At 40.1% G+C, this 144,179-nt stretch overlaps 3 protein-coding genes and 1 long non-coding RNA gene across 5 annotated transcripts; 2 read left to right on the top strand and 2 right to left on the bottom strand.

Moving 5' to 3' along the window:
- Positions 1-13,392: 13,392 nt before the first annotated feature.
- On the bottom strand, positions 13,393-18,330 carry LOC119529866. Its single transcript, XR_005215962.1, has 2 exons — positions 14,249-18,330; positions 13,393-13,669 (listed from the first exon to the last, which is right to left on the bottom strand). It is a non-coding gene; the product is annotated as an uncharacterized LOC119529866 (long non-coding RNA).
- A 12,702-nt stretch (positions 18,331-31,032) lies between these two features.
- On the top strand, positions 31,033-83,245 carry SETD7 (SET domain containing 7, histone lysine methyltransferase). The gene is made up of 8 exons (XM_037830696.1): positions 31,033-31,233; positions 38,316-38,445; positions 50,146-50,347; positions 54,060-54,249; positions 59,107-59,188; positions 61,503-61,620; positions 63,510-63,667; positions 77,334-83,245. Exons 1-8 carry the CDS (start codon positions 31,194-31,196, stop codon positions 77,512-77,514), a joined length of 1,101 nt encoding a protein of 366 aa, XP_037686624.1. The 5' UTR covers positions 31,033-31,193; the 3' UTR covers positions 77,515-83,245.
- A 33,187-nt stretch (positions 83,246-116,432) lies between these two features.
- Positions 116,433-143,441, bottom strand: RAB33B (RAB33B, member RAS oncogene family). 2 transcript variants are annotated; one of them, XM_037830692.1, is made up of 3 exons: positions 143,243-143,441; positions 142,811-143,078; positions 116,433-119,226 (listed from the first exon to the last, which is right to left on the bottom strand). In XM_037830692.1, the coding sequence occupies exons 2-3, from the start codon at positions 143,057-143,059 to the stop codon at positions 118,786-118,788; spliced, it is 690 nt and encodes a 229-aa protein (XP_037686620.1). In that variant the 5' UTR covers positions 143,060-143,078; positions 143,243-143,441; the 3' UTR covers positions 116,433-118,785. The 2 variants fall into 2 exon arrangements, with proteins under 2 accessions (XP_037686620.1, XP_037686621.1); XM_037830693.1 differs by having other exon boundaries at positions 143,314-143,441.
- LOC119529864 (acyl-protein thioesterase 1-like) lies at positions 136,640-138,985 on the top strand. Its single transcript, XM_037830695.1, has one exon. It carries the CDS (start codon positions 136,724-136,726, stop codon positions 137,348-137,350), a length of 627 nt encoding a protein of 208 aa, XP_037686623.1. The 5' UTR covers positions 136,640-136,723; the 3' UTR covers positions 137,351-138,985.
- Positions 143,442-144,179: the final 738 nt, after the last annotated feature.

Here is a 144,179-nt window from a genome sequence, read left to right as displayed (position 1 = left end):
TAGCAATATTGCAATGTTCCAGGCAAGAGATGCTGAGAGCTGGGAGCCATGGAGCTGGTAAGAGTGCTCAGATTTGGGAAATATTTTGAAGACAGGGTCAACAAGCTTTGCTGAGAGACTGGAGGTAAGGTGCAAGAGAAAGAGAAAGAAGAGAAAGGTTAAAGAGGACCCAAAGCTATTTAAGCCTGGGCAACCGTGAGAATGAACCTGCCATTAACCGAGACGGGAAATAATGTGGCTTGAACTGTTTGGGGAGAGGAAGGCAGGGGCTCAGCATTAGATATTGTGATGGTTTGGAGCTGTATGTACTCCAGAAAAGATCATGTTCTTAAAGCTAATCCATTCCTGTGGGTATAGACTTATTGTAGTAGGACTTTTTGATCAGGTTATTTCAGTTGAGGTGTGCCCCCAGTGGATTGTAGCCCTCTTATTGGGATCCTTTATAAGAGATGAAATGCAGAGAAGCTCAGAGAGAAGGACACACAGAAGCTAAGAGAGACAGAAGCTGAAAGAAAGAAACTTGCAGGAGCTCAGAGAGGAAGCACACTGACGCCAGAAGCTGGAAGCAGTGAAACCTGGCAGAGAAGGGAGAGACCAGCAGATGCACCATGTGCCTTCCCATGTGGTGGAGGAGCCGAGGATGCCGGCAGCCTGTCTTCAGAGTCCAGGTATCATCCTGTTGATGCCTTGATTTGGACATTTTCATGGCCTCAGAATTGTAAAATTGTAAATTCATAAATCCCCATCGTAAAAGCCAACCCATTTGTGGTATATTGTATTTCACCAGCTTTAGCAAAGTGAAACAGACATGATAGGTTTGAGATGTTTGTTTGACATTCAACTGGAGATGCTGAGCAGACAGTTGGGTGAGTAAGCCTGGAGCTCGGGGGAGAGGTTCAGGTTAGAGATGGGAAGTTTAGGAAACGTGAGGATGTGGATAGCATTCGAAGTCACAAGGCCAGTGATCTTAACCAGGGAAGGAGTGTAGGCAGAAGAGGAAAGCCTCAGAGATGGTGCCCTGGGGCATGCCAGCATCTAAGGAGCAGCCAGAGAGGTGGGAGAAGACACAGGGTAGCATGTGGTCCTGGAAGACAAGAAGCTTCAAGGAGGAGGGAGTGACTCACTCCTTATTCTGACTATGACATCACAGTTGCAAATTTTCAGACCCAGGTTTTTAGGCAAAAGTTTAAATTTCTCCTGAACTTTCCTGTAACCAGGTGCTTACCATTTTCATTTAACTCCTCTTTTATTATGTGGAAAACCAGTGATATCTGCTTGAAATTATCACTAATATCCTGAAGGTACAATGAATTATATTTTGAAAGTGAGTTACTATGGTCTTCATCAGGAAAGCCCCTTCATTGGTTCAGTGCTAAGTACATATGTCTCAGGAGGCAAAGAAAGGTGCATGCCTCACCCACACTTAGGGTCAGGGGAGTCATCAAGACTGAGTCCTGAGCTATTGTTGTCTTGAGATGCATCATTCTCCTAATATTAAAGGTAAAAGCCTTGTTGTCCTTAATGGATCTGGTGGCTGTGTGAGGAAAATCACTCCATGAAATTGATAGTCAGCTCAGTGACAAGTGAAAAACTTCCTAAATCCTACCGACTTGACTAAAAGTCTGTTACACAATGCCAAACATCTGGTAAGATCAATCAATGTAGCTGAACACCCAAACCAAGTTGTTTGTCATTTAGTCGGGGAAAGCAGAGTGAGGTGAGTGACTGGCTTTTCCACTGAGTGGGCATCAAGAAGACACAGCTTAAATCTTGAGTAGTTTTTGGTTTCCTTAGCAAATGATAATGAATGGTAAAATTAGAGAATGAGTGCTAAATCATGAAGAATACATCTTGTGGAAGTTGGTTGTTTCTATGTCTCTGTAGCCAAAATATCTCAGGCTTCACTAGTCTGTGCCTACAAATGGGATTTCATCAATATTAATATCCAAATCTTGATGACTCACAGCCACTGCCAGCTTGACATCAAAATTCCCCTCTCCCTTAAGTATTTTTGGGAATCCCCAGGGTGTGTATTTATAGTGTCCCTAAAGCTGCATGCTTGGCTGAGCTAGGCCCTCAGCCCTCGCTCAAGAGGAGGTGCTCCAGGCTAGTGACTGCTTAGCTGGCCTTGCGCCCCTGCTCCAGCTGGGGTACCCATGAGGTACAGTCTCACACTGGCCACCTGTGGAGCTGGACTGACTCTGAAACTCCATGTCTCTCTCGTGAAGAAAAAACACACTCTGGCTGCACTCAGTTGGAGGGATGACAATGCACAGTCTCCTAAGCCTCAGAGTGTCACAAGCCCAAGTCACAAACCCTTTCCATGCAGGCACAAAGCCCTTTTCTCCCCAGGCGTGAAATTGTGGTACGTGGGGCGGAGGAAGCAGTTCTGGAAACTGACCTCTTACAGACCTGTTATCCGAGTCTGCCGCACTGTCAGCAAGTTCCTATTTTCCCCCGGAGACTCCTCATCTCTCGAGTACCTCAGAAATTGTGAATAGACTGATGGAAGAAGAGGCTATTGGTTAACTTACTTAACAAAATCATCTGAGTCTCCACTCTGTCTCCAGCAGAAACATTCAGTAACACCTCTTTAGAAAGATTTTTTTTTTAAAGGATTGGAAATGTTCTGTCTTCTGAAAGGATAGCCCAGTGGACTGCTTCCGGTTCCAGCAAAACACAGGAATTATGAGGGAAATACCAACAACAGTCAGTGCCCTGGAAGGGAGACCTCACTGTTCTCTGCAGACCACCACACACACCCTTCTGCCCGAGAGAAAACTGGCAGCTTGCTCCCAGCGGTGCAGGGGAACCTGGTGGAATTTTCCCGGCCTTGATCCAGCCTCCAAAAACCCAGGAAAAGAGAGAGACTCTTTAAATGAAGACCAAAGTATACAAACTGCTGGGCTATTTTGCAGAGAGAAAAGGATTCAGCAATCTAGAGCTTTTAACAATGGGTCAATTTTCTAATAGAATTAGGGTTAATAATTCAAAGAAGAAATTTAAAGTTTGTTTTTTCTTATTGAATGTGTGCCATTAAATAACAAAAATGTACTAAGCATTTTTAATACATTATCTCATTCAATCTCTACAACCAATCTTATGAGGTGAATTTATTACCTCAATTTTACAGAAGAGTAATTTGAGGCCCAGAAAGTTTTCATTAACAAGGCTATACACGGCTACCAAGTGTTGAAGCCAGAGACCCAACCCAATGTAACGCCAAAGCCTGAGCTCTTAGCCATAATACCGTACTGGCTCTTGACGCTCAGATGTTCAAATACCACTCCAAACCCTCTTTGAAGACAAAAGCCCTCCACAAAACATAACTTTGTTGAAGGGTTCATTTGGATATCATAGCAGTGAATTTGGGCAGGGTTCCAGAGAGACTAGGGTGAAAGAGAGAACAAACGCATCCTTAGTAAGATCCTCTGTGACATGTGATGCTCTCAGGTCTCAGATCTCCCTCTCCTGAAGTCTCCATATATCCCTGATGATGGGAAAGGTGGAGGTGCTGATGTGTAACTTTCTACAGCCCACGTGAGATACGGGCAGGGCTCTTCTCAGCAGCCATTGGGCCCCAGATTCACTTGATGTGGAGGCTATGCCCTCAGAAAAGTAGCTGCCCCTCTCAGGGTTTCCTCAGCCCTCTGGAGGATCAGGATATGGTAAAGCCACAGTATTGCCCCTTCTGCCATCCCCGAGGGAAAGTGCAGGAGACTGGGTGAGGCAGCTCAGAGGGAGCTATGAGTACTTGAGACAGACTCTCTATTGCCAGAGGATGCTATTTGAGAAAACAAGGTGGTTAGTGTCCCAGGCTCTCACTCCAGTTCTATTCTCCCCCAAATGATTTCACTAAAAATGAGCTCAGAAATGAAAAATAAAATAGTCATTAAAAGTTTTACAACAGTATATGCCCAGCATCTATTTTTAAATAAAATCTCTTTGAAATTTTATAATTTACTATTTTTTTCATCAAATAGTTGGAACTTTTTGATGGATTAAATGCAATTTCATTTTAGAATTATGTTACCTTTTAACTAAAAAAAAAAAAAAATACATATTCATTTAACTCTTCTTCCTATCTAAAAAAGAACATCAAAATCGAGTCTGGAAAAAAGATAATTGTGACAATTTCCTCCTTGTCTTCAACTTAATTGCATAAGACTTTTAAAAAATTAAGTTCAATTATTAACCTTCCAGAAATGAGACAGATAATGAAAACTTGAGATGGCACCTGAAACTTACAAGCAAAGGACAGCAATCCTTGCAGGAACTGTAATTCGGCAACTTGTGATAAAATGCCCAGACAGAACCAATTCATTTGCATCCCATTTTATAGGACACTAAATAGAAGAGCTAGTCTCACAATTTCATTATCCCTCTCCCTCATGCATATTGCATCATGAATTAATATAATAATGCAGAATCAAAACTGCAGCCTTGAAAAGTAAACATGAGACTCAGATCAGCTTACTCTAAGGTGCATCATTTCTGTCAACTAAAATTTACCATCATTGTGTTATCTCACTCTCTTGCAGGAACCTAATGACATCAGAGGCACTGCATCTGGAAACTGAAGTGACAGGACATGTCTTTGTGCTGCTTGTAATACTTAGGAGAACTAAGCAACTGGAAAGAGAGCCCACCCCTTGGGGAATGGCCAGCCAATGAGGGATTGCTTGGATGATGTAATGCCTTTTCTCCCTGGCCTGTCCTTGGTTAATTAGAGACAAAGATAACAATAATGTGCACGAGGAGTTTGTGAATTCCTTCTGCCTGAGCACCTCCTGGCAGTTTGCAGACATCTCGTTTATCTCAGGAGGTGAGCATTGTCTCTACTTAGGGAATGGCAAAGATTTAAATGTGGCTGTAAGTCTAGAGGCCAAAGTGACAGATGGACTATCGCTGCCTCAGAACAGCAACCTGACTCTCTCCATCCCCAGAGTCTGTCAGTCTCCCAGGCCTGGATGGGCATGGCCGCACTTCCCAGTGATGACAGGCAGGGAAGTCCTAGGCTAACAGAGGGGGCTGCAGCCATCCTGGGGTGAGGACGGTCTCCAGGACTCTGCTCGAGCATTCGGTCTCACTGCCTCTAGTCTCTCCCCACCCGGTCCACGCCAGCCTCGTTCCGCCAAAGCACAACTCTCACCACATCTCCATCCCATTAATAATAAAGTTCTGGCATCACTGCATATTTGATCTTCCCACATTTATTTTCAACTACCCTCTTCCCACACTCCACAATCCAGCCTAGCCCAAATAGTCCCGGTTCCTTACTCTCACCTGTGCTTTCCCACCTCAGTGCCTTTTCCCTGCTGTTCTCTCTGCCTGCAACGCTCTTCTCTCTCACGTATGTCCAAATCTTGACCACTTACTATGTGAAGCCATGCTTAATGCTTGTCACCACCCACTACTCCCTCCATGGGGGTTGGGGTGGGGGGAAGGAGGATGAGGGCTCTCTTTAGTCTAAAGATGTCTAGAGGTGGAATGGGCCTCAAACATTTTTGCTTGTGTATGTCTCAACCAATTATTTGTAACACCATATGTCCCCTCACACATTTTAAGTCGGCATAAAAAGATTTTCATTAGAAGTTTAAGAAGCTGTAAAGGAAGTAATTTCTGTTGCAGTGGTACTCAAACTTGAGTGTGCGTCAGAATCAGCTGGAGGGCTTGTTTAAAACACAGGTCACTGGGCCACACACCAGAGTTTCTGAATCAGTGGGTCCGTGATGAAGCCTGAAAGTTTGCATTTCTGTCAAGTTCCCAGGCGATGCCGCTGCTGCTGGTTCAGAAACCCAGTTTGAGCACCACTGCTCTGGTATGTTATAAATATTGACATTTTAAAATAAAACTGTCACATCTCTCTTGTAAATGTGCTCAATGGAATCTAAAAACCACAGAAATTTGAGAGCCACCATCATCCATTGCAAAAATGACAAGAGTAAGTATTTCTTAATAATTGGAAATTTTACATTGTTCCCTTTCTCCTTGAACTTTTATTTCCTTTCTTCTTCTCTGGGAAAGTTTTACACTAATGTAATATATTTTAGCCTTAAATGTATTTTGTTGATTACTCCCTAATATATCACTGCCACAAATACGTGTATACAAAAAGAAATTTATTTGAATTTCCTGTGTCTACTAGGCGCTGAATATTCAAAAATTTTCTTCTGGGTTAAGTTATTGTGACATTATTGGTTGTAGAAATTGAACAAAGCAACATAAATAAATAAAAAATTTTGTTAAATCATTATTAAAGATAACAGTTTTACTGGAAATGCTTCTCTAAATAAGATGGGACTGGGTTTTTTTTTCCAATTATATCTTGTATTTTTTAATGAATATTATTTATTGTTAGAATGAGACAGGCTCTAAATGAATCCTATTCCTGTATTTATTTTTTCTAGACATAAGCACCAAGAAACATTGTTGACATAAATAAAAAGATGGAAATGAAACAAGTTTTGTAACTGCAGTTTTACTTAATTCTCCAAATGCCTTCCAAGTTACAGATCAACAATCACACAGTGATCTACATGCATACTTACTTTTTATGGTCTACCAGATGAAAACTTGATTAGGTTCTCCTCCAATTTAGTTGAAAACAAAGAATTAGAAACCACCTGGCTTGCAAGGAGCATGTTACCCAAACATTTGAGTCATTCTCTTTTTCAGTATTGATAACATTATTTCAAATTGTCTCTCTCTGTGCTGCACTGGAGGTTTTGTTTTATTCGTTTCTTGTTTTTTGCTTTTCTAATTATCTAGGACAGGGGTTGGCAAACTACAGCCAGCTAGTGCTGACCAAATCCTGCCAGGCCTGTTTTTGTCCAGCCCTGTATCTAAGATTTTTACATTTTTAAACAGTTGTAAAACAAACAAACAACACATAGGCAAAGAGACAGAATATGGCCCACAAATCCTAAAATATTTATTATCTGGCCCTTTACAGGGAAGGTTTTTCAACCCCTGATCTAGGACAAAACAGCATGGTAAAAGTCAAGAGTTGTGGATATGCACCTTCGTTTTGTAAAGTAAAGAAATATTCTTTGGGAAAGGGTCTAACTTGATGGCAGGTTCTCAAGGTGATCTATTTTAGAATACATGTGGAATCTAGAAAACGATTCCCTGTCTATTGCTGCATAACAAACCCCCCCCCCCAAAAAAAAAAAAAAAAAAAAAACTTAGCCCTCATTTACTTGGCTCACAGATCTTCAATTTGTGCAGGGCAGAGCAGGGAGTGGCTGGACTAAAGGCTGGCAGATCTGACTCCAAGGTGACTCAATCAGATGGATGGTAAGTTGATGCCGACTGTCAACTGGGAGTTCAGTCAGGGCATGGGCCAGAGGCTGTGGATCCTGTGCAGAAAAGAGTCAAGTTGGCAGGTCTGAGACTGCCATCCTTGACAAGGCCTGCCTGCAAGATTGGTCCTTGGCTGGTGTTTGGGAACTTGAATTTCAGGAAGGTCTCCACTGTTCCCTAACTAATAAGAGTGGTTTACTCTGCCTAAACTGTTAGTACAAACCAGGTGGTTTAGTCTGAACACCTGCTTTCCTCCTAGTAGATTGGACTTCTGGTAAATAGTAGGCAGAGGGTGCAATAAAAATCCAGGGCACTGAGTCTCTAATGAATTTCCCTGGTGGTCAACATTTCACACATGTTGTCACAACTCATTGCTGGAGGAATTAAGTATATCCTGTGTGACTCCCATGGGGAAAGGACTCTTGGAATTTTGCTCCTGGCTTCCTCTGGACTTCACCCCATGTGTCTTTTCCCTTTGCTGATTTTGCTTTGCATCCTTTCACTGTAATAAATCTTAGCTTTGAGTAAAAATATATGCTAAGTCCTGTGAGTCCTAGCAAATCGTCAAACTTGGGGTGGTCTTTGGGACCCCTAACACAGTTCCTTTTCATGTGAGCCTCCCCATGGTGGCCAGGCATCCCAACAGAGGCAGCCAGGTGGAAGGTTCATTGCCTTTTATGACGTAGTCTCAGGAGTCACATAGCATCACCTCTGCTAGCTCTGTTGGTTGAGACTTTCACAAAGGCCCACCCAGACTCAAGGGGAAGACATAGACACCTCCTTCTAATGGGGGCATAGCAAGTCCTAGAAGAACATGTATATAGGAAATATTGTTCAAGCCATTTTTTGGAATTAAAAGATGTTGTACCCCTTATGACTATCTGTGCCCACATACCCTTTGAAATATCTCTGAATACCCTTTGAAATGTCTCTGTATATTATTACCTGGTCTGAGACCACAGAAACTAAATAAACACTGGCTTTTAAGTCAGTAAGACTGGATTTGACTCCTGGCTCTGACACTTGGCTATGTGATTTGAGGGGAGAGAAGTTACTGTCAGCTAACTTCAAATGTCCCTTATTATAATATCCATCTCAAGGTTGCTTTGAGAGTTGCATGTAGTTTTTTTCTGTAAAACTGCCTACCAGAGAGTAGGATCGATACAGATAAGTTTCTCATCCCAGTTGTCCCACCTTCAACATTCTATCGATGCCTCTACTGTGGCACTTATAACTTTGAACTTTCTTCCATAGTTAGTTATGTACAATTTAACCCCCCTACTAGAGCATTATCCCCTTGAGGGCATCAGTTGGATCTTTCAGCTTCAGTCACACCACCTCCTCCACACACATACAGCTCCTCACCCAACTGCCAAACACAGCAGTCATTCGGCAAATCCCAAGGACTGTCAGTTAGTGAACATTTTCCACTAACTTTATTCAGGGTGGATCGTAAAGATTGTTCAATCTGTGCTTATTGATTGGCTCTTTGCTATAAGAAGTCCACATTCCAAAGTCGCAACCTTGAATTGCACCGAGGAGAATGTTATAGATGTGCGCTACATATGAGCACGTGGGCATAGGCCCATGGTAAGACCCCCAGCTCTCAATTCATCTTCTGTTCCTTGTGGGAGCTGAGGGTGGCTCAGGAAAGCTTAATTCGGACCCCCTTTTTCTTGATGAGACTGCTATACTTTTCTATGGCTGTGTCAAAGACTGGATGAGACAGAGATCTTGTACCAAGAAAGCAGTGCCCATTAGTCATTTCTGAAGATGCATGTTCGTTATAGGTTCTGAGGGATTTAGGATCAGTTGCTCATGATCCAGAGTCCTGTTATGAAGCTTTGAGAATTTACTAATTTATTCATTCATAAATATTTGTTGAGTATCTTTTATAAGTTGACACTGAGTGACTGTGAGATCTATAACGGTTAGCAAAGCTGACCCAGTCCTCTTGGATCTTACATTCTAGACGAAAAAAACTGACAATCAAATGGTCACACAAACGAGTAACCACACTCTGCAAGAAGCGCTATGAAAGAAGAGCCCAACCCGCTTTGTCCACTATAATATAAGCTCCACAAGGGCAGGGATTTTGTTTATTTCCTTCACTGAAGAGAACAGATTCAGTGTTCTAGAACAGGGCCTAGTACATATTAGGTGCTGAGCAAATATTTGTTGAATGAAGGAAGGAAGGAGGGAAGGAAAGCTATGAGAGTATATCTGAGGGATTAGGGACAAATTCCTTAAGGAAGTGCTGTTTTGACTGAGGTGTAAAAGACAAGAAATTCAATTTTCTTAGCTTAAATTCTACCAAGAATTTATATTAACCAAACTTTCAGGAGAGTAATTATACACAGGATACAGTCATTATTTTGCAGTAGGAGGTAAAACCGATTTAATATTTCCCTAAGAAGCATCCCAAGAAAATTCAAGGGGAACTATCTTTGGCATTACTGAAATTATGTTGAGTTAAGCAGTACTTAGAGACATGTCAGGAAGCCATATTAATTATCAGAAGGCTAATTTGGAAACCTGGAATAAGTAAAATACTGGCAATAAATAAATAAATAAAAATACTGTTAAATAGATTTAAGGGACATTCATACAAGTCATTGTTAAAACTTGCACAAAACTGCTTTCCTACTAGGGGCATTGTTGAGTGGATCAAAGTTCTCCCCTCATTTGGTAGGGCTGCTGAGTCACAGCAAATCACACTGTTAGAATTTACACTTCTCCAAGATTTCAAACTAGGAACTGCATTTATATGAAATTCCAGGGCCCTGTCATTTTACTTTTGGCTGACCATGAACTTGTTCTAATCAAGGCAGTTATCTTCTTGAGCTTGTGCCTATTTTTCCTTTCTCCTAGTTCCTGGTCTCCTTTTAGCTTAGGAGACTGTGAAGGCTTTTGTATGCCTCCAGCAGGAAGGCCTCCATGCATCCATGGGCTTTCTCTGGGTAATGTACCTATTTCTGTTTGGATCTGCACAAGTGTTTTTGTGTGGGCTCTCCATGCATCCTCACGAATGGGTGTTTCACTGTATAGGTTTATAGTGTGACAGCAAAGTCTTGCCCTGACTTCACAAGCTCACGTGAACATTCGTCTCACTGTTTAAGCACATGACCCAGCAGTGTGTGCATTTCTGGGTGTTGAATCCGTGCATACATGCACTTGCTATCTCAGGTCCTCCAGGGGCCCTGTGAGGGCTGCTGGCTCTCCTGAGGTCATCATACATTCAGATGAAAGCTGAGTCAAAGGAGAACCCAGAAGGGCAGGGTCCCACTTGGCCCCGGACAATCGGCCATTTGCTGAGCCATAGAGGAAAGAAGGGAATGAGTTAACATGAGTGCTGGCAGATCTCAGAAGAGCATTTTGTTCACAAAAACTGAAAATAGCATGTGGAAGTAGGACATTTGAGCTTTATGGAAGAGAATTAAAGGATATTTTGTAACAAATGCTCAGTTAGGAAGCATAGGGGATCTCTGTAGCCTTTTCTTGTTCTGATGCACTATGGGCCCAATGGGTCAGTTTTAGCTCATGAAACATAATAAAGTTAATTTCTTGAAAATGAAGATATCCCCCCAATCTGCATTTAGAAACAGATGTTCCTAACCACAGATTCCATATCAACAGTAGGACAACAAATTATTTCCTTTGAGCAGCAATGCTGTGGAACACTTACAGACACACTAGTTCTCCAAATTTTTTCCTATGAGATCTGGGAAATAAGTATCAACAGAGCATTAAGGAGAGTGTGAGATGCTGTGGTTATCTTCAATGCTCTGCTCTCATGACCTCAGAGGTCAGTCAGTGTATTGGCATCTCTGACGTGCCACTTCTGGTGCCCGCCTTCCTTCCTTCTCCCCTCTGATTCTCATGAATGCTGAATGTGTCTTGGTGTAAACATTTCATTTAAAAAAATACATCTCCATCGCTATGCAATAATTCCCTCCTAAGAAGCAATTATATCAGGGCTGCTGCTAGTCCATATGTTACACTTTCTTGGGAAAATTAGAAAAAGGCACCCAGGCACCTTACCTCCATCTACTGAAAAATTGTCATAATCCAGCGCTTTTGTTGATTAAGACCCTTTACCGCCATCTGCAGGAAAACTGTCCATGATGTCTACTATGTGAATGGTGTCCCTTTAGAATTAAAATCAAAGGCTCTAAAACCAATTTGGATTCAAACCTGGCTCTGCCTCTTCCAGCTGTGTGGTGTTGGGCAAGTCAATTAACTTTTCTGAGCACCATGCCCCTCCCTCACATTTGTAAAATGGGGATAATATACCTGTCAAGCTCATTATCAGAAAAGATGAGACAATATATGTAAAGCATGTAGCAGTATGCTCATCAAATAGTAAGAGCTGTGCAAAACAGACAGGAACTCACACACTAACAGTGTCCATGGTGTAAATGAAAAATAGGGTTTATTGAGGGGAGGAGAAGTAACAGAGCGTCCAAGAAGCCCAGGGGACCCCTTGTTCTCCAGAGAGGTGTGTGTGACCAGGCACAGGAGGGCAGAAAGAGAAAGAAGGGAGGAAACATCTAGGTGACCTTAGCGAGGGAACTTCCAGACCCAGGAAATAGCTTTGTTAGAAGAGGAAGTCTCCAAAGCTCAGATTCTTCTTCCGTTGAGCTCGCTTAGACAGCTAAGCCTCCTTCTTGCTACAAAAGGGGACGCAATGAATCTGTAGAGCTATCTGGATTTAACTCTCCTCAGTGAGAGCCACACAGGAAAACATGTGAGGAAATCAAGACGTTTGCTGAGTTGAACTCAGCTTCTCCGGTTTCCAAGGCCAGGGATCTTTCTGCTCTGCCATGCTGCCTTAAATGAGTTAGCCTAGAAATCATTAGCCCAGTTTAACTGAAAAGGACTTATAATGCAATCAAATCCCACGTTTAGAAACACAAGTGAGACTCAAAGTGGGTAATTCCTTTGATCACCAGTGAGAAGTGGCAGAGTCCAAACTTGACCTTCACCTTCCAAATTCCATTTCCCCTCAAATTGCAATGAAGTGCAATTTTACCTTGTTTAGCACCCAAAACACACAGATCCTGTTAAAAGGGCTTTATATAGTCTATAAGGGTCTGAGGAAAAGAGGATAGCTTCCAACATAAACCAAGAGGGCAAGAGGAACTAAAAATGATTAATTTTGCTTAAAACCTTTGACTTCTGCAAATTTTTAAAAAACTACAGCTAGATAAAGCACAAACAATAATAGGAAAAACACTACTTCCTAAAACCTAGGGAATGTAGTCAAAGATTTGTTCAGAGGAAAAGTCATAATTTTAAAACCTTTTTAGTTTAAGAAGAATAAATGTGAAGGAAGTAATTATTCAACTCAAGATAGAAAAAGAATAATGTTTGAATCTAAAGGAAGTAGAAATAAGGAATTCACAAAAGTGAAAGCAGAATGTAAATGAATTCAAAAACAGAAAATCGGTGAAATTGATTGTTGGGCGACAACGCTCCATGTGTCTCTTGCATTTCTGTACATAGGCAAGCAGATGTACAGGCTACTTTTGTTCTGGACTATCTTTTCAAGTGGGTTTGTATAACAAAGAGCTTTGGAAGATAGAGAGAGAGTGCCTCTGTCTGGAGCAAAGGGCAAGCATTCTTACTGTCCATTATAGAAGATTCAGGTTCCCTAAACTTAGGGTTCTTCTCCTGTAACACGACCCACTACGTGTGCAGGCATCACCTTGCCCTCATCGTGGGAACTGGGGATAGGAGAACTGGCACAAATGCTGTACACTGGCAATCTCAGACCTAGGAGTTCCATGCGTTCTCCTAGCACACTGACTTGTTAGTGTGCATGTAGGGTAAAACCTACTTCACAGTTCTTGCTATCAATAAAGAAATCCAAGAGCTGATTCATTGCAAAGGAAGAGCAAAGACAATAAACAACCCATCAGCTAGCCTAATTTAGAATAAAAGGGAAAAATACAAATAAACAAAGTTAGAAATTAGAAAATGCCATTAATACACACATATATAAGAAACTAATGCTCCTGAAATAATCATTTGTACAAACGTGTTAATTTGAAAATCTGGGTGAAATGAACAATTTCAAGGAAAGCATAAAATATCAAAATTTATTCAAAAAGAAGCAAAAACCTAAATAGGCCACTCTCATGCAAGAAATTAAAAGAGGTCCAAGGTCTTGATCTACTCAGCAGGTAAGCCACATTCTTCCGATGCCTGCCTGCTTGATTTTCCCTGGCTCCCAATCACAGATGGACAGCTTCATTGGCCTGTGTTTGGCTCTGCCTCAGGTTGAAAGTGGAGATCAAATCAGCCAGCCTTGACTATAGACACTGTGATGTGATAAAATGACCCAATTAATTTCATTCTTTCCCTGGAGAAAGAAAAGAGAAAGGGAGATGAAAAATAATTTGTATTTAATATACACATATTTCTTAGGAGTCCTGCCCTTTCAATTGTATTCAGTTTTCTTAATTTATAAAATAAAACCTTTGCTCTGGAAATGCTGGCTCAGAAGTGACTGACTTTAACTTGACAAGGACAGTAAGAACACCAGAGTCTTCTGGTGCATGTCAGTGCACTCCTTAGTTCAATCTCCTGCAAGCGCCTTCCCTATACATTTGACCCATTATAATACACCACTGGTTCTCAAAGCGTGGTCCTTGCTTCAGCATCAGCCAACAGCATCAGCACAACCCATGAACACATTAAGAATGCAAATTCCCAGGTCTCACCCCAGACTGCCTGAATCAGATACTGGGCGTGGGGTGTTCCAGGTGATTCTGATGCAGGCTAAAATTTGAGAACTACTGTAATCCACTTTATTCATGTAGTCTAATTTAGCATCTGTCAGAGCCCATTTCCTGTTGGTTGCATCACAACTATTCAGAAGGGAAAAAATACCATTCCTTTGCAGCCCCCTCCCTGCTATAAATAGTGAGCACTTGCTCACCAGCAGCTGGAGCTCCGGTCCGTCCTTGGCGCTCCCCTGGCTCCATCGGGCAGCTGTTGCAGAATACCAATAGCTGAAAGACCAAGAGATATTCATATGTCTTAGGGGAAAATTCCACAATCTTTTAGGCCTTGCTCAAAAAAGTTATGAAGTAGTTAGGCAGCAGAAGATTAGGAAAGCAAGGGTTACCCGCTGTTTGTGTGTCTGTGTGTAATTAATGAAGAAAGTTAAGGTGGAACCAATTCACAACTGCAGCCCTTAATCCTAACTGTGGGATTTAAAGAGACAGCAAAATCGACTGCTGAGGCAACAAAACTGGAAGGACCAGAAACCTGAATCCATTCCCTGTCTCCGCTACCAGCTTACCATATGACCTTGGGAATCTTACTTAAGCTTTGGAATCTTTAATATTCCTGTGTATGAAATATGAGAAATAATAACCTCTCCTTCCTTCATCATCAGACTGGTGGGTGGATACATTATATAATCTAGAGAATGAGATTTAAAGAAAAGAACCACAGGCAGTGCTGGGTCTCAGGTTCTGAGTTTGAGTTTCATTACCTCTGTCCTCTCTCCACCCATCTCCTCCCAAACTCTGGGAGAGATTTGGGGAAGAGCTAGTATCTTTAATGACCTCGTAGCTCTCACACAGATGTAACATGAGCTGGACCCACTGCCAGGACCATCAAGGCAAACTGGGCCACTTCAGCCCTTTTCTCTTCCCTACCTTCTCCATTCACCACTCCAGTTTGTAGGGGAGTGGGGAAGGGGTGCTTTTTCATGATTCTCTCTTACCCTGATCAAATATGATCAGCTTCTCGGATCATAGTTTTTGGAACTCAAAATAACGGCACATAGCCTGAAAAATTAGGGGTGCCTATGGAGAAACTGGGCAGGATTTTTGAAATGAGATCAGTCAGAGGGCATATGGTTGTGATCTCAACCACCTTTTGATCTCTCTTTCTCCCAGCACTGCTCTATGGCCTGCCCCCACCCCTTCCATTGGGACTCCTTGAGAATTGTTTCTTTTCTTCACAATTCCTTCATGCACTTTGGGCGCTCAATATGTGTTTTTTGAATGAAAGATGAAAAGAGTGAATAGATTATTTCTTCCCCTTTGAGGGAGTGTTTGACGTGCATTTTAGCCTACTTTCACCTGTGTGTGCAGTTGACTGAGCGCCCTGTGTTAATCCCAACTAAGGACAGTCTGGGGTCACTGCATCTCGAGATGTAGGATATTACCACAATAAGAAGCCTTAGTTGTTGCTCATATAACCTTCTTTTACACAGCAAACCAGGGCTCTGAGAGAAGAAATGACCTGAATCTAGAAATTTCCTTGTTAACATATTAAGTGACAACTATATCAAAAAACTTAGAAGCCTTCAGCAAATAATGGATTTGGGATATAGATAACATCTGGGCATTGTCTTTGAGGGATGAAGAAAGCACACAGAATTCAGCATTTCTATTAGTACAACTCACCTAATTCAGACGCAATCACCGAGGGCAAAATTTAAAATGTTTGCAAGTTGGGCTGATGTAGTTTCGCTCTTGCAGACCTTCCTGAGTCCTTTCCAGGGTTACAGAAGGCCCTTTCTAAAGCGCCACAAATGAGGAAATGTTCCCACAAGAGTGTCATAATATGCCCTTCAAGGAACACAGTAAAGACTCATACATTTGCTCTTGATCTATTGGCTTACTTTATCCAATCAATTTATGAGGGAGGCCTTGGGTTTTGCCCATTTTAGAGATGAGAAAGCTCGAGCATGAAGAGGATCATCCTGCCCAAGTGGACCATAATTAGGTAAGGAATTCAAAACTTGAAGTTAAGTCTACCAGCTGGGTGGGCCTGGGCAGAATTCTAAAGTACAGAAAGCTGCCCTGTCTTTACCGTCTCTTCTTCCTCTGCTCCTACTTGCCCTGCTTTCTTTGCAAAAGTCATCTCCCACCCTCATTGCCTGCCCAACACCTCACTGTCTGGGGCTTGCTCTCTCTGGCCTGACATCAGCATCCTCTCAAAACTGATTATGCTTGTCCACCCCAGGCCTCTGACTGACCTCCCCTCTCTAATAAAACCTGCTTCTCCTGCATTGATCTCTTTTGTGTAACATAAAAGGTGCTGTTTCAGATCCATCATTGGCAGACCAGAAAGGGAAATAGAAGTCAAGAGAAAATGCATCTTTCATTTGACAACAAAATGACATTTCTAGCCTTAGATCCTTGGAGCTACATTCAAATCAGGCTGCCTACTCTGCTAAAGTGAGATGCAGGCCCACAGTTCTGCCCTTAGAAGGGTTGATGCAGAAGATCTAGAATAACTAGCAGGAAAAGGTCCCCATGAGTCCCCAAAACATCATTCTTCCATAATGATAGCACCACCATTTGTAGACTGTTTACCAGGCATCAGTCTCTCCAACTCTCACCACCACCCTATGAGGTATCATTACCCCAAAGTTACAGAAAACTGAGGCTCAGCAAGATGGAGCTTGAATCTGAAACCAGGTCTGCTTGACTTCAAAACCTATGTTTCTAACCTCTCCATTTTTCCACCTTCAGCCTACCACTGAGACGGCTAATTCATTCTGAGCTGCAGCAGTAGCCAGACAGTGTCTTCATCCCAGGAGCTGCATAATCCTCCAGTGGGGACGTCTTCCTCTCCTGCTGCTTCACAAACTCTCACCTCTGTGGGAAGGTGATTTCCTGCAACTTTTCTTTTTGGCCTGCCCCAGTCCCCTCAATCCTCTGCCTTTCAAGGGGTGGTCTCTGATGGAGTAAGATGTTGATGGTTCTTTAGAGTTTTCCTTTTAGAAAAATGAAAAAAAGGACAAGCTGTATTTAAAAATGTGGAAGGATGATTTAGTGAAGTAAAAAGTATGTCAGAACAAAAAGCATAAAAGACAGAACCCCTGGAAGGAGGCATACCAAATCCGTATAATCCACGGAAAAGCTATTATGCACATTGAAGAAATAAAAAACAACTCCACCTGCTGTGCCTCTGGAAAGGTCCCCTGGAACCTACTGCAAGCAGTGTCTTTGTCACTCTTTGCTGGAATATCCAGTATTTAAAGCCCTAACATCATCAGAGAAGAAACTTGAAGCAGTGGAACAAGCCGGGAGATCTACTGCTGACGACTATGGACCAGTCACCCTCTCTGGGCTTCAGCTCTTATCTGTCAGTGACTTCCAAATGCTGGGGCCAGGTTGGCCTTGACTGAATCACCTCAAGAGTTTCGTGAAAGTCCATTATTTCTATTCTCTACCCCACAATTCTGATTATCTCTCAAGTGAAGCCCAGAGATAATTTTTTAAGTTCTATTTTTTTAATGTCCTCTGGGTGATTCCTATGCACAGCCAGATTTGGGAACCATTGGACTAGATGCTATCTTAGACACCTTCCAACTCTAAGTACGTATGAAAATTCCCCTTGCTGCACTAAGGGCTGAACAGTAATACCATACCCCCACATCCCGGTATTGCAAAGTGCATCCCAAATGTCACATGAAACAGGGACATTGGCCTCTATTGCAGACCAGAGACCATGGGGATGGATTTTGATGGCATTTGAGGCCACGTGAAATCAAGAACTAGTTGGGGTGGGGTGGTAACTGCCACACGAGGGCACAGGGGTTTGGCCCTTCCCTCTCTGGATGGAAGGCAGCGAGCAGCAGTTCACTGGAAACAGAGAGAGTGTGTAACATGTTCCTGACTGATTCCTGCTGGAAAGAATGCCTCCCTCTATAAACAAAGCAAATTTCTTGCTTTTGAGTTTATCGATAGCAGAACTGATTAAAGAATTTGTGTCTTTGTATCTGAACATTCCCGATGGGGAACAAGCTCTTTGATGATACCTTGGTTCATTTTGATTGCTCCCTAGAGAAGAGGCTTAGAAAAACATAAAACACTCTTCTTACTTTGGAAAGTTGTTGAATTAAAGAGCTTCTATTACCAAACTAGATTTTTAAAATAATAATAATAACAGCAATAACAATAATGGCCACCAGTGATTGCTGGGTTTTACATGCATGATCTCATTTAATTCTCTCAATAACCCTATGAAGTGGGGATAATTGTCACCCCCACTTTTAAAAAAAAACAGGCATGTTTAAGTGAGATTAAGAAACTTGCTCAATAAATTATGTACTCAACAAATATTTATCCAAGTAAAAAAAAAAAAAAGAAAAGAAATGAGAAATTTGCTCAAGACCAGACAACTATAATGGCTTTGGTCCCGGGCTATCTTATTCCCAAAGTGTCTATGTTATACTGCCACCATCACTGTAGAGTAAGCTCCATGGAAGAAATCAACAACCTAGGAAATGAAACCTAGGCAACTTCTCAACCACTGAGGCCAATATTTACGTCTCATTATTTTGTATAAAGTAAAACTCCAGGTCAGATACAAAATGTAAATACCAAAATATATTAATAAGTAAAATGTTTGAAAATTTTAAATGAATAATCATCTGTGATTATCCAGACTCTGCTTCCAATTATTTGCATAAATAATAAATAATTGAGTCTACATATACATAATAAAGGTGAAATTTTTTAAAAATGAGATAAGAACTGTGACTGTTTCCATTTTCTTACAGTTGATAAAACTGAGGCATGGAAGGGACATGGCTGCAATAATAAATCCAGAATAAGAGTCTGCATCTTCTTACTTTTTTAGACTTTTCCAGTATGCTCTGCTTCCTTTATAAGCAAAGATTTACCATTTATTTTGCCCAAATATAAGAAGATGCCATGTATGATACCATCCTTATTTTCCCAATGAGAAAATTTTTCATGTTAGCCAAGTTAAAAATATAAAGTATTAGGGAGCTAGATAAAATAGTCAAATGTTTATTATATTTAATGTGTTAATATGATTGTGTACATATTAAACCACATTTTATATAAAATAACACCTTAATTAATAAGTGTGGCTATTTTCCATGTCATAGTTCATGAAACAGTTTTATTCAAACTCTTCACATACGTCTCCAACATTGGTGTCTTCATCATCATTAGCTCCCGTTCTGGAATCATCTAATACAGCTTCCCAAAGCACATCCTTCCCTTTGCCTAATCACTTAAAATTTCATATATGACACTATCATTGGAAATGTTACCTCATTTTTTATTTGGCCCCTAAATTTAAACACATCATTGCTACAAATGTAACTTACCATTATTGCTTTTAAGTGATTTCAAAGAAGTTCATTTAAAATGACATACAGCATTGACAATTCCCAGCAATAACAACTAACAGCGTGTTAAATTTCTTTGCCTCCTTCTTTACCAATTCTACCAGGTGACCCTCCCTACAGGCATTCAAAATTAAGATTGACTGGAGTTGTTTCAGGTTAATGGGTCTTTCCCAAACAGAACACTTTCTTATTAAAAATAACAAGAGATAATTTTGGTGATGGATGCACAACTAAAAATAAATAAATAAACAACATGAGAAACTTTATAAGAACTCACATGGAAAGAGACGCCCTGTATTCTGAGCACTAACCTTTAGGAGCTAAAAGCTTTTCCCTCAAAGTAGCAGCACAGATTGGATACAGGGAGAAAATACCCGAAATTACCCTGTGGTAACAATGACAAAATCAAAATTGAACCTATTATTTTTAAGTTGCATTATCATGTTTATCCTCAGATAACTCAGGCAGAAATTCCCAGAGAAAACTCACGAGTCACCAATCTCGCATACTCAAATCCTGGTTTCATGGACGGGTTCTCACAGGTTGAGTCTAGCATCTAGCATTCAGTAGGGTGGAAGCGATGGTGGCAGCCCCCTCTTGTGTCTCTTGTATGTGGATCGGCAGGAATGTTTCCTGGGACAGGCTCAGACCTGTTCCTGAAGAAGCACGGCTTTTGTCCACATCTTCAAGTCTAGCAGAGGCCAGGGGGGGCTTGGCCAGGACCACGGGGCATCCACCCTGCCCTCCAAATCTTCCACACCCCTGCCCTTACTGCCTCATCTTCCTTCCTTTAAAGCTGCTTTTCCTCAAGCACTAGTATTCAACATAAACATTTAAATTGCATTTCTTATTCAATTTCCCTGTTTTGTTTCCTAGAATTTCCTCTTTTTTTTCTACTGTGCATCCTGAGTTAAATAGGCTTTTGTGGGCTGGTCTAGGAACATTGTTTCCAGTGAAAAACACATTCTGTGTTGGGAACAAACAACATACACAAAGAAACTTTGGGAACACGACCTCTTTGTAGAGTGGGGACTGCCTGTCCAACCTCATGTATCAGAGTTAAAGCCCACAAGGGTTCTCTTTGCAAATCCGGACAGACTATTTTTTTAGATTTTTCTTTTTTTAATCTCAATCTTGCATGGAAAGCAACTGCTCTAGCTCTAATTTGAGGATTCTGAGAAACAGATTGTTTTGATTTATTTTTTTTCTTCTTAATTGGAGGTAGGGAGAAGGTAGAAATAAAGTGACACAATTGCCCTCTTCCTCATTGGGACAACACCTGCCCTCTGAGAAGAAGGTGGTAGGTGGTGATGAAACTGTCCAATCACTTGGCAAAGAGAATCCACTTAAATCATTCACTAACCATTTACTGAGCACCTACGATGTGCTGGACACTGTTCTGTGTGTTCCAGTGACAAGATAGACAAGGTCTAGGGGGAGAGTGACACTAGCTACCAAAATAAAACAAATACACAAGAACGTGGCAAGTAGTGATAAATGTTAGGAAGAAAATAAAACAGAAGACATGATGAGTGGTTGGTGACCAGGAAAGGCCTCTCTGGGGAGGTGACTTTTACCCTAAGACTGAAAACCAATTAGGAAAGGACATGGGGAAGAGAATTCCAGGAAAGGGGAACCACTAGTGCCAAGACCTTGAGGTAGGATAGAACTCGATTTTACTCCAGGAACAGAAGGAGTCAGTGCGGCTGGGGTGTCATAACTGGAGCAAGAGGGTGGGTGTCTTAAAGGAGCTTGCAGAGGTAGTCAGGGGCCAGAGTGGGGCCTTGAGGCCAGGTAAGCTGTTTAGATTTGATCCTGGGTGCTACGGGCAACATTGGAAGGCTTCACGTGATCTGACGTGAAAGGACACTCTCTCGCTCCATGGAGAATGTGTGAGAGTAGAAGCAGAAGCACTAACGATGGCAGTTGGGTGGCGGCCACCATGTTCTGTGTACTTACCACATGCCTGGGACTCTTTAAAGTGCTTTAGTTGCATCGCATCAATTAATCCTCGTGACCACTCTGGGGAGGGAGAATTATTTGAGTATCCGTAAGACACATAAAGCAAATGAGGCCTAGAAAAGTAAAGAAACTTGCCTCCAGCTGCTACGTGTTCTTATGGTTTTTAAAAATAATCCCTTTTTCTAATTCTATATATCAACAATGTAGTCATTATAAGAAAACCTTAAAAATTTGAACAAAAAGAAAATCTTAAATCACTCAAGATCACATAATCCTGGGATAACCATTGTTAACATATTGGTTTATATTTTTCAGATGTTATTTAATACAAATACATTCATATAGAGTTACAAAAATGTGAACTGTTTTTCTCCATGAACATGAAATAATTCCTAGATTATATATTTTTACATTTTTACTGTTAATTTTAAGAATACTGTCCACAAGTCCATCTTTAATGACACTGAAAAGAAAATGTTGAATTATAAACCATAGAATTAGGTGTACTTTTGGGTAGTTAGTTAAAATGAAATATTAGTTAAGGATGGAGTTAACTGAAAAAAATACAGAATACTTTTTATCCTATAATCCCATTTCATCCATGCTTATATATTTTTAGAAAGTGTCTGAAAGGACATATACCACATTATTATTGTGGTTACTATTGGTTAGGATTTTGAGTGATTTTTACTTTCTTATTTTTGTTACTCTCTCTTTCTAACATCTATACAATGAGTATTTTTCTTCTAAAAGTAAATAAATGGCAGTTTAAAATTATAGATTAAGACTGGATTTTTATTTTACTTTAATGAAACTCTTCCCGAAAGCATTCTTCTGTCCTCTTCTACTTCCATAGCTCAAAAAGTCATCTGTTAGATAAAAATTGCTCCTAAGATGTCAAAATGAGCAACCTGTTTGTGATGGGCTTGTTTGGTCCCTCAATGGCTGTGCCAGTTTGGATATATTATGTCCCCCAAGAAAAAGCCATGATCTTTTAATCCAATCTCATGTGATCTTTGGATTAGGTTGTTTCCATGGCAATGTGACACACCCAACTGTGGGTAATACCTTTGATTAGATTGTTTCCAGGGTGGTGTGGTCCCACCCATTCAGTGTGAGTCTTGATTAGTTTACTGGAACACTTTAAAACGAGCCACACAGGCCCAGATGCTTGCTGCAGCTAAAAGAGGAGAAAGCCATTTTGACAGAACCCCAAGCAGATGCCAGCCATGTGCGTTCCCAGATGACAGAGGTTTCCCGGATGCCATCGGTGTTTTTCAGTGAAGGTATACTTGTGTTGATGCCTTAATTTGGACCTTTTCTTGTTTTTAAGACTGTAACTTTGTAACCAAATAAAATCCCTTTATAAAAGCCCATCCATTTCTGGTATTTTGCATAGCAGCAGAGTTAGCAAACTGGAACAATGGTAGAGAACACTTGCTGGCAATAACCTGGCATGCATCTCTGGGAACCTACCCGTCCTGCACTGGGCTAAGCACCCTGAAGCATAATTTCTGTCCTCTACCTCAGCCACCTGTTATGGATTGAATCATGTCCCCCACAAAGACATCATCAAGTTCTAACCCCCAGTCCTGTGGATGTGGATGCATTTGTAAATCAGATCTAGGAAGATATTGTTAGTTAAGGTGAGGCCAAACAGAATGAGGGTGGGTCTTAATCCAGTCTGATGGAGACTTAAAAGCAGAAGAAATTTGAACCCAGTAGGAGGAGACAGATGGGGAGAGGGACAGCCATGTGATGGAGACAAAGACTGAGTTATGGACTGCTGGAAAAACATCACCAGAATGCCACAGGCTTTAGAGAAAGCAAATCCCTGCTGACACCTTGATTTTGGACTTCTAGCCTCCAAAACTCTGAGACAATAAATGCCTGTTGTTTAAGCTAATTAGTTTGTGGTACTTTGTTACAGCAGCCCTAGAAAACTAAGACACCACCAGAATCAGAAAAACACACCAAGTAACTGGGGCCCAAGAAGTACATCATCTCAAACAACTGAGGGTCTCTTGAGACATCCTCATAAAATATACCCCCAGAGATCAGTTCTAAGTTCTCCTCTGCCATCTGAGGCCAGCCATATTTATGTTTTTTGTGGTTTAGTCTCCCATAAGCACGTCAGGCACGGCACTATAAACATTGATGTAGAGCTTTCTCAAGCAATTTTCTTTTACACAAACATCTCCTGGAACTGCTTCTCCACGACTGCCCTGTTTTTTCCCTTTCCTTCTGGGTGCTCCTCTTCATGGTTTGGACAGATATGGTTCCAATATCACTCTCACTAGTTAGGTAACCTCAGACAAGTTATCTAAACTTCCAGCCTCAGGTTTCCTTGCCTAGAAATGGAGATAATACTTTTGTAGGGTCATTTTCAGAATTAAATGGAATCATGTGACCCAGGCTCCTGAGACACAGTGGACTGTCTCTAAGTGCCATTCTCTACCTGCTCTTCTCCTGCCCTCCTACACCAACCTCTGAAGGGTCTCATTATTATGCATGAGGTGTGTGATATAGTTGAAGGCCCAATGGACCTTGATTTAAGCTTCATTTGGCCACGTATTGGCTGCCTGATCCTGGACAAGTCTTTAAACTCTCTGGTTTCAGAGATGACTGTGAGGTGAAAATGAGATCAGAGATGCCAAATTACTTTCTACTCAAGAAAAACCATCTCTAAATACCAGAAGAGTGAGGCAGCAGTAAGAAATATCCCTTGGATGAAAATGAGATAATCAACAGGATGACTTTGCTGTGTAATCCAAAAATTCTTAATAAGCATTTTCAGAAGGACTATTTTGAAATATTGGGGAGGTTTAGTGGCAAATATCCCAAATCTTATACAGGATTGGATGGGGGTAAGAACTCAGTTGCCCCTCTCCTCACCTACAACTGAGAGTGAACCCAGCCTGCTGCCAATCAGAACCTGTTACCACACAATGAGCTGCATAGATAGAGAATCATAAGGGAGGCCAGTCTAGAGAGGAGGAGCAAGCCAACGTGCAGGAGGGGGCCAGACTTCACAGCTGAGCCAGTCGGTGGGCCACACACTGCTGGAGCGCTCACGCTGGCCCCGGGCTTGAGACACATCCCCAGGTGTCAGGTTGGGAAAAGATGTTTGTGGCTTACAGAAAACCTACCCCCACAGCCAGGCTGTTAAAATGGCACTTTTCTTTCTCCAAGGAGGGCTTACTGCTTACAGTGTAAAGCTCACCCCATAGATGCTTGCTTGTGTTCCTCTATTTTGAACAAAGGAGCATTTGAGCTGGACTCTTAAAATTTTTCTGGAAGATATTCCAAAAAGTTGGGCCAGCATGTTTTCCTGGAAATTGATCTATGGACTCTGCAAGAAGGATCAAAAAGACCTTAAATGACCTGAAAGGACATTTCATATTCAAATGCACTGCAAGGCAGTTTCTCAGCAAAGTATATCCAGAGAAAGGGGTGGCTTAGCCTTAAGCCCCTCTGGATGAGGGCTTCTTTATGGACCAAGGCTGTCATTTCAATGCCAGGGGCCCCAGACACATTTCATCAGCCTGTCCTTGTTTGTGACTAAGTTAACAAGGTCATGTAAATATTTTCATTTCTAGCTATTGAATTCAAAATCAGGCAGAAGGAAGAGTCCTGTTTGGACAATGAGAAGGACACTTTGCTCTCAATCTAAGTTATGGTAGATGAGATCTGCATTCTCAAGGTGAAATTTCAGTACATGAGTCATAGCAAAGGGCCAAACTCCACTCTCCCACACACAAAAAAGGAAAAATACCCTTGAGCTGGGTACTCAAGGAAACCTGGGCAACTCTAACAGGACAGGATGCATGGGTCTTAATAAGCCTGGTCTATTTAACTAAAATGCATGACATCCTAAGGAAGGTTAGGTCACTGTTGGCTGTCTGGGGAGCAAATATGAGGTACTTCTCCAAGAACTTGGGAACCAGTTGCCCTTGGAAAGTTAGACTAGCAGTGGGAGTAAATCAAGACAGTGACTGAAGAATTTGGGAATACCTCACATTCCCATCAAGGTGATGTGATTGTAATATCAGGGAAGCGGAAATGGAATGTGATTATGAAAGTCTAGACGTGCCTAGTTGGCTGTATAGGATGCTGTGTGGAGAAAGTGGTTTGAAGAGACTAGTGCATGGAGGAGAAAAGGCCAAAGTCTCAGAAGCTAGCAGGACCATCTACATTGGGTTGAGGTGTATGTGGGCAGCCTCATGCTTTCAGGAAGCTGTGTCAGGAGGCTGTCTTTCATGGACCACCCAACTAATCTCATTTTTTCTTGATTCCAGGCCGACTAACAAACTTCTAAGTGGAATTTGTCTTCTCAAGTGCATTTATCTACAAAGAGAGACTGTACTTGCTATGATAGCATAAGTATTCTGGTCCGTAAGTCATAATTCTGGTATGTACATCAATCTCCGGGAGCCTGGCTAATGTAAGTCTGCTTTGAGGACAGGTTCATTCCAATTTCAGAGTCTGTAAGTCTGAAGGTCACAATCTGAGCCTTCATGAATTATCCACCTTGTGACGTTTGTGGTAAGTCAGTCAGGTGGAAGCACCCTTCCATTCATCTTGTGTGCAATAACATCAAGAGAGTACACAGTACGCATATTATCATGATGATAGCTCATTAAAATAATTTTTTGAAAATGTAATAAAAGTAATATTTAAGAAAACACATTTGATTTTGATGACGGTTGTATTTATTTTCAAATTCCTGTATTCTTCTATTAATTTTTCTTAAGTAATTATTGAAGCAGTTGCCTCTTTGGAAAGTTTCCAATTTTTCCTGTTTTTCAAGTTTGTCACTAGGGCAGCTTCACCAGATCCCAGCCTGACAAGGGTTTTCATATCCCATAACGCAAAGAGCAAAAGAACCAGGCACACTGTGGAGGAAGGAATATTTGGCCAGACTCAAGGCAAACCGGAGATCTGGGCTGTGTCTTCCCTCCTGCCATGACCCAGAAGGTCTAAATTTAGTTTACTGGGATATACTGCAATGACATTAACATGTTGCAAGAACAAGAATCAAGCAAAGGAGAAAAAAGAAGCCTAATGTGGTGTGGAGGCCTTTGAATGCCATGGCAACTGTGGTGTCTTCTCTAGTATTTGATTCACTTCCTCAGGTTAGGTTATTCTGCCCCCTCTCTCTCCTGTCACTTCCTGTTGCCAGAATCGGGTCACCCTGAATTTTGAGTCCTCTTCCTGACTGCAGTCTTATCTATTTCCAGCAGAATGAACTTTCTCTCTTTTCTGTGCTCCTGGATCTTTGTTTGGGTGCCCATGATGGTTCTCCTTTGCTCTTCTCTGTGCTCCACTTACTGTAAATGTTCCCTTTCATCCCACATCTCCTCCCCCACACCTTTTCTCCTCACAGCTCCTTTCCCTGACCCCTCCCCTCCAACTTCTGCAGTTGCCACCAATACAGTTGGCCACTGTGATTCAGAACCGAGGACCTTGGTTCTCCCGAAATGCCCAGTCTCTCTTCCTAGAGGCGAGATAAAGGTGCCTCATCTGCTCCATACCTCAGTGCCATTAAGCTGAGATGACTCAGTTTGCCAGAGCTGCCCTGGCGTCTTCCCCTTTCCTCTTTCTGTACATGTACCCAGGACTCTTTGTGCTCTATTTAGCTTTTCCCCCTGGAAAGGTGGACAAGAGAAGCTTGGCTTAGAAATTTGTAGCCCAACTTCCTCATTTACAGATGGGAAAACTAAGGCCTAGAGAGCTTAACTGCCCAGTGCATAGCTAGTGCATGGTGGAACAAAAACAGATAAGGGGAGATTCAATCAAATTGGCAAATTTAGTAGTAGGGGGAGCAAGTGTGTGTGTGTGTGTGTGTGTGTGTGTGTGTGTGTGTGTGTGTGTGAAGCTTGCTAGGGAGAGACAGTGCCAAAATAAGAACTGATGATTATTTAAGAGTTTGTTCATCCATTTTTTGCCTCATATCCCTACTGGAGGTATAAGCAAACAGTACAAACAAGCCACCCACTAGGACACCTTGAAAGTTCCCTAAGTCTCCCTATGGCTGAGATCCTCGAGTCCTTCCTCCCAGAAACATGAGACCCAGAAGTCTGCTTGGTCCCTTCAAGCCCCTACCAACAGTGCATAATGAGGAGTCAGTAACAGCCAATAATGAATCCTGCAGGAGTTCCACATCCACTAGGTTTTCTGCAATTTACTTAGCATACATAGTGGCGAGTTAACAGAATTGCTTCCCTTGAACGTAGGAAGGCGCATAACCAGCCTGTAAAAACATATTTATCACAAGAGTTATATCAGTCTTGTAAGTAAGCACCAGCCTTCTCCAGGGAAAGACATGGGTGGTAAAGTGAATGAATGAAATCACAGTATTTTGACTGCTTGCCTGTGAGGGAAGGGGAACTTAACGTTTCCCAAGCTGGGTGTGAAGTGATAGGACACATCCATGGATGCAGGGATGCTAAGCCAGGGCAGCTTGGAAGAGTTACTCATCAGTGTGTGCATGGATGCCTGTTGGATGTCCTGTGCAGGTGTCTTTTCTCCCTGGCAGAGCCTGCCCTGGCATATTGGGATTTGCTGGCGTCAGGAGCTGAGCCATCCCGCTGCTGCCACCACTGCTGTGCATTGTTGGTGATTAAGAGCTTTATTGATTTTCTAGCCCATGACCACATTGGTGGGCACAGACTACAACAGAGGGAAATGGTGGGAAGCCAAGTGTAAAGAGGGTTTATGAAATGAACTGTCAATGAAGAAAACTGTGGGAAAGAAAGTGATGGAAGCCGATTGGGGGCCAGTAGATGTGGGAAAGCAGAACAACTCAAAAATGCTCCTCAGACTTGAGCTGAAACAAAGTGCTCTGCCAAAACACAAGACAACGATCCAGTCTGAGAAAGACTCAGCACTGTTTATATAAAACAGTGTATTTCTATCTGCAGAATCACCACTGACAGTGCTTAACCCTCATTCTGTACCAGGCACTGGGTTGGGCTCTGGGGTTATAAATAAGAATCAATCAGTCTAGAGAAAATAGATTCAAAGTGATTTGTAAAAAAAGCAAGTGTATCTTAAGAAGTCATAAAAACTTTTTGCCCAAGCTTTGGGCACAGAGCCAGCAGGAATGAATGGTAGGGGAAGTGATTCCTGCCACTCCCCATTCTGCCAGGAAGATCCTGCTCCCCACCTCCCTCTGCAGATCCAGAGGAAACCTGCTTAATGGATGAGGGTCATGTGCAGGTTTCCAGGTGTCCCCAAAGGAGCAGGTAAAAGGGAACGCTTGACCTTTTGGACATACAGTGCAGGCTGGGAAAATCTCACGGCACCAAGGAAAGTTTGGACATCTTTCCTCTGAACCTAAACACAGGGGCAGGATGCTTGTGACATAATAATTCCCCCACCCCTGCCCCACCATGATTATTATTCTCTGTGATTCCAACTGTGTGTTTGGAGGGGAGATTTCTTCCAACCTACTCCTTTGGCCCCTTCGAGGAAACGAATGAATTATTTTTGCTGCCTCCTTTGGCTTTCAACGTCTTCTTTGCTCCAGAAAATAAACTGTAAACTTGGGGAGAAAGATTGGGTGTCTGTTGTGTTTTTGTGCACCAGGGTAAATATGTAAGGGAGAGGTGATATATAAAAAGGGGAAATAAGAAAAAGTATCATGGAAATGAAAGCCAGTGAGTGACCAAGCTCAGTAAATAGTTTGTTTTCCTTTAAAGTCAGAAATAAAATCCTGTTTCTGTGGTTCATGTTTGAAAATGATGTAACCTGACGTGGCTCTTTCATCTTCCACTGCAGGAACACACTTTCTCTGTATAACCTTGGGGCACCAGAGGACTTTCAGGAGATGTAACCTAAGCCAGGAGACTTAGAGGGGTCTAGTCTAAGCTGGAGAACTTCAGAATGGTCTAGCCTAATCCAGAGGACTTCAGAGAGGTCTAGCCTAAACCAGACAATCTCAGATTGGTCTAACCTAAACCAAAGGACCTCATAGTTGTATATCCTAAGCTGGCGGGACCTTATAGCAGTGGAGTCTAAGCCTCTTATTTCCCGGAGTTGGAATTCAGGCTGGCAGGGGTGGCCTCCCAGGGCCCCTCTGCGGTCTCCTTACTCCTGGTCCAGGGCCCTTCCCTGTCTTTCTAACACAGTCAAAAGGGGCTGAAATTCCTAGCAGTGCCTGGGGACAAAAGTCCCTGGCATTATTCTCTTTTCCACAAAGAAAATAATGAATTAAAACAAAACAAAAATACACTGTACTCGATTAAACAAATAAAAAAAAAAAAAAAACTGTTATTTAAGCACAGAGCCTAAAAGCAAGGCGTGGTCTTCAATGTGCTGAAAGTACTTTGAAATTTCCAAAGTCTCACTCATCTTCCAGAAAACAAAACGCAACAACTTTCTTTGCTACCCCACCTCACTCCCTTCCCCCACACAGTAGCTGTGCCTGGCAGATGCCCAGAGCGGTAGCTGTAATTCCACGGTACATTGCGTACATTTGCATCCATTTAACCAGCTATTTACGGCCGTCCTTTACTGCCACCTTTAAGAGGCAGCGCCATAACGACTTTGTCATTTTGAACGGGGTGCCCAGTGGTTTTCTCCACTTGAAGGCGCCCCAATCTGTGAGGTGGTTGGCGCTTGGAGAAACAGGGAGAGCAGCTAGGAGCATCACATGTACAGGGCGGGAAACGAGAGAGACAGGAACGCCAGACGGAGGGTCCTTCCTCGTTAGCTCCACTCTGTGCCTCATTTTCCATTACTACAACTGCAGGGAGGAACCTGCACGGCCTTCGGTGCGGCTTGTTTCCTGCTTGATAAAGAACCCCACTGCCAGCTGGGTTTGATGAATTTCTGAATCACCTGAGGCGCTCGGTGGTCCGGAGGAGGGTGGGGACTGGGCGCGTTGGGATGGTACCCGCAGTCCGGCGGAATCGTGTCCGGCTGACACTCACTCCAGTCTGGGAAACTGTCTCGCGGACGCGAGGCGGTGTAGCCGGACACCCGCGCTCCTATGCGCGCAGCACTCGCACAGCTCCGAGGGCAAATGGGGTGAAGTGGGGGAGAGGACAAGAGGAAGTCGAAGCACCACAGCGTCAGAAAACGCCTTCCTTCGTTTCCCCTGCTCTTTGCATGCTGTCCCGAGGGGGGATGGCGGGCACTGTGCGGCGAACTTCCAAGTTGCCCCTGGCACAGCTGGAGATCTAGGAGCTCTAGGTCCCCCAGAGGGCGGGTACCCGGTGGCCCCAAGACCTGGCGAGAAGCCTGCGGCGCCCTGGACCGCGTGGCACTCTCAGAGCGCGCAAAGTCGCGCATAGGCAAAAGATAAACGCCATGGGCCCGGGGGCTCGTTGGCTGCCGCGCAGAATAAGCGCGGACTGCGAGCGCCTTTGGTTTTAAGGAGCCTTACTTCTGGGAAGGGACAGGGAGCCGTCAATCAGCGAGGGAGGGAGAGCACCGGCGCTAGGTGATGTCAGCGGATCAGCTGCTCGATAACAAAGAGAGGGTATTACAGGAGAAAGTTGCAGCAGCGGCAGCGGTCGCGGCCGCAGCGGCACCCCGGAGCTTCGAGGGCGAGGGGCAAGTGGGCGAAGGGAGGGGGGAAGGTTGCTGCCGCAGCAGCTGAAGGCCAAGGAATTGAAAGGGCTGTAGGGGGAGGTAGTGCGAGCCAGCCCGAGTGCTCCTCCTCTTCCTCCTCCTCCAAACTCGCAGGGCTCAGCCCCAGCGCTCGCTCAGCCGCCGGGAGCACCGGGAGGGACGGGAGGCAGCCGCGCGACCCCGAGCTGGGCAGGGTGATTCCCCAGCCGCCATGGATAGCGACGACGAGATGGTGGAGGAGGCGGTGGAAGGTACAAGCATTTATCCGCGGCTGGGGAAGAGAAAGAGGGAGGAGTGGCGGACTGCGGCCGGCGCGGCACCGGGCCCCACAGCCGCCACTGTTCGCTCCGCGGGTGGCCCGCTGCCCGGCTCGGGCGGGGGCCGGACAGCCACGGCCAAGCCGCCGGGAGCGCGCGCTGCGCGGCGGGGCGCGGCAGGCGCAGGCCGGGAACGGGGCTCCGCCGGGCCGGGGCCCCTGGGAGGGCACCGCTGCTCCATCCCGTCCGACCGCAGCCTGCATCCGCCCTCGGAGTTGCAAAAACCGGCCGAGCACTCTGGCCCTCTTTTCGGGTGTTGGGGGTGAGAGTGCGCAGGAAGGCCGCCCCCCTGAGAGCGGTGGTCTCCGCCGAGCAATTCCACTACCGCGTTTTGGCAACCGCGAGCCTCTCCGGTTGCAAGCCTTTTCCTTCCGTTAGCTGCTACGCCCCGCAGCGACCGCGGCCACGCCGGCGTCGGTCCCTTGGCGCAGCGCGCGGGGTCGCATCAGGCACGTGGCAGCCCCGGCCCGGGCGGCCACTCCTCGGAAGAGATTAAATCATTGCAGGGCAGTGGGCAACGGTCCCGGCCCGGGGCTCGATCGTGCACCGTCCGGGAGGCAACCGGCCCTTCGCTCTGTTGCCCGAGAGCGAACTCGGTCAAACCGCCCCCTCCCCCTTCCCGCTTCCGAGCCCGGGTGCCGGCGCCGTCGCGCTGTGCAGGCGCGCCGCAAGCCCACACCGAAATTGCTGGGTGACACTTAACTTTCTGAATTCCATGCAGTTGGCTGTGGGTGATATCACTGCTTTGGTGTCGTGTTTCTCCGCCCCTTCCCTGCTAGCGCCCCTCCCCCGACTTTTCTCGCCACTTTGTTTTGCTGAGTTTCTCCACCTCTTTTTGGCCAGTTCTAAAATCCTTGTGGAACGTTATACAATCTCGTTGTTTGTGTCATGAGATGTTATGATTTTGTAACAGTGAATATTGGAAAATACTCTTTAGCGTGTTTATTTGGTTCTACCCCAGACAGTACGTCGTGATGTTTTGCAATGTTGTGTGGTATTATTCCAGAATATTTTACACTAGGCGTCTAAGTAAATAATTTTTAGCTGTTAGTTGTATCTGGTTTCTGTCTAATTTGTGTAAACAAGTTCCCACAGACAGTAAAAAAAAAAAAAAAACAAAAAAAGTGGTGACATTGTGTAAATGCATATGAGTACATAGTTGTTTCTTCATTAGGAGAGTAAATCTATTTTATGTTTTCATAAAACATAATTGACTCCTTTTGCAGTACTTCTGAGGTCTTAGAATGAAATTAAGTAGAGTAATATTGCTGAATTCTCTGAAAGATGTCATTCTAATGTAACCATGAAAATTTCTTAACTTCATCTAGCTGCCATGCCAACTTAAATAATTTTTTTGTAATGTTGTAAACTCACAGAGCTATTTAGCTCTCTAATAAATGAGACCCAAAGATACTGAGTTAATCCATAGGAAGACTTACTAGAATCTAAAACTTATTGACTTCTTATGCCTCTATGATATGAAAGATAAATGAAAAAATGCTCTTTACAGGTTGTTAGGGCTTGCTGTCATTCTTCAAAGTTTAATTTTACTTGTGAAAATTTAATGTAAACCCTTGGTCAGCGGACATGCTCCCCAGGTTAAACCACATTCCTCTTTGAAGCTGCTTAGGAACAGAAGACCAGGTTGTCCCATGGTCCTCTGACTCATTTGCAGAATGTGATCAAGCAGCCTTAGAAATGTTGCAGTGTTGATGCTGAGAGTGTCCAGTGGATTAGAGGGTTCTTATTAGTTACATAGAGTGACCATATACAAATTAGAACACTCTTAAGAATGAGAGCAGCTGCTGTGACGACTGGGTTAGGCCTTGAATGTCTGAGGCAATCCAGGACACGTGGTCACCCAGTTGTAACTAACTGTAACAAATAGTGTGATACAGAATCTTTGGAAGTCCTTAGAAGACTCTCAAGCTCGAGCATGCAGTAACCTGTACCCACCGACTCTTCTCCAGCTGTTCTTGGCGTTTTTACTGTTGTGTGTAATGCTCTTTACTTCTCAGTATCTGACACATTCATGGGGCAATGTTATAAAGTACTTGCGATCTTTTCCTAAAGAGAACCTAGTCTGAAGTTACTGATATTGAAGTACCAGCTAGCCTACCTCTCTCCATGAACAGAATCTCTGTTCTCAGTAGAGAACATACAAAACAGAAACTTTGTTCATTGTCATAGCTGCTATTATCATGGCTATAATTGTTTAGTGCTTATTATGTGCAGGCTCAGTGTGCTTTCACACATTTTCTGTTTATTCTTATGAGGTGGGTACTAATATGGATCCTAATTTTACAGAGGAGGGAACTGAAGCATAGAGAAGTTAAGAACTAATCCAAGGTCACTTAACTAGGAGAGAAGACAAACTTGGAGCTTCCAGAACTTCACTCCACCATACCAAACTGTCTCCCTACATTATTTATTTATTTATTTATTTTTCAATTTTAATGGGTCAGTCAAGTGTATGAAAGAATTGGTGACTGAGTTTGGAAGAACAGTTAAATATTATATCAGTATCATTATCAGTGTAACTCTGTAGAAGTTAGTTATGGTAGCATTTAGCAAGAAAAGGTGTGTATAAACACTTGTTTTAATACAGAAAATACTAATGTTTGTTTGTTTACTTGCAACCTGTTAATTCATCCATTTCAACTGTCTCTCAGCATTTTTCCTTTGCGTTAATGCAAACCGTTCAGCAACTTTCAGAAAATTGTATTTGGTGAAAGGGAATTTAACTTACAGACTCTGCAATAGACATCCTTTTTCTTTGTTTTCTCCCTTGTTAGAAATTTACTCTGGGCAAGAAATTGGTGTCTTCAGGACTTGGGTTTAAATGTCTTTTGCCATGTTGTATACATTGTGACTCTCTGTCTGGGTGGAATGGAGCTCAGGTGAAGTTCTGAACTCAGAGTGGATGAGTTCCTGAGGGGAGGGTGCACTGGGAGGAGCATTCTGGGTGCCTGTGTCTTCTGGGCTCCTTTGGGAAGGCTCCAAGCCCTAGGCCTCAGAGACCTTCTCCCTGGCTGTCTAAAAACTCTGAGGCTCATTGGATCAGTCGGGAGTGATGTTTGGTTTTCCAGTGTTACTCTTTCAGGCCTTTGGGAACAGAAATAGTTATTACTATATTTCTTTGTATACATAGATACAAAGATAAATGTGATGTCCTCAATACAGTTTCAAATAAATAAATCATAACTGTGCAGAATATTTGTGGTGGTTGAGAGAAAATAAAAATTATTTCCACCTTGAAGAAGTAGACGGGGAAAGATTTCCTAGCAGAGGTGGTACAGAATTGAGTTGAATAGAGGAGGAAACTTCGTGAGTAAAGACAGAAAGGCATGGAATTATGTGGGCACATTCAGAGAATAATCGTTCAGGTCTCCTGTGGCATAGGGCTTTAAAGGGGAAAATTGGAGAGTAAGATGGAAAAGAGGCCTGGCCCGGGTCACGTGGGGAAGCCATCGAAAGCTCTTTAGAGCTGGGAACGATGGGAATCAGAGCAAGCGTCTCTGTTTCTCTGTCCCACCCTCTCAACATTTTAAGAATATTTGTCATTAATGGTTCCCTAATATTTTGTCCTGCCTGTCTGTAATAAGACTGCTCATGCTTCTGCACCCAGGAAAAATGCATGCTAAGTGTACTGGTAGTGCACTCTCTGTGTGTACCACACATTAAAATTATGACCCTCACAACTAATAATTGAGCTCTCAATTTTAAGAATTACTCTTAAAAATCAAATTATGTTTTTAGCAGCCAGTATAAATGCATCGTCATGAGGGCATGTTCTTTGCATTAACTAGAATAAGCTTGCATTTTATTATTATTAACTTTTGATTTTTAAAGCAGGGTTCTATTCTACAAAATCAACAATGCATGTAAGGGCTTCTTGTTCTGAAGGAACAAACATACGCATACGCACATACTACTCTCTCAGATCTCCTCTGAGTATGCCTGAGGAGAGCTTCCTTCCAGAAGCAGCTGAGTGTCTGATCCGGAGGGAATTTCCTTTACTGAGATGATTGTTGCCACACAGAAAACAGGCCCAGTTCTTAGGTTAAGGAAAAAGCTCAAAAGTAACTTGAGAGGAGAAATTTAACTTTCTATCTATTTCTGTCACTCTAGATCAAAGTGGAAAAGCAAACATGTAGGACTTGCATTTTTTTCTCTTTCTCTAACTTCTGTAATTATTTAAAATTATGCTGTGTAATTTTCTGTGTTGTTTGGGCCTAAAGCTGACCCTCTGTTGAGGGGAACTGGCCTGTAGAGTTGTTGGCTGACTTGGTGTATTTTACAAACTGATCTAAATTGAGCAGGAAGGACTTGTGTTTCTTTTTGAGTTGGGTAATATTTGGTAGAGGTAGGAATTTGCAGCCAGAATATGCAGTTGAAAATCTTGGTATTGTGAGAACATTCTCTCAGCTAAAAAAGATTTCTTCCATTTCTCTTCCAAGGACCTGGGGATGCCCACATTTTTAGAGGTACGTTCTCCCACCATCAGCAGAAAGGAAAGAACAAGTGTCCTTCAGGGAGTGGGGTTGATATTTGTACTGTCATCTCGGTAGGGATCTGTACTGTCCCTTAAGTGCTTTTACTGTGCTGTTATGATCCTTTCAATTTTCCCTAATATCTAAATTCCATTGCTGAGGGTAAACCTTAAGAAATAGGACAGGACTGTTGTGACTGAGGGAAGGTGGGAATGACTTTACATTGGATTTTTGCTTATTGTAATACTTCTCTTGATCCGATTCAGAATAACAGATTTTATCAAACATTAACTTTTTAAAATCTGAAATATGTGAACTGTTTTCTATGCAGAAAGCCTTTTCAACAAATTAGCAAATTCTTTAACATGAGGTTAAAATGAATATTCTGATATTTATAACTAAATCAAAAGTGGGAAGCTAAATTCATAGGAATGACTAAATTTAATTTGATCCCAGTAACATTTCATCAAAGAAAGATTTTAGCTATACACATAGTGATTTTTTAATAAAAAGAGAAAAGTAGATTTCATTTTGTTTTAATGAGAGAAATGGCATCAGTAAATATTTAGAAAATAATTGTCCAAATGATTTCATATGACTCAAGTGTCATTGAATTATACCACATACAGTTAGTTTTGTTTTTTTTTTTACTTTTTTTTATTAATTTTGAAATAAATTCAAACTTACAGGAATAGTTGCAGAAATAATACAAACCCCATACACAGAACTCCAGCATACCCTTGCCCCTCTCCACCGATATCCCAATCCACCAACTTTAATATTTTGTCACTTTACCATTTCTTTCTTTCCCTCCCTATCTATCATCCATCATCTATTGCTCTGTCTTCTGAACATATGAGAGCAAGTTGCACACATTCTTGAACAAATGATATAAATCACATATACATTTCCTATGAACGAGGATATTCATTTATGTAATCACATTAAGTGTTGTTAAGAAGTTCAAGAAATTTAACGTTGATATAAAGCTTACATTCTATATTTCATTTTTTTTCCTTATGTCCCAATTGTGTCCTTTTGAGCCTTTTCTCCTCTATTCTTAGATCTCATCCGGGATCATCTATGGCATTTAATCATCATTATCTATTTAGACTGTCTTTTTTTTCAATTGTGGAAACATATCTACAGCTTAAATCTTCCCATTTATAGTTAGTTTTTAAGTAAGAGTAAAGCAATTATAGTCTGGTTCCCTCCTGACCATTAAATTTTGGTTCTTGGTAGAAACAGTTTGTGTTGAGAGGAAAGAAACAACATTTAGGGTGATTGATTTAAGTAGCCATGGTTCATTTTAATATATTCTAGGTAAACCATTCTATACAGAGTCAGAGTAGCAATAAAGCATTTTTTTGTTTGTTTGTTGTTATTTTATTTTTCTATAGTCAGTAATACAAATAAAGAGCTTCTTTATTCTTTATAAGAGTACTTACCATCTCTTCCAAGGGATAATATTCTTTTTATTACTTTAGAAGGAATCATTTTAGGAAACTAAAGCATTTATTGTGGAGTATGGTTTGTGTTTTCTTTATAGTTTCATGTCTGTGAGCCATCTGGAAGCCACTTTTAAGTATTTAATGTCCCTGCACTGCACAGGTATTTAATGTGTTCATATCTTTTTCATCCATAAGCCAGATTATCCCAGGAAAAGACTGCTAGACTAACTACTGTCTTCATTTTCACCTGCCATTGCGAAATCAACTCACCAGAACGACTGGGAAGGCACAGATGAGTTGATTCTTGGGTTTTGTGAAATATGTAGAGAGTAATTAAAAACCTTTAAATGTTTAAATATCAGAATATACCAGTCTGTGACCCAGGAGGAATCAGCGATTTAGAGAATACAATGTAATAACTGTGCCTAATGTTCAAAATCACTATTTAAATGGCCATGTGGATACTTCTAGCTACATTTAAAACAGAAGCCCTCTGAAAACCGTGGTCAAGGATATATAATGAAGTTATTACAAAACATTCAAAACTGAAAGATTTTGTAAAGGAACACAGTAAATTCAAAGTTATTAACTATAATGATATATAAAATCATATTACGTACTTACTGTTTTAGAATCCAATAATTAAAAAACAATGCTAACAAAAAAAAAATTTAAAAATGAAAAAACAATGCTATCTCAACTGCATCTCAATTAAGCATGAAAGTTTGAGAACATTCATTAATTCCTGATATGAGAAGTACTATTTGGGGAAGTACTTGGTAAATTGTAACATGCACTGCAGACTTTACTGATAACTCAGTCTGCAGTAAAATGCAAACTTACTTTGGGTTCATATTCTTAAGTGACTAAGTCCCTCTGTTGTGGACCTATCCATTCACAAAGTGCACCTAAGGATCAAGTTCACGCTAATGTAGCCGAGTGAGAAACCTTTGCAAGTTCACTATCCACTCATGCCAGGAAAGGGAACCTGCCTGGCAACATCTGACTGCCAAGGGTGGGGTTGCAGGCGTTGGTGATGTTAAGGTTTGCCTTGTTCTTTCTTTTCTCCCAGGGCACCTGGATGATGACGGATTACCCCATGGGTTCTGCACGGTCACCTACTCCTCCACAGACAGATTTGAGGGGAACTTTGTTCACGGAGAAAAGAACGGACGGGGGAAGTTCTTCTTCTTTGATGGCAGGTAGCACTTGACAGTGTTTTAAACGCTTGCCTTTGGGATAACTGGTCTTTATATGTGATACCTTAACACTGATCTCCTAAGTAGCATTTTCCACATTCTGCCTCTAGTTAAAATATTTTTCAGAGTAGGGTTCCTTCCGTTCTTGTGTTAGGTGGGGATGAGTGTAGGATTTTTCTCTCTCCAGAAGAGATGGGATTGCACTGGCTCAGCTTTCCAACAATGACTTTGAAACTACATCAGCTTCAGAAGCAAAAAGCAACCATGAGAATTTCTCAAGCTTTTAGAGAAATTCAGAGCCATAAGCAGGGCCAGCTATTTTCAGACCAGTTTATTGCGTAATAAGGACATAGTTTTAGCTAAAGAGGTTATAGGATTCTGTGGGATATAGCACTAAACTCTTGGCATTGGTAATAGGCCAACGCTTCTAAACCTTGGGATTCCTTTGAGAAAGGAAATATCTAAGCTGATGGTAGAAGGGTGATTGCCGGGACTGGCGTGTGACCCAGAATCTCTTTGCTATAGACGGGGTGGGCTGTTTTTAAAGATGTTAATACTTCCTCAGGCTCCCAGCGATCTGTTGTAAGGATAAAATACCATCCACAGAACTTTTCTAAAATTTCATTTAGTTATTTCCAACTTCTCTTTACCATTCCCCCAACCTCTCACCTCCCACCACACTTTTTTTTCTAGCAGAGCTTTGCTTAAAAAGTAACTGTTAAATTGTCAGGGTTTTTTCTTCTTTTCTTTTGCACTGCTGTGACTACCTGATGGGCACCTGAGCCCCGTGGAAGCCTCTGTCAAGATTTGGAATCCGTGCTTTCTTCTCTTGTGATCCATTTCACCTGTCCAGAGGGAAAATTTTCCTGCCTCATTTCCACTGCAGTTTATCTATAGCTCTTTTCTGGAAAGTGCCACTATTTACTTCATGCTGTAATTATTCATTTATTCTTTCCACAAGTATGTATTTATGAAATGTATTATTCCCCCTACAGGAAAGAGAGTTCCTTGAGGACAGAAACTGTATCTAATTTATTTTCTGTGCTTCAGAGCACTTTCCCTTAATTTGATACTTTAAAAAGGTTCTTGCTGAATGAGTGTGGGTGCTGGAAGAGAGAGTAGATTTCACCCCAAACAACCACCACCACCCCTCCCACACACACGCACATACTTTACAGATGAGGAAGTGGGACTTGGCTGGGCTTTATGACTAGCTGCGGTGCAGAAGTGAGTAATGGCAAAGCTCGATCAAGACCAAGTTTCCCCAACTCCTGATCCAATACACTTTGTGTGCACACAAAATCTACTGGGGGAGCTGACCTGGCTTCGCCTTCCTGTGGTTTTCAAAAGGGTGATCATATCCTTGGGAGTCAAGACTCTTCTTCAGGAACGAAAGCTAAATTTCCTTTAAAAAGGTTGTATAGACTGATGGGCTTTTTTTTTTTTTTTTTTCTTTTAATAAAGATAAGTCCAGTGTTGCCTATACAGAATATCTAGAATTTATCTAGAGGTGGAGAGCACAGAATATTTCTGTAAATCATTTGTGGATGCCTTCTATTATTAGCATAAATAGTCCTTTAGGAATATTCGAGAAGTGTTTCCCAACTTCTTCTGTGACACAAGATATAAAAATTGATATTGTTTTTCCCTGGGCCAAAGGCTCTGGCAGCCCCAGATCCAGTCCAGCTGTCCCGAGGGGGCGAGTGCCTCTACCCACCGGTAGCCCATGCCTGGCACGCTAGTTTGGAAGCTCTGAGCTGGAGAACATGGACGGAAGAAAGGGAAAATTTTTGGTAGCAGCTGGCAACAGTATTTCCAACTGGCTACAAGGTCTTCTCAGGGCCACTCCACTAATAATTAAGGTGGGTCAGTTCCTTTTGCCTGCTGCAAAAGGTGTTACAAAGCACCTGAGTGAGCTGAATGAAATGCTAATATTATGGAAGTCCAGTCTGAACTGAGTCCTTTTTCTTCCCCTTCTTTAACAAGTCCACATTTCCCATTTCCCATTGGCTGGGAGACTTTAGTCACCTAAGCTGACCAGATTTTTGGCATTCATCTAACCAGGTGGAAGCCTTACCTAACATGACACAGTTGATAAAAATGTGACAAGAGATGGAAAAATTTAAAGGTAAAGTCATGCTTTAAATCTGGTAGATTGGCTGATGGTAGCACAGAACTTGATTGATTCTTTGGGAAAACAGTCCAGCAGTTTGGTTTAACTTAGTGTTGGCCACTTGCTTGCTTCCCAGGCATGGTACTCAGAGCACTGACGGGTTGGACCGAGCTTCTGAACCAGTGGGCCAAGAATAAATTACAGGTTTGCCCCAAGATACTGATCCTCTTAGCCCTAGGGGAGCACAGTGGGACTTGAGGCTTCCTGAATTCTCCCCTCTCCCCTCAGCACATGCTCTTTGTCAAGCTAGTCACTTCTGGCTCCTAGCAACTTACCCCATGGGGTCTACCAATGGAGTCATTTGCATATGTCATTTCTCAAAAAGGCTGAACCACTGAGCCATTTTGGAACATTAGGCCAGTAACCCACCACGGGATCAAAATAAATTCATTGACTTTTTTTGTTTCTTTTGAGCCACTAATTCACTAATTTTTATACTTATCACTCAAACACCTGTGGAGACAAAGGCCCAATAGTAGAATCAAAGAATGGTGTATTGGTAAGGACCACAAAAGGTTTTCTTTGTTAGTCTCCTTCAGATAGATTAGGGGTAATACCTCAAGGGAAGGAAGGTCAGTAGCATTGCCTTTCTTACAAATGAGAAAGCAATATGGTGACAGAAGCTCAAAAGATCATTGTCATCTTCTTTCCTGAGCCCTATACTGATCATGGTATGAGACATCTGCTAAAAGGATTTGCTGTAAAAATCAGTGAGATAAACTTTTGACTGAAGAAAGGCTGTGGGATTTATTAGGCTTTCATAGGGGGGTGTGGGCCTTGGTTTTGGAGAAGTCATCTACTTCTACATGAAGCAACACCTTTATTTACATTTTCTTCCCATTACCTCCTTCACACCTCAAACTTTTAGGTTCTGATTTGTTGGGTAAAATGATGTGGAAATCCTAACCCTTTACTGCCAGTCAGGAGGGTTTGGCTTAGAACCCCTTCTCTCCCCTCCCTCCCCCCACTCCTCCACAAAAAGGCAGAAATCAAGGTTCTGAAATAACAGGTAAGGAAACAAAAAGTTTCTATTAGAGCTTAAGAACGTTGTTCAAACCTGTAGAGCTGGTTTTATGTCCTTTTCAAAGAGTTTTATTTTGTTTTGTTCTGTTTTGTTTGCAATTTGGGGACACCATGTTTGGAAAGAGAAAGGGAAAATCACAAAGTGTAGAGACAGAAAACTTGGCCTGATGCATTCTAATCTTATATAAAACCTGAATCTGGGTCTGTGATTTATGAGATGGTTTCAAACAATTATGTATTATATAAAAAAATCCTAAAATCAATATTTCCCTTGACATAGAATATGGTAAACTTCAGTAGTAATTTTAAATATCCAGATCACTGGGAAAACTGGGCCTGTTACAATTTTTAACCAAGTTCCTAGATGCAAACAGGAAAATGTTTATTTTATCTTATTTTTAAATTGCAGATGTAGCAAGTGCTTGGTGAAATTTAAAAAAAACTTCAAGAAATTCACCCCCATGTCACAAAGATATCCACTGCTGTCACAGAATTTAATCATCTTAATTGTGTTCAAAATAAAATAAGGAAATAGCAACCCATTTCTAAATCAGTCTAAATAGTCAAAATGTACATTGCTTACCTGTTCAATCCTGTCTCAGCTTCAGAATGTTTGCTAGTTTTGAGATCATAATCACAAATTAGTCATTCCCTCATTACGTGACAAAGTGTAGATCAGATAGCAGGTTATTACAACCACCTTATTAAGTTGGAAACTTAAAGTCAAACCACTCATCCTTTACCAGAAATTTATCCCACAAACGAGAAGTGAAGGGGGGAATTAACTTTATTTTTAAAATTGTCTTTTCAATCAGCTATTGTTTTCTATTTTCTCTCCTTTTTAAAGGAAAGAAGAAAACTGTCCTAAGATTAGGTAATAGTGACTTCTTAACATCTACTTTTTGATCCTGAGATAAAAGCATTTATGTAGCAAAGAAAGGCATCTTGAGGTTTGTTAGTGTGGATCTGGAATCTATCTAGCACCTCCAATGGATTTGCTGGAGTCCTGTGGGATATTATGAAAATGTTTAGTATTCAAAATGCTTTGATATAAATCCTAATTTTTACACTAATCTCCAATTATGGAGGTTTATTTTAGTGTATTTTCCCCTTAATTATGTTCATTTTGCCCAAGACTGATGGATCTAAAGACTGTTTTGCAGGACATCTCACAAATCCTTGAATGGTAACAAGAAAGCTATTTCAATAAAGGTTGGCTCTGGGCTACATAATATTAGCGAGGTAGAGATGAGGTAACTCATTCATTCTTTTTTTCATATTGTTGATGCTTTTCCTTGACATGCCAATTAGATTTCAAAGTATTATTTATACTTCATGACCTCATTCTCCTGTGCCCAGGTCATTTTCTTATGTTGATTTGCTACATTAATGTGTTCAGCCAAGAGGGTTCCTTATAGTTTATTACTGGACAGATAACCTAAAGCAGTGAGGATGCCCATCTGATGAGTTGCTGAGAAAGACTGCCATTTTCCAGGTGGTGGATCCATGCCGATTTCCTGCGTTTGGTTTTTAGAAAGTGCTTGGTCATGTTTGGGAGAAATGAAGTTGCAGTGGACTTCTGAAGTCATGTATTCCAACCTCCCACACAAGGCAAAATCTCCTCTATGTTCCTGACAGCCATCCAACTTTTGTTGAACCAGGTTCAGCAAGTGTATTAATCTGTATTCTAACGGCTGTCATTAAAGGAAAAAAATTTTTTTGATGCACAAGAAAGGAAGTGGAAAAGAAATTGATAACTTTGAATATCTACCATTTGTTCAAGATTGGACACTTTGTCACATTTTTCATCATAACAAACTATGAAGTAGGTTTTATAATCCCATTTTACATATGAAGAAACTAAGGCACAGAGTAGTTAAGTAACATGGCCAACAGCAAAGAATTAGTAAAAGTTGGAGCTGAGATTCAAATTAAGGTGAGTTCAATTCCAGAGCTAACCCTCTTTTCACTACATCTACTACCCTTGCCTAACTAGAAACAAGGAAATAGCTATGAACCCAACTGCCTTTCTTCCATGCTTTCATTTTACTTCAGGTCACTCCTTAGCTTTATGTGTGAAAAGTTCAGAGGAGTCCTGGGGTGAATTCAGTTACTTTCTTGTGGGAGCTTTAGCAATTGGTAGGAGCTTGGGGGAATAGATGGAAGGTTTTGCTGAGGAATCAATCAGAAGAATCCTGCTCTGGAGAGCTGGCCTCTTTGAACTTCTATTTGGTTGTTTGTAAAACTGAGGTAATCATACCTACTTTCTCAGAGTTGTGAAGTGCAGATGAGAAACCCTGTCAAGATCTATATAGTGTAGAGCATTCAAGGGAAAGGATGATTATTATTATTATCCTTTATTGTTATTGTTATTATTACAACTGTTAATATTATTAGTTGAAAATTTAATGAAGAGTTTTCTTAGGGTTTGTTTTTAGAGGGCAAGATTAAATTTCACTAACTGCTCTTACTGAGAACTTGAGCCTTTACAATAATCAAATTCTACAAATTCATAGCTCTTCTATTAAAGGGTGAAAAGCAACTTTGCAGTTTTAGAGCACAGTACATTACGTGGAAGCATTACAGTGCTGCATTCAACATGCTTGTACCTGGAAGAAGCTGAAGTCTCTGGTTGGAAATAGCCTTCCCAGATGGTTTGAGTTCTTCTCCTTCTCTCCGTCACCTTCTCCCTCTCCCCCTCCTCCTCACTTTCCTCCTCCTCCTCCTTCTTCACTTCATTTACAGTATTTTAGATAATATGTATTGTCATATAAAATAATTCCTAAAACAATGTTGTAATACTGAAGCACAATTTGATTTGGTTAGATATGGGAATTTACGGTTCATTTTTAGGTTTCTCTTTTGGTTCTTATGTTGTTGTACCTGACAAAAGGAGGGGAATGGTGAGGGGAGGAACCGAGTTTAGTCCGCATGGTGGTAGAGACCCTAAAACCTTCTAGACCTCTGAACCATGAAGAAAACCCCAATGCTGTTAAGTCTCTTAAGAACACTTTTGGGTGTTCAGATATTGTGTTCAGATACTAAAGAGGATTTTCAATTGAAAATATAGTGGTATTTGAATAGAATGCTGACATAGTTTAGGTAAAGAATTGTAAAAATTCTCCATTTCTATATGTTAAATTTTCTAGTTTAATTTATTACTGAGAATTTAACTCTAAGTACAAGAGCTTTGGTAAAACCAGTAAAAATGGGCTGTGCATGTGTAAAGAAATAAATTTGGCTAAAATTGATCTTTTAATTTCTTCTCATTTTCCAGTTGTTTGATTCAGATGCTGATGCCAAAAAAGTCAAACAATTGATAGACCATTTTTGTAGTTTCTTAACATACTAAAGAATATGCCAAGATGTTGAAGGGAACTTTAAGAAACATAACTTAAGGATATAATGTATTGTATAATTCCATTTTTATTAAAACAACAAAAAAGATGGGAAAATGTGTGATATATACATGGAAAAATGTCTTAAACAGAATATACCAGATTGGGTGAGAGTACTGGAAATTTCTACATTCTAAATCCGTGTAGTGCTGGATTTGTTGTTTATTTGCTTGTTTGGTTTTTTTACAGTGAACACAATATTACTTTTTTAACTTAAAGAAGCATTTATTCCATCCTTTCTCCACCCAATTGTATCACTCAAATCTTTCTCTTTCTTTAGGATAAAATTTTGTTTTATTGTTACTTTTAAAATTAATATTGTGGTAACGTATATACAACATAACATTTCCCATTTTAGCTGCTTTCAAGTATACAATTCAGTAGTGTTTATTACACTCAAAATTTTTGCTACCGTCACCATCATCTATTACCAAAATTTTCCAAATAGAAACTCTATACCCATTAAGTATTATCTCCCCATTTCCCTGCTATATTATTATTTTTTGGTGGAGAGAGTCTGAGTCTGATCTTCTTGATCCTTTGGAGGGTGTTTTTTTTTTTGCCTTGAAGGTTGCTTTTTTTTTTAAATTCAGTTTTATTGAGATATATTCACATACCATACAATCATCCACAGTGTACAATCAGTTGTTCACAATACCATCATATATTTGTGCATTCATCACCACAATTTTTGAACATTTTCCTTACTCCAAAAAAAAACAGTTAAAAAACACCTAAAGCATTCCATCCCCTCCATCCCACCCTATTTTTCATTTAATTTTTGTCCTCATTTTTCTACTCATCTGTCCATACATTGGAAAAAGGGAGTGTGAGTCTCAAGGTTTTCACAGTCACACCGTTATACCATGTAAGCTACATAGTTATACAGTTGTCTCAGAGAATCAAGGATGCTGGATTGCGGTTCAACAGTTTCAGGTATTTCCTTCTAGCTATTCCAATACACTAAAAACTAAAAATTCATATATAGCACATATGGATGCCCTCCAGAGTGACCTCTCGACTCCACTGAAACTTTATTTTGTTTCATTTCTCTTCCCCCTTTTGGTCAAGAAGCTTTCTCAATCCAATGGTGCCAAGTCCAGGCATATCCCCGGGAGTCATGTCCCATGTAGGGGGAGGGCAGTGAGTTCACCTGCTGTGTGAGCTTGGAGAGAGAGAGGCCACATCTGAGCAACAAAGAAGTTCTCTGGGGGAGACTCTTAGGCACAATTATAGGTAGGGTTAGCCTCTCCTTTGCAGTAACAAGCTTCATAAGGGCAAGCCCCAAGATCCAGGGCTCAGCCTACTAAATTGGTAGTCCTCAGTGTTTGTGAGATTATCAATAATAACCCAGGTGGGGAAGTCACACATTTCCACATTTTTCCCCAGTTCTTCAGGGGGCCCTGCAAATACATTTTTATTCTCTACCCTTTTAAAAAAAATAGATTTACAGCAGTTTTTATAAATTTCCCTGACAACCTATTCTAGTATTTCATGACCGTTTCCCTGATGCTACTATTTTAAGCCCAGTTTCTCAGCTTTCTAAGCTCACCATCGTATATATGCATGTGTGTGCCTAATAATAATAACTATTATTTATTTCAGCAAAGAGTATTACTAGACCATATTCTAAACACTTGACATATATTAATCCATTAAATCCTTATCACAACCCTATTTTAAGCTGCAGTTTACACATGAAATTAGGCATCGAGCATTTGAGACTTTCCAATTTGCAAACTATATGCATATATAATTCATATAAAAAATACCCTGCACTTGAACAACATTGTTGAATTCTCTCTCAAGCCTTCTCTTCTTGAAGCAAAATAATCCCACTTTCCATTTCCATTCTTTCATTTAGGAAATACCCACTGAAGATATGTTATGTTTGTATGTTGGGGAGAGACTAATGGATTTGTTCCTATAAAGGGCTTATAATCTAGTCATAAGTTAGAGAAATAAGACACAGAGACTTAACATCAGTAAAGATATGGGGTGTCCCATAATTGTACATGCCTAGACTCCAATGAGCAATGTGACTGTGGGCTGCAGAGGTCAGGGTAGACTCTGTGGGAAAGCAAGGCCCCAACTGACCACAAAGGATGGGAGGCTCTCTTTAGGCCAGTGATGGAGAGACTTGCTCCAAACACAACTCTTGATTCAATTTCAGCACAAAAAAGATTAGAAAGCTGCTTTTATGTAGCTACTTCTCAAATATGACAAGATATTAACATTTTAGTGACTACAAAAAGTATGTTCTATAGCTTATTTCTTTGTTGAATAGAAAAAATGCCAGAGGTTTGGGAATAATCATTATTATCCCAAGGTAACTTTTATTTTGCATGAAAAAAATAAAATGTGACCCATAGAGTTTTCTCCTAAATATGTCCTCAGGGTTTGTTCACATGTTTTATGAAAAGAAGCAAGGGAAAACATAGTGTGAAAGCTAAGATTTATAGAGGTATGCTTGGGGCAATGAGCAGACTGATGTGAGCAGAGAGGTTCCAGAACAGGAGTCAGCAAACTTTCTGTAAAGAGCCAGATAGTAAATATTTTAGGCATTGTGGGCCACAGTTGCAACTATTCAACTCTCTTTATAGTGCTAAAGCAGCCATAGACAATATGTAAAGGAATGAGCATAGCTGTGTTCCAATAAAACTTTATTTACAAAAACCAGCGGTGGGCCAGATTTGGCCTGCAGGCCACAGTTTGTCAACCTCCTCTAGAAAAAAAGGTTAGAAACACAGATAGCACCTTGAACACCCATCTAAGAGCTTCTATTTTATTCCCTCAGTGACAGAGAATTTCAAAGCTTTGTCATTTTTATTGCTCTGAAGAACCCAGCACACATCTATAATATGCTCCATTTGTTGTCAGATTCCATCCAGGTTACTATAAAAATTTGCCAAGAACGCTAAGCTGTGTCCCCAGGCAGATGCTGAAAAACTAATGCAATAAGTTCTACCTTCCTATCCCTTAAAATTTGCATTTGTGGATCTTAATTCAGTCAGCTGGGTTAAGAGGGAAATAACAGTTTGTTCTTAGAGTTATGGAAGAGGGATGTGGATCTGGGTTTCCTTGGTAAGGGAGGGCAGAACAAGCTATTGGGTATGGTAAAGGAGAAATAACATGCAAATCCATATTGTTTTAAAACTCATTTGCAAGACCAATCAATGACTTGTAGATTTGATCGTAAATCTGAGGAATGTTGGCAGACTAGTCTGTCAAGGGATAATTCTACCCAAACACATGTGGGTAGGAACATTTTGAATGCTGCTAAAAATCCAAAGTCAAGAGTATTTTCAGTTTTGGCAAATAAAAATCCCAGATACCCAGTTAAATTTGAATTTCAGACAAACAATGAAAAAATAATTTTAGTATAAGTGTGTCCCACTCAATATTTGGGACATGCTTATGCTAAAATATTATGTGTTGTTTATCTGAAATTCAAATTTAACTGGACATACTGTGTTGTATCTGACAGTCCTGAAATTGAAGAGATGATTAAATAGATTTTTACACCGTATATTGCATAATTATGTTAGTTCATTACCTATCCATCACCAAGGGTTTTCTTTTTAATTATTTACTTTTTATTTGTGGGAGTCTAATGGCAGTAGAATCTCATTAATTCCATCCTCATGGATTGAGAATTTTGATTGTGCTGAAGTGCACTTTATTCTCTTCATGAATTTTGAAAGCCTATTTGTCATTGACAGTACAAACAAAACTGAAAGAGAACTATTTATCTCCTTGGGAGACTACAAATAGTGTAATTACAATGTGATCAGAGGCTATCGTTATTTAGACTGTGCTTTTCTTTTACTAATTACAGATCATTCTCATTCATTCATTCAAGACAAAACTTTACCTGGCAGAGTCAGGTGCAGCCGCCTCAGTCCCACCTGCCCCCAGTACTCAAGTGCCCTTGTGAGACTTCCCTGTCCCACCGTGTGCTCTGTAAGGGCAGGAATTTTTGTTTTCTTCATCATTTTCTTTCGAGAATGCAATGCTCGCTACATAGAAGGCACCCTATAAATGTTTACTAGTTGAATGAATGAATGAATGCTATCTGCATGTGTTAAAATCATCAAACTTTGTTTCTAAATATTTTACATTTTGAATTAAGAAAATAATTTAAACCAGGTCTTCCTCATATCCCAAATTTAAGTACATGTAGTACATTTTTGGTAAAGTTAGCTTCATTGTATAAAGGCCTTTGAGATGCTAACACTGAAAACACGTGTCTGAGGTTCCAAAGTGTTTTATAAAAGAGAGAGAGCCACCTGTATAATCACCACAAGCGACCCTATGAGTTTCCTTCTGTTCTAGGACTATTGGTTTCTACTTTCATCAGGCTGCTAATGGTATTAGCTGGATTGAACCTGCATTTGTCACTCTTCCTTACTTGCTCCAACTTGCCATGACTGTACACACACATGTACATACATGTGTGCATACATACATGTACATGCATACGTGTTACTTACACATAAATGCTTCATACAAATAAAATAAACCCCTCAGGGCAAAAGAGATGGAAGGGTATTCTTTCTACTGGGTGCTGATTATGGCTCTCACTCATAAGTTATGCATTAATGATTAAAACAAATATATAGAAGTTACACATTCTAAGCCACATGTGAGTTATTAGAGACCACTATGTACGAAACACCTGAAAGATGCCTGAGAACTACCAGTGGATTCTAGACAACTCTTGAGGGACATGAAGCATGAGTGGTTTATGAGCAGGAAGGTAACACCAGGATTTCTTTTCCCTGGTATTGATCGGCATGTAGCCTTGCAAACATATTCAGGGGAGACTTGTTCTATTTCCACCTATCGCATTTTTCTTCTCTAGGCTTCCAGCAGAGAAAAATGATGAATAAGAACCAGGAGATTAGGAATTAAATCTCCCTCTCAGTTCCTACTCCTACCCATATCTCTGCAGTATTTTTTCTGGCAGTCTATGAGAATTTGGGAGGGTGCACTGAAAATGTTCCAGGATTGAAACAGAGTTGAGCGTGCGATTCCTGGGATGTGGGCCTTTCTCTTACAAGTCAAGTCAAGGTCTGACTCTTCCCTTTTGTTCTCCTTCTCTCACAGCACCCTGGAAGGGTATTATGTGGATGATGCCCTGCAGGGTCAGGGAGTGTACACTTATGAGGATGGGGGAGTTCTCCAGGGCACCTACGTGGATGGTGAGCTGAACGGCCCCGCCCAAGAATATGACACCGACGGCAGGCTGATCTTCAAGGGACAATATAAAGATAACATTCGGCATGGAGTTTGCTGGATTTATTACCCAGTAAGCCTTATGACTACTCACTTCACTGGAAAATACCATGTTTTTAGACAATGCTTTGACTCTTCAAAATAGAGAGTAAATGTATTCTCTATGTTGGAAACTGAGCAGTGAAACTTGAAAGTCACAATAGCTGAAGCCAAAAGTTTACAAGTTAATGCCTTCTCACTTTTGCTCACCACTGACTTCGATTGCTGGTCCTTGTATCTTCAATTAATTATTTTTCAGTGTTATTTTGGAAAGGAATGATTAATCACAATTAAAACAAATTGGGATAAACTCATGTTTTATACCTCTAATCAAGGCAAATATATATTGCTTTTAATTCTTTGGGCATATAGAAAGAAATGATGGAATATTTCATTGTTGCTATTAATTTTGTCTCCATTACACATAGTAAGAACTAATCTAGCAAGGTCCAATCTTTCTGGAGTTACTACACATTTGATTTTGCAATCTTACTCCCTACTACTTAAGGTGCTTTATGATTTATTTTGCTTAAATTAAGGTAATTAAAATTAACTTATCTTTGAGTACTTAATAACATTTCATGATACTGCTGGAATTTATTAGAGCAAAAAGATGTGGCAGAATCCATGGATGGGAATTAATGCTCTAATTTTTGTCTGCATTTCAAATATCTCATTGGTTGTTAGTGAATTTCCAGAAAATGTTTCAGAAAGTAGATTGGCAAAAATATTTGATTTAAAATTTTATTTTGTGCAAAGCTTAAATCAAAATACATTTTTTCTTACTCTGAATGCTATCTTATCATGAAAAACTATAACTAAAAACAAATTAATTATTATATATATTAATATATCTATTATATATACTTTAAAAGCAAGGCACAAGGAAAGAAGATTGCAAAATATTATTTTAAAGAATTACTAAAGCATTTACATATCCTCTTGGTAGGATCTGGTATGGATCAAAAGTCATTTTAGCTATGACTTAAAGGATGCAAGGTGGAGGATGGGAAGTGGATGGAGGTACTTACTAGTCTAGGAAGACCGAAGCTTCCATTGCTTCATGAATAGCCAGGCTGAACACCTTTCTGCCCAGTGCTGGGAGCTGCTGATATTATGACAGTGAATCCTGAAGTCAGGGAAAATGGAACTCCATGCCTGGAGATGAGGCAGGGATTACCAGATTCTTCTACTATCTGCCGTTTTGCTTGTGACTGTGATCCATTTGCTCTCCCTAGAGGAGATCAAAGATATACTAAGATAGTGAACAGATTTACCTCACTCAATATAGTGGCAATTTGAAACCTAAAAATGCAGCTACAATTTAGCCTTTAGTTTTAATTATTACCTCATTAAATATTAAAGAGATGACTCTTCCTTAGCAAGGAAGCAGTGAAGCTTTCAAAGTTAAGTTGGTTGATAACACTTGCTTTTTATGTATGGAATCTGTCAGCAGTTTTGGGAGCTGATCACAGCCCTCTGTGCCCTCTGGACTCTTAATGGATTGAGAAATAAACACAGGTGTTAAGGATCACGATGCCGGTTTGATTAGGGTAGAATTCGATTGGAGATGTGGCATGGACCCAAAACCAAATGGGCTTCCTGCTTCTTCCCTTCTGAACTGAACAGATGGGCCAGCAGCAGGCAGAGCAGCTAGAAAGCGACAGGTTTCCCCTGGGGAAAGTGATTGAGCTTCCCCATGGAAGGACAGGAATGAAGAGGGCCACAGGCAGGCGGCAGGCACTGCCAGTTCCCAGGACCCAGGAGAGGGTGAGCAAAAAATGAGGCAGGCTACACCACATAGGAGCAGCAGCCTGTATCCCGTTAAGAGAAATGGATGTGAGTGGGTACCAGACCCTGAACTTCTCAACAGATTAATGATTACCCCTTCCACGGGAGGAGCCAGTGAGCAGATGAGAGAAAGCAGCGGCTTCTTCTGCAACTCTTCCCTGATGCAGCAGACAGGGACATTTTTGTGATGTGATGCCAAAGCAGGAACAAGGGAAGGGGAAGAAAAAATAATGAATCTCTCTACAGTATTTATAAGCTCACTCTAAGGGCGGTTTATTTCAAAATTTTACTTTGAGACAGTGATGTAAAGTTTTGTTTTAAAAATGTATAACTCCCTTTGGAAATACAATGATTTTTGCTTTATTATTCTAGACAGATAAATTCAATTCCTCCCAAACCAGAAGCTGAAAGCATTTAAATGAAAATGTATGAAACACTAGAAAGCAGAATTCTGTTATAAACAAATAGTATCGGTGATGGCTTATGTTAGTGATGGCATGAAACTGATGCTCTAACACGCTTCAGCTTCGTAATCATCACTGAAAGCCTTAAAGCACATCTTGCAGAAAGTATACTCCCCATTTATGCTGAATAGTTAAGAATTAACCCAAGGAAGAGAAAGAACAATAAATATATTCCTAATGCACATTCTATTCATGAAAAGTGCTTGCAATTATTACTCTTTTTATGGAAGTGCTGATTTATTTTTTAATTTATAGCTCTTTTCTCCAAAGAGCAATTAGACTACTTGAACTGTAGAAATCACATACCTGATGTTCTTTATTCCTGCTGTCTCTCAGTCAGCAGCATTTGGAGTCACTCAAAAATCATCACTGATTTTGAGTAGCTGTTCCTAAAACCTTTTAGTTGGGGAAATAATGAAGCTTTTAGAAGACATCGTGTCATTGCTATTGTTATATCAAACCCACATGGGTCTTAGATCCCCAAAGGTATACTTTAAAGGCCTTATGGCTGGAAGGGAAAAAATGAAAAAGAAAAAAGAATACACTCTCTTACTCCCTAGATTAGATTATTCATTACTCTTTGGTATCCCATTTCAATTCCACAAGTATTTATGGATTATCTACTGTGTCCTAGCACTTAGCAGGGTACAGAACTATATAATAGCCTGTTCCCTAATGTGCTTAATGACCTTTAGCAAAGGAAGTGAATGAAAGAGTTAACATGAAGCAAAGCTGGCTCCTCTCCTAGAAACAGGCAGGAGGGAGCAGTGAATAAGAAGAAAGAGAGGGGAAAAGAAAGATAATTTAATTCATCTTTTTTTTTTCCCCTCTTTCCCTCCAACTCCAAGAAAAGTGATGGTCTAAAATTCTCATAAAGGCAAAAAAGCAGAGTCCAGAAGTCTTTTGTTTCTGTCTAAAAATGCAGACAACTGTATCTTTACTAATGTATACCAAATTAATTCATAAGTACATTTTGAACTAAATTCTTTCTTAATAAACCAGAAATTCGAAATTCAACATTGGGAAGTGAGATTATAGAAATAGTGGATAAGACCACTTGCTACCAATCCATATCACATTTGAGATTGGCCAAATGTAACATTCTGCTTCATTTCCTTTAAATGTTTCTAAATAATATTACAATGTAACATATTTGTTTCTTAATAACAAACCAAATAAAGTATCAGTAAATTGTCCAGGATTACATAGTAAATATTGACTGGTCAATAATACAGCAGCTCCCTCCCAGCTCTAAATCAGGCTTACAGGCTTCCTATACATATAGCTTTGTCACGGTATATTTGTAAGGGGGTGAATAGTGAGATATGCATCATGGTTTTCTCATTTGTGTGAAAATCTCTGGGTTCTTAAACTGTGATTATCTATATTAGTTCTATTAAGAATGGGAATACAGAAGAGAAATTTCTTGAACTATGTTATATAGAAAAATACTACATAAAATGTTTTCTGGTTTTTGGTTTCTCCTATCAGGATGGAGGTAGTCTTGTAGGAGAAGTAAATGAAGATGGGGAGATGACTGGAGAGAAGATAGCCTATGTGTACCCTGATGAGAGGACTGCACTTTATGGAAAATTCATTGATGGAGAGATGATAGAAGGAAAACTGGCCACCCTTATTTCCACTGAAGAAGGGAGGCCTCACTTTGAACTGATGCCTGGAAGTAAGTTGAATCTGTTTCAGATGGGTTGCTCTAATTCCAAAGCACATTGTTAGGGCTATTTGAGAGAAGTTTCTTTTCTTCCCCACATAGTCCCCTTTAATAGAGTATTAATCCGGTTTTGCTGCATAACAGAAACCTCAACCTCCCTTGGTTTACAACAACAAACACAGGTCTGCTGGTGGGCTGTTCCTCAGCTGGGATGGGCTGGGCTTGGCTGGGGCACGCTGGACTAGAGGCTTCTGGTCAGGCTTGAGTCCACTTTACTCGTCTTAATTTGGGGGCCCAATCTGAAGGGACTGTGGCTGGGGCATGACTTTCTCATGGTGGATCACAGAAATGCCAGAGCGAGATCAGAAACCAGAACCCATTGATGACTCTTACCACCTCAACTTGAAATTCGACCTGCCCTCACTTTCCCCCACTTTTCATTGGCCAAAGCAAGTCACATGGCCAAGCCAAACATCAGTGAGATGGGAATATACACCACACACTTTACACAGAAAGTTCACATGATGAAGGGGTAGATATATATATAATTCTGATATGGGGAAGGAGTGAAGAAATGAGAGCAGTAACTCAATCTTTTTCAAATGGTTATACCTCAAAAGCTGAACTGCAATTTATGATACTGAAGAACCAAAAATTAGGGAGAACTTCAAATTGACCCAACTTGTAAAGTTGATTCAGCCTGAGCTCCGACTGGGAAAAATTAATGCATACTGGCATTACTGGTTCTCCTCAGAGCCCAACATCCTCAGAGCCCAAGATGTATATGTATAGGAAGCCTGTAAGCCTGATTTAGAGCTGGGAGGGAGCATAGCACACACACTACATGAGACTCATATCAGAGGAAAATATTGTCTTTCCTTTTAGAATTGCAATATGCTGTACTAAAAAGTTTTTCTGAGTATAAAATTATTTATTGTAGAAAATCTGGAGAACAGAAAAGTATGCAGAGGAAGTTGGGATTTTGCAGTTTGAGTGGCATAGCTTAAATTTGTTTGCATTGTTCTGCTTCCATGAAAATAATATATATGCATATTTAGCAACAAGGGTAGGTTATAAAGAGAAAAGGTTTTTTAAAAAAGATAGCAAATTTAATAGGCCTATATACTATCTAGCTGTTTGTGATCTGAAGGAGAATCTCCAAAGAGATTTTTTCCAAAACTGAGAATCTAGCATTTACATTTAGATCCAACTTGGGTTGTTTTAAATGTCTCAGTTTTAAGTTAAAAAGTGAAGCAGTCTAGGTGTAATTTGGGAACATGGATTGGATCCTGGAGCAGAAAAGAGACATTAGTGGGGAAAAAATGGTGAAAAACTGAATAAAGTCTGGAGTTTAGTTGATAGTAACATACCCATGATGGTTTCTTAATTTTGATATGTGTACCATGGGAATGCAAAAGGCTAACATTAGGAGAAACACAAAGGGGTCTTTGGAACTCACTGTGCTATCTTTGCAACTTTTCTTTAAATTTAAAACTATTATGAAATTAAAAGTTAATTTTTTAAAAAAAAGTTAAAAACACCATACTCTAATATCTATGCTCTTGATATATGTTCTGAAAGGAGACAGTGTTAGAATGTTTAGAAATGAAAAGGCTTAGAAAGGGAGAGAAGACAGAAGAGGATCTTATTGGTGACACAGTGTTTTTTTTCCCTCATATATTTTTTTTATTGGTGAATATAACATATATACATAAAAGTGATAACTTTCCAAGCACAATTTAACAAGTAGTTAGCAAATTTCAAAAGATACTGTAGGTTACAATTCCACAGATTCAGTTATTTCCTTATTATGAAATATAGTATATATACAAAAAGGTAGTATCTTTCAAAGTATGATTTAACTAGTAGATATATAGAAAATTTCCAAAGTTATTATGAGTTATAGTGCCATAGTTTCAGTTATTTCCTTATTGTGAAATATAACATATACAAAAAGGTATGGCTTTCAAATTACAATTTAACAAGTAGCTATAGAACAAATTTCGAAAGATGTTATGGGTTACAGTTCCACCATTTCAATTCTTTCCTTCTATCCTAATACTCTAGCAACTAAGAAAAAGCAAATTATATAAAGATTCAGTATTCATAGTTCTTTGTTAAATTCTGTCTTGTCTATTGCTACCCTTTCCTCTAGTTTAATTACTTTCTCGATCTTCAGGGATGTCTAGGCAGTGACCACCCTAACCTATTCATGTTGAAAAGGGGTGTTGACTTTATGAGCAAGGGAACACATCTGGTTGATGTTCTTGAAAAGGCTATTGCCTCTGAGTTTGGGAACTTAGCTGACATAGGAGCACTCTGAAGAATTTAAAGTTTAATAATCGGGTGACAAAAATTTTAAAACTGCAAAAGTGGCAGTGTTTTTTAGTGGCAAGAGCCCTGAACTTAAGAATCACATAATGTGAGTTCCAGCTATAACATTTTTGGTGTTATGGACTTGAGAAAGTTATTTATCCTTTCAGTACCTGTTTTCTCGTCCATAAAATGGAGAAATTAGCACCTACCCATAAGACATCATAATGGAAGTAAATGGTTGTTATTACATTCTTCTTGTATAAGTGAACATATTTTGAGAAGCAAGAGTGATAATTCTACAGTGCAGGCAGTAGTTATTTTTCTTAGGACTCCTGGTTGCAAATAACAGACACCATCTTCAAATTAATTCAAGGGGGAAAAGATTGCCTTTTTGGTGATATTGGTGGTGTTCTAGCAGGCCTGGGGTATTTTATGGAAATGTTGAATTATGTGGGCCTCCAGAAGGTCAGGAACCATGACTGCTTCAGGTAACTTAGAAGAAGCCATGGGTTGATCTTTACTCTAGCTTTGCTTTTGTGTGTACACTTCGTCTTTCGGTTAATCATTGAACTGCTAGCTACCCAATAGATTAGGTCTCACAGGGTCATGTGACCATCTGTTTCAATCGTTGGGTAAGAGGGAGGGGAAAGGAATGCAAATAGCTCACATAAAGTACCACAGGACATCTTCAACCACTTCCTTTCTCTTTAGGCTTTTGTAACCACAAACTGCTTCTTGTTCTCCACCTACTTCCTGCTGATTTTCTCATCTCTGCCTCTTGCTAGAATTTCTACTAGCCTCATCTCTTCACCCTGCTACATAGGAACTCTTTTCCCTGGCTAATTCCTACCCTATCTTTAAGGCTTGGCTCACCCCTTACAGTTCACGTTTGCTGAGTAAATGGGTGAATTCTAGACAAAGGGCATGGCATGAGCTATAGAGAGAAGGAGGAAAAGTACAGGGTGCATTCTCTTTGCCTAGGGCACAGACCACGTCTAAAGGAGTAGAAGAGGGAACAGCATTGGAGAAGACCGTATAAACTCCCTGAAAACAGTCACAGGTGCTGCTCACATATGTGTCCTGCACAGCCCTAACACAGTGCTTTACATGCGATTGGCACCTAGTACACTTGTGATGAAAGTTTTAGTCTAAGGAACACGAAGAAAGCTCATAGGAGAATTTTCTCATAATTGAACATGTATTCAACATAAAAGTTTGGTAAATAAATGTGTTTTTTTCCCTTTTTTTGAACTAAATGACTTTAAAGGATTATGTGCTGGTCTGGAAACAGTTCCTCATCCTTTCTATGCTCAGCTTTTATTCCAGGGACTTCTGTCCCTTGCAGGTTGCATTTCCCAGGCTCATATGGCATCTTGCTTCTGGCTGAACTTGGCCAAAGGAAAGCACTAGCAGGAGACAGAGAAGGGAAGGGAGCAAAGAGAAGCTCTCCTTTGTAAAGCAGTTGTCTCCAGCAGTGGCCCGTCTCCTCCTGGTTCCATCTCCCACCAGGAAGGCCCACCATGGTTCCAGCTTCTCCTGGGTTACCCCAGCCCTCGAGCTCCTGAGACACCACTTCCTCCTTTGTCCTTCTTGTTTGGGAATGTGTAGTGCTCCTGCTCTTGCTAAACTCTGGGTTCCTCACTGCCCCATTTGGCCTGTCAGCTATTCTGTCTGATGCTGCCTGATCAGGTTGTTTTCTAATTTTTTGATTGAGGCATTATATTGGGTTTTAGTTGGACAAGGAATCAGAAAGAGGGCCAGAAGGGCTCATCCACTGATAACCCCTGGGAGTTTGCCTAACGAGATTATTAGTGATGTCCTAGTGCCTAAAATAAGTTGCCCTCCAGTTCCAAAACTTGCAGTGTTGTTTTGTTTGTTTTTTAACTTGTAAGCCTGCAGAGCATTGTATATCTTCACCGTGGTCTGTGAAGCTCTTATGGTCAGTGAGGATTCTCTTCAGCTGATCCTTTGCAGAGAACGAATGTTAATTCTTTGTACCTTAGTTTCTAGAATAAATTGCTAATTGGCTTTTGATACTCCTTAATAGAAAGAACATGACTTTGTTAATGCTTTATCAAAAACAGCTCTGTTCTCTTTAATCCTGGTGAGGCTGAATTTTTATTTTTAGTGAAGGAAACAACTGCCAGTGCTGGGTCATTGGATCCTACAGACTGTATCTGAGATGAAGAAAACGTGAGAAAATTTAAAAACCATTTTCCAATCTGATTTGATCAGAGAGATCTCAAAATATCATGACAAAACATCTTGGCTAAAAAATTTAATAATTCAGGCATCTTTTAAGGCATTTGAATAAAGAAAATGTAAGAATAGGGATTTTAAGAGATACAGCTGATGGATTTTTATTAAGACCTGAAAATAAAACTCAAGAGCAAATCTAAAAACTATCCATTTATATGGAATAATTTCATTATAGTTGGTATAACTTGAATATCATTTTTAGTTCTTTAACTCTCTTGTCCCATGGATAGAGAGAAATGTTTTAAGTGCTCTTCTTTAACTATACATGTACTGATATTTTTGTTTGTTTTGTAGGTTCAGTGTATCATTTTGATAAGTCGACTTCATCTTGCATTTCTACCAATGTTCTTCTTCCAGATCCTTATGAAATGGAGAGGTAAATTTTTGTTTTCTTGTGGTTATAACTACACTGTTTATCTAAGTTGAATAACCCCGGGGTAGAAAATAACACCGCCTCTGTGGCTTTCTGCTCAGGCCCGGTTCCTGACCAGATCAAGCTCCTCATTAAAATGTGCTGTTACTTTGCAAATCCTCCAAAGAAATATTCATGTATGCTGAGGAAGCTTGTGTTTATTCTCATATAGAATCTCTCCTGTAAGAGAGTTTCTCCACCCACAAAGCCCAGTCTCTGATGGAAACCTCTAGATAGCAAGAGCAGTCGAGCCAAGCAGCCAGCTAAGCCCTGCCCAAGCGTCCACTTTATTGGGGTCCTGGTGCCATAATTTGCACCAGCCACGTGCTTGCCCTGAGGAGTGCATTTCATACTCTTTAAAGCTCAGGCCTAGGTAGGGACCGGAAAGCCTCTTTTTCTTCTTAGCCCAAGGTGATTTCAGTATCCACAAAGGGAATACAGGAGTAAACAAAGAAAATATAAGAAGCATAAAAACACCCCAGCTAATAGAGTACAAGTTTCTGATTCTATAGAACTCCCAGGGTGTTTGATTCCGTCACATTTCATATCTTATCAGTGAAGTTAGCTAAATTCTAGCTCTCGACTCTTGACATGGCTTTCCTTCTCTGGTACCTTGCCTAGGATTCTTATTCCCCAGCAAATGGCCTGTTTATGAGAAAGGGTGTCAACAAGATGGTTTTCTCTTTGCCTCCCTCTTTGTAAGCTTGGTTTACCTCCTTCTCAGTTTCTGTTCCCATCTGAGAAATAGGCTTCTCCCACAGTCCAATGACAGAACTGTGGTCTTTGACACAATGAATGGCCTCTTTCTTGACATGAGGCTCTGGCCCATTTAAAAAGAGATGTATTTAATCTCTTGTTGGCCCCAAAACACAACAGTGCCATAACTATATGTATTAGGCTTTTTTTTTTTTTTTTTGCAGTGATGATACAACATAACAATACCCTCAAAACTATCAGTCATTTACAAAAGTAAACATTTTATTGTATATTAATGGTTCTGTCTGTCGGCCAAGGCTCAGCCACTCTTGATTGACCTCAACTGGGCTGAGCTAGACCAGGCTGGACTCCAGCTTTCAAGTTGGGTTCAGGTCTGTTTCACATGTCTTTATTCCAAGACCTGGGCTAAAAGAGCAGTAACTCCCTGGGGCATCTTCTTATTGTGGAAATGAACAGAAACTCTGAAGGAGGCTTGCAGAAACTTTCCATGCCCCTTAACATCTTAGACCTGGCACACAATCACTTCTGCCCACATTCCATTAGCAAAGCAGATCACATGGCCAAACCCACTGTCAGCAGGACAGGGATGTATGGCCACATGGCAAAGTGACTGGATATATCATTCTGTCAGAGGGAGGGGATAAAGAATTGGAAACAATAATAATTCTACCAATCCGTAAAATAAGCATAAGATCCATGTAACAAAAATTACAGATGACCATGTATAGGAGTCATTTTTTCACAGCATCCAAATAGTATCCAATAACTGTTGATAGAGTATATACTCTTATTTAATCCAGTTCCAGAATCACCCATGCTGTCTTGTCTTCTTAGAAACCATCAGCTGGCCAACTTTTTCTTAAAGGACCAAATAAATATTTTAGGTTTTGTGGGCCATGACACAACCACTCAATTCTGCTGTTGCAGCATGGAAGCAGCCATAGGCAATACCAAATAAACAGGCGTGGCTGTGTTCCAGTAAAACTTTATTTAAATAATGGGCAGCAGCCAGATTTGACTCTTAAGCCATAGTTATATGTTATAAATCCTTTTGTTTGGAAGTGCTTCTTGAATATGTTTTATTAACTCTGTTTGTCACTCTTTCTTGTAAAAGATTCATCTTAGGACATAACTAAACATTTTTCCCTTATATATGGCATTGTCAAACTTTGGTAGAGCTTTAATTAGCTTTGGAAATGTTTTACTTGTCCAGTGAAATAGTGAAATTGTCATTAACTAAAACTATAAAATTCTACCCAAAAAACCCTTATGTCAAACAGCAAGTAGCTTTATGAATATATAATAACAATAATCCACTTATCAGTGATCAAATTTTAAACCCCACTCCTAAAAGAGACATAATTATAGATTTTTTTATTTCCAATGTCAAAATAGTGTTCTTTGCCAAATATTGCCAAAATATTTCTTCCTGCCTGCCTCCTCCTCATTGGATTATTATGAACTGACATTTTGAATTCAGTAGCCATAATAATATTTTGGGGTCAATGTAGAGAGTGACATATCAAACTAAAAAAGTTATTCTTGTCTTTTTTCTTTTTAGGGTGTATGTTGCTGAATCTCTCATTTCCAGTGCAGGTGAAGGACTGTTTTCAAAAGTAGCAGTGGGACCTAATACTGTTATGTCTTTTTATAATGGAGTCCGAATTACACACCAAGAGGTGAGAGTGAGGTAGACGTGGTTAAAGGGCTTTGTTTCAAATACCCTTAATTTTCTCAATAGTCCCTTAACTTTACTATTCACTAGAAATATAAAGGAACAAACAAATTTGCTTTTTTTTGAAATTAATTAGCTAAATTATTTTGCTTAAATTTATTTTCAGCCTTTATATGATTTTTTTTTTTAATTTCCACAGCTATTTTATAGAAAAATAGCATGGTGCCATTTATGAGACAGTATTGCTTTATACTAGACTGTACCCAATGTCTGAAAATTTAAGGACCAATCATACTCTTCAGTAACTTCTTAGCGGGATAGAATACTTTATGGGAAGGACTTCTCCTTCTGTTTGTGCAGGAATCATGCAGTAGCTTAAAGATTGTCAGGAAGGGTTCAATTTCCAAAGAAATTAAAAAATATAAAGTGAAAGAGTTGAATCACCTCTTACTTTTAAAGTATAATCTTTAATCTATTTCCAAGATTTCACATTTTTGTTTTTGCTTTTGTTCCTTCACTTCACTGTTGTCTTCCCTAAATGTCTACTTAAAGACAGAAAGTTGATGCTTTTAGCACAGCTAGAGATCTCCATCTTGGTCTCACTTGTATTAAGCACTTAAACTTATCACTAGTATCTCATATTCATGTTTTTACTTTTTCATTTATTTCAATGGAAGAAGGGTGGAAATATCACCAAATAGTCAAGTTATTGCACATTCAAAGCAGTTGCACAGACATAAGATGACAGTGCACTCAAACCACCCTGTGGTCTGGCAGCCAGTGACCCCATGCGATGGCCAGACCTCTCTGTCAGCAGTATGTGTAAGTCCAAAACTTCAACACATGTCAGGTGGCTCTGGGATATTGATACATAATTTAGTCATTCAACAAACATTTTACAGATGAGGAAACTGGAGTCCAGAGAGATTAACCAGTTTTGCCAAGGTCACGGAGCTGGTAAATAGCAGAGTTCAAGTAAGGTTTCAAATAGCAGAATCTGGCTCTGCTGAAATCCCCTAGTATTTACTGTGGAAATGAATGAGACACTCTCCTTGCCCACATGAAGTTTTGAGTCTGTAGGGGAGATAAGAAAAAGACACAACTAATGGCAACATAAGATGGATGGTACCAAATGCCATATATCTGTAGCAGATGAACATTTTTTTTGCTTTCGGTCCCTGCTGTATCCCCTGCACTTAGAAGAGTGACACATATAAGCTTTCAGTTAATATCTGTTGAATGAATATCAGATGCAAATAAAAGCATAATTGTAATTTAGAAGTGCAAGAGATGGTACTTCTCTGAGAGTAAACAGTTTTGTGTGAAAATATGATTCTGTTCCAAAGGCTGTTCTCCTGACATTAACAGATCCTGGGGTTTGTTGGGTTGGGAGTGGTTTGGAGGAAGCCCAATAGTTTCACAGAAGATAGTGTATTCTGTAGCAGATAAGGACACTCACTGGTACTCAGTGACTGTCTGCTGGTCTGATCAGTTTTCACCTGTAATAGAGGTGGAGGACTTTCCTGGGGGGGGAGCATTCTTGCATTCCTTGTATTTCTGGTTCCATTTGATGTTCTTTCCTTTGTTTTTCCTTTGCCTCATCTTCCCCACCTACTTTAGTTCCCGTTGTGTGGTTTATTTTCCTGTGCCTTTGTAGGGGAACTTACATTTTTTTTTTCCATATAAGATAAGGAAAAATCAATAAATAGTGAGCTGAGCTTCTTGGCGCTGCCCACATTTGACATTTGCGCCGCCGGTGTGTGGAGGGATGCCTTGGGTTCCTTGCATGTCCCTAGCAGTAAAAGTGGAGTCTGAGGATAAGTGAGTTAATATCCCAAGTGTTACTTTGAGCTCTTAGCAAGCTCTAATGCTTGCTTTGTTGTTCTCTTGCAGGTTGATAGCAGGGACTGGGCCCTTAATGGGAACACTCTCTCCCTCGATGAAGAAACGGTCATTGATGTGCCTGAACCCTACAACCACGTATCCAAGTACTGTGCCTCCTTGGGACACAAGGCTAATCACTCCTTCACTCCAAACTGCATCTATGATATGTAAGTATGACAGGGCCCTGGAACTGAAGCGGGCATGTAAATGGTGTTTTTCCCGTCTCAGATAAAGGCCGGCCTTGAATTTGACGACATCAAAAAATAACCATCAGTACATTGCCATGGGCTTCATGGTTAGGCATTGAAACCCAGAATCTAAACATCCCTGATCGCTGGCCTTGACAAGCTAAGCAATGGAAAAGTGATTGGAGGAGCAAAAGTGCTATGGAAATACTATGCTTAGTGCTTGCTGTTTTATTGCTGCCTTTTGAGTCCTTCAATTTTAACATTCGGGGGGGTAGTGTTATTTGAAATAATAGAAAAACTGAAATTACACTGCACAATGAAGAAGATTAGGAAAACCTTTTATGGTGTGAAAGGATGGGGAAAAATAAAATCCTAAGCCTTGGGTATGGGGTCTCCGTATTGGAAGAGAGCTATAAAATCAAGTAGTCCCTATTATTTGGCATTAAAAAGGAATGAAGTTCTGATATGTGCTATGACATGGAAGTTTGAAAACATTATGGTAAGTGAGAAAAGCCAGTCACAATGGATCATATAGAGTGCATTTATATGAAATGTCCAGAATGGGCAAATTAGTTAGTGACAGAAAGTCAGTTAGTGGTTTCAGGTGCTTAGGGAAGGGGCAGAGGGAATGGGTGAGGATTGAGAGTAACTACTAATGGGTACAGGGTTTGTCTTTGGAGCAATGAAATGTTCTGGAATTAGATGCACAGCCTTGTGTATGTCCTAAAAACCATTGCACACTTTAAAAGGATGGATTTTAGAGTATGTGAATTATATCTCAATAAAGCTGTTATAAAAAAAATTTTTTTTTAATCAAATAATCTTACCACCTTCTCAGGATTTGAGCCTCCTCTTCCAACTGCTCATTGAATCTCTGCTTGAAAACCTCCATTATTGAAAATTTTCTATTATCTGCTAAGGCAACTGTTTGGACAAATGGAAATGGAAATTATGAAATTAGCTTTGGGGCCCTGATGATTAGAAAGTTCTTTCTACTGAGCCCAAATGATTTTCCTGTCTAGTCCTTGGTCCTAATTACTCCCTTTTTTTCCTGTGCACAACATCAGTCTCCCTTCTATGTGGAAGCCCTGCAAATATTCTTGTGGTTTTCATATGGCCCCCAAAGGCAAGCAACCCTAAATTTCTCCTCCTGTTCCTTAAAGATACAGTATTGTTGTCATTGCTCTCCTTTGCTTGGCCTGAGAATGCTGGTTTTTCCTTGGAGCCAATGAGGTGTGTGCAACCTTTTTTTTTTTTTAGTTCAGTTTTATTGAGATATATATTCACATACCATACAGTCATCCATGGTGTACAATCAACTGTTCACAGTACCGTCATATAGTTGTGCATTCATCACCCCATTTTCCTTACACCAGAAAGAATCAGAATAAGAATAAAAAATAAAAGTAAAAAAGAACACCCAAATCATCCCTCCCGTCTCACCCTATTTTTCATTTAGTTTTTGTCCCCATTTTTCTACTCATCCATACATACACTAGATAAAGGGAGTGTGATCCACAAGGTTTTCACAATCACACTGTAACCCCTTGTAATCTACGTTGTTGTACAATTGTCTTCAAGGGTCAAGGCTACTGGGTTGGCGTTTGAGAGTTTCAGGTATTTACTTCTAGCTATTCCAATATATTAAAACCTAAAAAGTATTATCTGTATAGTGCGTAAGAATGTCCACCAGAGTGACCTCTCAACTCCATTTGAAACCTCTCAGCCACTGAAACTTTATTTCATTTCATTTTGCCTGCCCCTTTTGGTCAAGAAGATGTTCTCAATCCCATGATGCCAGATCCAGATTCATCCCTGGGAGTCATATCCTGCGTTGCCAGGGAGATTTACACCCCTGGGAGTCAGGTCCCACATAGTGGGGAGGGCAGCGAGATCACCCGCCAAGGTGGCTTAGTTAGAGAAAGAGAGGGCCACATCTGAGCAATGAAGAGGCACTCAGGGGGAGAGTCTTAGGCACAATTCTAACCAGGTTTAGCCTGTCCTTTATGTGTAACCTTTTTGGCTTAGTTGTGGCATGCAGTCCCTTGGTCCTCTAGCTTGTTAGCATAAGCAAGATCAGATCAAGTGCATTTAATCTGTGGAAAAAATAGCCAGGATTTTGAATTTCCTCAAGTACCTTTTTGAATACCTGAGCTGGTTTCAAAGTTGTTCTGGCCGTGACTTGCGCTCTTGGCAACCAGTAACAAGCACTGGAGCTACAATTTCTGTTTAAAGGGCGGGTAGAAATGGCAAAGGATACGTGTCATATGAAAGGAAACTGACACTGTTACTACTGCCAAAGATTCATGGCCAGTGTAAATTAGGCCACAGCATCTTTCCAAGCTGCACATGGCTTAACAACCCTTTAAAGCAATGAGAATGAATGATAACAAATGCTATTTAGACCACTCTTTTTAAGACAAATTAGTTCTGATTTCATTGCAAGGACATGATTTTCTCACCAGAAAGAGGAGAGCCCAGAAGGCCAGAGAAGGTACCGTTTGTGCAAAATCAAGTTCCTGTGCTATGCAGGCTTCCTTTGCAAGCCCAGTGTGACCAAATCTTAGTTATTTGGAGTAATAGGAGAACTATTTGAATAATAACCAAATGTAAAATTGAGATGTCAATTCATGGCTTTCATTTGTTTCCCAGATAGTTGGTGTTTTTATGCACACTTTAATATAAACAAAACAATGCATCTATAAATGGTTTTAACTGTAGTCTGATACAAAATGCCAAAGGGACAAATAGACAAGAGTAACTTTTGGTAGACATAGATAGCATGTTGACAAGGGGCCAAACCATTTGGTGGTTCGTTTTGATGCGGACGGCTCCTGAGCACTTAGCCTATGTTGGATGCTGTGCTAAATGCTTCTCGTGTGTTATCTCATTTAGTCCTCCCAGTAACTCAGTAAGGCAACTACTATTCCATCCCCGTGCCCAGAGGAGGAACTGCAGGTCTTGCAGGCACAGTGGTCAAGTGCTCTTTATTTATCATGGTGCCTCCTGCCACCTAGAAGAGTCGGTACCTGATGTTAACTATTTAAGTCATTTATTTTCAGTCCTTTCTGTAGGTTCTGAAAACAATGATAACAGGCAAGAAAATGACAGTACATTTCCAGGCTTGGGCCTGAAAATTCATCTAGAGATTATTTTTCAGTGTACTTGAATGTTAACTTGACCTCTGTTTTAAGAGTTTCTGTTTCTTTTTTTTAATGAACTGTTTTAATTTAAAGACAAAGAGTTGTGGTTTTAAAAAGGAATTCCTGAACAGAGGGCGGGGCAAGATGGCAGACTGGTGAGCTGTATGTTTTAGTTACTCCTCCAGGAAAGTAGGTAAAAAGCCAGGAACTGCGTGGACTGGACACCACAGAGCAATCTGTCTTTGGGCATACTTCATACAACACTCATGAAAACGTGGAACTGCTGAGATCAGCGAAATCTGTAAGTTTTTGCGGCCAGGGGACCCGCGCCCCTCCCTGCCAGGCTCAGTCCCGGGGGAGGAGGGGCTGTCAGCTCCAGGAAGGAGAAGGGAGAATTGCAGTGGCTGCTCTTACCGGAAACTCATTCTACTGATTCAAACTCCAACCATAGATAGACTGAGGCCAGACACCAGAGACTCTGAGAGCAGCCAGCCCAGCAGAGAGGAGACAGGCATAGAAAAAAAACAACACGAAAAACTCCAAAATAAAAGCAGAGGATTTTTGGAGTTCTGGTGAACACAGAAAGGGGAAGGGCGGAGATCAGGCCTTGAGGCGCATATGCAAATCCCGAAGCAAGGCTGATCTCTCTGCCCTGGGCACCTTTCCTTAATGGCCCTGGTTGCTTTGTCTATTAGCATTTCAATAACCCATTAGATCTCTGAGGAGGGCCGGTTTTTTTTTTTTTTTTTTTTTTTTTTTTAAATCCTTTTTGCTTTTTCTAAAACAATTACTCTAAGAAGCTCAATACAGAAAGCTTCAAAGAATTGAAATTTGAGCACGTCAAGTCAAGAGCAGAACTAAGAGAGCTCTGAGACAAAAGGCAATAATCCAGTGGCTGAGAAAATTCACTAAACAACACAACTTCCCAAGAAAAGGGGGGTGTCCGCTCACAGCCACCATCCTGGTGGACAGGAAACACTCCTGCCCATCGCCAGCCCCATAGCCCAGAGCTGCCCCAGACAACCCAGTGTGACGGAAGTGCTTCAAATAACAGACACACACCACAAAACTGGGCGTGGACATTAGCCTTCCCTGCAACCTCAGCTGAATGTCCCAGAGCTGGGAAGGGGGAGCAGTGTGAATTAACAGAGCCCCATTCAGCCATCATTTGAGCAGACTGAGAGCCTCCCAACACAGCCCAGCAGCCCAGAACTGCCCTGGGGGGACGGCACTCACCTGTGACATAGCACAGTCATCCCTCAACAGAGGACCCGGGGTGCACAGCCTGGAAGAGGGGCCCACTTGCAAGTCTCAGGAGCCATACGCCAATACCAAAGACTTGTGGGTCAGTGGCAGAGACAAACTGTGGCAGGACTGAACTGAAGGATTAGACTATTGCAGTAGCTTTAAAACTCTAGGATCATCAGGGAGATTTGATTGTTAGGGCCACCCCCCCTCCCCGACTGCCCAGAAACACGCCCCACATACAGGGCAGGCAACACCAACTACACACGCAAGCTTGGGACACCAATTGGGCCCCACAAGACTCACTCCCCCACTCACCAAAAAGGCTAAGCAGGGGAGATCTGGCTTGTGGAGAACAGGTGGCTCGTGGACGCCACCTGCTGGTTAGTTAGAGAAAGTGTACTCCACGAAGCTGTAGATCTGATAAATTAGAGATAAGGACTTCAACTGGTCTACAAATCCTAAAAGAACCCTATCAAGGTCAGCAAATGCCACGAGGCCAAAAACAACAGAAAATTATAAAGCATATGAAAAAACCAGACGATATGGATAACCCAAGCCCAAGCACCCAAATCAAAAGACCAGAAGAGACACACCTAGAGCAGCTACTCAAAGAACTAAAGATGAACAATGAGACCCTAGTACGGGATATGAAGGAAATCAAGAAGACCCTAGAAGAGCATAAAGAAGACATTGCAAGACTAAATAAAAAAATGGATGATCTTATGGAAATTAAAGAAACTGTTGACCAAATTAAAAAGATTCTGGACACTCATAGTACAAGACTAGAGGAAGTTGAACAACGAATCAGTGACCTGGAAGATGACAGAATGGAAAATGAAAACATAAAAGAAAGAATGGGGAAAAAAATTGAAAAACTCGAAATGGACCTCAGGGATATGATAGATAATATGAAACGTCCGAATATAAGACTCATTGGTGTCCCGGAAGGGGAAGAAAAGGGTAAAGGTCTAGGAAGAGTATTCAAAGAAATTGTTGGGGAAAACTTCCCAAATCTTCTAAACAACATAAATACACAAATCATAAATGCTCAGCGAACTCCAAATAGAATAAATCCAAAAAAAACCCACTCCGAGACATATACTGATCACACTGTCAAACATAGAAGAGAAGGAGCAAGTTCTGAAAGCAGCAAGAGAAAAGCAATTCACCACATACAAAGGAAACAGCATAAGACTAAGTAGTGACTACTCAGCAGCCACCATGGAGGCGAGAAGGCAGTGGCACGATATATTTAAAATTCTGAGTGAGAGGAATTTCCAGCCAAGAATACTTTATCCAGCAAAGCTCTCCTTCAAATTTGAGGGAGAGCTTAAATTTTTCACAGACAAAGAAATGCTGAGAGAATTTGCTAACAAGAGACCTGCCCTACTGGAGATTCTAAAGGGAGCCCTACAGACAGAGAAACAAAGACAGGACAGAGAGACTTGGAGAAAGGTTCAGTACTAAAGAGATTCGGTATGGGTACAATAAAGGATATTAATAGAGAGAGGGAAAAACATGGCAAACATAATCCAAAGGATAAGATGGCCGATTCAAGAAATGCCTTCACGGTTTTAACGTTGAATGTAAATGGATTAAACTCCCCAATTAAAAGATATAGATTCGCAGAATGGATCAAAAAAAATGAACCATCAATATGTTGCATACAAGAGACTCATCTTAGACACAGGGACACAAAGAAACTGAAAGTGAAAGGATGGAAAAAAATATTTCATGCAAGCTACAGCCAAAAGAAAGCAGGTGTAGCAATATTAATCTCAGATAAAATAGACTTCAAATGCAGGGATGTTTTGAGAGACAAAGAAGGCCACTACATACTAATAAAAGGGGCAATTCAGCAAGAAGAAATAACAATCGTAAATGTCTATGCACCCAATCAAGGTGCCACAAAATACATGAGAGAAACATTGGCAAAACTAAAGGAAGCAATTGATGTTTCCACAATAATTGTGGGAGACTTCAACACATCACTCTCTCCTATAGATAGATCAACCAGACAGAAGACCAATAAGGAAATTGAAAACCTAAACAATCTGATAAATGAATTAGATTTAACAGACATCTACAGGACATTACATCCCAAATCAACAGGATACACATACTTTTCTAGTGCTCACGGAACTTTCTCCAGAATAGATCATATGCTGGGACATAAAACAAGCCTCAATAAATTTAAAAAGATTGAAATTATTCAAAGCACATTCTCTGACCACAATGGAATACAATTAGAAGTCAATAACCATCAGAGACTTAGAAAATTCACAAATACCTGGAGGTTAAACAACACACTCCTAAACAATCAGTGGGTTAAAGAAGAAATAGCAAGAGAAATTGCTAAATATATAGAGACGAATGAAAATGAGAACACAACATACCAAAACCTATGGGATGCAGCAAAAGCAGTGCTAAGAGGGAAATTTATAGCACTAAACGCATATATTAAAAAGGAAGAAAGAGCCAAAATCAAAGAACTAATGGATCAACTGAAGAAGCTAGAAAATGAACAGCAAACCAATCCTAAACCAAGTACAAGAAAAGAAATAACAAGGATTAAAGCAGAAATAAATGACATAGAGAACAAAAAAACAATAGAAAGGATAAATATCACCAAAAGTTGGTTCTTTGAGAAGATCAACAAGATTGACAAGCCCCTAGCTAGACTGACAAAATCAAAAAGAGAGAAGACCCATATAAACAAAATAATGAATGAAAAAGGTGACATAACTGCAGATCCTGAAGAAATTAAAAAAATTATAAGAGGATATTATGAACAACTGTATGGCAACAAACTGGATAATGTAGAAGAAATGGACAATTTCCTGGAAACATATGAACAACCTAGACTGACCAGAGAAGAAATAGAAGACCTCAACCAACCCATCACAAGCAAAGAGATCCAATCAGTCATCAAAAATCTTCCCACAAATAAATGCCCAGGGCCAGATGGCTTCACAGGGGAATTCTACCAAACTTTCCAGAAAGAACTGACACCAATCTTACTCAAACTCTTTCAAAACATTGAAAAAAATGGAACACTACCTAACTCATTTTATGAAGCTAACATCAATCTAATACCAAAACCAGGCAAAGATGCTACAAAAAAGGAAAACTACCGGCCAATCTCCCTAATGAATATAGATGCAAAAATCCTCAACAAAATACTTGCAAATCGAATCCAAAGACACATTAAAAAAATCATACACCATGACCAAGTGGGGTTCATTCCAGGCATGCAAGGATGGTTCAACATAAGAAAAACAATCAATGTATTACAACACATTAAAAACTCGAAAGGGAAAAATCAATTGATCATCTCAATAGATGCTGAAAAAGCATTTGACAAAATCCAACATCCCTTTTTGATAAAAACACTTCAAAAGGTAGGAATTGAAGGAAACTTCCTCAACATGATAAAGAGCATATATGAAAAACCCACAGCCAGCATAGTACTCAATGGTGAGAGACTGAAAGCCTTCCCTCTAAGATCAGGAACAAGACAAGGATGCCCGCTGTCACCACTGTTATTCAACATTGTGCTGGAAGTGCTAGCCAGGGCAATCCGGCAAGACAAAGAAATAAAAGGCATCCAAATTGGAAAAGAAGAAGTAAAACTGTCATTGTTTGCAGACGATATGATCTTATATCTAGAAAACCCTGAGAAATCAACGATACACCTACTAGAGCTAATAAACAAATTTAGCAAAGTAGCGGGATACAAGATTAATGCACATAAGTCAGTAATGTTTCTATATGCTAGAAATGAACAAACTGAAGAGACACTCAAGAAAAAGATACCATTTTCAATAGCAACTAAAAAATCAAGTACCTAGGAATAAACTTAACCAAAGATGTAAAAGACCTATACAAAGAAAACTACATAACTCTACTAAAAGAAATAGAAGGGGACCTTAAAAGATGGAAAAATATTCCATGTTCATGGATAGGAAGGCTAAATGTCATTAAGATGTCAATTCTACCCAAACTCATCTACAGATTCAATGCAATCCCAGTCAAAATTCCAACAACCTACTTTGCAGACTTGGAAAAGCTAGTTATCAAATTTATTTGGAAAGGGAAGATGCCTCGAATTGCTAAAGACACTTTAAAAAAGAAAAACGAAGTGGGAGGACTTACACTCCCTGACTTTGAAGCTTATTATAAAGCCACAGTTGCCAAAACAGCATGGTACTGGCACAAAGATAGACATATAGATCAATGGAATCGAATTGAGAATTCAGAGATAGACCCTCAGATCTATGGCCGACTGATCTTTGATAAGGCCCCCAAAGTCACCGAACTGAGCCATAATGGTCTTTTCAACAAATGGGGCTGGGAGAGTTGGATATCCATATCCAAAAGAATGAAAGAGGACCCCTACCTCACCCCCTACACAAAAATTAACTCAAAATGGACCAAAGATCTCAATATAAAAGAAAGTACCATTAAACTCCTAGAAGATAATGTAGGAAAACATCTTCAAGACCTTGTATTAGGAGGCCACTTCCTAGACTTTACACCCAAAGCACAAGCAACAAAAGAGAAAATAGATAAATGGGAACTCCTCAAGCTTAGAAGTTTCTGCACCTCAAAGGAATTTCTCAAAAAGGTAAAGAGGCAGCCAACTCAATGGGAAAAAATTTTTGGAAACCATGTATCTGACAAAAGACTGATATCTTGCATATACAAAGAAATCCTACAACTCAATGACAATAGTACAGACAGCCCAATTATAAAATGGGCAAAAGATATGAAAAGACAGTTCTCTGAAGAGGAAATACAAATGGCCAAGAAACACATGAAAAAATGTTCAGCTTCACTAGCTATTAGAGAGATGCAAATTAAGACCACAATGAGATACCATCTAACACCGGTTAGAATGGCTGCCATTAAACAAACAGGAAACTACAAATGCTGGAGGGGATGTGGAGAAATTGGAACTCTTATTCATTGTTGGTGGGACTGTATAATGGTTCAGCCACTCTGGAAGTCAGTCTGGCAGTTCCTTAGAAAACTAGAGATAGAGCTACCATTCGATCCAGCGATTGCACTTCTCGGGATATACCCGGAAGATCGGAAAGCAGTGACACGAACAGATATCTGCACGCCAATGTTCATAGCAGCATTATTCACAATTGCCAAGAGATGGAAACAACCCAAATGTCCATTAACAGATGAGTGGATAAATAAAATGTGGTATATACACACGATGGAATACTACGCGGCAGTAAGAAGGAACGATCTGGTGAAACATATGACAACATGGATGAACCTTGAAGACATAATGCTGAGCGAAATAAGCCAGGCACAAAAAGAGAAATATTATATGCTACCACTAATGTGAACTTTGAAAAATGTAAAACAAATGGTTTATAATGTAGAATGTAGGGGAACTAGCAGTAGAGAGCAATTAAGGAAGGGGGAACAATAATCCAAGAAGAACAGATAAGCTATTTAACGTTCTGGGGATGCCCAGAAATGACTATGGTCTATTAATTTCTGATGGATGTAGTAGGAACAAGTTCACTGAAATGTTGCTATAGTATGTAACTTTCTTGGGGTAAAGTAGGAACATGTTGGAAGTTAAGCAGTTATCTTAGGTTAGTTGTCTTTTTCTTACTCCCTTGCTATGGTCTCTTTGAAATGTTCTTTTATTGTATGTTTGTTTTCTTTTTAACTTTTTTTTTCATACAGTTGATTTGAAAAAAGAAGGGAAAGTTAAAAAAAAAAAAAAAAAAAAGAAAAAAAGACAAACAAGGAAAAAAAAAAAAAACAAAAAACGATGTAGTGCCCCCTTGAGGAGCCTGTGGAGAATGCAGGGGTATTCGCCTACCCCACCTCCATGGTTGCTAACATGACCACAGACATAGGGGACTGGTGGTTTGATGGGTTGAGCCCTCTACCATAAGTTTTACCCTTGGGAAGACGGTTGCTGCAAAGGAGAGGCTAGGCCTCCCTGTATTTGTGCCTAAGAGTCTCCTCCTGAATGCCTCTTTGTTGCTCAGATGTGGCCCTCTCTCTCTGGCTAAGCCAACTTGAAAGGTGAAATCACTGCCCTCCCCCCTACGTGGGATCAGACACCCAGGGAAGTGAATCTCCCTGGCAACGTGGAATATGACTCCCGGGGAGGAATGTAGACCCGGCATCGTGGGATGGAGAACATCTTCTTGACCAAAAGGGGGATGTGAAAGGAAATGAAATAAGCTTCAGTGGCAGAGAGATTCCAAAAGGAGCCGAGAGGTCACTCTGGTGGGCACTCTTATGCACACTTTAGACAACCCTTTTTAGGTTCTAAAGAATTGGGGTAGCTGGTGGTGGATACCTGAAACTATCAAACTACAACCCAGAACCCATGAATCTCGAAGACAGTTGTATAAAAATGTAGCTTATGAGGGGTGACAATGGGATTGGGAAAGCCATAAGGACCAAACACCACTTTGTCTAGTTTATGGATGGATGTGTAGAAAAGTAGGGGAAGGAAACAAACAGACAAAGGTACCCAGTGTTCTTTTTTACTTCAATTGCTCTTTTTCACTCTAATTATTATTCTTGTTATTTTTGTGTGTGTGCTAATGAAGGTGTCAGGGATTGATTTAGGTGATGAATGTACAACTATGTAATGGTACTGTAAACAATCGAAAGTACAATTTGTTTTGTATGACTGCGTGGTATGTGAATATATCTCAATAAAATGATGATTAAAAAAAAAAATGAAAAAAAAAAAAAAAAAAAAAAAAAAAGAAAAGTAGGGGAAGCAAACAAACAGACAAAGGTACCTAGTGTTCTTTTTTACTTCAATTGCTCTTTTTTCACTCTAATTATTATTCTTGTTATTTTTGTGTGTGTGCTAATGAAGGTGTCAGGGATTGATTTAGGTGATGAATGTACAACTATGTAATGGTACTGTAAACAATCGAAAGTACAATTTGTTTTGTATGACTGCGTGGTATGTGAATATATCTCAATAAAATGATGATTAAAAAAAAAAAAAAAAAAGGAATTCCTGAATCCCTGGTCTAGGGATCCTTTCTGTAATGAGCATGATCTAAGAGACTCTGTGCATGCCCACACACATAGTAACTAATATTAGTGAGTCCTCACTTTGTGTCAGGCGCTGTGCGAGGTGCTTTTTTCATATGACCCCATTTTATCATCATAACATATCCTGTGGGATATGTATTACCAGCATCATCATGATTTTACAGATGAGGAAACTGAGGCTCAGAGATGTTACGTGATATTTCCAAAGGGATGCAGCAATAGTGAGTGGAACCAAGAGCCACACCAAAGTCTTCTGACCCCAAGTTAAATGTACTTTCCACAAAACTTGATAACCAAGTAGGGTGGACATGGGGGCTCCCTTTGTGTTAGGCAGCAGAAGTCCTTTTATACTCCACATAAAAGACATCCCTAAGGCACAGTCACCCTTCCTTTCCCACCACTGATAGAGAGGACCAGCCAAGTGCTTATGATCATGCCCCCTGTGCCAGTCTAACTTAGGAACTGGAACCTTCTCCTTTCATGTCTCAACCACCCTTTGATGTGACTATAAATGATTGAGATTGATTTGACCAGATGCATCCAAAAATAAAGCTAACGTCTTTCTGGTCATGCCTTGCTTATATCCATTTTGGCAACTGTGAGGTGATCTATTATTACTTATTTACCTGCCTGCTCTCCTACAAGGAGCTTTGCACATGAACTAGGTCGGGCACCTTGGCAGGGGACTTAGTGTGTTAGCCCTTCCTCTGGTTCTGAGAGCAGTTATTGCCATGATGAGCTGCTGCTCCCTGCACAGGACACCTCACAGAGAACTACTGAAGAAGCAGGTTGGTGGAGAAGTCTAGCCTTTCCTTTTGGAAAGAAATTTTCATCTACTTTTATGCTAGAAAATAGTACTTCCTCTGTATGTATAGGTAGGAATACAGGGTTTTTCAGTTTTGAACGTCCACAGGGCTCTCTCACAAGTCCAAAAGTGCTCTGGTAAAGATATCCCCTGAGGTACAGCTGGGTAACCTGATGCCCCAGGGCTGTGGTCAGATGGGCTGAAATGCTGACGGGCCGCAGAGGATCTGATTTCTCGTTGAGGACAGATTTTTGTTGACTACGATTCCTTGGTTTATAAATCAGAGTGCAAATCACTCTCAAAAGATGGCGCCGTGCTTTTCAAATTTTAACATACGTGTGAATTACACACGCACATTCCAATTTAGCAGGTTCGGGGTGGGGCTGAGATTCTGCACTTCTGATAAGTCCCCGGGTGATGCTCCCGCTGCTAGTCTGTCACACACACTTTTTTTTAATCATAGTTTTATTGTAAAATATAACATATATACATAAAAGTGACAACTTTCCAAGTGCAATTTGACAAGTAGAGAGCAAATTTCAAAGAATATTATAAGTTACAATTCCATAGTTTCAGTTATTTCCTTATTATGAAATATAACATATATACAAAACAGTAATGTCTTTCAACGTATGATTTAACAAGTAGATATATAGGAAATTTCCAACGTTATTATGAGTTATAGTACCATAGTTTCAGTTATTTCCTTATTGTGAAATCTAACATATATACAAAAAGGTATAGCTTTCAAATTGCAATTTAACAAATAGCTATAGAACAAATTTTAAAGGATGCCATGGGTCACAGTTCCTTCTAACTATTCTAATACCCTAGCAACTAAGAAAAAAAAATTATATAAAGATTTGGTATTCATTATCCTTTGTTAAATTCCATCTTGTCTGTTGCTACCCCTTCCTCTAGTTCTATCACTTTCCTGATCTTCAGGGATATCTAGGCAGTGACCACCCTACCCTGTTCATGTTGAAAAGGGCTGTCAACATTATGAGCAAAGAGGACACATCTAGTTGATGTTCTCGAAGAGGCTGTTGCCTCTTGGGTTTGGGGACTTAGCTGGCAAAGGAGCTCTCTGAAGGATTTAAGTTTCTGATGAATAAACTTAGTGAGTGAAACTTTTTATAGAGTCTCAGATAGGGATCTGGGTATTCTGTAGGGTTCTTGGGACTACTGTTGACTTGGGCTCATCATGTTGTGGTCATCTGGCGTATCTGGGTGAAGCCTGCATAGGAGTAACCTCCCATGGCGCACACTTTCAGTACCTGCCATGGGAGTCCAGGGGAAAACAGATGAGGGTGATTCCTGCATCAGCTCCGGAGCCTCTGCTTTGCCTCCTGGTTTGGTCCGCCAGTAACTGTGTTCACTTGATGTCTAGGTTTGTCCACCCCCGTTTTGGGCCCATCAAATGCATCCGCACCCTCCGAGCCGTGGAGGCCGATGAGGAGCTCACCGTTGCCTACGGCTACGATCACAGCCCCCCAGGGAAGAGTGGGCCTGAAGCCCCCGAGTGGTACCAGGTGGAGCTGAAGGCCTTCCAGGCCACCCAGCAGAAGTGAAAGGCCTGGCTCTCGGGTCAGAGACCTGGAGTAGAAACTTGGATCTATGCACTACGTTTCTCCGACGTCGGGACAACCAGGGACTGCTCATGCTGTGACATCACATCCTCTTAGCCTGCATTAGCAACGACTTTCTTGCATACTAACTAGGTTTGACTGTATTACTCATACCAGATTTAAAATTAGCTAGCTTTGCAACAGCGTCCTACCGAGAGGTATTGTCGAGCATTTGACATAAGACAGCATGATGTTCTTTGGTGGTTCAAGACAAAATCTGTGTCACGTTCAGAGATGCCAAATGGTTTGACTGAAAAAAGGGAAACGGGATTTTTCAGTCGTTTTTAGTCAGTGGCTTTTCCATGATGTTTTCTTTCCCATGGCCAATGCAAATCATTTTATTACACTTGCATATTGTGCCATATTGAGGGTAGAGAATTACTACATTTTTATCTTCTCTAAATGTAGAATAATTTGCCTTTTAACCTTTGATCTGTATCTTGCAATAGAATGGCTTTCTTTTTTTCCTGATGAACAGAAGTCCACTTTTTGAGTCATTTCACTCCTCAGTCCTATTCCCATCTTAGATTCTTTGACATGAGAAAACCTTCCAAATGGATTTTGTGTCAGTGGCAGTGTGTAAGTTGCCCTGGCTCTTTATATATCATTGTTTCATTGTTATGTTCTAATACAAAGAACTGGCTTATAGGGCCAGGGTATTATTATTGAATTATTATTCTCGCATGAAAACAAAGATATCTTTGCTTTAAGATGTGAGAAGAAATGAATTTCTTTTGTTTGCATTAAGTTATGGAAGAGTTGTAATATATACTTTCAGAAAGAAGAGAGGGAAATGAGTACTTCTAAGCCGTAATTCTGTGGCAATATTGCAATATCTTCAATAGTGCTCGTAATTTTTTCTCCTTGGGCACACATTAAACATACATAGCATAGAGCAGTCTGGCTTGTGGCATAGTGCACTGAATTAAAAAGTCAAATAGCAAACTTGAATTCTAACACAGAATTCAATTTTTTTTTTTCAATCAGTACTATTAAGCCAGACATACTGGTCACTAGGTGGAAATCAAACCTTAAAACTGAAATTCTTCAGCATTGTAATTTCAAAGCACTTACCTGCTTCAATGCATTGTATATTAAGAGTAACTCTTGTATAATTTTAGAGCAACAATATCAATAGCATTTCAGCCATTCTGTAAGCCATGTGTAATCACAACTGCAGAAACAAGGAGAAAAAAAAAAAAGCCCCGTTTTTCAGTTTAGCTAATTAGGTCTGTAACATAACTAGGATTGCGCTAATGAATTCTGAGCTTTTTGTTTTTTATAAGTGCCCTCACCACAGGCCATAGCCATGTCTCCTTTAGATGCCTCAAGGAGGAAACTGGATGGGTCTCTAGAGTAGCATTTGCTCTGACCTGCAACTGTTGGTTGTGGCACCTGTTGCCTAAATCAGTTTTGCCTTGAAAACTGTAGCAGGCCTGCCAGACTGTAGCAGATTATGAACTCTGGTTGGTTAGAGAAGGCTTATTGGGAGTGGGAGAAGAGTACAGAGATAGGCAGAGGGATATTTGCTATTTCTTCTTATGGAGAATTTAACAAAAGTGCTTGATCCATAGCTGCTCGGAACTTTCTGCTCAGGAGGGCTTTGGGCTCCAGATTCAGCCCGCAAGACACAGACAGAAGCAGCACCCCCTCCCTTGGCAGGGACACCCTTCCCAGAGGCCCCGTCTTCTCCTCACCCCGCGCAGCTGGGTGGAAGCAGGTCCAGGGAGGTCCAGATAGATCCCTGTTTGAAGGCTGAAACTGATGGTTCCCACCTAGGAAGGAGTTGTCAGGGCTGCCGAAAGATCTGCCACAAAGGAAACTGAATAGAGGTTTTGATTAAAAAAAAAAAAAAAAAAGAAAAAAACAACGCACTAGAATAGGATCATTTCTATTCTGTAGAAAGCCACCGCTCTGTAAACCATGATAGCTGGACCGAGTTTCTGGACTTATATTCTGTTAGGTGTTTTCATTCGAATGTATTCCAGAGTAAGTGAGTGTCTTCAAGTAGAAAGATGGCTTTAATGAATCTCAGTCAGGGGTTGTGGAGCCAGTTCAGGGAGTGAAGTCAAGGAGAGGATATCACAGGTTACCCCTCCAACGCAGCTATGCTCTGAGTGAGTTCATTTCTGAGGGTGATATTTTTCTGGTAGAGGCTGCAGTGGAGTATGATTTCTGTTCTTATGGGCTGCTCTACTTATCCCATTCAAATGGAATTTTTAATAGCTTTTTTTTTATTAGAGGGACTGAAGAGCTGTAAATAATGATTAATCAGTTAATCAATTTTTCAGATGATATGCTGGATCGTTACATTAAGAGCTTCAAACACAGCCTTGTGACCTTCAGGTAAATCAGAGGGAAAAATACACCCAAGCTGAACCCCACTCCTTCTTTCTCCCTCCTCTCTCCCTATGTTCTCGTTTCCTCTGGCTCTTCTTTCTACTGCCAGAGCTCTTTCCCTTTCTCTCTTCCAAGGTGAGAATGCCTCGTGTTCGAGTGTCACACCGGCCCCAGCCCCTCTCTCCCGTTCTGCCCCCTTCTCTCTCTCCCAGTGCTGGGTCTCACTCCCTTCTTGTTACTTGTTCTGCATGTCCCCCCGTGTGTGCCTTTCGGACTCTTCTCTGTATCTTACCCTCATGTGTACCACTCTCCAGCTACTCTGGGTCTCTCTTGGGGTCTCCTGCTCCCCCCATCACCCTCTATCTCCACATCCTCCTCCCCAACACTCACACATTCCCAAATGGAAGGCTTCGTCATAGGGAGGAGGCCACGGAGGGAGCTTGAGATGCACTGAGTTCTGTCTATAGGCAAAGAAGTCAGGGGGGTTGAGATGCCATAAGAATTAACTGGTGGGGAAGTAAGCAGTGGGAGGGTTTGTTCCCTGTTGGAACCAAAGGGTGAAGGGAAGAGCCTCAGAATGTATTTGACTACTGAATCTTGAGGTCCACTATGGATGGAAATACGTCAGAAAAGCAGTGGAATCTGGTAGTTTTATAAGCAAGATAAACACAACAGAAATGTGGAGGATTATTTGTGGTGGGGAATAAAGAAATGACTTCATGCTTTCCCAAAAAGCAGCCTGAGGCTGTGAGTGTGCATGACACCCTAGTCCCAAGGAGCTTCACTCAGCCATCTCACTCGGAGCCCAACTCTTGCATGAACAATAGCTTTCCTTAGCATCTTTTCTACAATGAAATATTATCTCGTGTTAGAGTTAGGAATAGGAACTAACCTGAAGGAGTATGTCCCTCCAATGGACATTTGAAAGGACAAACAAAAACAACTGTCAGGACTGGATTTCTGACACAAAGGAATGACAGCTACAAGGCCACAGAGGAGGAAGACTTGAGTTTTGTAGTACCTATTCTTATTTTTAACCTGCTGCATCACTGGTCTACCTGAGAAACTAAGAAGAAAATTAGTTTTTCAAGACCTGGTTGAATCTCTCTGAGGCTGTAGTTAAACCTATTTGTCCTCTGGGGGAGTCTTCATACTTAAAAAACCATTTCTTTTATCACCAACAACCTGAAAAGGCCAACAGTGAAGGCCAAGTGTAACCATTTGCAACATTTAATTGTACCTATTGAAATTGCAGTAATGCAAACAGTGATATAAATGGTTGTCTTCTCAGTGAGAGAGTATGTGGCACTTTAGTAATTTTCAATTAACATATAAACTCTTAAATCACTTACTGCAAAATGCATTTTAAATCTTCCAAGAAAGTAGAGGTATAGTCTTCTGTTTTGCTTTGTTTTAAAACATTTGCCTCAAGTTTCTGTCTTAGAGTAGTGTTTAAGAATCCAGACACCTTTTAAAAGAATGCTTTTTTGGGGAAAAACAAGGAAAAACTATGTTGTAAGACTGATAGTTGTTTATTTGCCACAGATCAAAGGTTCACAAAATATATTGAATTTACATCTATTTGAGGTACCTTGATAGATTATTTTTTTCTTTGACCTTTTCCTTTAGGAATTTGGAGCCTCAATGTCAAATTTTTATTTTTAAAAATACTAATAGTTTTATTTTGCCAAATGTGTGCATACATATTCAAAGCAATGAAACTATTTCAAGCCATACAACCACAGGGGTGGGAACCCTTTTCACAAATTTTAATGTGTTTGTATGTAAATAGATGTTTGTATGAAATATTTTCATGGTAGAATGAATATATTTAAATGAAGTTGAATTATTCCAGTGCTATTTAAACAAATTACAAAACTTTTGGTGAGAATTATCTGAGTCTATTGAGATACAATGCAGATCAATTTTGATTTTTAAAATCAAAAGCCTACAGATAACTCTGACTCATGGCAACTTCCCTCACGTTGTTGCATGTGATGTGGAAAGAGCTCGTAGGCTTCGCAGTGCCTCAGCCGCTTCCTGGTGGTAAGTTAGGTGCTAAATGGAGGTGTGTTCACCTTTAGTGATCTCACTATGGGCCTTCGAGGGGCCTGAGAGTGAATCAGAGGCATTAGAGACACCGGTGCAGTTATCCGGAGCACAATTTTTTGCAGGGCAGCAGAATCCGAAGCCAGACGTGGTCGTGGGAACCTCGGAAGTGGGTTCCCTGGCTGCCGTCATCCGCCACCCTTACTGCCTAGTCACACACGTCAGGGAGGCTGCCCTCAGTGGAGTTGGGGCTCAGACCCCAGGGTGGGACTTCACGGTTTTGTCAGCAACCCCTGCCTCCTGGCCTCCGCCTCGCAGAGAGGAGGGAGAAAGGAGCAGCTGGCCAGGGGCCCATTTCTCAGCACAGTCCATTTCCTGTCTCAGCTCTGGGAGACTGTGCGTCTAAGCATCAAACTTCCAACCAGAGAGAGAGACATCTTCGGATAACAAAATCCCTTGCTTCCTTTGTCTGTGACTTTACACGCAGTTGTTAGAAGTTGTTTCAGTATCAAGACCAATCATCCCTAGGACATACCTCCCAACTCTCCAGATTCTTGTGTTATTGAAAAACTCCTTTATAATGGTATTCAACTTGAGTGGGTTTTTTTTTTTTTTTCCTTCCTGCTTTGGTAGTGGATATAATGAATTGATACTATGATAAAGTTTCACTGTGTATACTAGCAATATGTACACACATGCCAATAGATCTTAAAGTATCTATTTGGTTGCATTTTGGGTGACTATAATTATCTTGATTCGTGTATTGGCAAACTACAGGGACTAAATCATACCTACCTATAATTTAAGAAGATTATGTCCATGATCCTGAGCTCCCTGCTTCAAAAGCTTTTCCTCCTGGGTTTTCTATGTTCTATTTTTATCCTGACATGCATTTATTAGGTTGTGAGGTATGTTTTTAAGGATTGAAAGCCAGGGGTAAGCTTGCAGCATTTATTGCAACAGAAAGTTAACCCCATCACAGTTAACAAGCATCCTTGATTGGTCTTTTATGGAATTTGAACTAAATCTATGAGCCTTATTCAATATCTATGATTCTATGATTTTTTTAATTATGGGAAATTAATGAAAGATGTTTACATGAATAATGTTTGCCCTTACTGTGTTATGAATGAGTTTTTGTAGTGTGTCTGGGTGCATGTGCAAGAGAGCAGGAAAAATGTTTCTGAAACAAAACTTGACAAATATTTGTAATGAAAAGTAAATTTAAAGATTGCTATAATTGCGCTATAGAAACAATGCAAGTATTAAACAAAATATCCAATCACCTGTCATGGTCTTCCTTTTGGTCTTCAGAAAGGCATTAACGTTTTTCTTATGACATATCTACCTATATATTTAAATTACCTATGCAAACTTTATACTTTTGGTTGTTTAAAACTATTATTAACCATTTACCACTTTGAAAGCATTACGGTAAGAGCCAGGGAGGGCTGTAGAAAGGTTAGGAGCTGGCTGTGTATTTGGCATGACTCAACATACACCAGGGAAGCCTCAGTTAGTAACATCAACCAAAATGCGTCTGATTGAGTATAGAAAAACTAAGGTGTCGAACATAAACTAGATGATCAGGGAAAATATCTGAAAGATGGGTAACTTGAACTCTTGGCTTAAATCAGATATAGGAACTTTATTAGACATTGCAGTAGATTTTGGTGATCTTAAGAAGGCTTTGAGCCAAGGAACTTAGGAACTCCTTATTCTTGCCCAAATGATTAGCTGGGCCTTTGTCCTGGACCCCAGAGCAGCGGGTGCTGTTAAGCTGGGCTGAGCTACATGAAGCACAGTTAGGCCTCAGACCAAAGCAGGCCCTGAGAACTCCAGCTTCATTTTACCTCCCTCAGTTGCCCAGTCCTGGACCTTAACTACGTGGAAAGAAGGAAACAGAAGCAAGTGAGATAACTAAGTCAAAACTGGTCATAGACCGGCTTTACCACTTGGACAAAGGCACATCCATAAGGCATATCGAGTCAAACCACCATATTAGCAGTCTTCCCTCCTCGGTCCTGGGGGAGCGGGTTGTGGGATTCAAAATATGATACAAACTGGAGAAAGTCTAAGAAGCTCAAGTCTTGAAAGTGAAGGATTGGACAACTTTGGGGGGTTAGCATTGGGATGGACACAAGGTTTGTAGAATAAAGTAATGTAAAGAAGATCAAGACATAATTATTTTAGTCGCAGTAATCACATCTACTACTTACTAAATAAAATCTTTGGGTTTTAATGTTCTGGATCATTCAGCCTACCAGTTCAGTATTAGACTTGAAATTATTTCAACTGTCATGTCTAAAATTAGGTAATAGTCATTCAGAAGAATTATATGCTATAGTAGACGTTTAAAACATGTAGTTTTAACTTGGCCTCTGACCAACTTGTGGTTGGTTGATACAAAGGTTCTGTTCCAAAAGTATTTTAGAAAATAGTTGTTGCCTTTCATTTAAGGAGATAATGCTAACTACGCTGCATTGTATCCCTATGCCCAGTAAATGTGTTAAAGTTTTGTTTCTTTGTAAAAACCTAAAGCTAGAGTTTTGAATTTAGAACTTTACTTTTTATAGTATACATAGAAAAAGATTAATGGATCCATCTAGATTGCTACCCAGTTTTTACTTCTGCAGGATCAAAATGCTTTCAGCTTAAAGAAACTTATAAACTCAATTCAATATGGCTTAAGCAATAAGGAAGATTTACTGTCTCACAAAATAAGAAGTCTTCAGTGGCCCTAGAGTTGGTTAATTCAACAGCTCAGAGGCGTCTTTCTATCTTCCTGCTCTACCACCTTGTCAGATTCGTCCTCAGAGGCCAGCTCTCCTCACAGTCACAATATGGCTGCTCTAGCTCCGGACATCACAGCCAGATTTGGCAACAAACAGTGGAAGAAAAACAGAGGTCTTTTCTATGGCCTCTATCTTTGAGGAAACCTAAACCAATCACTGGTGAGGGCAATGAGGGCACCATGGTTAAATAAAGCATGTGGCTGTGTGGAGAAGGGTGGATCATCTAAACAAAGCTGGGGTTCTCCCAGCAAGGAAGAAAGGTAAAATGACAACTGGCACCACCCACTGGATCTGCCTTATCTGCATTAAGGGTTTTGTTTTCTTCAGAGAATAAGGGAGGTTCATCTCTTCAGATAAATTAAATAAATGGATTCTTGAATTCAAATCAACTTGGAGAATTAGCCAGTACAGGGAGGGGGTGTGGAAGGGTGTTCTACAAAGATACATTTATCTAGCATTTACAAGGCAGTTGTAAGTGTATTGGATTATTCATTTCATCTTCTCAACCATATGATGTAGGAGCCGGGGAAAAATTGAGGCCTATTACTTTATAGAGGAAAAATTGAGGCATATAATTTAGTTACAGTTAAATAACACAGTCATTGATCCAGGAAGTGGTACAGGCAGAATATGAAGCCCGGAGGCTGGGCTCCAACCTAGTCTCTTAACCATATCCGTGAAGCTACTCTCTACTCCCGCCCTTCACTCCTTCACATGCTCCATATAAGGCCATCTGTTAATATCTTTCGTCTTCCTTTCCCTTGAGCATTCACTTAGCCAACCAGTCAATTGCTCTCCCTGACTGTGCTCCCTCCTTAGTCCAACCCATGCAATACATGGACCTATAATGTACTCTCACCATACTCTCCTCTCATTTTACTCTCATCATTTTCTGCCCTAATCCAGAACTTGCACATCCTCTGTCTGGATTTTGGTTGTAGCCTCTCCATCCCATCTTAGTCTCCATTCCTCACCTCCAACACATGAAGCATCCACAACGATGAGGTTTATTCCTGCCTCTCTGTTGTGACACCAGGGAGTGTCCTGCCAGTGGGAGGATCCCAAGCTGTGGTCTCAACCAGCTTTGCTGCTGTCTGCATGATGTTGGGCTTTAGATTGCCATCAGATATGAGTAAGGCCTGCTGCACAGGGTTGCTTTAGGATTTAAAAGATTGGGTGTTTAACTCATGGAGGAGACACACCGTGTCCTTCCTAATGTTCTGGAGTGCCACCTTCCTGAGCACACCCAAACCCTGCCTTCTTCCAGGACGCCCTGACCAAGAGCCCCTACCTCAGGAAGCCTGGCCTCTTCCTGACCTGCCCTCACTCCATCTCCCCATCCTCTGCACCACGCCGACATTGCCAGGCACTTCCGTGATAGGCTATATTCTGTTGTATCTTGATTGCTTAATGCATGAAACATCTAACTTAGATGACAGACTTTTGGGGACTGGCAAATATATTTCACTGGATGCACAGAAAACATTCTCTAAATATCTGATGTGAGAATGACTAAGTTAGGGTGTCTTTTTTTGAAAAATCATGTTCTCAATTTGTTCATTCATTCCACAAATGTATCTTAATCTTCACCACATACTAGTTGCTATTCTAGGACATTAGCAAACAAATAATGAATAAAAACAAATTCCCTATCCTTATGGTCCTTACATTTTAGGAGTTAAAAAAACAATAGTAAACAAGCAAATAAATGAATACAGGTGCCAGGATATGTGCAACAGAACAAATAAAGGGAATAAGGAGTATTGGGGGAGGTGGGTGTAGGGATATGAGGGTGTCATTTTATTTGGAAAATCAGGGAAGGCCTCATGGAGCTGGTGACACCGGAGTGTAGAACTGAAGAAACAGGACAGATCGTGGGGATACCTGGGAAAGGTGTTCCAGGCAGAGAGGGGCTGCAAGGTGCTAAGTCCTGAGGTGGGACTGTGTGAAGTGTTTAAGGAAGAGCTGGAGGCCAGGGAGGCACGTGAGGAGAGAGACCCGGCAGGGAATGAATGCTACACTCAGAGGGGTGGCAGGCAATGAATTCTACAGGGCCCTGAAAGCCATTTTAAGGACGTTGTTTTTAACTCAGAGTACATCGAGAAGCCAACCAAAAACATAAGACTACTTGTGTTTTTAAAAGTAAATGAGCTTCAGATGTGGCCTTCTCTCTCTAAGCCAGTTCTGCAGGTGAACTCATTGCCCTCCTCCCTACATGGGACCTGACTCTCAGGGGTGCAAATCTCCCTGGCAACGTGGAATGTGACTCCCGGGGATGAACCTGGATCCAGCATCATGGGATTGGAAAGGCCTTCTTGATCACAAGGGGGAAGAGAAATGAAACAAAACAAAGTTTCAGTGGCTGAAAGATTTCAAATAGAGTTGAGAGGTCACTCTGGAGGTTATTCTTATGCGCTGTATAGGTATCCCTTTTTAGTCTTTAGTGTACTGAATAGCTAGAAGGAAATACCTGGAACTGTTGAACTGCAACCCAGTTCGTATAACTAGGTAGCTATACAGTGTGACCATGTGATTGTGAAAACCTTGCAGCTCACACTCCCTTTATATCCAGCCTATGGATAGATGGGTAGAAAAATGGGGGCAAAAAAGTAAATGAATAATAGGGGGGATGGGGAGGATGGGGTGTCTTGGGTGTTCTTCTATACATGCTAATTTTATTCTTATTTTTATTTATTTTTTTGAGTAATGAATGTGTTCAAGAGCTGATTGTTGTGATGATGAACAACATGATGATACTGTGAACAATTGATTGTACACAGTGGATGACTATGGTATGTGAATATATCTCAATAAAATTGCAGGGGGTGGGGGAGAAGTCACTGTTACCTGACTAAAATACAAATAAAATAAAATAAAATAAATGAGCTTTGTTCAACTTAGTGTACTTAAGCTTCCAAAAGCCCTTTTGAAATTTTAATTGCTATTAGCCCCTTATCTGGAGGCCTCTGAACAGAAGAGTGACAAGACCTGCCTTGCACTGGTGACAGGGTGCCTCCGGCTGTGGCCTTGAGCATAGGTGTTGGGGGTGGGGGGAGACACAGGTGGAAAGAGGGAATGAGAGACGACCATGGTGGCACAAAGGTGGTGGCAATGGAGGTGATGACAGGCAGCTGGGTTATGGGTATATTTTAAAGGTAGAGACAATAGAATTTGCTGAGTTGTGGGTCTAGGAAGTAAAGAATCAAGGGCAATTGATTGTATACTTTGAAAGGTTGTATGTTATGTGAATCTATCTCAATAAAATTGTATTAAAAAACAAAACAAAACACAAACAAACAGTCAAGGGCAACTCTATGGTTTTTGGTCTGAGCAACTAAAAGAATGGAGTAGTCACTTAATTAAAATAACTGTTAATACTGATGATGGTCCTAAACTAAATCACCTGCATCCTCCCTAGAGCTTTATTAGCCAAGAAATCTATGTATTCAGCATTTTCCCTGACATGTTTATGCATATTTTCACTGTGATAAAAACATTTTGAAGTTATTACCTCATAATCCTATCTGAGGGATGAACCTTTGTTTTGTTGCAGGACAAGTTGATCTCAATTTCAAAATATTTCATTCTGATTTTTTTTAAACATTAAAATAGGCTTTTAAAATAAGGGATGTGGAATGCAGAATAATAGCCCCCCAATTGTCCATGTGCTAATACCTGGAAACCGGATATGTCACCTCATATGGAAAAAGGGAATTAAAATAGCAGATTAAGTTTGCTAATTATCTGACTCTAAAATAGGGAGGTTATCCTGAATTAGCTGGGTGGGCCAAATGTAACCACAAGGGTCCCTAAAAGTGGAAGACAGAGACAGAAGAAGAATCTTTGTCAAAGTGATATGATGTAAGAAAAACTCAGCCATTAATTTCTTTGAAGATGGAAGGGGACATGAGCCAAGGAATGAGGCAGACTTTAGAAGGTGGAAAAGGCAAGAAGACGGATTCTCCTTTAGAGACCTATTTCAGACTTCTGATGTCTGGGACAGTAAGATAATAAATTTAAGCCACTAAATTTGTGGTAATTTGTTACACCAGCCATAGAAAAATCACAGAGCGGATTTCCTATATGAGTAAATTGTCTCAAATTTGGATCCAAACTGTCTGCATAGTAGCATAGTCTTAAAGTAATGCAATTTTGTTGCTTTCATGCACATAAAGTAACTCAAACTCAGGAAAGCATTTCCTAGGAAAGTTCTTTAAGAGATTACTTTAATTAGAAAATAAGAATAATTGAAAGAGGCAGAACGATGACTTGCATGCAGCATACTTAAAAATAATTGTTTTCTCCAATTACAGGAAAATTGTTTTCATTAGTTTAATATCCCCCTTGGAACCTAACTTACAATGTAATTAATTTGGGAAAAACACTTGTTTGTTTTTTTTGCTGGTACAAAGTTAAACTTGTTAGTTCTAGTCTGAATTAGCATGATTTCTAAATTTGGACAGTCTCAATTGCTGAAGTTTTCTCTGAGTGTGGGGGCATCAAGTGGAGGAACGAGCAAAATAAAACCCTTCCACAGCTTCCTGAATCCAGCTACAGGGTATGAGTGCTCTGAAGTGGACTCATAGAGATATTTTTTCCATTTCTGAAATAGTCCATTAATTTCTTCATGGTTTGGCTCCCTCTTGTGGTGAAGATTTATCTTCATACTGTTTCTGACTTGATAGACAACAAAAACAAACAAAAAAAAGAACTTTAGTGAAAGGATGACTTCATGCCTTTAAAAAACAAACATGAAAACTCAGCTGATGTTTTTTCATATCGTCAGGTTAAACTTTGAACAGCCAAATGGAAGACACCACTTCCAGAGCCTTTTTATTGTTTAAAAAGGCTGAAATTTCAAAAGGTCTAACAGAACTTTTGAGCCTGTGGTAAATTAAGTTGAACAAAACTGGTTTACCTTTAAAAGCAAACATAAGGATTTTTAAGTCCTATAGCTCTTCAAAATCTCTTAACTGGCTAGAACAGTTTTTTACAAAATATATGTTATGAGCTGATCAGTCCTAAATTAATCTGTATTTCCCTGACCTATGTTTTATTTTTGCGCTGGTTTGAAACTGTTGTGGACCCCAGAAGAGCCATGATCTTTTAATCCAATCTTGTTGGGTGGAACCTTTTGATTGTTTCCATGGAGATGTGAATTACCCAAATCTGGGGGAGAATTTTGATCAGATCATTTCCATGGAGGTGTGGACCCACCCATCTTGGGTGGGTCTTGATTAGTTCACTGGAGTACTTAAGAGAGCTCAAGAGTCAACAGAGACACGGACACTTGGAGACACTTGAAGATGCTTGGAGATGCAGACCTTTGGAGATGTTAAGCTAAGAGATGAAGCCCAGAGTTTGCCCCAGAGAAGCCAAGAGAGGACCCAGACACTTAGAGAGAAATACCCTGGGAGAACAAGCAAGAATGCACAGGAGCTGAGAGAGAGGAGCTAAGAGAGACAGAAGCCCAGAGACATTTTGGAGAAAGCCATTTTGAAACGCAACCTGGGAGCAAAGGACCAGCAGATGCCTGCCACGTGCCTTCCCAGCTGACAGAGGTGTACCAGATGCCATCGGCCTTCCTTCAGTGAAGGTATCCTCTTGTTGAATACCTAGTTTGGACACTTTTGTGGCCTTAGGACTTTAAATTTGTAACTGAATAAATCCCCTTTATAAAAGGTAATCCATTTCTGGTATTTTGCATAACAGCAGCAGTAGCAAACCAGAACAGTTGTTTTTCAAATGAGTCAACCATGGTGTGCTGGTTTGTATATTTATGTCTGCCAGAAAAAACCATATTCTTTAATGCATTCTTGTGGGGGCAGACGTATTAGTATGGATTGGGTTGGAACCTATTGGTTCAGTGTCCACGGAGATGTGACCCACCCAACTGCAGGTGATAACTTTGGATAATTTCCATGGAGGCGTGGCCCTGCCCATCCAGTGTGGGCCTTGTTTCATTTACTGGAGCACTATATAAGCTCAGACAGAAGGAGCTCATAGCTAGCTGGAGCTGAGACAGACATTTTGAAGATGGCCATTGGAAGCTGATGCAGGCATTTTGGAGAACGCCATTTTGAAAAGCAATCTAATTTGAAACCAGAAACTGGAGCAGACACCCGGCCACATGTCTTCCCAGCTAACAGAGGTTTTCTGGACACCATTGGCCATCGTCCAGTGAAGGTACCTGATTGTTGATGCCTTACCTTGGATACTTTATGGCCTTAAGACTGTAACTGTGGGCAAGATGGCAGACTGGTGAGCTGTATGTTTTAGTTACTCCTCCAGGAAAGTAGGTAAAAAGCCAGGAACTGCGTGGACTGGACACCACAGAGCAATCTGTCTTTGGGCATACTTCATACAACACTCATGAAAACGTGGAACTGCTGAGATCAGCGAAATCTGTAAGTTTTTGCGGCCAGGGGACCCGCGCCCCTCCCTGCCAGGCTCAGTCCCGGGGGAGGAGGGGCTGTCAGCTCCAGGAAGGAGAAGGGAGAATTGCAGTGGCTGCTCTCATCGGAAACTCATTCTACTGATTCAAACTCCAACCATAGATAGACTGAGGCCAGACACCAGAGACTCTGAGAGCAGCCAGCCCAGCAGAGAGGAGACGGGCATAGAAGGAAAACAACACGAGAAGCTCCAAAGTAAAAGCAGAGGATTTTTGGAGTTCTGGTGAACACAGAAAGGGGAAGGGCGGAGATCAGGCCTTGAGGCGCATATGCAAATCCCGAAGCAAGGCTGATCTCTCTGCCCAGGGCACCTTTCCTTAATGGCCCTGGTTGCTTTGTCTATTAGCATTTCAATAACCCATTAGATCTCTGAGGAGGGCCGTTTTTTTTTTTTTTGTTTTTTTTTTTTTTTAAATCCTTTTTGCTTTTTCTAAAACAATTACTCTAAGAAGCTCAATACAGAAAGCTTCAAAGAATTGAAATTTGGGCACGTCAAGTCAAGAGCAGAACTAAGAGAGCTCTGAGACAAAAGGCAATAATCCAGTGGCTGAGAAAATTCACTAAACAACACAACTTCCCAAGAAAAGGGGGGCGTCCGCTCACAGCCACCATCCTGGTGGACAGGAAACACTCCTGCCCATCGCCAGCCCCATAGCCCAGAGCTGCCCCAGACAACCCAGTGTGACGGAAGTGCTTCAAATAACAGGCACACACCACAAAACTGGGCGTGGACATTAGCCTTCCCTGCAACCTCAGCTGAATGTCCCAGAGCTGGGAAGGGGGAGCAGTGTGAATTAACAGAGCCCCATTCAGCCATCATTTGAGCAGACTGGGAGCCTCCCAACACAGCCCAGCAGCCCAGAACTGCCCTGGGGGGACGGCACTCACCTGTGACATAGCACAGTCATCCCTCAACAGAGGACCCGGGGTGCACAGCCTGGAAGAGGGGCCCACTTGCAAGTCTCAGGAGCCATACGCCAATACCAAAGACTTGTGGGTCAGTGGCAGAGACAAACTGTGGCAGGACTGAACTGAAGGATTAGACTATTGCAGTAGCTTTAAAACTCTAGGATCATCAGGGAGATTTGATTGTTAGGGCCACCCCCCCTCCCCGACTGCCCAGAAACACGCCCCACATACAGGGCAGGCAACACCAACTACACACGCAAGCTTGGGACACCAATTGGGCCCCACAAGACTCACTCCCCCACTCACCAAAAAGGCTAAGCGGGGGAGATCTGGCTTGTGGAGAACAGGTGGCTCGTGGACGCCACCTGCTGGTTAGTTAGAGAAAGTGTACTCCACGAAGCTGTAGATCTGATAAATTAGAGATAAGGACTTCAACTGGTCTACAAACCCTAAAAGAACCCTATCAAGGACAGCAAATGCCACGAGGCCAAAAACAACAGAAAATTATAAAGCATATGAAAAAACCAGACGATATGGATAACCCAAGCCCAAGCACCCAAATCAAAAGACCAGAAGAGACACACCTAGAGCAGCTACTCAAAGAACTAAAGATGAACAATGAGACCCTAGTACGGGATATGAAGGAAATCAAGAAGACCCTAGAAGAGCATAAAGAAGACATTGCAAGACTAAATAAAAAAATGGATGATCTTATGGAAATTAAAGAAACTGTTGACCAAATTAAAAAGATTCTGGACACTCATAGTACAAGACTAGAGGAAGTTGAACAACGAATCAGTGACCTGGAAGATGACAGAATGGAAAATGAAAGCATAAAAGAAAGAATGGGGAAAAAAATTGAAAAACTCGAAATGGACCTCAGGGATATGATAGATAATATGAAACGTCCGAATATAAGACTCATTGGTGTCCCAGAAGGGGAAGAAAAGGGTAAAGGTCTAGGAAGAGTATTCAAAGAAATTGTTGGGGAAAACTTCCCAAATCTTCTAAACAACATAAATACACAAATCATAAATGCTCAGCGAACTCCAAATAGAATAAATCCAAAAAAACCCACTCCGAGACATATACTGATCACACTGTCAAACATAGAAGAGAAGGAGCAAGTTCTGAAAGCAGCAAGAGAAAAGCAATTCACCACATACAAAGGAAACAGCATAAGACTAAGTAGTGACTACTCAGCAGCCACCATGGAGGCGAGAAGGCAATGGCACGATATATTTAAAATTCTGAGAGAGAGGAATTTCCAGCCAAGAATACTTTATCCAGCAAAGCTCTCCTTCAAATTTGAGGGAGAGCTTAAATTTTTCACAGACAAAGAAATGCTGAGAGAATTTGCTAACAAGAGACCTGCCCTACTGGAGATACTAAAGGGAGCCCTACAGACAGAGAAACAAAGACAGGACAGAGAGACTTGGAGAAAGGTTCAGTACTAAAGAGATTCGGTATGGGTACAATAAAGGATATTAATAGAGAGAGGGAAAAATATGGCAAACATAATCCAAAGGATAAGATGGCCGATTCAAGAAATGCCTTCACGGTTTTAACGTTGAATGTAAATGGATTAAACTCCCCAATTAAAAGATATAGATTCGCAGAATGGATCAAAAAAAATGAACCATCAATATGTTGCATACAAGAGACTCATCTTAGACACAGGGACACAAAGAAATTGAAAGTGAAAGGATGGAAAAAAATATTTCATGCAAGCTACAGCCAAAAGAAAGCAGGTGTAGCAATATTAATCTCAGATAAAATAGACTTCAAATGCAGGGATGTTTTGAGAGACAAAGAAGGCCACTACATACTAATAAAAGGGGCAATTCAGCAAGAAGAAATAACAATCGTAAATGTCTATGCACCCAATCAAGGTGCCACAAAATACATGAGAGAAACATTGGCAAAACTAAAGGAAGCAATTGATGTTTCCACAATAATTGTGGGAGACTTCAACACATCACTCTCCCCTATAGATAGATCAACCAGACAGAAGACCAATAAGGAAATTGAAAACCTAAACAATCTGATAAATGAATTAGATTTAACAGACATCTACAGGACATTACATCCCAAATCACCAGGATACACATACTTTTCTAGTGCTCACGGAACTTTCTCCAGAATAGATCATATGCTGGGACATAAAACAAGCCTCAATAAATTTAAAAAGATTGAAATTATTCAAAGCACATTCTCTGACCACAATGGAATACAATTAGAAGTCAATAACCATCAGAGACTTAGAAAATTCACAAATACCTGGAGGTTAAACAACACACTCCTAAACAATCAGTGGGTTAAAGAAGAAATAGCAAGAGAAATTGCTAAATATATAGAGACGAATGAAAATGAGAACACAACATACCAAAACCTATGGGATGCAGCAAAAGCAGTGCTAAGGGGGAAATTTATAGCACTAAACGCATATATTAAAAAGGAAGAAAGAGCCAAAATCAAAGAACTAATGGATCAACTGAAGAAGCTAGAAAACGAACAGCAAACCAATCCTAAACCAAGTAGAAGAAAAGAAATAACAAGGATTAAAGCAGAAATAAATGACATAGAGAACAAAAAAACAATAGAAAGGATAAATATCACCAAAAGTTGGTTCTTTGAGAAGATCAACAAGATTGACAAGCCCCTAGCTAGACTGACAAAATCAAAAAGAGAGAAGACCCATATAAACAAAATAATGAATGAAAAAGGTGACATAACTGCAGATCCTGAAGAAATTAAAAAAATTATAAGAGGATATTATGAACAACTGTATGGCAACAAACTGGATAATGTAGAAGAAATGGACAATTTCCTGGAAACATATGAACAACCTAGACTGACCAGAGAAGAAATAGAAGACCTCAACCAACCCATCACAAGCAAAGAGATCCAATCAGTCATCAAAAATCTTCCCACAAATAAATGCCCAGGGCCAGATGGCTTCACAGGGGAATTCTACCAAACTTTCCAGAAAGAACTGACACCAATCTTACTCAAACTCTTTCAAAACATTGAAAAAAATGGAACACTACCTAACTCATTTTATGAAGCTAACATCAATCTAATACCAAAACCAGGCAAAGATGCTACAAAAAAGGAAAACTACCGGCCAATCTCCCTAATGAATATAGATGCAAAAATCCTCAACAAAATACTTGCAAATCGAATCCAAAGACACATTAAAAAAATCATACACCATGACCAAGTGGGGTTCATTCCAGGCATGCAAGGATGGTTCAACATCAGAAAAACAATCAATGTATTACAACACATTAACAAGTCAAAAGGGAAAAATCAATTGATCATCTCAATAGATGCTGAAAAAGCATTTGACAAAATCCAACATCCCTTTTTGATAAAAACACTTCAAAAGGTAGGAATTGAAGGAAACTTCCTCAACATGATAAAGAGCTTATATGAAAAACCCACAGCCAGCATAGTACTCAATGGTGAGAGACTGAAAGCCTTCCCTCTAAGATCAGGAACAAGACAAGGATGCCCGCTGTCACCACTGTTATTCAACATTGTGCTGGAAGTGCTAGCCAGGGCAATCCGGCAAGACAAAGAAATAAAAGGCATCCAAATTGGAAAAGAAGAAGTAAAACTGTCATTGTTTGCAGATGATATGATCTTATATCTAGAAAACCCTGAGAAATCAACGATACACCTACTAGAGCTAATAAACAAATTTAGCAAAGTAGCGGGATACAAGATTAATGCACATAAGTCAGTAATGTTTCTATATGCTAGAAATGAACAAACTGAAGAGACACTCAAGAAAAAGATACCATTTTCAATAGCAACTAAAAAAATCAAGTACCTAGGAATCAACTTAACCAAAGATGTAAAAGACCTATACAAAGAAAACTACATAACTCTACTAAAAGAAATAGAAGGGGACCTTAAAAGATGGAAAAATATTCCATGTTCATGGATAGGAAGGCTAAATGTCATTAAGATGTCAATTCTACCCGAACTCATCTACAGATTCAATGCAATCCCAATCAAAATTCCAACAACCTACTTTGCAGACTTGGAAAAGCTAGTTATCAAATTTATTTGGAAAGGGAAGATGCCTCGAATTGCTAAAGACACTCTAAAAAGAAAAACGAAGTGGGAGGACTTACACTCCCTGACTTTGAAGCTTATTATAAAGCCACAGTTGCCAAGACAGCATGGTACTGGCACAAAGATAGACATATAGATCAATGGAATCGAATTGAGAATTCAGAGATAGACCCTCAGATCTATGGCCGACTGATCTTTGATAAGGCCCCCAAAGTCACCGAACTGAGCCATAATGGTCTTTTCAACAAATGGGGCTGGGAGAGTTGGATATCCATATCCAAAAGAATGAAAGAGGACCCCTACCTCACCCCCCTACACAAAAATTAACTCAAAATGGACCAAAGATCTCAATATAAAAGAAAGTACCATAAAACTCCTAGAAGATAATGTAGGAAAACATCTTCAAGACCTTGTATTAGGCGGCCACTTCCTAGACTTTACACCCAAAGCACAAGCAACAAAAGAGAAAATAGATAAATGGGAACTCCTCAAGCTTAGAAGTTTCTGCACCTCAAAGGAATTTCTCAAAAAGGTAAAGAGGCAGCCAACTCAATGGGAAAAAATTTTTGGAAACCATGTATCTGACAAAAGACTGATATCTTGCATATACAAAGAAATCCTACAACTCAACGACAATAGTACAGACAGCCCAATTATAAAATGGGCAAAAGATATGAAAAGACAGTTCTCTGAAGAGGAAATACAAATGACCAAGAAACACATGAAAAAATGTTCAGCTTCACTAGCTATTAGAGAGATGCAAATTAAGACCACAATGAGATACCATCTAACACCGGTTAGAATGGCTGCCATTAAACAAACAGGAAACTACAAATGCTGGAGGGGATGTGGAGAAATTGGAACTCTTATTCATTGTTGGTGGGACTGTATAATGGTTCAGCCACTCTGGAAGTCAGTCTGGCAGTTCCTTAGAAAACTAGATATAGAGCTACCATTCGATCCAGCGATTGCATTCCTCGGTATATACCCGGAAGATCGGAAAGCAGTGACACGAACAGATATCTGCACGCCAATGTTCATAGCAGCATTATTCACAATTGCCAAGAGATGGAAACAACCCAAATGTCCTTCAACAGATGAGTGGATAAATAAAATGTGGTATATACACACGATGGAATACTACGCGGCAGTAAGAAGGAACGATCTGGTGAAACATATGACAACATGGATGAACCTTGAAGACATAATGCTGAGCGAAATAAGCCAGGCACAAAAAGAGAAATATTATATGCTACCACTAATGTGAACTTTGAAAAATGTAAAACAAATGGTTTATAATGTAGAATGTAGGGGAACTAGCAGTAGAGAGCAATTAAGGAAGGGGGAACAATAATCCAAGAAGAACAGATAAGCTATTTAACGTTCTGGGGATGCCCAGAAATGACTATGGTCTGTTAATTTCTGATGGTTGTAGTAAGAACAAGTTCACTGAAATGTTGCTATATTATGTAACTTTCTTGGGGTAAAGTAGGAACATGTTGGAAGTTAAGCAGTTATCTTAGGTTAGTTGTCTTTTTCTTACTCCCTTGCTATGGTCTCTTTGAAATGCTCTTTTATTGTATGTTTGTTTTCTTTTTAACTTTTTTTTTCATACAGGTGATTTGAAAAAAGAAGGGAAAGTTAAAAAAAAAAAAAAAAAAAAAAAAAAAAAAAAAAAAAGACTGTAACTGTGTAACCAAATAAACCCCTTTTCTATAAAAGCCAAAAAAAAAAAAAAAAAAAAAAAAAAAAAAAAAAAAAAAAAGAAAAGCAATCTAGAAGCAAGCAAACACCAGCCATGTGCCTTCCCAGCTAACAGAGGTTTTATGGATGCCAATGGCCTTTCTGCAGTGAAGGTACCCTTTGTTGATGGACACTTTATGGCCTTAAGACTGTAACTGTGTAACCAAATAACCCCCCTTTTTTAAAAGCCAATCCGTGTCTGGTGTTTTGCATTCTGGCAGCATTAGCAAACTAGAACACATGGTGTGGTGAAAGAGTCACAGGGTCACAAGAGGATATCACCTTATTGTTAATCATATGCCCAAACCATGCAGAATTAAATGGAACAGTGTAGATATCTTTACCCATGAGCAGCTTTCTGAGTTTCTTCTTGCCTGTAGAATACAGCTCCTTATCTGGGGCAGAGGAATATAGTTTCTACAAAACACGGGAATAAGTAACTTAAGTGGGGCTTGAAATTAAAAAAGTCAGATTCATTCCTACCATGTGCATGGTTATATACTGGGGGGAGATGCATCCATCCCATATCTAATTAAATTGGTCCCTAAAAGGAAAGTAATGTTTCCCATAGAGTGGAAATATTACAGAAATTTCTTGAAATGTCTTTAAATATTAGAGCTATTCAAAATGTAGCACCCTGGCCTGTGTGTGTGTGTGTGTGTGTGTGTGTGTGTGTGTGTGTGTGTGTGTGTATAGGTATACCACTTATCTGGGTAAGGCTTACAGCAGCCACAGCTATGTGGAACAACTGCCAGGAACCTGAAGGTGAGTGACTTCCGAGCAGTCCATGACTATTTCAAAGTTCATGCACTTTACTCTGTAAAAGAACTGTCATGACACAGTCACCGTGTGTACCAGTTTGTATATATCATGTCCCCCAGAAAAGCCATGTTCTTTGATGCAATCTTGTGGGGGCAGACATATTAATGTTGATTAGCTTGGAACCTATTGGTTCAGTGTTTCTGTGGAGATGTAATTCAATCAACTGTGGATGAAACCTTTCATTGGATTATTTCTATGCAGGTGTTGCCTACCCATTCAGGGTGGGTCTTTATTGGATCACTGGAATACTTTAAAAAGAGCCACACAGGCCCAGATGCAGAGCAACTGAGAGTGACATTTTGGAGAGCAGCTGCAGCTGTGAGAGGACAAAATGCCCCAAGAGCAACACTTTGGAGAATGCCATTTTGAAATGCAACCTGGGAGCAAGCAGACTCCCAGGTGACTTCCCAGCTAACAGAGGTTTTCCGGATGCCAATGGTCTTTCTGCAGTGAAGGTACCCTTTGTTGATATCTTACCTTGGACACTTTATGACCTTAAGACTGTAACTTTGTAACCAAATAAACCCCCTTTATAAAAGCCAATCCATTTCTGGTATTTTGCAAAAAGGTAGCATTAGCAAACTGGAACATCAGATTCCAGCTTCAGAGCCTCTCTCAGGGAGAAGTGAAAGCCAACAAGAGAGAGGGGAAGGAGAAGCATTAGAAAAAGGTAGCTTGTTCTCTACAAGTCTCTTTTCCAGTTTTTCAGCACATGGCTTGAGACCTATATACCTTGATAATCTCTGAAAATATTCTCGACCAGAGGTTCTCCAACTTCAGCGGGCCTAAGAATCATCTGGGAACTTGTTAAATATGTAGATTCTTGGAACTCACGCCCATCAATACTGCATCTTGATCAAGTTCCCCAGGCAGAACATAGAAATGCTGGCTTTCCTGCTCTACAGTACAGTTCAATAATTGTTGCTCATAATGATGTTCCTGCATAATTAAGAAAAGATAAAAGTGAAATGTACTCTGCTAAATAATAGTCATAATTGTTGTCAGAACATAGGCTTCTCCCAAGAACTTGAAAATAACATTCCAAGAGCAATTTTAAGATCAGAGCTGATATATCTGAAGTCACCAGAGAAAGAAAATGGCTCCCAAACCAGCAGGACTTGATTAGATAAAATATCTTTTAAAACAATCAGGATGTTTGGAATTTGCCTCAGAATATTATGGGAGTGGGGTTGGGGATGGAAATGAATGGGGGTGTGGATGAAACCTGCCTGGCCATGAGTCGATAGTGATTGAAGCTGGGTGATGGGTACATGTGGGTTCATTATCCTGTACTGTGTTTTTATATGTTTTAAATTTTCCTTAAAAAAAAATTTAAAGAAAAAAACCCCAGAAACTTATTAGCTTTAAGTATATCAAAAAAAACAAGTGCCACAGAAGCAAATATTACCTTCTCCTAATTCTCTATGGATAATTGCCTTCCTTGAATTTCCTGTGCCCATTGGAACATGAATTCCTACTGCGAAAGGCATATATTAGCTATCATTAAACATTACATTTAAGTAAGTGAAAACTCCTCTTGTTCTGATTCCCTTCTCAGCAAGCCCTCTGCTAACTGTCACCCTTCCTTCAGGGAGAAAACACTCTCATGCTGCCAGCACAGCTCCTCAACCATGTAGAAGTCATATTCTTCATTAATTACAACTAAACTAGGATTCCAGTTTTGCACATTAGTTTTATGAGTTTGGTAAATGAGTCTGTCCTGCAAGGTAGAGCTATTCATGGTGTGCTGACAAAATATCCAGGTTCTGAACCTATAGAGATCAGGAAAAGCACTAATCTAAGAATAATTTCCCAAGGTTAAGTGTCTCCACTCTAGGATGAAGCTAGCAAGCTGCACCAGTGTCCCATCTAGCTTGTGGTTTCCTTTCTTGAAATTCCGGAAAACAGCTTTAACTTATTGAATGTTTACCAGACAGCAAGCATTGTATTGGGTACTTTCTACTAGTTATCTCACTTAATTTTCACAATAGAAAAGTGTTGTGGTATGGAATTCCTTGGGAAAGATTTCCCTCCAAACTGGCTAACAGGAAAAAAAAAAATGCATGAAAGAATACATGAAAGAGATTTTGCATTAATCTGGAAAAAATGTACCTGAGTTGAGTACTTACCACAAATAATCTATAATGTCATATTTTAAAATCTCTAGCTACAATACCATGTGATTGTGTGTGTGTGTATAATTAAACATTGTTTTTCTAAGTAGAATTTCATTCACATGCCTCATCTCATTACAAAGAGTTATAAAGATTTTACCATTCAAGATAATATGACTAGTAAATCCACCTAACGAGGCACTTGTAAACCCATAGTGCTACTGTACACTGTGAGTGAACAGTGAAAGTGCTATTAACCTCTCTAAACTGTAGATTCTTATTCATATTCTTCCCTCAGGATAACCGAATTCCATATGTGTAAGGCATGTGCCTGTCACATCCATTGTCAATTCATGTATTAAACATCTGTAATGCTGAACTTCTATGCCCATATCTACATCATCTGTATCCATTACAAACACAAACTTCTAATATTTTCCCCACACATCAATGAATCATCTTCCACATCCCCTGGGATGCATGTTCTCCACTTAGCCATTCTGTTTGGTGGAAAGTATGTTCTAGTATAACAGGAGATGCTATTTATTCATTTATTTATCTCATTTTTTCTCCTCACTTCAAGAAGGATTCTTTACATTCCGAAGTGTGGTCAAAAAACCTAGCATTCCTCACAGTGCCAGTTCAAGCCTGATGATTGCACAGGTACCCTGGATACTGAACACAGGAGTGGAAGAATAGTTTACCAGTAGACTAGTCCCGGGACACACGTGATCAGGATCAGCCTTTTGCAGGGCCCGGAACTATGAAATGTAGTGAGAGGAGCACAATCAATTTGAAGTTAAAAGATCTAGACTCAATTCTTGGTGTATCTCCTATGAGCTTTGTACTCTTTAATTCTGAGTTTCCCCTTTATGAATGAGTCAAATAAAAACTGGTGTCCCTATTTCACAGACTTGTTTTAAATATATTCCACAGGACCCCAGGGCAGACATTGTGGATTGGCTACCCCAATGCCATTCAAAAGCCATTTTTCACTTGTCTTTCTCTGTCTAAAACATTCACATTCCAAGAATCCCTTGTGGCTAAGGGTGACCACCAGACCCATTTCTGGCCAATGAAGGTTTCTTGTATTGGATAAATTTCAACCCAAGGATGAGGCAGCAAAAGTTCCTGAGAAGAACAGAAGCTCCTAAGTCAGAAACCTGGCTGTAAAGCCTTGTTCTATCTCTTTCTGGTGATACCATTGTAGAAGAGTTAGTTAACCTCTCTAAGAGAAGTAATAATACTACCTCATAAGTGGTATTGTGAAGACTAACCGTGACAATATATAAAGCATCTGGGCCAGTATAGAACAGAGAAATAAATCGCATAATTTCAAAAAAGCAGGGTGGGGTTGGAGGCAATTTAATGAAAAAAAGGAAAAAGAAAGGTGTCTATGAAAAGAACACAGATGACATCATATTTAACGGTGAAATGTCAAAAGCATGCTCTTTAATATCAGGGAGAAGACATGAATGTCAGCTATTACCTCTCCTATTTAATATTGTGTTGGACATCTTGGTCAGTGCAATAAAAAAAGATAATGGTAAAAATGTATAGAAATTGGAAAGAATTAAAAAAACCTTTTCTTACTTGCAGAATATATGATTATTTATGTAGAACACCAAAAACAATTTATAAATCGTTAGAATTAATAAATGTTTCACTTGTTTCCCAGATACAAAATTATATGTAAAAAGTTAATTGTACTTCCATATATCAGCAACAAGCAATTAGAAAATGAAAAAATTTAAAGAATTTAAAGATCTCTTAAAAAAAAAAAAGTACCTAGAAATAAATCTAACAGATATTTAAGTACTTTAAGAAGAAAATTATAAAACTTTAGTGAAAGCCATTAAAGAAAATCTAAATAAACGGGAAGATTTACCACATTCTTGAGCAGGAAGACAACATTGTAAGATGTCAATTCCCCTAAGGTGATTGATAAACACAAAGCAATTCCAATCAAAATACCAACAGTGTTCTTCATAGAATTTGACAAGACAAATCTAAAATTTATGTGGAAGAACAAAGGTCCAAGAATAACCAACAGTCTGGATGGTGACGAACTTGCCCTACCAAATATCAGGATCTAAAGCAATACAAATTAAGGACATACAGTATTGGCTCAAGAACAGATAAGAAGACCAGTGGAATAAAGTAGCCCAGAAAAAGAACCATGCATATATAGTGGTTTTATTTTTGATGAAGTAGTCACTATAGATCAGGACAGGCTACTTAATTAATGGTGCCAGGACAATCAGAACTTGCCCTGTGTGTAGAAGGCAGCACACAGAGTTCTACAAAATGCTGTGGGAGGGCAGTCAAGTGGCCGCCTGGGGCAAATGAGCGTTGACTATAGGACATATAGTTCAGTGTTTGGGACCATGAGGAAACTGTTTCCTAGGAAGAGTGGATAATCCTGTCTTCATAAATGGGGCAATTCCTAGGGCCAAAGATGCCTGGGCAGAAAGGACCAGGGAGCCCCCTACACTTTGGCATGGAGCTATTCTATGAACTGATTGTATGGATGAGCTCTGAAGGAGAGTACATGAACAGGTCAATCTGCAAAGACTGGGAAAGGTATTTTATTTTTCTTTTCTTTTTTTCTTTTTTGTTAGTTCCTGGCATTCAAGGAAAGCATGGTCATAACACTGGCTGGATACAAGTTTAAGGAACAGATACCTCAGAGTCTAAATGCCAGTGATAACACATTAAAATATCAAAGTGTCCAGTTGTCAACAAAAGATTACAAAACATACAAAGAAACAGGAAGCAATAGCCCAGGCAAAGGAGAAAATTAAAGCATTAGAAACCATCAATGAGGATCAGACCTGGGACATTCCAGACAAGGCTTTAAAAGCATGGACCTAAATATGCTCAAAGAACTAAAGGAAATTGGAAAATGATAGATGAACACAAAGAGAATATCAATAGAGAGATGGAAATCATGAAAACAAACCAAACAGTACTGAAGGCCATAGTAACGAAATTTAAAAATTCCCTACAGTGGTTCAAGAGCAAATTGGAACTGATGGAAGACAAAAAATCAGTGAACTTGAAGACTATTGAAATCATCCAGTCTGGGGAGCAGAAAGAAGAATGAAGAAAAGTGAACAGATCCTGAGGAACCTGTGGGACATAATCAGGCATTCCAATATACACATCATGGGAATCCCAGAAGATGAAGAAAGAGAGAAGGGGGCAGAAAGAATGCTCAAAGATACGATGACTGAAAGCTTCCCAAATTTAACAAAAGACATGAATATACACACCCAAGATGTGCAAAGATTTCCAAACTGGATAAACCCAAATAGACCCACACCATGCCATGTTATATAATCAAACAACCAAATGCCAAGGAAGAGAATTCTTCTCTTTGCAAAAGAGAAGAAACATGTCACATACAAGGGAACATCATTAAGCTTAAGTGCCAGTTCCTCATCAGAAAACATGGAGGAAAGAAGGCAGTAGGAAAACATATTTTAAATGTTGAATGCAAAAATTGCCAACCAAGAATTCTATATCCAGCAAAACAGTTTTTCAAAAATGAGGGAGGCTCCCCCCTACGTGGGACCCAACTCCCAGGGGTGTAAATCTCCCTGGCAATGCAGAATAGAACTCCTGGGGATGAATGTGGACCCAGCATCGTGGGACTGAGAGTATCTTCTTGACCAAAAGGGGGATGCAAAATGAGACGAAACAGTTTCAGTGGCTGCAAGATTTCAAATGGAGTTGAGAGGTCACTCTGGTGGACATTCTTATGCACTATATAGAAAACACCTCTTAGGTTTTAATGTATTGGAATAGCTAGAAGTAAATACCTGAAACTACCAAACTCCAACCCAGCAGTCTGGACTCCTGAAGACAATTATATAATAATGTAGATTATAAGGGGTGACAGTGTGATTGTGAAGACCTTGTGGATCATATCCCCTTTATCTAGTGTATGGATGAGTAGAAAAATGGGGATAAAAACTAAAAGTCAAATGGGGTGGGATGGGGGGATGATTTGGGTGTTCTTTTTTCACTTTTATTTTTTATACTTGTTCTGGTTCTTTCTGATGTAAGGAAAATGTTCAGAGATAGATTGTGGTGATGAACGCATAACTATGTTATCATACTGTGGACAGTGGATTGTATATCATGGATGATTGTATGGTGTGTGAACGTATTTCAATAAAACTGAATTTAATTAAAAAAAAAAAAAAAAAAGAGGGAGGGATTAAGACATTCCCAGATAAACAAAGCTGAGGAATTTTGTCACTAGACCAACCCCAAAAGAAATGCTAAAGGGAGTTCTGCAGGTTGAAAGGAAAGGCCACTGGATTAGTGACTGAAGCCACATGAAGAAATAAAGATCTCCAGTAAAGATAATGACCTGGGTAAATATAAATACCAGTGTTCCACTTTGTTAATGCTGCCATTATGCAAAATACCAGAAATGGAGTGGCTTTTATAAAGGGGGTTTATTTGATTACAAATTTACAGTCTGAAGGCTATGAAAATGTCCAAATTAAGGGATCAGCACAAGTATACCTTCACCAAAGGAAGATCAATAGCATCTGAAAACCCTTTATTAACTGGGAAGGCATGTGGCTGGCATCTGCTGATCCTGACTTGTGTTCCAGCTCCTCTCTCAGCTCCTGTGCATTCTTCAAAATGTTGCTCTTGGGGTATTTTGTCCTTTCTTAGCTTCTCCGGAGCAAACACTGGGCTAGTATCTCCAAAAAGTCTGCTTTCAATGGCTGTCTCCAAAATATCTCTCTCTAAGCTGCAGTTGCACTGAGGTCCTTCTATCTGTGAACTCTTTTATAGGATTCCAGTGATTTAATTAAGACCCACGGGGTAACACCTCCATGGAAATTATCTAATCAAAGGTCTTGCCCAGAGTTGATTGAGTCATGTCTCCATGGAAACTGAAAACAGTCAATCAAAGGATTCCAACCTAACAAACACGAAAACATCTGCCCCCACAAGATCGCATCAAATATGGCATTTTGAGGGACATAATATATCCAAACTGGTACATCCAGTATTACTGTATTTGGGGTTTGTAACTCCATTTTTTACTTCCCTACAGGATCTAAAAAGCAAATGCAGAAAATATATTAATAAATCAGTGGTTTTGGACTGATAATGTAAAAACATGTAATTTGTGACAAGAATTACACAGGTGGGGAGACAGAAGAGTATAGGAACATAGTGTGTATATATTATTGAAGTTGAAGTTAAGTTGGCATCAAAGCAAATTAGACATTTGTAGATTTAAGATGTTATATTTAAGCCCCATGTTAGCCCCAAAGAAAATATCAGAGAATATGCAATCTCATAAGACAGACAGGTTTCCAGGGATGGGGAGCAGAGGTAATGGGGAGTTAAAACAAATGAGTATAGGGTTTCTGTTTGGGATGAAAGGAAAGTTTTAGTAATAAATGGTGGTGAAGACACTGCAACATTGTGAAGGTGGTTAATCCCACTGAATGGTATGCTTGGAAGAGGTTGGAATGGGAAGATCTATGTTGTATATATGTTTCCACAATTTAAAAAGAAGAGAAAGAAACTAAAGAGATATGATAAATGTAATATATAACTCTGAAATCCAAGAATGGAGGAGAAAAGGCTAAAAAGGATATTATTGGGACATAAGAAAAAATGGAATATAGAATGTAAGCTTTGTATCAATATTAAATTTCTTGAACTTGATAACCGCACTTAAGGTGATTACATAAGTGAATACCCTTGTTCTTAGGAAATGTATATGGAATAATGTGTACAAAGAGTATGATACGTGTAACGTATTCTCAAATGTTCAGAAGATAGATAGATAGGTAATAGATAAAGGAAGGAGAAAGAGCGCACGAAAGGAAGGAAAGAAGGAAGGGAGGGAGGGAGGAAGGAGGGAAAGAGGAAGGAAGGGTAGGGGGAGGGAGGGAAGGAAGGAGGGAGGGAGGGGGAGGGAGGGAGGAATGGCAAAGGTGGCACAATGTGAAAATTGGTGGATCTGGGTATCTAGGGTACTGAAGGTACACTGGAGCTCTCGGTATGGAGTTTGTATTATTTTTGCCAACTGTCCTGTAAGTTTGAAGTTATTTCAAAATAAAGTTTTTTTAAAAAACATATACCATAAATAAAATGGTTGATAAACTCAAGTGTGTTAAAATTAAGAACACCTGTTCTTTGAAAGACACTATAAAAAGACTGAAAAGATAATACATGGACAGGGAGAAGATACTTGCCTTACATATCATCAGTAAAGATATCCAGTTGACTTAGTTTGCAAGGCTGCTATGACAAATACCACATGATGGGTCGGCTTACCAGCAGGAATTTATTGGCTCACAGTTTAGAAGACTAGAAGTCCAAATCAAGCCATCGGTAAGACCATGCTTTCTTCTGAAGTCAGTAGCATTCTGGTGATGGCTTGCAGCTCGCCACAGTCCTGGGGTTCCTTGGCTTGCATCTCTGCCTCCCATCACATGGCGATCTCTCTTTCACCTTGTGTTGCTCTTCTGGTTTCCACTGACTTCTGGCTTCTTCCCGTGTGGACTTCTCTAATTGTGCCCGAATTTCTTCTGTTTATAAAATAGGATTCCAGTAATAACAATTAAAGCCCACCTAATTCAGTTGCACCAGACCTCAACTAAAAATAACGTCTTCAGAGGGTCCTGTTTACAAATAAATCCACACCCACAGGAACAGAGATTAAAATTAGGAAGACATTTGTTGTTGGGGTACATAGTTCAACCCACCAAACCAGTATATATTAAGAACTCCTGAAGTCAGTGAGAAAAGACAAAGAATCAGATAGAAAAATAGGCAAAAGGCATGATAGGAATTTCACAGAAAATGAAGCACACATAGCAGATAAATACCTGAAAGGTTGATCCGTATTAAGCAGGAGAATACAAATTTAAATCATTAAGAGTCCATTTTATTCTTACCATATTAACAAAAAAAAAAATTTAGCTGGACAATATCAAGTGTTTTTAGTCATGTCTCAGAGCCTTTGCAAGTTCTCTCCCTTGTGCCTGGAATATTCTGCTTTCAGGTTGCCCTTTGCCTTGTGCCTTCACTTCATTCAGATGTGGCTCAGATGTTACCTCTCTGAGAGGATGTTCCTGACCATGCTACCCAAATAATGCCCTACCAGCTGCCATCATCATGTGTCCTCTTACCCTGATTTATTATTGTCTCCAAAGCACTTGCTAACAAGTTGCCACATTTATTCTGTCTCCGTATGTGTGTGTGTATATGTTTATATACATATATACATATATGTGCTGTTATTATTTTGCAGAAACTTTTGAAAGCAGGTTGCAGACATGCTAAATGATTTTCAAATATGGAACACTTTGAAGAAGAGGATGATTACCTAGGAAACAAATGACATACAAATATAAGATATTGACAACGAAGATGTGGAGATTGATACAAATAATCAAGGCTATTAGCAGAAATGACCCTAGTTGCCCCTTCTTTCCTCCATAAAATAGTTATTATTTTGTAGAATATCTTAAAAGCAGGTTACTGACATCAAGACTCTTCACCCCCAAATATGTCCACATACATTTCCTAAGAATAAGGACATTCACCCCCATAACCACAATAACCTTATCACACAAAGAAAATTAACAATCATTTCCTAGAACTATCTAACACGGTCTGAATTCAAATTTCAAGCACGGTTGATTTTAGAAGCCTCACTCCACATCATGGCAAATATATTAAAATGCACCCACAGTACTGTAAAGTTATTTTTAAATACTTTTGCAATTTTGTCTTAAATTATTTAGCTACAAGTAAGCCATTTAATTTATAATCAGTGACAGACTGTCATCAAGCATGATGCATGCTTGGGAATTCTTCTAAAGTGAAATAATCTAATCTGTTAATTGTTTTCAAACATAAAAGAATTAGTATTTATAAACATTTTAACAATTAATGTTATCAACATAATTTTTAGCTTGTAGACATTTCATTAAGTGCTTCCTAATTTTGATTTATCTGTTTTATTTTTATATTTGGGGAAAATCCTTTTTTTTTTCTTTTCAGGTCTCAAAAATTGTCAGATCCTGGGAAAGCTCACTGGTCCCAGGCACAGAACAAAAGCCACCTGATGCCTAGAGAGACCTTGAAGGGAGCAGGCGGTAGGATAGGGTGACTCAGCACGTGGCCTTCAAAATGGAAACTGACTCACATCCAGAAGCTCTTTCCCAAGGCAGCTGCCAGTGCCCAATTTCTAACAGTGGGCTGAAGTGGGAAGTCATGAAGCTGGGAGGGAAGAAAGGGTGAGAGGTTACAGCTGCTCCCAGGAGATATCAGTATCCTGCCTGCTTGGTATTAATATGTCTCCCTGATGGAAGCAGGTTTTGAGGAGGTAACAACACGTAATCTGAGCAAGCCTCGCTGCACTGGGCAGAGGCTCCCCAATGAGGCACAGGATTTGGAAGAGTTCGGTCACTTTTTGTTTGTTTTGTTTCTGCTAAGGAGAATATCTTGAAATTGAGAGTATCTAATTTGAATCTTATGAATTCAATGGAATGAATTCAATTAATAAGGCTAAAAATGATTCTGGCTGTAGTAACTTAGGGAATAATGGGAGACATGAAACCAAATACAAAAGAAAGCAGAGAAGTTTGTATTGGAAACTACTTCATCAATTCAGAATGAAATCCTACTTATGTTCCAAAGTGGATTTAATTAATATGTATCATTTAATAATAACTAAACTTTAAGGGGAGGGGCAGGTATTATTATTGTCCCCATTTCGCAGATGGGGAAACTGATACTCAGGGAGTTGTGAAATGGCTTGCAAGGGTCTTACTAAAATTCACCAGACAGCACTGAACCTTGCTTGTCATCAGGATCCAGGAGAAAAGGATAAGGGAATTCAGTATTGTGAGTTCATTCTCTTCATAAAATGGAGAAATGTTGCTTTGTTTTGCTAAGCTTAGCAAAGAAATGAAAAGCAGAGTGACTTCATTTTTGCTTTCATGTAACAAAACTCCCAGAAGACACATGTTCTTGGCAAAGCCTTAATGCATTATTGCTATAGCATTGTGCCGGGCATAAATCGCTCATTTTCACGAAGCATGACTCAACCATCACATCAGGAATTTTTCCTCTTGCAGGGCCCTTGGAGCCAAACCAGTAATGAGTCAAGAGGGATCACTTGAGGATTTGGATGATATTCAAGTGGTGAACACTAAGAGGAAGATGATTGTGTAGGAAACAAATGACATTCAAATATAAGACACTGATCATGAAGATGTGGAAATTATTATACATAATCAAGGCTACTGTTAATAGAATTAATGAGGCTTGTTCTTTCTCCTTCCCATCATAATATCCAAGGGAAAAATGGAGCAAACAGAAGATGCCAAGCCCTGGCTCCTACCTCTGCCTCTTCCCACGTAGCAGGGAGGCATGTAGCCACAAAGTCACAAAGCTGAATAAGACCACCTGCCATCTGAGGCAGCAGACAGCCCGATGGCGAAATTGTTTATATCAGTGGTTTCAAACTCTTAGATCATAATATCCTTATCAGTAAAAACTGTTGAGTAAGCACTCCCAATATATGTTCACTGATTCATCTAAAATAATCAGAAACTGTATTAATATTATTACGTAGATTTTAGAAAATACAATACAAATTTAAAAGGATAAGAAGATAAAAAGAATATTTTTAAACAATTATTTTTTTCTTTCTTTTCATTTAACAGTTCTAAAAAACTATTTTATTCATATAAATGTGTGCACCTTTTTCATTGCAAGTGATGGGATTAAATAGGCTTTATTTTCAAAATCTTGGTTTAATATTTCATGTTTCCAAATTCAGTTTATGCTGATTCTTGCATTTAATGACCATTAAAGCTGAAAAGGAAAATGACCTCACAGAGATCCTTGAAGAAGTGGGATTATTAAACTCTGATCCTGAGATTTCAGTCCCACCAATCAGATATGTAAAGGTTTTTACTGGAAATCACTTGCTAGATTTCCATCTACCCAAACTGTTCTTACAAACTAATTAGGTGTTACATTTATATTTTTAACAAATGGATCCAAACCCAGTGTAAGTCTTAGTTTGGAAGATTTTTAAACAGGATGGAAAATTCTTAACTTTTAAAATGCTCAGATAGGAGAGTTTCTGTAAGTGACATAGACTTCAGAAACACAAGCACACAAAATAGAAACATTTCCAAGCATCTACTAAGAAGACAGTTTGTTTTAAAAAAAATAACAAAGGTAGCATATTCCTGATAGATATGCATCATTATAGAAATGGTCAACAATTTAAATCATCTCTTTATGAAAGGAAAATGTGTAGCACCTCTGTAAGTTTGGTAAGTCTTTTAATTAGTCTACCAAGAGATAGCCAGTGAACCGTCCCAGTGATACAAAATGTTTTCATGGTAATTCTTTGTGGTGGTGTTTTGACAGGCCTCCTGTCCACAAGGAGTCTAAGTCCTTTTTCAACTTAAGGCAGGCCTTGTAATTGCTGCTCTAGATGAACAGAGGGTAACCTCTGAGCTGAGTTAGAAAAAGTCCTAGGGCTTATGCAGGTTTACCTTGGGCCACTTGCTGTGGAGTTTTCAGCCACCATATAAGAAGTCTGGCTAACTCGAGGCTACCAGGCGGAGATACCCCAGGGAGGGAGGGAAGGAAGGAAGGGAAACGCCCGAGGAGCCTCAGCCAGTCCAGCCCAGCTGTTTGGGTCTTCCCTGACCAGACTTTGGATGACTGCAGCCTCATGCAAGACCCCAAGCCACAAGCACCTGGAAAACCGCTCCCAAATTCCTGGCCCACCAGAACAGGGGGAAATAATAAATGATTGCTGTTGTCTTAGGTACTAAGTTTTGGAGTAATTTGTTATGCAACAATATATAAGTAACACACATATATTAACTCATTTTACCCTCACAGTAGTCTTATGAGATACTGTGAGCTCCCTCTTAAAAATGAGGAAATCCAAGCATTGAGGGTCTACACAGTTTGAACATCAGGGATGCAATCTCCCACATAGTCTGACTGAAGTCATATGCCTACTTAAACTGCCTCTCAGAAAGAAGAGCTCAAATGCAAGGATCAAAGGCAATAAAAGTGATAGATCTAGGTCGGAGACCAGATGTAGGAGTTCAGGTGAAGGGAAGCTTCCAATATAAACTGCAGGTTTTGAAGAAACACAGGAAACAACATAAGTTTAGGAAGGAAGACTATGAGTTCGAATTTGACATGGTTATCTGGGTGTTCCACTACACCTCAAAAGGAAGATGGCCCACATGCAGCGCAAAATTCAGGAATTCAGGAGCAAAGTCAAAGCTCTAGAAATGAGTTTCTGTATCAAGTGCCTTCTGAAGATGAGATTATACAGAGTGTATTATTCAGGGTTCTCCAGAGAAACAACTGACGGGATATAAATATCCTCTTGTAAAGAGATCCCGTAATTATAAATATATATGCATATATATGTAAATATTAAGAATTTTATTATAGGAATTGGCTCATGCAGCCATGGTGATTGGCAAGAATTCTGTAGGGCAGGCTGCATGTTAGAAACTCCCAGGAAAACTGGCTGATTGAAGTAGAGGCAAGAATTCTTCCTTCCAACTTCTGAAATCCTCAGTTCTGGCTTTAAGAACTCCAACTGATTGGATGAGGAGACTTCTCTCACTGCTGAAGGCAATCTTCTTTGTTGATTGTAGATACAAGCAGCCACTAATGCAATCAACTGACTATAGATGCAAATCCATCTATGAAATACACTCACAGTAACATCAGGCCAGAGGTTGCTTGACCAAACAACTGGACACCATAAACCTAGCCAAGGTGACACATGACATTAACCATCACATGGGGAAGGGGGATTCAGCCAGAAGAGAAGACAATGGAGGGCAAAGCCTTAGAGGAGTGCCTCATTATCTATTTTATGATAACACATTAACCAAGATGATTAAGTTCCCAAAATTTTCAGAATTTGAATATTGTGTGCTATAAAGTGTAGAAAGCTATGGATGTACAATGGAATACTAGACTCTAAGAACAGGCAACGTTTACTAATTTTAATTTGCATAAGCAGTTTATGAAAATATAACAAATGACCAAATTAGTAAGGATTTCTCTCCTTCACACTTCAGAAGTGTTTCGAAAATGCCTGAAAATGAGCAGTCTACTGCATTTCCCAGTGAAAAGCTTCCACGGGCTTAAACTACTATCACTCTCTGTGGCAGGTGCAATGACTGGCTTATTCAATGCCTCTTCCATGCTCTTCTAGGGTGCTCTCGTATTGCAGAGCCTGGAATATTAAAAACTGTAATTTCTAGATTTCTTTGCAGCCTCAGTTTGGAATGTTGTCGAGGTTCTGTCCAGCCTGCATGCCTTTTGTGAAAGGAGAAATGAGCAACAAGAGGGAAGTAGGGAAACTGGCTCTTCCAGTCAGCGTGATGCTGGAAGCCTTTGGTGCTCTGGAGCAGCCCCCCTGGAGATGTGTTGGTGTTGGGTTCAAGTGTCACAGGTGCAGAGGGGATGTAATGGTGGCAGTAGACTTTCTGCTGGGTGTTCTTCCTGGCTGCTATTCCTGCTTTTGCGGTATCCAAATCTTGTCCCAGGTCCTTCTCTATAGAGAGTCTATAAGCTTGTAAAACTTTCTCATAAATCCTTTTCTTCTTAAATTAGCTAGAAGAGATCCTTAAGCTACCCCTATTCCATATCAGAATGTATACAAATATTGTTTCACATCTAGTGGTAAAATACACTATCAATTTTATCATGGACTGAGAAATTTTAACAAAGTGAAGCTAGCTATACTTTCCTGGGATAACTTAGATGAATATTTTTTTCTTGGAAACAAGATTTAAAACTCATATTAAAGAAAGGGCTAACTTCCCCAAAATATAAAGTATTCTTACATGTCAATAAAAGGCAAAGAGGCAAAGGATATGAACAGAGAATACAATGGAAGGAAATACAGCTAATCATTAAATATAAAAAATGCTCAACCCTATTCATCAGAGAAATGCAAATTAAAACAACACTGGTATACCATTTTTCACCTATCCAACTAGCAGAGCTCAAAAACTTTAATAACAGACTGTGTTGGTGAGAATGTGAAGAAACAAGCACTTTTTCCATTGCTAGTGCAAATGTTAACAGGTCCAAACTCTGGGTGATTAGAAAACCAAACTGCAAATGCACATACCTTTTCCCTAGCAATATCTCTCCAAAAATTTTACTCTTCAGATATATTTACACATTTGCAATATTGTTTATATTAAGGTTACTCATTTCACTACTGCTTTGTAATAACAAAAATTAATAAACAGCCTAATTGTTCATCAATAGAGAGCTGCTGGCTGAAGAAATTATGGTCACCTAAAAGAATTCCACATGGCCTACAGAGAATGAGGAAGCTCATATATTTTAATATGAAATCATCTCCAGCATGTAAAGAAACACAACAAATTCGTAACACTGGTTTCTTGTGGTGAGAAGAATTGGGGAACTAGGAGAAAGAGTGGGCAAGAGACTTCCAAATTTTGAACTATGTGAATGTATTTCCTATACAGAAATTCAATTTTAAAAAAAAAGGATCCTTATTACTCAGGTCAAATTTTATTGATAAACAGAATCCTGTTTCCAGCACCAAAGAATTAATAAAGAGGAGTCAGGAAGTAATTAAATACCTTTATATATTCTATTAATTCCATGGAATGAATGACCAAAGCCAAAATTCAATTGTTTTAGTAACTTAAAGAATGTTTCTTTCTTTTTTAAAGGAATAGAAAAAAATATTCTCAAAAAGCATTAGCATATAAAAGTTAAATAATTTTTAATGAGAAATTTCAGCTGACGCAAAAACTTTGAAAAACAAACGTGGAAATAACAAATCAAAGGAATCAAACTTTTGATAAGGCAAATTAAAACAATCCCAAAACATCTGGCCACATACAAGAGTGCAGTGTGTGACCTTGGGAAAGAATGACCTTGGGAAAGAATGATGCTAATTGGTTGGTGGAATTAAATTCCTGACCTCAGCCTTATTAACTCATATTTAATCACTCTTCAGCTCCTGGGGATTTTAACTCTGAAATGCCATTGTCTCAGGTAAAGCTTTCTTTAGGTCATCACAGTAAATTCACAATCCACCGTAATTCCTCTCCATATACCCTTCCCACTGCCTCTGAATTTCCAGCATAAAATTGAGGGATCACTTACTACCTTGCTTAAATGCTTTCATTAGCTACCCACTGCTTCAACAGTAAAGTTCAAATTTCTTGATGTGGCTATAGTGGCCATCTTTTTGTTGACCTCCCTTTCCCAAATTCCTTCTCTCCCAGATCTATAAATTGTCTTATTTTATCTTTTTGGCCACTGGTCTTGGGCTGAGCACCTGACTCTAAGGAGGCCAACAGCAGATCTCCTAGAAATTTCAGCTGAGAATTGCCAATCAGTTCATTTCTCTTTGGATGCCTGCAACATTTTCTGCCAAGTAAACCAGAAAAGTGGAGGAATTCAGTTATAAGAAAGAGAGAGTGAAGAAGTGCAGAGAAGCTGAGCCTTTGCTGCACATTGACCTGGGATGCCTTTTCCCCTCTCCTTGGCATGGAAAATGCCCACACATCCACCTCAAGACACAGCATAAAGATCCCCTCCTTTGTGACACCTTTTTGATATCTATCTCTCCCCTACATCCAAGTAGAGATGGCTCCATTCTCCGTGCTCATTTTCCTTTGTATATGCCCCCTTGATTACATTTACTTTAAACTGTAGATTTCCTATTGGTATTCAAACTATGTTGTAATTTCTTCAAGGACAGAGTCTTACTCCTCTGTGTAGTTTCACTGCTTGACACAACTGGAGAACACATGGCAGATCCTTGATAAACCTTCAATAAATCAAGTTATTCCAAAAAATGAAGCAAATTAACCGTAGCCTCACAGGCTCTAGGGTGTCTGCCCTAAAAAACAAAACAAAACAAAACAAAAACCAGTTGGCCAACTTATTGTCTTAATATACGATTAAGAAAGTAACTTTATATGAATAATGTAATTTTGGGTTTGAGCAGATGAGATAGTTGTACGTGAAATAAGCAGATGAGGGGAAGCAGGATCAATTTTGGAGGCCCCAAAAGTCCCAATCCACACTCTCCTAAAGGATCTGAATCAGTAATATCAACACAGAAACTACAGTCTTATACTAAAGATGTACTCCTTCTATTCTTCCTCATTCATTTTACTGTAATTCATTCCACTAAATCACTTTACCTCCAGGATGTCAATCACTCTTGTGATATATATGATTTGCACAAGTGTTCTTAGAGAAGTTAGATTACTCAGCAGCACACATACAAAAGCAGCCCTGGTAGCTAATTTTAATATGTAGAATTTTTTTAACCTGAAATGTTCTTTAACTTAAATGTACAGAGGAAAATAAATTTCCAGCAGGTTAGTAGTTTTTTTCCTAAATGTTAGTACATATTACATTTTAAAAAAGAAATTCCTTTGTTTTATTTTATACTAAACCCAGTAACCAGAGAAAATAAAACATTATTTCTTTGTGGCAAATCTAGTTTATTGAACATAGGAGGAATGTTACAGTGACATTATTCCACAACAAAATTATTTGACTTTAGCTTGGATTTCAAGAGGAAATCCAAATTTCTTTCAAAAGACTGCTGCAACTGATAGCTAACTACATTGGATTCTGGATTAGCTTTCTTTAGTGCTCTCAAATTAAGACTTTTCCAAAACATATCTGATTGATGTTGCCAATTGAAGATCCTAGATAAAATAAATTCTCACTGGTCTACAAAATGTGTGATTTCTGCTTAAAAAATTAATAATTAGTTGTAAGGTAGCCACCATTCTGGAAATGATTTCTCAGTCAATGTATTGTTTTATAAATATTTTGGAAAAATATCTAAAAGCTTTATCCCCATTCAACTTTTAAGTATATTCTTTTTAAAATAAAAACATACACACAAAAAATTAGAACAATAAACTCTTACAAATGAGATACAAATCTTTCAAAATTAATAAATATTAAAGTGAAAAAGATTAAGTCTTTTCACAGAACTGTAAAGTATAGTTACTGCTAACTTCTTACAAAAAGAACTAAAGTTAAATTACATTTTTAAAGCCATTAATTAGTAGTTATACTGAAAAACTTAAGTGTGCTTGGAAAGTTTGTAAACTTTTTCATCATTTTAGAAAATGTTTCGAAAGCAATATACAGATTCCCTTCTTTTAAAAACTGTCACACCCATCACAATTATCATAGCTGTCACTACTTTATATAAAAATAGTTACAAATCAATGTTAATTTAGAAAATCAAAGAATTTTTAATTCTATCATGACTAAGAAAAACTGATTAACTTCCCTAAGCTCAAATAAAGTCAATTTATCTTTCCTTGAGTGCTAACATTTAAAGCTGAATAATTATTTCCTCTAATTATTACTTTTGGTTAGTTAATAGAATTATCTTGTTTGAGTAATTACATTATCCTGATAGGACCACCATGAAGATTGAGCAAAAATCAGAACCTAAATTCCACATGTAATTCTTTTTCACCATTCTGAAAATATTCTAAGTACAATCATCTTTTTACTTAATTTCCTCTAAAATTATCAAGGACAGCAATCTATTAGAATTAGTGAATGTGCACATTTCAGTTCAAGTTCATGGCTTACATTCCATTTATGTAACAGCTGCATATGCAAGCTTGCTATTTTCTATGTGCAAAGTCTTAAATTCAAAGTAAAAGCATTTAGGGTAAAAATTTTTTTGCAAATATTCTTTCCACAACTGAGGGATAGACAAGATATTTTTCAATATCTAACTTACTTTTCATACTGAGAAATAGTTCACTATGACCACAAAATGTAAGGAATTTAATTGATATACTACAACACAATACCATTGCAGAGAGAGACACGCAGACTCAGAGTAATTAGAGCTACGCCCTCAGAGCTACAAACTAAATGAAAGCTGATGATTTGTTAATTCAGCCTTTAGTCATTAAATTATTCAGGGGAGGAGGAGCAAGAGATAATACATCAGATACACGGCTTGAAATTACTAAAAGTTAAAATAAGTCTTGTGGTGGTAGCCAGGAACTATGCTTACCTACTTTCCCCCAAGTTACAATTCCTCCAATGCTTTCAATTTGTTTCTCATTGTTTAAATGTGCCAAAATAAAATATAAAGTGCCTGATTATATCACTTAATTTATCTTAAAATCTGACTTACTTTTGCATATTTTAATAGAATTTAGTAAGAACACAATTCAAATTACTCTTTTAAAAATAATGCTTTTTATAGAACTAATTGATATTGATTAGAAGTATGAAGAATTTAGAGTATTGGACAGGCCCTTCTTCAAGGACTGAGAGCCAGAAAACATTCTCTTCCTTCTCCTCCCACTGGCACTAAAGTTTAGGCTCTAAAATGTGCCAATAATAATGCAATTAAATACATTAATAATACAAATTAAAGGACTGTGAGGAGAGGTAAATAATAGTTTTTACCTTATTGAGAACACTTTCCATTCAAAGGACATATCTGTAGGTATGTACTAAACTCTTTATATATTTTTCTCAATCCCAGGAACAGAGGATTGAATTAGCTGCTGACTCTTAAAATTCCACTGCACCCTGATATTAAGCCTCCTTTATTAGGCTATCAATGGAAAGACATTCTGATTCTTCATACCTTTGCTTCATTTCAGCCTCATCTGAAAACCAACTTGCACAGTGACAAACTTGATTACATGGATGCAAAGTACAAAAGTAAGCATGACAATGACAAACAGAGTATCAAGATGATCTATTATATTTGAGGTTAAATCTCATGACTCATCACTGTCATTCTTCAAAAGTATTTCTTTAGTCAAAATTAAATATTTAGCACCAGCACGTTATTGCAGGCTTTGGTTCAGGCTTCAGGAAAATTCCATTATCAGGGGGCTGACTAAGCATTAATGGTTTGTGGCTCTTGAGCTTATGAGCCAAGGTCATAAATATAGCTTCCACGTGGTCATTATCATTGGGGTTTTTAGCAGAGGTTTCAAACAAAGGCATACTGTGTGTGTCAGCAAATTTTTGTGCCAAGTCTGTAGGTACCTGAATGGCACTTCTCAAGTCACATTTATTTCCAACAAGAATCCGTGGTATATCACTGGCTAGCAAATGTTGTTTGCATTCTTCTATCCAAGATGGCAGGCTATGAAAACTGGCCATGTTGGTCATATCATACACAAAGACAACTGCATGTACGTTTCGGTAGTAGTGTTGTACCATGCTCTTTCTGAATCGTTCTTGACCTGCTGTATCCCATAACTGGATCTAAAAATGGGGAGAAAAAGAAGAAGAAAACAAAAAATTTCATTACAATGGCACATATTGATTAATTTAATCACTCGTACATGGTACTCAGCATGTCTTCATTACAATACTTTGATTTTTCCCTTCCATCATGCCTTTTCAGTGTTACCTCTGGGATCCAGATTTCATATTAGTCTACTTACCTTATAATTAACTCATAATGCAGGTGTCAGAACAAATATGTCAACTTAGCATTTGATTAATTTCAGTAAGTCAAATTTGATTAAAATTATACCTCAAAAACTCATTTTAAAATGTTAAGAGAAAAAAAAGTCAAGTTTTAATAAACATACTGAGTGTTTAAAGTTCTGTAAATTTGGTATTATATGCTCTTCTCTACCTTTCACTAGTTTAACTTAAAATATGAGACTTAGGATAGATGTCAAAAATCATGAGGTTCAGTCCCCAAACCAACATACATATATATTCCATGAACTTCAGGCCCCTTGAAAATTTTAAAAGGCTAGAAAGTGACTTATCTATCCTAAACATCTCCAACGAAATTTTTCCAAGATATCCTGGTGGAAGTATGGGGAACTTGGGGGAAAATGTTGTCTAAAATTAAATATAACTCATGTGTCATGATTCTCTTATCACACTGAATTATCCCACTTTTGTTTAATTCTTTAAAACAGTTAAATGATGACGGTTCTGGTCAAAATGGAAAGACTAGAGGCAGACTTGCTTAGATTACTTTAAACTGAAAGTCTTGTACTATTATAGATATTCAGAGAATGGATTGGAGGCTTAAGTGATTATTTCTCATAGATATGAAAGTAGAAAGAAATACAAGATATAAGATACAAGTAAGTAGGATATAGTACATAAAGACAAGTACTCAGAACATTCACTACATTTTAAGTGCTCAGACAAGGTGTGTTTAATGAACATATTTTTAAAAATTTAATTAGAGATGGAAATACTAACCATTACTTTGAAAAGATCAATAAAATTAACAAAACTTGAAAAAAAGAGACAGGACACAAATAACTAAAACCAGAAAAGGGGGGACATTACTATCTATTCCACAGAATAAAAAGGGTTAGAAGAGGATGCTATGAACAACAACATGTCACGAAACTGGATAACCTAGATGAAACAAATTCTTAAAAACCATAAACTACCAATATAGCCTCAAGAAGAAACAGATGTTCTCAAAAGACTAATAACAAGTAAACAGATGAAGATTGAGCAGTAATTAAAATCTCCTAACAAAGTAAGCCCGGGACTAGAAGCCTCACTGGAAAATTTTACCAAATATTCCAAAAAAGAATTAGCATTGTTTCTCAAACTCTTCCCAAATAATGAAGAGAAAAGAACACTTCCTCACTCATTCTATGATGCCAACATCGCCTAATACCAAAGGCAGGTAAAGAAATAATAAGGAAAGAAAATTACAGGCCAATATCCCTTATGAACACAGATGCAAATCCATCAAAAAATCATTAGCAAACCAAATCCGATGACATTAAAACAATTATACACTATGATCAAGTGACATTTATCTCAGGGATACAAGAATGGTTCAAAAAAAGAAAGTCAATTAAGGTAAGACACCAATTAATAGAATGAAGGGAAAAAACACCTCATTGTCTCATTTGACATAGAAAAGGCATGTGAAAAAACCCAGCACCACTTCTTGATAAAAACACTTAGAAAATTAGAAATAGAAGGAAATGTCTTCAACATGATAAGGGGCATATATGAAAAACCCACTGTTAAAATCAAACTCAATGATGAAAAACAGAAAGAATTCTAAGATCAGGAACAAGACAAGAATGTCCACTGTCACCACTGTTATTCAACATTATACTGGAAGTTCTAGCCAGAGCAATTTGGCAAGAAAAACAAAAGGCATCCAGATTAGAAAGGAGGAAGTAAAATTTTCCCTATTTACAGATGATTTGACCCTACATGTGGAAAATCCCGAAAAATCAAAAACAAAGCTACTAGGAGAGAGAGAAGACGGAGGAATAGAGAGGAGTGGAAGTTAAGTTTAGTCCCCCTAGGGCAACTATAAACAATCAGGAAAAACTAGTAAAAGATCTGGAATAACTGCTGGGAGACAACCGTGACTGTCCACACATTGTGCAACAATCTGGATTGGGAGAATGCCCAAGATCACAGCATAAAATCTGTAAGTAAAAACTGCAGACCCAAGCTGAAAGCCCCTCCCTCACGGCAGCCTGAACTGCAAAGCCTCGCTGTAATAAGAGAGCAGCACTCTCTGAACAAGCAAATATACCTCAGCCCAGCTCCAACTGGGGTTTTAATGTTACCTGCTCAATACAAACTATGAATCCCCAACAAGCAGACAGAGGGTTTTGGTGATGACTGACCTTGGAGAGCCAGGGGACATATCTGTTTTGGGACGGGGAGCCCAAAGGACTGGGTGCTATCTCTGGCTGATGGGTGAATCTGGAGGCTGTAGACTGAACCTGAAAGAGGACTTTCTGTTCCTTTCTCTCTCTCTCAACCTGGGCGGCTCAGTGGAGAAAGCCTCAGCTGTTTTCAGTTTGCAGTGCTCTGCAGTAGAGAAAGCCTCAGCCATTTTAAACTTGCAGAACTCTGACACAGACAAGGGTGGAGACAGCAGAGTCAGAGAAACAAAGAATCTATTCATATACAAATGACTTCTCTCTAGGGGGCATATTTTCCCTAAGAGGAAGAAGGCAGTGCCAAGCTCTACCACCCACCTTCCATTCAGAACCAGACCTCAGAGCCTGGGGGAAAAAAGCCACAGGCCACACCTCCTTACACCAGTCTGGAGTGACAGAAAAGCACAGGGTGCGTCAATCCTCTAAGACACACTGTGCCGATTTGAATGTATTATGTCCCCCAAAACACCATTATCTTTGATGCAATCTTGTGTGGGCAGATGCATCAGTGTTGATTAGATTGTAATTCTCTGAGTGTTTCTGTGGAGATGTGCCCCACCCAACTGTGGGTGATGACTCTGGATAATTTCCAAGGAGGTGTTACCCCACCCATTCAGCATGGGTCTAAATTAAATCACTGGAGTCATATAAATGAGCTGACAAACAGAAAGAACTCAGTGCAGCTGAGAGTGACATTTTGAGAGGAGCTACAGCCAAGAGGGACACTTTGAAGAAGCATAGGAGCTGAAAGAACTGCAGTTTACAGAGACATTTTGGAGACAGCCTTTGAAAGCAAACTTTTGCTCCGGAGAAGCTGAGAGAGGACAAATGCCCCAAGAGCAACTGAGAGTGACATTTTGGAGAGAAACTGAAGCCTAGAGAGGAACATCCTGGGATAAAGCCATTTTGAAACCAATACTCCGGAGCAGATGCCAGCCACATGCCTTCCCAGCTAACAGAGGTTTTCTGGACACCAATGGCCATCCTCCAGTGAAGTTACCCAATTGTTGATGCATTACCTTGGACACTTTATGGCCTTAAGACTGTATACTGTGTAACCAAATAAACCCCCTTTATAAAAGCCAATCCATTGCTAGTGTTTTGAATTCCAGCAGCATTAGCAAACTGAAACACACACCATCAGGAAAACTGGATACTGAATATTTCTTCCTTCTGGGATCTGAGCCTGTTCTGGTCTGGGAAAACCTGATTGGGACAACCAAGGAAAACAGAAGCCAAGACATCAGAAAACTACAACCTACACTAAGAAAAATGAAGTTATGGCCCAGTCAAAGAAACAAACTGACAGTTCAACTGAGATTCAGGAATTTAAACAACTAATACTAAATCAATTCAAAAAGTTTACAGAAGATATGGCAAAAGAGATAAAGGCTATAAAGAAAACACAGGGCGTACATAAGGCAAAAATTGAAAGTTTGAAAAAGAACTGACAGAATCTATGGAAATCAAAGGCACAACACAAGAGATGAAAGACACAATGGAAACATACAACAGCAGATCTCAAGAGGCAGAAAACACTCAGGAACCAGAGAACAAGACACCTGAAAGCCTACACACAAAAGAAGAGATAGAGTAAAGAATGGAAATATATGGGCAATGTCTCTGGGAACTGAAGGACAACACAAAATGCAGGAATGTACATATCATTGGTGTCCCAGAAGGAGAAGAGAAGGGAAAAGGGGCAGAAGCAATAATAGAGGAAATAATCAATGAAAATTTCTCATCTCTAATGAAAGACATAAAATTACAGATCCAAGAAGTGCAGCATACCCCAAACAGAATAGATCTGAATAGAGCTATGCCAAGACAACAATCAGATTATCAAACATCAAAGAAAAAGAGAGAATCCCGAAAGCAACAAGAGAAAAGCGATCCATCACATACAAAGGAAGCTTAATAAGACTATGTGCAGATTTCTCAGCAGAAACCATGGAGGCAAGAAGGGAGTGGTGTGATATATTTAAGATACTGAAAGAGAAAAACCGCCAACCAAGAATCCTGTATCCAGCAAAACTATCCTTCAAAATATGAGGGAGAGTTTAAAATATTCTGACAGACAGACAATGACAGAGTTTGTGAACAAGATACCTGCTCTACAGGAAATACTAAACGGAGTACTACAGAGTGATAGAAGACAGGAGTGAGAGGTATGGAACACAATTTGGAGTGAAGGTAGCACAGCAATGTAAGTACACTGAACAAAGGTAACTATGAATATGGTTGAAAGAGGAAGGTTAGAAGCATGTGGGACACCAGAAGAAAAGAGGAAAGATAAAGACTGGGACTGTATAACTCAGTGAAACCTAGAGTGCTCAGCAATTGTGATAAAATATACAAATATGTTTTTTCATGAGGGAGAACAAATGAATGCCAACCTTGCAAGGTGTTAAATTTAGGGAGGTATTGGGGGAAAAATACAATCAATGTACACTAGAAACTATAATTAACAGAAACATTGTATTCTGCTTCCTTTAATGTAACAAAGGCAATATACCAAGGCTAAATGCATATAAGAGGGGGGCATAAGGAAGGGGTATGGGACTCTTGGCATTGGTAATGTTGCCTGAGTCTTTATTCTACTTTAGTTTAAGGTTATCTTTCCTTTTGCTGCTTCCTAGCTGTCATGGGTTTTTTTGTTGTTGTTTTGTTTTTTCTCTTTCTTTTTTCTTTTGCCTCTCTACCTTCTCTGACTCTTCCTCCTGCTTTGTGGAAGAAATGGAGATGTCCTTATATAGACACTGGTGAGGCTGGTGAACACATAAATATGTGAGTATATAGGGAACAACTGATTGTCTACTTAGGATGGGATGTATAGAGTATGAACAAAACCATCTTAAAAAAATGGGTTGATGAAGAAATCCTGAGGGCAATATACTGAGTGAAATAAGCCAGACACACAAGGACAAATATTGCAGGGTCTCACTGATAGGAACTAATTATAATACATAAACTCATAGACATGAAACATAAGATACCAGGATACAGAAAGAGGCTAAAGAATGGGGATCAGTTGCTTATTATGAGCAGAATGTTGAACTAGGTGAACTTAAATGTTTGGAAATGAACAGAAGTGATGATAGCATGTTGTGAGAATAACAGTGCAGAATGGTGCGTGAATGTGGTGGAAAGGGGAAGCTCAGAGTCACGTATGTCACCAGAAGGAAAGTTGGAGGTTAAAAGATGGGAATGTATAAAACAGTGAACCTTGTGGTGGGCAATGTCTGTGATTAACTGTACAAACATTAGAAATCTCTTTCATGAACTAGAACAAACATATGACACTATAACTGGAAGATAATAATAGAGGAGCATAAAGGAAAAAAATATATACCTATTGCAAACTATATACTGCAGTTAGTAGTATTTCAGTGTTCTTTCATAAACAGTAACAAATGTACTATACCAATACTATGAGTCAACAATGGAGGGGGGTGTAGGGGTATGGGAAGATTGAAGTCTCCTTTTTTTTTTTTGTCTGTATTTCTTTTCTGGAGTAATGAAAATGTTCTAAAAATTGGAAAAAAATTAAATGTGATGGATGGAAACAAAACAAAACAAAACAAAAAAAACCTACTATAGCTAATGAATTCAGCAGTGGCAGGGTTCAAAATCAACATGCAATAATCAATAGGTTTCTACACACTCGTAATGAGCAATCCAAAGAAGATAACAAGAAAAAATTTCTGTTTACAATAGCAACTAAAAGAATCAAATATCTAGGAATAAATCTAACCAAGGATTAAAAGGACTTGTACACAGAAAACCACAGAGCATTGATAAAAGAAGTCAAAGACCTAAATAAATGGAAGGACATTCCATGTTCATGAATTGGAAAACCAAATATTGTTAAGATATCAATTCTACCCAAAGCCATTAACAGATTCAAATATAAAACTATAGTAATCAAAACAGCATGGTACTGTCACAAGGATAGATATTTTGAACAATGAAATCAAACTGAGAGTTCAGAAATAGACCCTCATGTCTATGGCCAATTAATTTTTGACAAGGTTTCCAAGTCCACTCAATTGGGAAAGAATAGCCTCTTCAATAAATGGTGCTGGGAGAATTGGATATCCATATGCAAAACAATGAAGGAGAATCTTCTTTGGTTTCTTTTAAGTAATACTCTATAGTTTTCCATGTAGAAGTCCTTTACATCCTTAATAAAGACAAAATAGAGTCTAAATGAAAAAATGTTATAAGAGACAAAGAAGGGCATTAGATACTAATAAAAGGGGAAATCTACAAGAAGACATAACAATCAAAAACATTTATGCACCTAACCACAGTGCCCAAAAATACATGAGGCAAACACTGGCAAAACTGAAAGGAGTAATAGACAACACTACAATAATAGTTGGAGACTTCAATACACTGCTTTTGTCAACAGATAAAACATCTAGACAGAGGATCAACAAGGGAACTGAGAACTTTGATAATATGATAAATGAACTAGACTTAACAGACAAACACAGAACACTGCACCCCAAAACAGCAGGATATACATTCTTCTCAAGTACTCATGGATCATTCTCCAGGACAGACCACTTGTTAGGTCACTGTGCCAGTTTGGATATATTATGTCCCCCAGAAAAGCCACATTCTTTAATGCAATCTTGTGGGGGCAGACTGATTAGTCTGTTGGTCAGGATGGAACCTCTTATCAAATCATTTCCATGGACTGCTGATTAGACTATTTCCATGGAGGTGTGCACCCCGCCCACACTGGGTGGGTCTTGATTAGTTCACTGGATTATTTAAGAGACCTCAAAAGCTGACCCAGATGCCTGCTGACACTTAGGGATGTTTGGAGATGCAGACAGAAGGAAGTTTGATGCTACGATAATAGACGAAGCCCAGAGTTTGCCCCAGAGATGCTAAGAGAGAACCCCCAGATGCTTAGAGAGAAACATCTCAGCAGAAAGAAGCAAGGACACACAGGAGCTGAGAGACAGGAGTTAAGAGAAACCTAGAGACATTTTGAAGAAAGCCAGTTTAAAATGCAAACCGGGAGCAAAGGAACAGCAGACGCCAGTCACGTGCCTTCCCAGCTCATAGACATGTTCCAGACACCATCAGCCATTCTTCAGTGAAGGTATCCTCTTGTTGATACCTTAGTTTGGACACTTTCATGGTCTTAGGACTGTAAATTTGTAACCATATAAACCCCCTTTATAAAAGCCAATCCATTTCTGGTATTTTGCATAATGGCAGCATTAGCAAACTGGAACAGTCACAAAACAGGTTTCAATAAATTTAAAAAGACTGAAATTATATAAAGCACTTTCTCTGACCATATGGTATGTAGCTGGAACAGGTAGAGAACTGGAAAATTCACAAATATATGGAGATTAAAAAACACATTCTTAATCAGTGGGTTAAAGAAGTAATTGCAAGAGAAATCGGAAAATATCTCAAGACAACTGAAAACAAGAATAAAACATATCAAAACTTACGGGATGCAGCAAAGGCAGTGCTGAAAGGGAAATTTATAGCCCAGAACACCTATATTAAAAAGGAAGAAAAAGCTAATATCAATGACCTAATTGCACACCTAGAAAAAGAACAGCACACTAATCCCAAAGCAAACTTCTTCAACATGATAAAGGACATATGTGAAAAACCCACAGCTAACATTATACTCAATGGTGAGAGACTGAACACTTTCCCTCTAAGACTGGGAACAAGACAAGGATGCCCACTATCACCACTGCTATTCAACATTGTGCTAGAAGTTGTAGCTAGAGCAATTAGGCAAGAAAAAGAAATAAAAGGCATCCAAATTGGAAAGGAAGAAGTTAAGCTTTCACTATTTGCAGACAACACGTTCCTATATTTAGAAAGCTCCCCCTGCCCCCAAACCATGACAAAGCTACCTTAGCTAATAAACGAGTTCAGCAAAGTGGCAGGGTATAAGGTCAACATGCAAAAATCAGTGGTATTTCTATACATTAGTAATGATCTATCCAAGGAGGTAATCAAGAAAAAAATTACATTTACAACAGCACCTAAAAGAAGGAACTATCTAGGAATAAACTTAACCAAGGATGTAAAGAACCTATACACAGAAAAATACAAAACATTGCTAAAAGAAATCAATGACTAATGTGTGCTCCCATAGATTTTATACTATTTTTAAACATTATAAAGACAACATAAAGTATGCTTCTTTTAATAGTATTTCATGAATCTCTACTTTAAATTCCATCGAAGTTGTCAGTTGGCTGCCTGAGGAGTTCATCAAACATCTTCATTGGAGTTGTCTGTTTGCTGCCTGCCCTACAGAATTTGGACTCATGCATACCCACAGTTATAAATATAAGATTTTATAAACTCTTATACTTACAGATATCTCTTGCTGATTCTGTTTCCCTAAAGAACCCTAACTAATACAAGTTTGTACCGGGAGTGGTTCTTGAGAAACAGAATTTTAAATAGGCTTTTACAATTGGTTTTCTACTCTGATGAGATTCAAAGGCACTAATGACTCCATTTCCAATAATCAAGATGGCACTAACAGTCCATGGCACGAGTTGGCAATGGAGATACGCAAAATATCACCGTTTGATTCTCCTAATCATACTCTTGTATGAAGCAAGGCTCTGGGTGACAGTGTTTTTGACACCTTAACAGAGTTTTGCAGAGTTAGGAGGTATAATGATGTTGGCTGTTGCTCTAAGACATGTTGGATGAAGTTATAAGAGAAAGAGATAAGCTAAAGGCTTCAAATTTAAAACTGAAGCACTGTATGACAGATGTAAAGGTTTCTATGTGTGCCCTGAAAGAAAATCTTATTTCTTGTGACCAGGACTTGAGATTTCTGAAAACCAGACCCAGAGTCTCATTGTGCGAGTAGCAGATTTACAACATAAACTAAAATCTCAACTTCATAGGGTGTCTGCTGCTAAAGTAAAGGCAGTGATTGGAAAAGAACAGGATCCTGAAACTTGGATTGGGGACATATGGATTGATAATAGCAGTGAGGACATTGGAACCCTGGATTCTGCTGAGATTTTGTTAGATATATCTACCTGTAGGGATCTGTTCTGAGGAAACAGCAACCCCATCTCCAGTCTGCCCTGAGGAGAGAGCTACCCAACCTCCAGCTTGCTTTGAGGAAACAGCTTCCCAACCTCCAGTCTGCCACGAGGAACCTGCCATCCAACCTCCACCTAAAGAGATTAACCCTTCAGTGCATGCTAATCCTGTAATCACCTCCCCTGAGGAAGCAGCCCTCACTCTTCTGTCTGGAGAGATTAATGCTATTTCACCAGATAAAACTGCAACAGAATGTCCTGAGGTAAATGGCTTGAGGGATACTTCTAATTCTTTTCATGACCCACCCCCACCACCAGTCTTTGCTTCAAGACCTATAACTAGACTAAAGTCCCAACAGACCCCAAAGGGTGAGATACAAAGTGTGACCCATGAGGAAGTACTCTATATTCCAAAAGAACTGTGTGTTTTCCAATTTATACAGAGAGAAATCAGGGGATATGTGTGGGAATGGATATTAAGGGTGTGGGATAATGGTGAAAGGAATATAAAGTTGGATTAGGCTGAATTTACTGATATGGGCCCACTAAGCAGAGATTCTGCATTCAGTGTTGTAGCTCAAGTGGTTAGAAAGGGCATCAACAGTTTGGGTTGTTGGCTGAAAGGTGGATTAAAAGGTGGCCAACATTACCTGAGGTTGAAATGCCAGAACTGCCCTGGTATAATGCAGAGGAGGCGATCAAAGGCTTAGAGAGATTGTAATGTTAGAGTGGATTTATCATGGAAGACCTGCTCTGGAATGTCCAGAGGACACACCTTTTACCAAAACTGTGAGGAATAAATTTGTGAGACTAGCTCCGTCATCCCTGAAGATCTCTGTAGTTGCCCTTTTCTACAGGACAGATATTACTGTGGGAACAGCCGGAATTCTTAAACCCAATGGGGATAACTGGATCCCGAGTCAGCAGAAGCCACGTGGCAGCAGTTAATCTTCAAAGACAAGGTGGGTGTCCCACTTTGCTAATGCTGCCTTTTCGCAAAACACCAGAAATGGATGGGCTTTTCTGTTCATTTAGTTACAAAGTTACAGTCTTAAGGCCATAAAGTGTCCAAGGTAAGGGTGTACCTTCACTGAAGGATGGCCATTGGTGTCCGGAAAACCTCTGATAGCTCAGAAGGATCGTGGCTAGCATCCGTTTGTCTCCAGGTTACGTTACAAAATGGCATTATCCAAAATGTTGCTCTTGGGGTGTTTTGTCCTCTCTTAGCTGCAGCTCCTCTTCAAAATGTCACTCTCAGTTGCTCTCAGCAATCTGTGTGTTCTTCCAAGTGTCCCTTGTGGCTGTAGCCAGGTTGCTCCTTCTGCTGAGCTTATATAGTGCTCTAGTAAACTAATCAAGGCTCATGCCAAATGAGCAGGGCCACACCTCCACAGATAGTATCCAATCAGAGTATCACCCACAGCTGGGCGGGTCGCAGCCCCATGGAAACACTCAAAGAATTACAATCTAGGCAACATTAATACATCTGCCCACACAAGACTGCAAAGATAATGGCATTTGGGGGTCTAATACATTCAAACTGGCAAGGTGGGTGTGGCTACCATAACGGAAAACAGGCTCAAGGCAGCAGTCAAAATAATCTGACTTGCAGAGACTTATGGCATTGGCTAGTAGATCATGGAGTATCCAGCAGTAAAAGAGATGGGCAGTTTACTAAACTCTTGTTTGAGCTGTATAAGCAGAAGAATTCTAAGTCAAGTGAACAAAAGTCTACTTTGAAGTACAAAAACAGAGTGTCATGGCCCCATAATCAATTCCCAGACTTGAGACAGTTTACAGATCCAGAGCCCCTTGAATGAGGGGAAGGCCAGGTATGCTTAGGGAAGAACCCTGTCACACTGCCAAAAGTTTACACTGTTCATCTTCCTCCCAGCCTTCCCCAGGGGTACCTATGGCCTTTTACCAGGGTAACTGTGCATTGCAGAAAAGGAAATGATCAGATATTTGGGGGATTTTTAGATACTAGTTCAGAAGTGACATTAATTCCAGGAGACCCAAAATATCACTCTGGTCCATCAATCAGAGTTGGGGCTTATGGAGGTTAGGTGATTGGTGGAGTTTTAGCTCATGTCCATCTCACAGTGGGTCCAGTGGGTCCCCAGACCTATTACATGGTTATTTCCCCAGTTCTGGAATCCATAATTGGAATAGATATACTCAGCAACTGGCAGAATCCTCATATTGGGGCCATGACTCACAGAGTGAGGGCTCTTATGGTGGGAAAGGCCAAGTAGAAGCTGCTAGAACCACCCCTGCCTAGCAAAATAGTAAACCAGAAGCAATATTGGATTCCTGGAGGAATTGCAGAAATTAATGCCACTCTTAATGACTTGAAGGATGCAGGGGTGGTGATTCCCACCACATCCCCATTTAACTCTCCCATTTGGCCTGTGCAGAAAACAGATGGGTCTTGGAGGATGACAGTGGATTATCATAACCTTAACCAGGTGGTGACTCCAATTGCAGCTGCTGTTCCAGATGTGGTAACATTGCTTGAGCAAATCAACACATCCCCCGGTACCTGGTATGTAGCTATTGAGATAACAAATGCTTTTTTCTCAATAGCTGTTAGAAAGGACCACCAGAAACAGTTTGCATTCAGCTGGCAAGGCCGGCAGTATACATTCACTATACTGCCTCAGGGTTATATCAACTCTCCAGCCCTATGTCATAATATTGTCTACAGGGATCTTGATTGTTTCACCCTCTCACAAGACATCACACTGGTCCATTATATTGATATGTTGACTGGACCTAATGAGCAAGAAGCAGCAACCACTCTAGATTTGTTGGTAAGGTATCTGCGTGGTAGAGGATGGGAGATAAATCAACAAAAATACAGAGGCCTTCCACCTCAGTAAAATTTCTAGGTGTCCAGTGGTGTGGGGCATGTCAAGATTTCCCTTCTAAGGTCAAGGATAAGCTGTTGCATCTGGCCCCTCCTATGACCAAAAAAAGAGGCACAACACTTAGTTGGCCTCTTTGGATTTTGGAGACAACATATTCCTCATTTGGGTGTGCTACTCCAGCCCATTTACCGAGTGACCAGAAAAGCTTCTAGCTTTGAGTGGGGAATGGAACAAGACGAGGCTCTGTGACAGGTCCAGGCTGCTGTGCAAGCTGCTCTGCCACTTGGACCATATGATCCAGCTGATCCAATGGTGCTGGAAGTGTCAGTGGCAAATAGAGATGCTGTTTGGAGCCTTTGGCAGGCTCCTATAGGAGAATCAAAATGAAGGCCCTTAGGATTTTGGAGTAAAGCCTTACCATCCTCTGCAGATAACTACTCTCCATTTGAGAAACAGCTTTTGGCCTGCTATTGGACACTTAACCATGGGCCACCAAGTTACCATGAGCTATCATGAGCTGGGTGTTGTCCAACCTGCCAAGCCAAAAAGTTGGGCATGCACAGCAGCACTCCGTCAAAAAATGGAAATGGTATATACGAGACAGAGCTTGAGCAGGTCCTGAAGGCACAAGTAAGTTATACGAGGAAGTGGCCCAAATGCCCATGGTCCCCACTCCTGCCACATTACCTTCTCTTTCCTAGCCCAGAGCTATGGCATCTCTTGGAGTTCCTTACAATCAGCTGACTGAGGAAGAGAAAACTTGGTCCTGGTTTACAGATGGCTCTGCATGATATGCAGGCACCTCCCGAAAGTAGACAACTGCAGCACTGCAGCCCCTTTCTGGGACGTCTCTGAAGGACAGCAGCAAGGGGAAATCCTCCCAGTGGGCAGAACTTCGAGCAGTGCACCTGGTTGGTCACTTTGCTTAGAAGGAGAACCGGCCAGAGGTGCATTTGTATACTGATTCCTGGGCTGTTGCTAATGGTTGGATGGATGGTCAGGGACTGGGAAGGAACATGACTGGAAAATTGGTGACAAAGAAGCCTGGGGAAGAGGTATGTGGATAGACCTTTCTGAGTAGGCAAAAAGCATGAAGATATTTGTGTCCCATGTGAATGCTCACTAGAGGGTGACTTCAGCAGAAGAAGATTTTAATAATCAAGTGGATAAGATGACCCGTTTGGTGGATAACAATCAGCCTCTTTCCCCAGCCACTCCTGTCATTGCCCAATGGGCTCATGAACAAAGTGGTCATGGTAGTAGGGATGGAGGTTATGCATGGGCTCGGCAACAGGGACTTCTACTCACCAAGGCCATCCTGGCCACAGCCACGCTGATTGCCCAATCTGCCAGCAGAAGAGACCCACACTCAGTCCCCGATATGACACCATTCCCCAAGGTTATCAGCCTGCTACTTCGTGGCAGGTTGATTACATTGGACCTCTTCCATCATGGAAGGGTCAGCGATTTGTTCTTACTGGAAAAGACACATATTCCGGATATGGGTTTGCCTTCCCTGCACGGAATGCTTCTGCCAAAACTACCATCCGTGGACTTACAGAATGCCTTATCTACCATCATAATACTCCATACAGCATTGCTTCTGACCAAGGAACCCACTTCACAGCAAATGAAGTGAGGCAATAGGCACATACTGATGGAATTCTCTGGTCTTACCATGTTCCCCAGCGTCCAGAGGCTGCTGGGTTGATAGAATGGTGGAATGGCCTGTTGAAGATTCAATGACGGCACCAACTAGGTGGCAGTACCTTGCAGGACTGGGGCAGTGTTCTCCAGGAGGCTGTGTAAGTTCTGAATCAGCATCCACTCTATGGTGCTGTTTCTCCTATAGCCAGGATTCATGGGTCCAGGAATCAAGGGGTGAACACAGGAGTGGCACCACTCACTATCACTCCTAATGATCCACTAGGAAAACTGTTGCTTCCTGTCCCTGCAAGCTTAAGCTCTGCTGGTTTACAAGTCTTAGTTCCAAAAGGAGGAGTGCTTCCACCAGGAAACACAACAACAATCCCACTGAACTGGAAGTTAAGACTGCCACCTGGCCACTTTGGGCTTCTTATGCCTCTGAATCAACAGCAAGGAAGGGGACTACTGTACTGGCTGGGGTGATTGATCCTGACTCTCAAGGGGAAATAGCAGTGTAACTACACAATGGAGGTAAAGAAGAGTTTTCCTGGAATACAGGAGATCCCCTAGGGCTTCTCTTAGTACTACCATGCCCTGTGATTAAAGTCAATGAAAAATTGCAACAACCCAATTCAGAGAGAACTACCAATGGCCAAGAAACTTTGGAATGAAGGTTTGAGTCACCCTACCAGGCAAAGAACCATGGCCAGCTGAAGTGTTTGCTGAGGGTAAAGGGAACACAGAATGGGTAGTGGAAGAAGGTAGTGATAAATATGAACTATGCCCACGTCACCAGTTACAGAAACGAGGACTATGATGGCATGAATACTTCCTCCTTGTTTTGTTATGAGTATGTTTGTATTTGTGTGTAAAGCAAATATCTTTGCTTTCTTCTCTATCTTATCCCCCTATCATAAGACATAAGCTGTATTGCTCATTTTGCAGCATTTAAGTTAAAGGAAATCAATTTTAAGAGTTAATGTCACCCAAGGACTTCCACCCTATTCTGGAGATATTTAGTCCATTTCTGGTGTATGCAGGACAGCTGAGTATTGTTAGGCAAAATATATGTCTGTTATTGTTCTCTACTTAGAGATAAACCATGGTTTTAGGTGATGTGTATAACTCCCAAGTTGACAAGGGATGAACTGTGATGGTTAGGTTCATGGGTCAACTTGGCCAGGTGATGGTACCCAGATGTGTGCTCAAGCAAGCACTGGCCACTGCAAGGACATCTGTGGCTGGTTAATAAACCAGAAGGCTGGTTTATTAACTCATCAATCAATTGGCTGCAGCTGTGACTGATTACATCAACAAAGTGCACATCTTCCACAATGAGAGAATGCAATCAGCTGGATTTAATCCAATCATTTGAAGACTTTTAAAGCTAGACAAATAGAAGGCCTTCACGTCTTCTTCAGCTAACCAGCAAAGCATTCCCTGAGGAGTTCATCGAAGTTGCCAGTTTGTTCCTGAGGAGTTCATCGAACATCTTCATTGGAGTTGCCAGTTTGCTGCCTGCCCTACATAATTTGGACTCATGCATACCCACAGTTGCATGAGACACTTCTATAAAATCTTGCATTTATAGACATCTCTTGTTGATTCTGTTTCCCTAGAGAATCCTAACACAACTACCATTATTTATTTGGGGCACAGAATATTCCAGGCACTATGCTAAGTCCTGTGCATGAATTATCTTACTTCTTATACTGAGCTCTATATGATAGTTACCTAATTTTGCAGGTGAGTAAAGTAGTAAGGTTAAGCAATTCACCTGACACCACAAAGGTACTATTAAGGCCAGGACTTAACCCAGACCACTTTATTCTGTAGAGAACATTTATTCTTTTTCCCAGCCCAGCATCCACTCCTAATTCTGTTACAGCATCCCATTTTCCTTGGAGAACCATCCTTCCCCTACTTCCATTTCATGTGAACCCTGGTTCCAGGGCTGGGTATGTGATCTAGGCCTGACTAATCAAAACACTGCACCTCACCAAGACCACCGTTCAGGAATAGGTGTGTGCCCCAATGCATCATCAGTCACTAAATCTCCATTTAGGACTGTTGTCAGAACTAGGAGAAAATTACTCCTAGGCTTTTCAGTTATATGAATCAAATTACCATTTTGCTTAAGCTAATTTGAGCAAAAGAGTCCTAATATAGACTGCAGAGCAAGAGATCTTGACCATTGTTTTAAGATTCCAGGGAAGGAAATAATCTTATCTCTTCTTGCCACCTCTGAGTGCCCAGGCCAATGCTGCCATCCTCCTAAGAAGTGGTACAAGAATCACAGGCTTCTGAAATCACACTGAAGAACACGGGGAGACCTGACCCAGTTCCAGGGATCCTTCATATAGTGGAAGGGCTTGGGTCTGTGAAAACATGCCTTGCATGGATCATGCAGCTCCTAGGACTGAACCCCCACAATTCAGAATCCCTGCCAGCCCCTAACCCCCAACCCCCAAAGGTTTCCTAGTTAAGGGGTCACAAGTTAAGATTTTCAAGCATTCTTTTTAAGGCCCTCCAACTGCTATATTCTCACTCACTGAATATCAATTCAAATCAAATCAAAAGGACCAATTTGGTACCGCTCTAACCACCAACACCACATTTAAAAAGATAAATTTCAATTTAATCCTTGTAGGTTATGATGACTTCATATAAAAATATTCTTTGATTTATAAACATTATTTTACCTATTAAGATCAAGACAGAACAATGGATAAGGATAAATATTCTCAAATAATTTACATTTGGTTGCAGCATTCACTGCATATCATTTTCATCACACTATAAAGCACACCTATACTTTGCTCTCTATGCATATTAACTATATCAGGCATCTGTTCTCATCTAAAATTCCAAACCTCATTTCCATATGGATTATTTCTTGTGCTCTAGCCCCACATTTCCATCTGCCAATCAGACATTTCCATTTGAACATACCACCATCTAAACAAACATATGACTGAAACACAACATTTTACAATAACTATCTACTAACGGTATTACCAGGCCGACAACCTTCGTCATCTGAGTTCTCTTTCTTCTCATCACCAAAAGCCAGTTACTGAAACCTTTTGGCTTTATCTTCAAAGTGTCTCTTTTATCACTTTTTCTTTCCATTAGCTTCCCTTATCACCTCAATTTTGGATTTCCAGAGCATGATACAAACTGATCTCCTTGCCTCTGTACATTCAACACTTATTCCCTAAGTACCTACTACATGGTTTAAGAACTGAGTGAGACATAGGAAGAAGTCTGTGAAATTACCAGACATGAATCCTGCTTTGAGTAAGAATGAACAGGACCTACAAAAGGAGGTAACACACATATACAATACAATGATGAAAGAGACAGAGCATTTAAAGGCTAAGGTAAGGTGCTGAAAAGAGTTCATAGATGGGGGCCGGGACTCCCGCTTGTCGGTTGCTGGTCTGAGGCCGCGACCGGCTCTCTCTTCCTTCCGTTTCCGACCGCGGCCGCCGAGCCGTGCATGTGCGGCAATAACATGTCAGCCCCGCTGCCCGCCATCGTGCCCGCCGCCCGCAAGGCCACCGCGGCGGTTATTTTTCTTCACGGATTGGGAGACACAGGGCCAGTTATGCCTGTAACATTAAATATGAATATGACTATGCCTTCTTGGTTTGATATTATTGGGCTTTCACCTGGTTCACTGGAAGATGAACCTGGAATCAAGCAGGCGGCAGAAAATGTCAAATCTTTGATAGACCAAGAAGTGAAGAATGGAATTCCTTCTAACAGGATTATTTTGGGAGGATTTTCCCAGGGAGGAGCTTTATCTTTATATACTGCTCTTACCACGCAGCAGAAACTGGCAGGTGTCATTGCACTCAGTTGCTGGCTTCCACTTCGGGATTCATTTCCACAGGGTCCTATCACTGGCACTAATAAAGACATATCTATCCTCCAGTGTCATGGAGATTGTGACCCCTTAGTCCCCCTAATGTTTGGTTCCGTTACTACTGAAAAGCTAAAAACATTGGTAAATCCAGCCAATGTAGCCTTCAAAACCTATGGGGGCTTGATGCACAGTTCATGTCACCAGGAAATGATGGATATCAAGCAATTCATTGATAAAGTCCTACCGTCAGTTGATTGACATCACTAAGAGGCCTTGGGTAGAAGTACACCAGCATCACTGTAGTAGAGTAGAAACTTTTAAAATGTGCCCAATCCTGAAACCTCTTGTTTGCAGTGTTAGAATGTTTTGCAAATACGTACCAATGACACAAACTAAATGTCTCCTCATGGGAAATGTATGTTCTTTTAAGTTTCTTTTCATGTATCTGTATATTGTGATCCCAGAGTAATACTAGTATTAAAATAGGTGAAGCAGCTGGCTTCTTTTTCCCAAATGTAATTCAGAAAAATAATAAAATACTGCAACCAGAATATTCATTACATCATTTGGAAATTATTAGTATGCTTAGAGAAAATTTGTTCAGGTTTAAATGAGTAATTAAGATATAAATGATTTAAGTGCATCATGACTTAGACTATGGATTTATTCCCAAACTGCCTAGTCACCACACAGTGGCTGTATTTTTATGTATGTATTCATATATACATAATAATTGTAATACAAAATAAGGTGGTATTGATATACATCAAAATGATAGTACAAAATGAGATGGTATTATATAATTCCTAATAATAGGGATAATACTTTTAAGTGTTAATGAAAGAGTAATATTGCTCTCCTCAATTAATGCCCTTTTATTTGGGGGACCAGACTTTTTTTCTTATCATTTCCATTTAATACTCTTTCTCCTTTCTAGAAAAGGCATGTGTTCTGCCTTTATTATCCTTCATAGGAGACCAAATATTGTTTCCCTGCCATAGATATCAGATGTTAATAAATGCTGTAATTTGACATTCTGAATCACAGACATATGGTATTTATGATGTATTTATACTTATAATGAAACCAGACATCACTTAAAACTTCTGTGCTACTTATTTCTTTAACTGTTTTTTAGTCCAAATTTAGACTTACTCAGTTATTAGAATCTTTAGTTCAGGGAACAGAATGATTCTGTGGTTTTAATTTTCTGTAATCAAATGGAAGAATGATTAGATCATACTTTACTATGTTCTGAAATTTTAAGACTTGATCTTAAAAATTGTAATTTCTAAGGTGATTTGATCTAAGATGATTCTCCTTGTAGTATAGAGTTTAATTTTACTTACTTTATACATGTTTGAAACCAGCTACTGTGGAAAATTAGAATCCATCAGAAAATTTTGCTTTGGTTTTTATCTGCCAGTGAACATCTTTGAAATTTTGACTTTAATCAAATGATATTTTAGTTTTTGTGCAAACATAAAAATAGCAATCCTTTGATTTTATATAGTCAGTATTTTCAGATTACTGTAAAATTATTTGAAAACAAATTTCTGGGTAATAAAGGGTAGTCAGAACTTGATACATATGGTATAATTACCACACAGTTTAATATTTAATTGAAGTGTATGCTTGGTATTTTGAATTGCTAGTTTTGGGGTTTTATTCCAACTGATAAAACAATGATGGAATTGCGTCAGTATAAATGGGTGCTAATTGATAAAGGAAATAATTTGGCAGTGTACAATATAGAATGTTAATAATTAAGCCATATGTTTATGTCTGGATTTAAAACTTTTAAACAATCATTTACAAACACATTGTCTTTTATTTTGAAGAATATAAAGTTATATTCAGTTATACAAATAAACATCTTATTTATGGTCAAGATACCTTATTCCATTGAAAAGTTTTGCTGTAGTGTGGGAAAATGTAAATCTTTTTCACGGTTTGTATCAATGTGAAATAAAATTTAATTCTGCCAAAAAAAAAAAAAAAAAAAAAAAAAAAAAAGAGTTCATAGATGGAGGTAGAGCACAGAAGGAGAGGTGGGGAGAAGCAGAAAATTCTTGATAGAGACACCCTGACTGAGTTGAAAAAGGAAAAACTGCATGTGGAGAAAGGGGGGATAATCCAGGCAAAGAGTGAGCAAAACATAGGGATCAGCAAATAGCTGGGTGCAAGAAGGGTAGCTGAAGAAAATGAATGGAAAATAAAGTTAGAAAAGCAATCTGGAGCTGGATGAAGGAAGGTCTATGTTAATTTAAAATTTCACAACTTTAATCTATAATATAACGGAGAACCGCCAAGGACATCTAAGGCAGGGCAGAATAATCTCCCTGAAATGCAACACTTCTCTGACATCTTGGCAATAATGTACAAAAAAGATTAACTGAGGAGAATGGGAGGTGGGAGACCAATTGAGCTGCTACAATAGTTCAAGAAAGAGGGAAGAGGAAGAAGGAAGAAGAAGAAGAAGAAGAAGAAGAAACAAACCCAAAAATCTTGAACTAGGATTTCAGTGAAAGGCTGAATGAAAGAAATCATGCAGACAGAAATCCGACTGGATTTAGAGAATAAAGGAGAGGGAGGAGGCCACAAGGACGAGGAGTTGGCATCAGGACCCTGAGGTGATGCCGAGGAGGAATACAGAAGAGACAGATTTGCCAGGAAGATGAACTCACTTCAGATATTTAAAGCAAAGGAGGGATTATCCTAATAGTCATGCATAGAAGACAGCAGGAAATGCAGAATGGCACATGAAGGGAAAGGTCTGGCCCAAAGACTTGGAAGTTATCTTCATAGAAGTGACAACTGAAGCAAGAGACTGCTAATGGAGAGAACAGAGATAGAAAAACAGGCCAAGGAGTAAACTGAGTCTCGCTCTCGATTCATCCTTAATTCTGCCATATTTATCTTTTATAAAATACTCCATGCTTTTACCATGTTTATAGAATGAAGCCTAGACTCCACAGATTTTTTTCAAACTCTTCACAAATGTTGCTACCGGCACCCCACATTCTACTCACTTGCCCCTCTTCCCCAGGAACCTCTGATCCTGCTGGAGCATCCCACTGATGTTCCTCACTAGGAAAGCGCCCCCCCCCCATCCCCCAACCCCCTCCAGCTCAGCCTTCTTCTCTAAGCAGAGAAGCTAGAATCCTCTACCAACTTCCAAACCAATAATCTAGCACTCACTCATTGCTTGGTTTTGTTGGTAATCTTTTTAGGTGTATAAATCTTATTACACCTAGCTAGGAAGGCAATTTATCTATGTACTATATCAGTATCAGCAAACTTTTTCTGTGAAGGCCAAGACAGTAAATATTTTAGGCTCTGTGGGCCTTATGGTCTCTCACAACTATTTAAGTCTGTCATTGTAGCATAAAAGCACCCAGACAATATGTAAACAAATGAGAGTGGTTGTGTTCCAACATGACTTTATTTATGGACACTGAACTCTGAATTTCATGTAATTTTCCCATGTCACAAAATCTTTCTGGTTTTTTTTCAACCACTTAAAAATGTTAAACATTCTCAGTTCAAAAATATGCAGTGGTCCATATTTGGCGCTGAAGCATAGTGTGCTTCTTTATCATATCACAATTCTTTGTACTTAACAAAATGTTTCTTTCCAGCAGTTACTCATTACATATTTGATTCACTAATAGGAGTGCAAGTCCTGATTATTTTCCTTTAGTTAATATTAACATCTTGAGCTTAACAGGGCAAAATTTAAATTCTACTGCCAAAAACAATAAGGAAGCTATTGCTATTTTCTAGTAGAAACTAATAATATCTAATGGGAGGATGGACTAAGTCCAACACTAGCCTTTAATAATTTTATAGCTGTATGTGCTTTTTAAAAATGCTTGTATGAAAGAAATGTAGCTGGTCATGATGGGATACACACACAAAGAAAGAGCATATGGATTAGAGTTGGGAATCTCAATTTAAAAATCAAATGCATTTTTATTTAAGGAATTTATTTTATAATTTCATTCAACTTCCAAAATCCTGTGAACAAGATCTTCTTCTTTCATTTGGGAGTGACTAGGGACAGATTAACAAATATCAACTTTGTTACATTTCGCAATGTATTTGAACTGATTCTGACAGAGCACTTCTATGGGACAGGCTCTCTGAAAATTTTCCAGTTCACAATTATAAAAGTATTTTAACACAATGAGGGGGTTTCTGAGATGTGGGACATCCAGTTTTAAAGTGGGACAGTCCCTAGCAAAGCTGGCCATCTTCCTAAGGACACATAGTCTGCCCTTACCCTTTTATAGGTTCAGATTTAAACCCAGGTCAGTTGGGTTCCAAAGCCCCTGCACTTTCTCCCAGAGCTCCTGCTTCCTCCTATCTAAACTGCCTCTCAAACCTCAGAAACCCCATTAATTTCCCTCCCACAGGTTCCCTGGCCTAACCTGATGCTGGTGAAAAAATGTTTAGCCTCTTCTTACTCTATTTTTTGCTCTGCAATGTACACAAATCTTTCTTAACTCCCCAATACAGTGTACTTGAAGGACTACCACTGGCAGCTTGTATGGGAAAGCTTTTGAAAAAAAATTAAAAGAAAAAGGGCCTAAGACAGGTTGATTTAACCTGCAGTCTATTTCTCCTTTAGTGGTAAAATCCCTTTGAGGGTGATGAGGGTTAGAAAACTAAAAAATAAACTGTTCTTGCCTCAAGGATGTGAGGATAAAAATGAAGTACCAAACCTGCTTCCTCCACTCCCCTAGGGAAGTGAAGTAAAGATGAACACCCTAACTTGAAACAAAAGGTAATAGGAGTAAGGGAAAGCAGCGTAGTTGCCAGGGCCCACGTTTTCAGGGGTGGTGTTTAGCAGGTGGCTGAGGGGTTAGACCTAGTTTGGAATGAAGTGTGTCCGAGGTTTACAACATCAAGAGGCCTCAGCTCTGTCATTCACCTTCATTCTCGAATGCTCATAATTCAACCCTTCACAACTTTAGTCCTGACCTTTGCGCTAGCTACTCTCTCTACCATTACTGGTGCCCCAATCTCAGGAGCCACCAATAATGACTTAAAGAGAAGGAAGAATTGGGAGAGTGGTCTGAGGTGAAGCCAAGAGATGTGCAACCCAAGTAGGAACCATCATGTATCAAATGTTTCTGTAGGAAAACATGTTTTTCTAAACAATGTCATACAGAACTACTGTATCAGAACTGTAGGCATGGGAATACCTAAACACTTCCTCAAAAGCAGGGGCTTTTACTTCCTCAATACCTAGGGCATGCACAATCAAATGAATGTCTAATAAATAATGTTATTTATTAAATGAATTTTCCATGCTTGAAAATGTTACTGTTTTCCCTTTGGTCTGACTTCCTTGACTCCCAGCACGTGAGACACAATGAATCAGTGGATAACCCTCCACTCTTGCTACTCAGTGTGGTCCACCAACCAGCTGCAGCTACATTACTCGGGAGCTTATTAAATCAGAATCCGCATTTTAACAAGAACCCCAGGTAACTCGCATGCACATCAAAGTTTCAGAAGCACTGCCTTGGAAGTTTGCTATATACAAATCCTTCCAATCACCAATTCCGACCGCCAGATCAGCTTGAGGAAAAAAAAAAAAAAAAATGGGGCGCACACCCCGCAGAGGACCAACAATTTACCCACGATGGGAACTGGGACACCTGTCATTTCGGGGCGCCCTTCCTCCCTGACAGTCTCCCATCCGCTCACCTTGATACGCTCCCCATCAATCTCCACCGCTCGTTCTCGAAAATCCACCCCGATAGTTGCCTCTGTGCGGTCGGGAAAGCGGCCAGCGCAGAAGCGGTAGGTCAGGCACGTCTTGCCCACATTGGAGTCGCCGATCACGATGATCTTGAAGATGCGGGAGCGGGCCGGAAGTAGAGACCCTGAGGGCCCCAGCACCGCACCGCTGGACGAGAAGCTTACCTCAAGCGACGACTCCATCTCTGAAGCCATTCTCCCGATCCGCCCCAAACTGAGGCGGAGGAAAGGAGACGCTGAAAGGCTGGGAGATTAAGCCACCCAGAGCGAGCGCGCCCAGCCCGCCAGCTCGGCTGCGCAACGCCCCAGGAGCCACCGCCCTCCACCCGGGCAGCGCGCGTGCGCACCTTCCCGCCCCCGCCCAGGTGTGGCGCCCACCGGTCTCAGTCGCGCTGGTCTTTGCTGCCGCGGCTCCACCCCCACGGTTACTTGGGCTGGCGCCAGTCTACCTGGAAAGGCGCGGCGCCCCTCCGGGACTGGACAGCTGCGCCGAATGCCAGGTTGCGGGGTGGAGAGCAGAGTACCCTGGGCCCGCCACCCCAACTGTCCGGGCCCCGCCACGTCCAACGTTCCCGCCCTCTGGAGGAAGCCGCGCAATCACTCTGGGGGCGGAGAGAGAGAAAGACGGCTGAAAGGAAGGAGGTAGGCAGCCAATCTCTCGCGAGAAGGCCGAAGAGCCTCCTCTGACTGGAGCGTGGGAAGGGGCCATGTTACCGTAAGAACGTCGGACGGCACTGGCGTCGGGGTCAGCTCAGTCATGGACGTGTTGGAGAGGCTGTCGCAGACCCGTAGGAGGAGGCTGGTTTCCTTGGTTTGCAGCGGGAAGCTGCGGTTATGGCTGCGCTCCCCGCCTGTTCCCGGCTGCCTGGGCCGCGGCATTGGAACAGCGACAAAAGCGGGATGAGGTGGGGGGCGAGGGACTGCCCGGAGCCCACCCGAGAAGGCCCGCGCTGACCTTTGCAGCCTTCATTCTTGGCAAGCGCATTGCTGTTAGTGTGGGGGCGCGAGGTGGAAACCACCCACCATCCAGCCCAAGAGAATTTCGTTAGGTGCCACCTAGGCCTTATGAGGATAGCCACAGGATCCTGGTGCCCAAGGCTGGTTCGGCTAATGCTTCTGGCTCAAGAAGTAGAGTGGGTCACATATGGTCCTCTTGGGAACATTGAACCCAGGAGTTGTTACTAGACGGCCTATCTGGTGACAATAAAACCCATTATACCCTAGTTATGCCCCAATCCCTGGGTAACAATGATGTAGCCATTCAGTATTACTGAACGCACTCAGGTTGTCTTTGCCTAACTAAGGAATGTATTAG

This window comes from Choloepus didactylus, chromosome 3, assembly GCF_015220235.1.
Source record: "Choloepus didactylus isolate mChoDid1 chromosome 3, mChoDid1.pri, whole genome shotgun sequence".
NCBI classification, from domain to species: domain Eukaryota; kingdom Metazoa; phylum Chordata; class Mammalia; order Pilosa; family Megalonychidae; genus Choloepus; species Choloepus didactylus.
Note: the sequence above shows the minus strand (reverse complement) of the source record. Positions and strands in the feature narration are given on the sequence as shown.

Excerpts from the sequence above, each read along its gene's own strand:
- SETD7 (XM_037830696.1), top strand. The coding sequence starts at position 31,194 with ATGGATAGCGACGACGAGATGGTGGAGGAGGCGGTGGAAG. Across the intron at positions 50,348-54,059 it reads TTTGCTGGATTTATTACCCA|GATGGAGGTAGTCTTGTAGG; the intron begins GTAAGCCTTATG and ends TTCTCCTATCAG. Across the intron at positions 63,668-77,333 it reads CCAAACTGCATCTATGATAT|GTTTGTCCACCCCCGTTTTG; the intron begins GTAAGTATGACA and ends CTTGATGTCTAG.
- LOC119529864 (XM_037830695.1), top strand. The coding sequence starts at position 136,724 with ATGTGCGGCAATAACATGTCAGCCCCGCTGCCCGCCATCGTGCCCGCC.
- RAB33B (XM_037830692.1), bottom strand. The coding sequence starts at position 143,059 with ATGGCTTCAGAGATGGAGTCGTCGCTTGAGGTAAGCTTCTCGTCCAGC. Across the intron at positions 119,227-142,810 it reads TTGATGGGGAGCGTATCAAG|ATCCAGTTATGGGATACAGC; the intron begins GTGAGCGGATGG and ends CCCCATTTTTAG.